The sequence below is a fragment of the Girardinichthys multiradiatus genome, chromosome 7 (assembly GCF_021462225.1).
Source record: "Girardinichthys multiradiatus isolate DD_20200921_A chromosome 7, DD_fGirMul_XY1, whole genome shotgun sequence".
In the NCBI taxonomy this organism is placed as follows: Eukaryota; Metazoa; Chordata; class Actinopteri; order Cyprinodontiformes; family Goodeidae; genus Girardinichthys; species Girardinichthys multiradiatus.
In genome coordinates, this window is record NC_061800.1 from 27,044,793 (window position 1) to 27,188,971 (window position 144,179).

General features: G+C 39.1%; 8 protein-coding genes and 2 long non-coding RNA genes across 15 annotated transcripts; 7 read left to right on the forward strand and 3 right to left on the reverse strand.

Annotated features, from left to right (window-relative positions):
- Positions 1 to 1,849: 1,849 nt before the first annotated feature.
- lnpa (limb and neural patterns a) lies at positions 1,850 to 14,093 on the reverse strand. The gene is made up of 13 exons (XM_047371387.1): positions 13,922 to 14,093; positions 13,226 to 13,329; positions 11,682 to 11,723; positions 9,699 to 9,886; positions 9,560 to 9,618; positions 9,439 to 9,479; positions 8,852 to 8,935; positions 8,706 to 8,757; positions 8,402 to 8,623; positions 5,975 to 6,080; positions 5,031 to 5,101; positions 4,570 to 4,725; positions 1,850 to 2,748 (listed from the first exon to the last, which is right to left on the reverse strand). The coding sequence occupies exons 1-13, from the start codon at positions 14,073 to 14,075 to the stop codon at positions 2,576 to 2,578; spliced, it is 1,452 nt and encodes a 483-aa protein (XP_047227343.1). The 5' UTR covers positions 14,076 to 14,093; the 3' UTR covers positions 1,850 to 2,575.
- Positions 14,094 to 26,237: 12,144 nt separating this feature from the next.
- evx2 (even-skipped homeobox 2) lies at positions 26,238 to 31,661 on the reverse strand. Its single transcript, XM_047370973.1, has 3 exons — positions 30,828 to 31,661; positions 30,198 to 30,439; positions 26,238 to 29,739 (listed from the first exon to the last, which is right to left on the reverse strand). Exons 1-3 carry the CDS (start codon positions 31,219 to 31,221, stop codon positions 29,122 to 29,124), a joined length of 1,254 nt encoding a protein of 417 aa, XP_047226929.1. The 5' UTR covers positions 31,222 to 31,661; the 3' UTR covers positions 26,238 to 29,121.
- Positions 31,662 to 46,079: 14,418 nt separating this feature from the next.
- Positions 46,080 to 49,155, forward strand: hoxd12a (homeobox D12a). Its single transcript, XM_047371069.1, has 2 exons — positions 46,080 to 46,698; positions 47,977 to 49,155. Exons 1-2 carry the CDS (start codon positions 46,182 to 46,184, stop codon positions 48,213 to 48,215), a joined length of 756 nt encoding a protein of 251 aa, XP_047227025.1. The 5' UTR covers positions 46,080 to 46,181; the 3' UTR covers positions 48,216 to 49,155.
- Positions 49,156 to 51,091: 1,936 nt separating this feature from the next.
- On the reverse strand, positions 51,092 to 52,457 carry LOC124870907. Its single transcript, XR_007038901.1, has 2 exons — positions 52,329 to 52,457; positions 51,092 to 51,589 (listed from the first exon to the last, which is right to left on the reverse strand). It is a non-coding gene; the product is annotated as an uncharacterized LOC124870907 (long non-coding RNA).
- hoxd11a (homeobox D11a) lies at positions 51,583 to 55,938 on the forward strand. The gene is made up of 2 exons (XM_047369759.1): positions 51,583 to 53,097; positions 53,776 to 55,938. The coding sequence occupies exons 1-2, from the start codon at positions 52,470 to 52,472 to the stop codon at positions 54,009 to 54,011; spliced, it is 864 nt and encodes a 287-aa protein (XP_047225715.1). The 5' UTR covers positions 51,583 to 52,469; the 3' UTR covers positions 54,012 to 55,938.
- A 1,170-nt stretch (positions 55,939 to 57,108) lies between these two features.
- hoxd10a (homeobox D10a) lies at positions 57,109 to 59,550 on the forward strand. Its single transcript, XM_047369758.1, has 2 exons — positions 57,109 to 58,283; positions 58,854 to 59,550. The coding sequence occupies exons 1-2, from the start codon at positions 57,578 to 57,580 to the stop codon at positions 59,126 to 59,128; spliced, it is 981 nt and encodes a 326-aa protein (XP_047225714.1). The 5' UTR covers positions 57,109 to 57,577; the 3' UTR covers positions 59,129 to 59,550.
- A 599-nt stretch (positions 59,551 to 60,149) lies between these two features.
- Positions 60,150 to 65,287, forward strand: hoxd9a (homeobox D9a). Its single transcript, XM_047369925.1, has 2 exons — positions 60,150 to 61,708; positions 62,369 to 65,287. Exons 1-2 carry the CDS (start codon positions 61,123 to 61,125, stop codon positions 62,611 to 62,613), a joined length of 831 nt encoding a protein of 276 aa, XP_047225881.1. The 5' UTR covers positions 60,150 to 61,122; the 3' UTR covers positions 62,614 to 65,287.
- Positions 65,288 to 70,460: 5,173 nt separating this feature from the next.
- hoxd3a (homeobox D3a) lies at positions 70,461 to 90,470 on the forward strand. Of its 6 annotated transcripts, none has more exons than XM_047370940.1 (4): positions 70,461 to 70,759; positions 84,941 to 85,000; positions 86,443 to 87,007; positions 88,727 to 90,470. In XM_047370940.1, the coding sequence occupies exons 3-4, from the start codon at positions 86,521 to 86,523 to the stop codon at positions 89,476 to 89,478; spliced, it is 1,239 nt and encodes a 412-aa protein (XP_047226896.1). In that variant the 5' UTR covers positions 70,461 to 70,759; positions 84,941 to 85,000; positions 86,443 to 86,520; the 3' UTR covers positions 89,479 to 90,470. The 6 variants fall into 6 exon arrangements, with proteins under 6 accessions (XP_047226896.1, XP_047226898.1, XP_047226899.1 ...); XM_047370942.1 differs by lacking the exon at positions 70,461 to 70,759 and adding an exon at positions 73,174 to 73,273; XM_047370943.1 differs by lacking the exon at positions 70,461 to 70,759 and adding an exon at positions 80,925 to 81,479.
- On the forward strand, positions 75,985 to 79,471 carry hoxd4a (homeobox D4a). The gene is made up of 2 exons (XM_047370946.1): positions 75,985 to 77,246; positions 77,633 to 79,471. Exons 1-2 carry the CDS (start codon positions 76,847 to 76,849, stop codon positions 77,929 to 77,931), a joined length of 699 nt encoding a protein of 232 aa, XP_047226902.1. The 5' UTR covers positions 75,985 to 76,846; the 3' UTR covers positions 77,932 to 79,471.
- A 4,132-nt stretch (positions 90,471 to 94,602) lies between the features above and the next one.
- LOC124871798 lies at positions 94,603 to 95,836 on the forward strand. Its single transcript, XR_007039119.1, has 3 exons — positions 94,603 to 94,812; positions 94,911 to 94,968; positions 95,131 to 95,836. It is a non-coding gene; the product is annotated as an uncharacterized LOC124871798 (long non-coding RNA).
- Positions 95,837 to 144,179: the final 48,343 nt, after the last annotated feature.

Sequence of the window (144,179 nt, forward strand, 5' to 3'; positions counted from 1 at the left end):
CTTGTATATGTCATTCCCAAGACGAATTGACGCTGTATTGGCCGCAAAAGGAGGCCCTACACCATACTAATAAATTATTGTGGTCTAAAACCAGGTGTTTCAGTTTCATTGTCCAACCCCTGTACATTCAGCATTTACTTTCTGACCAAAGATTTGATAATAAAGTCAATAGAGACAAGAAATATTAGTATGAACTTAGTCAATTCAACTGACAGAAAAAGTTTTACTTATAATTGCTAGAACTCAGTCTTCTGTTCAGATAGCTCTCACTCCAAATAAGAAAAGTAATTGCTCTTAAAGCAAAAAAGAAAAAACATTGTCCAATGTTCTAAACACTGTGGCACTTACACAATACTCTCTTAGGCCATGTTTATTCCCCGGGTTCTTGCCATCTTTGACAGTAGTCCCTTTCACATTATACTTCCACAATAAACACACAACAATGAACCTCCTATTATGGAACATTTTGTTCTTTTATATTTTACAAATCAGTCCACTGACATCATAGACCATGTGTGTTTTAAGACCATGCATGAGATTGCGGAACCAAAGGGTCGTGGCGTACACTTTGCTCCAGTCACCTGATCAATGCGCAAAATGTGTTGGGGATTAGGGCTGAGCTTTGTGTCATGATTCTCATGCAGGCTGTTCAAATTAACTGCTTTAAAAAGAAGCAAAGTTGTTGTGTATCATCCTCAACATGTTATCTGAATCGAATTCTGCCGAACGAGGACAACTGTAGCACTGTTGCAGGTCCAATTCTGAATGGCAAAAAAAAGGTTTTGTAGTGTCCTAGTCAAAGTCTGAGATGCTGTTATGTGACCTTAAAAAGGCTGTTAATGTTTGAAAACCATTCAATGTGACAGAATTAAAACAATTCTGCAGAGTGGTTTGAAGTTCCTGTAAAACCATGTACAGCATTTCCAGTTAGCACAAACACTTGATGGCAGTAGTTGTCACCAGGTTTGGCCCAACCAGTTATTAGATTAAGGGAGCCATCACTTTGTTACTATGGGCCTGTTTGGTTTAGTTTTTTTTCTTCCATAAAAGTAAAATCATCTGAAAACTGCATTTTGTGTGTACTCAGGTTATTTTTGATTCATAAGATTGAAATTCATGTGATAATCTGAAACATTTCAGTGTGGCAAAGCATAAGCAGAGGTAGTAGATATGGGTGCTAATACATTTTCAGCGGAGCATTATTGATTACTTGTTCCTTAAAAATATATATATTTCTTTAACATGGACCTCACTCATATTCTGTCTCACTCCAAGTGCAAAGTTAAAGTTGGCAGCTTTGCTTTAATTAAGAAATGAAAGGTCCTCAGAGTGTGTAGGTGCATTATTTGTTTTGTGTTGCCGTGTTGGACTAGGTGTACCCTGCCACATGCCCATCGACTCATCAGGGTGGGCACAAACCCCTTTAATAAAGCAGTAATAGAAAAGATTAATAAATTCCTTTTAACATATTTTAATATTTATATAGTGCCCTTGATCTTGGGTTACTCTTTTCAACTCTTTGTTGGCCGTAATGTTAGTCTCGATCCAGTATTGATCTGAAACTAACCTAGTCTGCAATAAACCTATAACCCAATACTGTAGTCCAATATCAGCCCATGAATGAATCAGAATCAGAATCAGCTTTATTGCCAAGTTCGTACATACAAACAAGGAATTTGACTCCGGTACACTTTGCTCTTTTGTTGTTTTGTGCCCGTATTTAACCCAGAATTGGGTTAGCAAAATAACTCAGTTTGTTTTTAACCGAGCAATTAAAGCAAATGAAACCAACTGTTAACTTACAATTTATTAAAAAACACAGCCAGATCCAGTTGTAATCAGAAACCAGTTTATGCAGACTTTCCTCAAGTTTATTTTGTATGATTTCTACAGCACATGAATTCATACACCAAGCAGCAAATAGCATCTTTAATAAAAGCAGATAGGTAACACTGTCTATTAAAATGTTTAATTTTATTGATAAGACTCCGAAACATACACAACATATAAAAAGGCACTTAGAAGAGCACGGTTCTACTTTCCTTGCTTTTAGTGATATATACATAACGTTCTGTATGTGCATGGGGTCAACAGTACCATATCTGTGTAAACACGTTACCACCTACAAGCTAGTACCCTAAGTAAGTACTGTAAACAAGTGCAACATTAAAGAAAATTGGCTATAAATATGTCATAAATAACATTTTCCCACAAAATACCTCATGCTTTGTTTGAACCATTTCCTGCTTAACAAAACAAAAAGCGCCAAAAGTTCAGCCCAACACAAATAAAATAAGAAAACTGCCAAAAACATCAAACACAACTAGGAAAAGAACACATCTGGCATAATCCTGCGCTGTTTATTTTTATATATAGAGACAGTTCATTACTTCTGCTACAAGTTTAAAAGCTGTTTTTAGTACAGAAGAGTTCAGCAGGTTGAAAACCACATTAAGAGCTGGATTATTATTGCTTTTTATGTAACGTTTGGATGTTTAATTGTAAACTGACTTATTTTATTCCTTCAAAGAAAGCTTGTTCCAGCCCGATATGCTGAAATCACCGCTCTGCCTTTTTATTCCACCTCCATAGCAGAAATATCTTGCTCATCATCAGATTTCTCAGAAGGCAGGTCATGTGGTTCTGGGAGGTTCTGGCTGTCTGATGCAGAACCGGTCTCGGTGGTTGTTACTGTGCCTGGCTCCTGGGCATCTGTTCCAAGAGGGACTTCAGCAAGCTTGGGTTTTCCTGATAATTAGACAAATGCTTCATTTTACATGTGAATGCATCCCAAACAAGTATAAAAAAGGAGGGAAAGAGTGAAATGGATATTACTGAGATGAATAATGTTAATATACCTCTCATATTATCTGCCATAGGCTCCAATGGCATACAAAAAAGCAGCTTTACAAAAATAATGCCCCAACATCCCTTGCTATACATTTGACAACATAACAAGTGAATTTGTAATTTGAAGTACAGCTGTAAGCCGTTTTTGAAGAAGGGTCAGGGTCACATTTGTTTTATAGGATTGAACATTAATACAGTGATTAGGAACCTAATCTTAAATATCACAATATACACCTCTCAAAAAAATAAAGGGAACACTCAAATAACACATCCTAGATCTGAATGAATGAAATATTCTCATTTAATACTTTGTTCTGTACAAAGTTGAATGTGCTGACAACAAAATCACACAAAAATCATCAATGGAAATTAAAATTTATTAACCAATGGAGGCCTGGATTTGGAGTCACACACAAAATTAAAGTGGAAAAAACACACTAGAGGCTGATCCAACTTTGATGTAATGTCCTTAAAACAAGTCAAAATGAGGCTCAGTATTGTGTGTGACCTCCACGTGTCTGTATGACCTCCCTACAACGCCTGGAGATGCTCCTGATGAGACGGTGGATGGTCTCCTGAGGGATCTCCTCCCAGACCTGGACTAAAGCATCTGCCAACTCCTGGACAGTCTGTGGTGCAACGTGATGTTGGTGGATGGAGCGAGACATGATGTCCCAGATGTACTCAATTGGATTCAGGTCTGGGTAACGGGCGGGCCAGTCCATAGCTTCAATGTCTTCATCTTGCAGGAAGTGCTGACACACTCCAGCCACATGAGGTCTAGCATTGTCCTGCATTAGGAGGAACCCAGGGCCAACCGCACCAGCATATGGTCTCACAAGGGGTCTGAGGATCTCATCTGTCTCCTGGTAGTGCCTCCAGGCTCTGGACACTACGCTGACAGACACAGCAAACCTTCTTGCCACAGCTCGCATTGATGTGCCATCCTGGATGAGCTGCACTACCTGAGCCACTTGTGTGGGTTGTAGAGTCCGTCTCATGCTACCACGAGTGTGAAAACACCACCAACATTCAAAAGTGACCAAAACATCAGCCAGAAAGCATCGGTACTGAGAAGTGGTCTGTGGTCTCCACCTGCAGAACCACTCCTTTATTGAGTGTCTTGCTAATTGCCAAAGATTTTCCCCTGTTGTCTTTTCCATTTGGACAACATCATGTGAAATTGATTGTCAATCAGTGTTGCTTCCTAAGTGGACAGTTTGATTTCACAGAAGTTTGATTTACTTGGAGTTATATTGTGTTGTTTAAGTGTTCCCTTTATTTTTTTGAGCAGTGTATATCGAAGGAAATGATTTGTTGTATATCTATTTACATTGGGAACTACGTTAAATGTATTTTAAAATACACCAAACTGTATGACAGCTGCTTTAGCATTAATCCTAAAAAAATATCTGTTAGGAAGTAACAGTATGGCAAGAACGATTATTATGTTCTATAGGTGTAACATTTAGAGCGATGTTTCCCCACCTTGGTCCTCAGGGCCCATTATCCTGCATGTTTTAGTTGTTTCCCTGTTGACATGCAGCAGATTTAAATAAATGGGTGGTTAACAGACTTCTGCAGCACTAGATGGCATGCTGGAGAGGGTAATGCAATTATCTGAAGCAGGTGTCCTGGAGCAGACACATCTAAAACCTGAAGGGCGGTGGACCCTGAGGACCAGGGGTGAGAATCACAACATTTTTTCTCCCTCATCACCTGAAACAAGCTGGTCCTCTTCATCAGTAGCAGACGATGATGAGGGTGCCTCAGCTACTGGCATCTGTGGTTCAGCAGCGATCTCGGGGAGTCTGGGAGCCTGAGGTCTGGTCTTTCTTGCAGGGTTCAGGAAGTAACAATATGCACATCGGAAGGCTGAAACAACAAATAAAAGCACCATACATCTAATTAATAAATATGCTCCAGGACACTGCCAAGCAGACCTAGATTAATCTAAATTAATATTAACCAATGACAAAACTTTCGCCAGATGCATAAACATCCCAGACTGATGCGACTTAGTGCCTTCAATCGTGTTCTGTTTTCGCTTACAGGAGCTGGGAGCAGCGGAGGCATTTAAGAGCCGTGTGATATACTGTGCTGCCAAATGCTAGAGGGCAAACGAAGGCACAGTGTTTGATGGAGACTGACAAAGAGCGCTGGGATTCCCAGAGTCTTACCGATGTATTCAAATTCTTCTTTTAATGCCATGCCGTTATGGGAGATACACTGCTGGCAAATCAGAGCATATCTACAAGAGAGCAAAGGCAATTCAGTAAAGACAGTATATGTTATACAAATTAGATTAAGAGGACGTGAAATGGATGATTGATGAATACAATGATGGTATTAAATGTTACTCCTTTAGGGTCTGCACCGTCCTACGGGTCCAACATCCAGTCAGTCCAGTTTAGATTTTATTAAAAAGGAAGCAATTGCAAATGTTCATCCTAGCTGTATATTTGAAAAATTTATAAAACAAAATGCAATTTATTGCAAAAGTATTAATCCCTAAACATTTTAAAATTTGGTCGTTTTAGGATATCTCCATCAGCTTTGTACATCCAGACTGACATTTTTACAAAGCTGTTTGCAAAATAACTCAAGCTCAGTTAAATTGGTGTGAGAATAAAATAGAAGTCTTGCTACAAATTCTCCATTGGATTCTCCATCTGCTCTTTAACTAGGCCATTCTAACACAGGAATATTCTTTGATCTAAACTATTGCATCCATTGCATCTCTGGCCTTATGTTTAGGGCTGTTGTCATTTCACAATTCCATACTTTTCCAGGCTGAAATTTAGTCATTTTTTCTGCAGTTCTTGTAGCATTCTAGACATCGGAGGACAAAAAACTAAAATTGAACTGCTGTAATAGTAGTCTTATTTGTAGATTTTAAATATCACAGAACACACTATGCTGAAACTGGCCACTGATTTTCAGGGTGTGGTATTGTGCCATTTTAAGCACAGTTTTTACCTTTAAGTTCTCGACAATGCACTACTTTCTCTTGGTATATCAACAGAAAATGTGAGACATTCAAGGGGTATAAATACTTTTGCAAGGTACTGTATTTAAAAAAAACAAGCTGTTTTCAGTATATGTGTAAGTACATATTGTGCACCTGTTTTGAGGGCCATCTCCAACAAGATACTCAATGATTCTGTCCATCGAACCCCTTTCCCTTGGGAGTACAGGTCTGGCCATGGGAGGACCTGGGGGGTGCATCCCTGTAAAAAAAACCAAACACATATCACTGTTTGTTAGATACAGTCTACCTTAAGTACAAACCTGAATGAAAAGGGCCTGCCCACATTAACAGCTTGATGCAGAAACCTTGACTGGATTTCTCCCAAAACCTGCATGTTTTCCCTTAATGACACCACACCTGATCTCCCTTGGAAAGCGTGTTGTGCACCCCTGCTGTGTTGGTGGGTAGTAATTAATATAATCCAACATAAAGAGCAATCATAGGAAGATGACTGGTCATTTCTGTGAGACTTGGCAGAGTCTCAGTGTCCTGCTGCTTATTAATTTACCAACATATGGAAACTCTGTGGTGACTCTTTGTATCAAATTGCTTTTCACTTTCAATTTCCAACAGACGCAGGTGATAACATGAAGTCATGTAAGCCATTTGTGGAAGTGTTCCCGATGCCAAAAGCAATTTTGCCAGAAATTATAAGGCACTTAGTGAGAACCCCACCACAACTGCCCACAGAAGAAATGCCGATCTGGTTAATTAATCATATTTAAATGTTATCCAGTATTGCACATACCTCAGTTGGCATTCCACTCGCCAATTACAAAACAACTTCCTTTTCTTCAAAAAACATCTCTTTCACCATTTGTACTTATTTATGTTTTTTCTACCGAGCAGCGATTACATAGATTTCTATTAAATATGATATAAATTTGAAACAACAGATGTGTTCCCATAAATCACAACAGTCCTATAAGAAACCGCAGCATGCTGGCGAGACATTTTTCCTTGAAAGCTGCTAAAGTTGCTAATGTCCATGTCATCTTGTGACAGACATTATAGCTCCTTGCAAAAGCATTAATAGCCTTTGAACGTTCATATTGTATCATGTCACCAACTCAAATTTAATGTCTTTTATTGGAATTTTATATGACAGACCAACACATCATAACTAAAGTGGAAGGTAAATGAAACACAATTAAAAGGTTTTTAGAAATCATCTATAAAGGCTGGTGAGCATTTCTATTAAGCCCACTGAGTAAATACTTTGTGGAAACACATAACACTGCAATGACAGCAGCAAGTCTTACACCTTCACACATATAGACACTTTTCGTTATTCTTCTTTGCAAAATAGCACAAACTTATATTGGATGGAGATGATCTATGAACATCAAATATGGAAGTGTGTCACTCCCATGTTCTTACATGACAGTGATGCTGCTGCTCTGTCCTCTCCTACCACACATGACTTGGTTCTGGTTGAATTTTAATCTTCACATCGGGCAGGAATATTTTGAGATCTTTTTATATTTCTATTTTTTTTTTGTCCTTTTCCTGTTTCCATTGGCTGCCCATGAGAAAATAAACACGTTCCTCAGTATCGGTTATTGAAATTTCGAAGTACCTTTTGTGATACAGAGCTTTGTATGAAAGCTATTACCTTGACACGCTCATTACAGTCACTGCATGGTAATGGAAATGTAACTTTACATTCTCTACATGAAATACATTTTTCTTAAAATGCCCCAACCCTCTGCCCAGTCTGACTGCCACTATAATAAACGAAAATTAGACAGAAAAACATTATAAGAAATGAATGCAATATAACTTCAGCCCTAAGTTTATTGCAGCTTTGGCTGTGTCTCGAGGGCTCGCCCCACTTGTAAATCTTTTGTTGCCTCTAACATGTTCTCTTCCAGGAATGTTCCTGATTTAGCTCCTTCTACCCTCCTTGTAGCTCTTAGCAACTTCCCTGTTCCTGCTAAAGAAAAGCATTGCCACAGTATGATGCTGCCACCACCACACAGAACTGTGGGGTGATGTGCACTGTTAAGTTTTCTAAATGGACACACGTCAAAAGATGACGGTGCAGGGCTGAAAAGGCAGAACATGGATATCTCACCACCCACACGGTGGTAGTTTTTTGCCACAAACAGCAATTTGCATGGAAGCCACAAAGTCAAGTTTTACCCTTTCTGAACAAAGCAAATATTTCTACTTCTCAATTATACTCCGCTTTGTGTTGGTCTAACGCACAAAATCCCAAAATACATTTAGGTTTGTGTTTTTAACGTCCCTAAATGTGAAAACGTTTTGGAAGGCACTACACGCAGTTTTAAGGATGGATAGTTTGCCTTTACTTAGAGGGGTTGAATCGTTTTAAAAGGCATTTTAATACAACACTTCTGCAATTATCTTTTATAGCTCCTGCATTACATACCACAACCTTGGTGAAAACACAAACCGCAGAGCTTTGAGCAACTGGGGACACTGAGCCGGGGAAGAGTAAATCACACCCTAATCGACCACATTATGATCCGGTCCCCCTGTGTGCAGGTAACTCACCAACTCCTGGAACAGGTGTTCCCGGGGTCACGGGCTTCTTCATCAAGCTCTGCTGAGCAGCTATTGCTGACAGGCCCCTCTCTGGGGGTCCGCCTGGAGCAGAATGGGTAGGTCGACCAGGAAAGCTGGGCCCAGAGGCGAGAGGAGGGCGGGCAGCAGAACCGCTCGCAGGATTCAGCACCACTGGTGAGCTCTTTGGAGTGACACTCCGATGACGGAGCTCTAACAAAGAAAGATTGCAGACCACTAAACAGTGAGTGATCCCAGTGTTAAAGTTGCATTTAAAGTGGTTATTAATTCCTACCTTGTCCTGGTTTTGGTGTCAGCTGGGATCCGACTGGAGTGGATTCAAGTTCCTTAACACAAACAGAGATAATACAAGAACATGATTTAGCAGCAGGTAACTAGTGAAATGGTCAGACCATAAAATAAAAACACATTACAACTTACATCTTTTTTCTTGGACTCTGGATCAAATCTTTCCAAAATCATTTTGGCATTTTTGTATGTCTCAGTTTCCATAACTTCCTCAAGCTTGGAAAAAAAAATAAATTTAGAAACAATTAAAAACAAACACCAAAATCCATGAAAAACGCAACATAAACAGAAGGAAGTCACCGTAACAGTAACTACCTTCAACATTTTATTCTAAATAAAACGCTGAACACTTGTGCATGTTTGCATTTAATATTAAGAATAATTGGATTCACTACTTCGATAATGGGGAGTGTGAAAATTCATCAGCCCTAATTATTGAACGTTATTAGAACTTGACAGAGGATGACAAGCAATTTATTTCTTTTCTCTACTAAATGCTATTAATTAAAGTGACATTAGTAGAGTGTCTCACTGGGTTAAGTCAGTGTACCGTTCACAAGCTGTCTGCACCCATTCTACATGAGCTAAAGTTGTGCTGCAGGATGCAGCGATCTTCAGTAAGATGCTAAAGGGACTTAATAATCCAGGTAAGTGAGTAAGAAGAAACCGTTTGTACTTAAACTTGAAATGTGCTAACAATAAATTAAAAGATAACTTACGATCTTTCGTTTTTGTTCCTTAAGATCTTCCAGATTTTCATCTAAAACGAAATATTGAAATTTTTTTACAAGTAAAAACTTCAAAGAAAACTTAAACATAGGAGATCAATAGGAATCTTACTATTTCTTTCAGTTCTTCGTGAAAAAAGAATCACAAGCGCCTTACGAAGTAACCACACTCTAAAAGGAGGAGTTTAACAAAACGTTACTCTGTTTAGTCTTGTTTAGGGAACATGCCATTAGTTCTCTTGTATACTTACAAAAATGGAAATAATACGAAAAGCAGAATCAATATAAGTCGTCCCATGAACTGTTCGGGCAGGAACCAGAAATACACAACAATGAGAGTGAACAAGTACAGCAAAGACGAGTACAACAGCATTCCTCCAACCCATTTCTTTAACTGTCTCTGATACTTTTCACTGTAGTCTTCAAGAGTCTGGATTTCCTGTAATAAAAACACAAATATAGCAAATTACACTTGAACACCAATGTGGTCCCACCCACCTATGTATCCATCCATCATGATTTATTGGCCAATCAGAGTGACTTAATCTTGATAAATCTTAATGAAAACAACATGCCCAGCAGCGTAAAAGTGTCCACATTTTAAACAGCATTTTGAAACAAATATTTATGTGGAGATAGAGGTGAATCTCAATAATATAGTATACATACATATTTTTTTTTTTTTTTTTACACACCCATTATATCAGAGTTATGAGGTAAACAGTCGTGGGGAAGTCTGAAGCTGACAACTTGTCTAGCAGTCATCGACACCTTCCACAAGGAGAGTAAGCCACAACATTTCTTTGCTAAAGACAGTAGCTGTTCAGACTCTGGTATCCAAGAATAATAAGGGAAAATTTTGTGGAAGGGAAAAAAAAAAAAAAAAACACTGTAGAAAAAAGTGAACAACCAAAAGCAATAACCATAGCCTCGAGAAGTTAGTGAAGTAACGTCATTTCAAAAGTTTGGGAAAGATTCACAAGGTGGGCTGAGTCCATGCTATAAAACATAATATCCTAATTTTCTAAAAAAAAAACTGATTTTGTTTTAGTTTCTCATTAGCTGCAAGTCATAAATACCAGAATTAAGACAAATGCTTCAAATAAATCACAACGTGTATAATCAATCTGTATAACACAAGTTGCATTGAATTTCTGAAGCAAATTCACCTTTCAAAGATATTTAAATTTATTCAGATGCACCTGAATCTCAGCTCCTGCCTACAGGTCTGGAAGACAAAAAGAAAGGCGCACAGCAGAACAATCCAGTGGAGAAAATTACAGATTGATCCTGCTTTGGGAATATATTTTTATAAGGACAACAATGTTTTACTATCACATTTAAACCACATCTCTTAGTACTGTATTGAGTTTTTTGCTCAAATGCAAATAAAGGCAAATTCATTTAAGGTTTAAAGGTGTTCATCTGAGAAAGAACCCAACTGTCTGGACCTAAGATTCAAAGGTCACTGTATTAAACAGCAGCAGTAAAGCAAATGCCACATAACAAGGGAACGTCCAATCAAAAAATAATTAAAACAGAAAATGACCTGTTTAGTTATTAAACTAGAAATTTAAATTCAGATTCTGTAAATGGAAACATAAACCCTGCTTCAGAGTGCTGACCAGGCTACTTAAAAATAGCTGGTGGACAGAACAGGACCCACTCCTCGTCCCTGGGAGGCCACTGGAACAGGTGTGTCTGTCACTCTGGGCAGCAAATAAGCAGATCTCATGTTCAGTCTTACCATACAGTAGATCATGCAAGTGTGCTGCACAGCAGCAGATAAAAACTATATGCTGCTACGACAGAATTATAGAGGAAGACCCAAATAGGTCTAATTCCCATTGCTTCACAACCTAAATACCACTCAACATCTTTATGACGTGAAGATCTCTTGTGGTTGCTGCTCCAAGGACACAAACTGAAAATAGCCCAACGGTGGCTTAGTTGCAATACAGCAGTAAGGCTCCATCACTCAGGAAATCACTGACATTTACTTACAATCAAAACATCGCATGTGTGTCCAATGCTTTGGACCGAGCAGATTTACTGAAAATGCTAAAAAAAAAAATTTATATCAACCAAAAAAAAAACAACAAAAAAAAATATTGTATGCAATACTTTGTACATGCATCTGAAATTCCTTATATGTAAAACTATAACCTGTAAATAGTGGAGATATTAAGATATTTAGCATGTCATTTAAAGAAAGAACTTCTTCAGTTAACTACCTTTTCCAGTCGTTCCAAAGTTTCTACAGTGGAAGGTTTAGCCTGAAAGACAAAGAAATTAAAGAGTGCGAGTAAATTTAAAACCTATTCTGAAACAAGTGTACCTCTAAAGTGCTTCTGCTTCACTTTGAGTATTTTGATTTTCCCACGCAACGTATTGTGTAACACAACAAAAGATGTATTTGTGTCAGGGTTGGAAATCTGCACATCCTGCTGGCCAAATGCAGCTAAAAGCTAAATTTGGTATACTGGGACATTTACTTTACAACACAGCTCTTTTTACACAACCGACTAGAGAAAACCAAATGATTTTTCAATTTTAAAAAAATTTAAAATCAACATGACTCTTTAAGTTTGTTTTTCCATTCTAACTAAGACAAATATTACACAACGCATGTTTGAAGCAAAATGTGGACTATAAAAACGTTATTTTCAACCCTGATTTGGATATATGCATAAGTTGTGATATATATCTTGAAAAGTCTGGCCCTTCAGAAGAAGATAAATATAAAATGTAGCTTTTTCACCCCATTATCCTGCAAAATTGTGACACACAACATATCACAGATATTTAAAACTTATATATCAAGCCTATATATTATAAGGTCTATATTACACATTATTTAAGTTCAATGTGACAGAGATACCTGAAAACTTTATGTGTGCTGGTGATATAATGCATGTATATAAATAATCTTTAATATAATATTAGATGGTTGCAATAGTACATCAGGTAAAAGCTTGCCACTCTGGAGGCCAGACAGAGCAGAGCGATTACCGGAGCTAATGTAAACTGTGGTAATGATGAAACTTTCTTACATCCACCAATCATGATCAGACATTGGGATGAGAATTGAAGAATTACCAAAACCTGGGAGGAGTTATGAGATACTACAGTACATGATGTTTACGTCACGTCAGGCAAGTATGTGTTACTGTTATATTGCCTGGAGGAACAGTTATTGATTATGTTTTGACCACCACCTGGACGATGTTTGGAGTAGACCAGGGTCTAAGCGGATTATAATTTTTTACTGACATGGGGAGGGAGTGCATTTACAAAACTAACCTGCTTGAAAATAATGTCTTAGTTGATTCACATTGATCGGCAAATGAATCACAACAGCAACTAGCAATGTTTTGTTGGTATACAAATTAAAAGCTCGCGACTTGTGATGCGTACCAATACAACTTTTTTTCCTTGCCAGAATGCTGGGCTGCTTTCCCTGCAAAACGGATGTTTTTAGTATTGCGATACATGTCATGTACTGTGATGAATTCAAACTATATTGTGATGTTGATTTTTAGTACTGTATCGTCTAGGCCAACCCTGGAGGTCTCTAACACTAAACTGGTTTTGTGCTTCACTGATAACACTGGTGAAGCAAACCACTCATAATTTGGACTACATTTGCAAGATGGCATCTGGTATATGTGGTGTCATCACTGTTATGCTCTTTGTTTTGTCCTCCAAGATGGACCCTGTTGCTTTCTTTGATGTAGTTGCAACCATCTAATCTAGAGACATAATCATGGATACAAACCCTCCATCGTGATATTGCAGTCCCCATTTTGATGAAAAATGAGGTGTTGCTCGTCCTCTTAGTCGGATCCTTGTCTGTCTCTCTCACTGGTTTTATATCTCCACCTGTAGACAGCAGTGTTTATCCATGAATAACCCTTTTAGCTCATCTGAAGCACGCTTCTGCCTTTACAGGCAGCGTTTTGGAGAAGCTAAACCCTTCGTTATTGAATCACGCCAACGTGGGAGGCCAAACTACACGAAACATATCCCATGAGGTAGTTTCCCCAACTATAACGCTCATTTGACACGTAGAAGTATCAAAACATCCCAATTAAACACGGTGGTACTTTCTGGCATGGTTGCAGCAGGTTGCTGTCTCCTTGCTAGCTCCTATTAGCAAACATTTAACAATGTAGCTCTGTCTGTTTTCGAAGACGTTGGCAACAACATAAAAAAACTGTAAATTTACGCTCTCTGGATGTTTGAACATGGCTGTTTTATCAACAGAATGCTAAAATAACGTAAGAAGCTCCAACACACCGGCCCAAATATTACCCGTTAGCGTTGTTGTTGCTTGGGCTAACTGTGGATAGCCGCTAGCTAGCAGCAATGTTCCTGTTCTCGGCGGTTAATCAAGAACACAAAACTGCAAAACTTGAAGAGGAAATGGCTATAAAGGAAACGTTTTATATACGGGTATAACCGGTGAAGTTACCTTGGCAGTCGAGAAGCTCGGTTTGAACAGCCTGCGGCAAAACTGCAGCCCGTCCTGTATCTTTACTCCGAGTTAAGATGGGGGAGTGTCCTACTGACAGCCGGAGGCTCACAGGAGCAGGACAAACTGGCTTCACCGCCCTGTGGCAAAGCATTCTGTTGGATTCGTTTAAGTAGAACCGCAAGGCTCAAATGCACATGACTGATGATTTAATTATGGATCGTCATTTTTATTTATTTGCTGAATTGATTGCTAATCGTTCCTGGTGGTCAGCAGGGCCGTACAGACACTTTTTTAACGGGGTGTTCAAAGTTTAAAAAGGAACCACACGGAACAAAACATGTGAAAAGTCTTGCATTTCACAAATTGAGATGCCACCTATTTTAACTGGTTTTCAAAAGACAACGATCACATTTGTTATATAATTTTGGATTGTTTTTGTTACAAAAATATTTGGCAAATAAAAATCTGAAAAATGTGATATGCTTTTTGTATTCAGCCCCTGTTTACCCTCATCCAGTGCAACCAGTAACCTTCAGGAATAGTAAACAGAGTCAACTAGAGTGTGATTTAATCTTGGTATAACTACAGCTGTTCTGTGAAAGCCTCAGAGGTTTATCAGTGAACATTAGTGAACAAACAGCAGCATAAAGACCAACATACCATATCATATAGGAACATGGCAGGCACCTCGGGGATAAAGTTGTGGAGAAGTTTGTAGCTGGTGCTGTTCAGTTAATCATTCAAAATAAAATAGAACTGGGCAAAAAGACTATTAATTTGAGAGCCAGCTAACATGTTTAAGAAGGTGATATGGTCAACTGAGACCACAGTTGGGCTAACACAAGGACCACAACCCTAAACAAACATGCAATGAAATGGTTTAGAGCAAAGTATGTCTATGTGTTTAAATGTCCCAGTCAAAGTTCAGAAATTAAATCCAACTGAGAATCTGTACAGCACGACTTGAAAACGGTTGTTGACAGACAGTCTCCATCCAGCCTGACTGAGCGGGAACTAATTTGTAAAGAAGAATTGGCAAAAAGTTCAGTCTTTAAATATGCTAATAAAATGAGACATACCGGAAAGACTTGCAGTGGAAACTGGTGTCAAAGCTGGTTCTACAAAGTAGCTATTCAGGGGAGACACATACCAAACTTTTCTAAAAAACATTATAAAATTATGCATCGATTTCTTTTCACTTCTTAATAATGCTCTTGGCCATGACATAAAATCCAAAACTACTATGACATTTGTGACTGTAATGTGACAAAATCTGGAAAAATGTATGCATGCTTTTGCAATAAGTGTTTGCTCAGTTTTCTACATGCTGGCCTTTGCCACCAGTTGCAAATCCAACACATGGTTTGTATCCCTATTTTGAAGGGCCATTGTACGAGATAAAAACCCCAGGTTGTTAGATTTTGTTTTTATGCTTCCCATTTGAACAAGACATCTAAATAAACACAATCGTATAAAAGTTATCATGCTTTTTAAAATTCAAAGTTAAGTATAAACTGCTACAGTTGTGCTCAGACGTTTACATACACTGGCGGAATTCCAGTTTTTAGGCATTTTTCAGATAAATTAATGAGAATACAAAACCTTTGCTGTCACTCATGGTTATTTGCTGGATAAAAACATTTACTATCAAGCAATTGTTTGCTCTTTTTAAATCATAGAGACAACAGAGACTACCCAAATGACCCCAACCAGATATCTACATAAACTGTTTTTAGTACTCTTTAACATGGTAGCTGTGGATGAGAGACTCTATTTTCTCAATTCTCATATTTTCATGTAATTTATCTCAATGGATCCACAAACAGAAAGTAAAAAAAAATAGTTTGAACTTCTCTAACACACAACATCCTCTTTGCCAGCAGACCCTTTTGGTTATTGCAGATGCATAATCTTACACAGAAAAAATTGAAAGGTTAACTTATGAGTCTATTTATTGCTTTGTACAATCCCATTGTGCCAACTGGAGGGCCCTTAGCATTCTCCTATAACATTGCACAAGGTTTGAGCATAAAGAGTGAGAAATCTTTGACAAATCTGCTTTGCTAAATCTTTGCACATCTAGTCCTTGGTCCAGCCAGCATGTTCTGCTTTTTTATTTTCATTCTTTGTTTTACGTCAAACCTGTTGCTAAGAGGTTCGATCTTAGTTTAATTTGACCAAAGCACGTGGTTTCAGTTAAAGTCCTAGTAACATTTAGCAGACTTCATATCTTTACATTTGTGATAGTAGAACAGGAAAGTCTTTCTTCTGGCTTGGCTCACAAACAAAAGTTATGTACATAGTATCTAAAGGTTGTTATGGAGACTTGGTGACCTCAACAGTCTTCGCTGCAAGTCTTACATAGAGCCTTAGACATTGCTTTATCTCTCTTACATGGAAGCAAAATAAACCTTTTCAATATTGCTTTGAGTGTAGATGTGAGCATGTTTAGGCAAGTGGCTATTTTATCAAAGCTATGTTCTTTTGTCTTTCCCATTCTGAAGAGTTGCAAAAGAAAATGTGCCTCTGTGTTATCTCATGTTTATACATTAGCATAACAGAAAGTCTTAAATTACCAATTAAAATATCTAGAAACTCTGTTCAACTTAAAGAAGCAAAGCAGAAATTAGAAAGGATATTGTTTCATATGATCTCTCAGGGTTGCTAATAGGTGTGACAGCAAAGGTTTTGTTAAAATAAATAAATAAATAAATAAATAACATGTTTTCCTCCACTTAATGAACTTACCCAGGTAAAAAGAAAAAAAAAATATCTGTTTATCTGAAATGATTTCAATGCAATAAAGGATGGATTAATTTTATACACATCTCTGCTAGGGTTAGCTATGTATAGTAACTGATGTAGCACTGTTTTATCAAGTTTTATTGGTAGCTCTGCAACTTTATACTCTATCTACCTATTAAGACAATGTTCCCCAGTTTAATATATATTTTAAATCACCCTTCTTCTAGCTAGTTTAGAATCAGGAGTGCTGTGATTATGTGGAGAAGTCAATGTCTGTGTCAGATGTATTAACATTCGGTTCAGTATTGGTGTGATGCTTCACCGAGTTAGCCTTATGATGGTGTTAAAAGAAAAATTTGGGGGAAACACCAAAGTTATTAAGATTTATTGTAGACTGACCCTTGATAGCTATAAAAATGGTGGCAGCTATTATTCCGCAGCTGTGGCGATAAATCGGCCTTCAGTGAAATAACAGAACAACAAGCTGACATTATCATTTTCAAAGCCATCTTATGCCTTTTTAGCTGTGCAGCTAAACAGCAGCATTTGGTGCCGTGAGGCTTTTCATTGATTTAATTTTCACAAACGTTAGAGGCACATTTTTTGTGGAGTAAAATTGTAAATAAACACATCCCCATTAAGCGAGGCCATCCAAGAAAGTGTTTGGCTACAAGAGAGTCAGGTATCTTATTCACACAGATGTTCTTGTAAGGACTGATAAAGATTACAATAAATACACTCCAGTTGTTAGTGAGTAGCAGCAAAAAAAAAAATAAGATGAGGTGAAGAACATAAGCAGCTCATAGTATTCCGTTGAACAAGTTTCAAACATGTTTTTTAAAATGTTTTTGGATTGACAATAATGCTGATGTAAGAAAGACATGTTCTATATTAGTTTCAGTGATGTGATTTAATTGGTCCCAGCAAAATGTGACCACACTGTTTTGTATATATTTGTTCAGTTATTGTATGGTGGTTCCTCACAATAATTGACAATCGTAGGAACTCAAAGAGAGAGGAATATGAGATTGTTCTGATATGTACTGAACTGACATATACAGTTGTTCTCTAACCTATATATACATGTGTGAAAATGCCATGTTTTTAGGGTTGTAACGAGATTTCACCACAATAAATGCTTTTCAAACATTTTCTTCTACAGATAATGTGACGTTTATCCTGTACAATTCAGCTGACAAACAAATCTGTTAGGTAGAGAAATAGAAAAATATAAAAAGCTGCATAAGTGACTTCTTCACCCAATATATTGAAACATTCTGGTTTAATTTTAGCACTCTTCAAAATTTCTCCAGATCTATCACATTGTGAGGACATCTCTTGTCCACAGCCTTCTTCAGGTGACTCTGCTCCATTTTCTGTCGAATATAGTTCTGGATTCAAGCTAAGCCATTCAAAAACCTTAATTTTACCCTCATGAAGTCATTCCTATGTAAATCTGAATGTTTGCTAGGAGGAAAAATATCATTAATGAGGTTAGAGAAGCAAGGGTTGGTGCTCAGCACTTTAAGCAAGTGGTTTGAGGTTATTTCCAAACTGGGAGTCTATCATTTTACTGTGAAAAACTATTATGTTTTAAAACATTTAAGACGGTAGTCAATCTTTACAAGATTGACTGTGTACTCTGTAATGCTTAATAAAGAATAAACAAGCAACAAGTTAGAAACTGTTGGCTTCAGTTAGTATGTTGAAGTTTGGCTTGTTTAGAGGAGCCACTAGAATAATAGAAAGGGGACTGATAGGCTATGTTAAGCTATATTAATGTATCCAGATTTTGTGTTGTGATTTTTCAGTGAACTGGTCTGGGTTTCTTGCCCTACAATTCTAACCATCCCATTTTTCAATTATGGATTATTTTAAAAGCTTCTTGAGTCTCTAAAATAGTATGATTAGATCAGGTATTTCAAGGGCATTGTGACATACACTCACCAGCCACTTTATTAGGTACACCTTGCTAGTAACGGGTTGGACCCCATTTTGCCTTCAGAACTGCCTTAATCCTTCATGGCATAGATTCAAGAAGGTACTGGAAAGTCCTCTGAGAGTTTGGTCCATATTGACATGATAGCATCACACAGATGCTGCAGATTTGTCGGCTGCACATCCATGATGCGAATCTCCCGTTCCACCACATCCCAAAGGTGCTCTATTAGATTGAGATCTGGTGACTGTGGAGGCAATTTGAGTCCAGTGAACTTATTGTCATGTTCAAGAAACCAGTCTGAGATGATTCGTGCTTTATGACATGGCGCGTTATCCTGCTGAAAGTAACCATCAGAAGATGGGTACACTGTGGTCATAAAGGGATGGACATGGTCAGCAACAATACTCAGGTAGGCTGTGGCGTTGACACGATGCTCAGTTGGTACTAAGGGGCCCAAAGTGTGCCAAGAAAATATCCCTCACACCATTACACCACCACCAGCCTGAACCGTTGATACAAGACAGGATGGATCCTTGCTTTCATGTTGTTGATGCCAAATTCTGACCCTACCATCTGAATGTCGCAGCAGAAATCGAGACTCATCAGACCAGGCAACGTTTCTCCAATCTTCTATTGTCCAATTTTGATGAGCCTGAGCGAATTGTAGCCTCAGTTTCCTGTTCTTAGCTGACAGGAGTGGCACCCGGTGTGGTCTTCTGCTGCTGTAGCCCATCCGCCTAAAGGTTCGAAGTGTTGTGCGCTCAGAGATGTTCTTCTGCATGCCTTGGTTGTAACTAGTGGTTATTCGAGTTACTGTTGCCTTTCTATCAGCTCGAACCAGTCTGGCCATTCTCCTCTGACCTCTGGCATCAATAAGGCATTTGCACCCACAGAACTGCCGCTCTCTGGATATTTTCTCTTTTTCAGACCATTCTCTGTAAACCCTAGAGATGGTAGTGCGTGAAAATCCCAGTAGATCAACAGTGTCTCAAATACTCAGACCAGCCCGTCTGGCACCAACAACCATGCCACGTTCAAAGTCACTTAAATCACCTTTCTTCCCCATTCTGATGCTCAGTTTAAACTGCAGCAGATCATCTTGACCATGTCTACATGCCTAAATGCATTGAGTTGCTGCCATGTGATTGGCTGATTAGAAATTTGCGTTGACTAGCAGTTGGACAGGTGTACCTAATAAAGTGGCCGGTGAGTGTAAGACATTTAAACAAACAGCGTTTCAGCTTCTTCAAAATACGCAGATCCTGAAGGGTTCTGCACATAATTTTAGGGATGACAGGTTAACTTGACCAGACCTAAAGACATGGCAAAGGCTTTTTGAAATGTCTCAATTAAATATGTGTGGAAAAGTTAGATCTGAGGAGTTTATACACACTACACAGATTTTCTCTTATGAAAAGAAGATAGTGTCAGGGCTTAGGTCTGCAAAGTTGCATCCAAGAACATATGAATATATATCTGTGAAGTTAATGTCAGAAGTTTTTTTTAATTGTAGCAGAAAAAGTCATGTGACTTGTTGGAAAAGTAAATAAATCCTCATGTGGTGGAAGCTAACGAGCTAGTCAAATACACACTGTATCAAACCGCTGTATAGATCAGCTGATCCTGAGCCAGTCCGGATTTTAATCCAAAACAGCTATGAGTCCTGTAAAACACAAAAGCATTTAATATTCAATGCTGTTGAAGAACTGACAGTATGAAGCTAAATGTTAGTGGTAATTAGAGCTCTGATGAACACTTGACAGTCAGAGTTTCAGAACACCATGCTGAGACTGATCTCACATTATCTTCACTTGAAAAGTTACTTTTGTACAGTACAGACCAAAAGTTTGGACACACCTTCTCATTCAAAGAGTTTTCTTTATTTTCATGACTATGAATATTGTAGCTTTACACTGAAGGCATCAAAACTATGAATTAACACGTGGAATTATATACTGAACAATAATGTGAAACAACTGAAAATATGTCTTATATTCTAGGTTCTTCAAAGTAGCCACCTTTTGCTTTGATTACTGCTCCACACACTCTTGGCATTCTGTTGATGAGCTTCAAGAGGTAGTCACCTGAAATGGTTTTCCAACAGTCTTGAAGGAGTTCCCAGAGATGTTTAGCACTTGTTGGCCCTTTTGCCTTCACTCTGCAGTCCAGCTCACCCCAAACCATCTCGATTGGGTTCAGGTCCGGTGACTGTGGAGGCCAGATCATCTGGCGCAGCACCCCATCACTCTCCTTCTTGGTCAAATAGCCCTTACACAGCCTGGAGGTGTGTTTGGGGTCATTGTCCTGTTGAAAAATAAATGATGGTCCAACTAAACGCAAACCGGATGGAATAGCATGCCGCTGCAAGATGCTGTGGTAGCCATGCTGGTTCAGTATGCCTTCAATTTTGAATAAATCCCCAACAGTGTCACCACCAAAGCACCACCACACCATCACACCTCCTCCTCCATGCTTCACGGTGGGAACCAGGCATGCAGAGTCCATCCGTTCACCTCTTCTGCGCCGCACAAAGACACGGTGGTTGGAACCAAAGACCTCAAACTTGGACTCATCAGACCAAAGCAGAGATTTCCACTGGTCTAATGTCCATTCCTTGTGTTATTTAGCCCAAACAAGTCTCTTCTGCTTGTTGCCTGTCCTCAGCAGTGGTTTCCTAGCAGCTATTTTACCATGAAGGCCTGATTCACACAGTCTCCTCTTAACAGTTGTTCTAGAGATGTGTCTGCTGCTAGAACTCTGTGTGGCATTGACCTGTTCTCTAATCTGAGCTGCTGTTAACCTGCGATTTCTGAGGCTGGTGACTCAGATGAACTTATGGTCCGCAGCAGAGGTGACTCTTGGTCTTCCTTTCCTGGGGCGGTCCTCATGTGAGCCAGTTTCTTTGTAGCGCTTGATGGTTTTTGCGACTGCACTTGGGAACACTTTCAAAGTTTTCCCAATTGTTCAGACTGACTGACCTTCATTTCTTAAAGTAATGATGGCCACTTGTTTTTCTTTACTTAGCTGCTTTTTTCTTGCCATAATACAAATTCTAACAGTCTATTCAGTAGGACTGTCAGCTGTGAACCTATGTTTTATTTCTATTTATTAAAATTAAAATCTTCACTGAGAGCAAGTGTACTGGAGTCAAATTCCTTGTTTGTGTGCACAAACCTGGCAATAAAGCTGATTCTTATTCTGATACATCTGAGCAGCTTGGAAGCTTCCACCGCTGCAAGGATTTATTTAGCTCACTGTGATATGACATCTTTCTGCTATAGGTAATAAAACTGTACTGAGAAAAACTTCAGAGAGCCTTGCTTAAAAAATAACCCTTTAAACATTGAGAAGAGTGTTTTTACATTGAGAGTATATCTAACTTTCTTATGCTTTTTCCGGGCGTTTCTTTTAAACAGTAACCTTTTCATTATTGCTTAAATTAACATTGAAGAAATTTTGATTTTAAAGTAATGCAGGTTAACTAAGTTGCTTTTATTCTTGTTTTAAAATTATCTATGTTGATTCCTCTGGTTGGAGATTTTACTCATTCAGGTTCAGTAGGGACTCCAGTCACATCAGAGCTTTGCACATTTTAAATTATTGTAGAAATGGTGGTACCAATCTACTAACCTTTAAGTAAAGTTCTGCATGTTTTTTTTAATTTTGTTTGTTGCCTGCTTCTTACATTTGAAGCAGGCAATCCTGCCAAAAGCATTTTAAAATATTCATGTTCTAATTCATGATGAGCAGAATTAGATACAGCATATTTTCCTAGTTGTTTTTTGTGGCACACTATAAACATTATACATATTTTTATGATTTGATAATAACAGATTCCTTGCCAATTCCAACAGATGCCAAATTTAAGAAATGCATACAATTATAAGCACCTCAATACAGGATTATATATATATGTTTTTTTAAGACAGATATTTTTTTATATCAAATTTTTTGTAATGGCATTTTAAGTCTGTAGCAGCTTATGCATACTCCACCCTCTACCCGAGTACCACTCGTCATTCAAACAAATAAACATTTAAAGATCTTATGCAGGAAAACGAATGAATGTTGCATTCCTGATATATTTAAATAATTTTATTAACAAATTTATTTACCTTTAAAAACATTTAAATGTGGTGTTAGAAGACTGTTTTTAATGGTTGAAAGTAGAGCACCAATTTCTATTACCACCTTAAATAAATCCAGGCTGAGAGAGCCATTGAAGCAAAAACTCATAAACCAATAAATAGCAATTTCCAAAATAATTGAGAACATGTTTCAATACATATGCATGAAAAAGGCATTTTCCATACCACCGGCTCATACGCTCAACGTAATTGATTGAGGGAATGACCCGCTGTATTAAATGTTATTTCAAAACCATCAAAACACTACAAAATTGCCCAGCTTGTATCTGAATTAATACCTCATTCATCATCATTATGAGCTGATAAGTTAATTTAACCATTTCATTCTGTCTTAATGAGCTATAGTTGAATTAATGTCATGTAATATATGAAAGTAACATTTGAACAGAGGCAATGATTTGAGGCAAACACAGCATAGGCTGCTTTAGATGCATAATGATTGCATGCATCTCTGCAGGCTTTATATGCAGTCCATGTTGCACAACACAAAAGAAGAGCATTTTCCAACATAAATTGAGTTTTTATGTGTAAATTGCTGTGGAAAATGTATTTAATTACACTGCTTTGCAAATATATTCATATTATTTTAACTCTCAGATTTTATATCACTACAACCATAAACTTCCATGTTTTTAATTTTGATTTCTTGCAATAGATCAACACAAAGTAGTGGGTAAAGTGAAAGGAAAATCATATTTAGTTATCCAGAATTTTTACAAATAAAAGGTGTGACATGCATTTATATTCACAATCTTTTACTCTGATACCCCTAAATAAAATCCAGTGCAACAAGCCTTCAGAGGTCACCTAAATAGTAAATAAAGTCTACATACATGTAATTAAATCTCAGTGTAAATGCAGCTGATCCGGGAAGTCCTCAGAGGAATGTCAGAGAACCTTAATAAACAAACAGCTACATGCAAATCAAGGAACACACACCAAACAGATCAGGGATATTAGCTATGGAGACATTTAAAGCAGAGGTAGAGCAGAAAACAATATCCCAAATCTTCGAACATCTCATAGAGCGATGTTCAACTCATAATCTGAAAATAAAAGGAATATGGTACAACTGTAAACCTATGAAGACGTGGCTGTCCAATTAAATTACATTCTGGGTAGGAATTGATTAGAGAAGCAGTTAAGAGGCTTATTGTAACTCTAGGAGAGCTGTAGAGACCCACAGCTCCTCCAGAGCTGTATACAGAACAACTCTTACTGTAAATCAACTCCACAAATCTGGCCTTTATAGAAGAAGAGCAAAAAGAAAGTCATTGTTTCAGGAACTTTCTAAGAAGTGTGGTTTAAAGTTTGAGTCAAGTCATGTGTAGGCCACACAAGGTGTGGAAAGGATTATGTAGTCACAGAAGACCAATTTTAAACTTCTTGTGCTTTAGGCAAAATGTTCTGTGTGGTGGGACGGCTAACTCTGCATATCAGTTTTGGCTCACCATTCCCACTCTGAAACATGGTGGTGGCAGCATCATGCAGCAGGGAAGCTTTTCTTTAACAGGGACATGGAAACTGGTGGGAAGTTGGATAGAGTTAAATACAGGGCTGTCCAAGAAGACAATCTAGTAAAGACTGCAGAAGATTTGAGACTGGGTTGGAGGTTCTCCTTCCAGGAAGACATTGACACTAAATATGCAGAGCTACAATGAAACAATTTAGACCAACACATATCCATGTGTTAGAATGGACTTGTCAAAGTCTTAGCCTAAAACTAATTGAGAATCTGTGGCAAGGCTTACAATTTGATTTTCACAGAGGCTCTCTAGCCAATCTCACTGAGCTTGAGCTATTTTGAAAAAATGAATGGACAACATTTTCAGTCTAGATGCGCATAGTCCAAAAGATTTGCAGCTGTAAATGCATTCAACAATGTTTCTAACTATAGGTGGACTGAATACAAACATAAGCCACACTTTTCAGATTTCTTGCTTTTGGCAAAAAAAAAAAAAACATTTCCTTCCATCTTACAATATTGTACTTCTTTGTGTTGATCCATATAAAATCCCATTAAAATACAATTAATTTTTTGGTTGCAACCTAACAAAATGCAAAAAAACAAAACAAAAAACCAATAAAATCTATGAGGATTGAATACTTTGCATGGCACTGCATATTGTGTTGAAGTGTAGTATTTATACATTTAAACTATCCAGGATACTACATAATAAACCATAATGTTGTATTTTTTACATCCCCAGTAAGCAGTCAGTCCCTCCTCTGTTGTTGAGCGATTTGACCGTGCATGTGTGCTCTGTGCTGTCTTCCAGTTCCACCTTAAACGCGTTTTGGCCCCGCTTGCTCCTTTTTTTTTATTTTTTTTTTTTTTTTTTTTGTTGTTTTTTTTTTTTTTTTTTGTCCTCCCTGCAGCAGCTGTCACCCTGCATTACTCGCAGTCAGCTAAATGAAACATTATTCTAAACATATGCATCGTAATCAGTCCGGTCACACTTACAAGAACACGCGTTAATAAGGCAATCAATCACTCTGGAACAAGCAAGTTGTTCTGTAACAGCTCATAAACAGTGTGTAATGAAGAATTGGAGGTTAGCATGACACGGCGCTGATCAGATAATCAATGTCAAAGATGCGATGAATGTCAGTAAATGTAGTTTTCATGTCGTTTCTATAAAATCCTCAATTTACAACAAGCAGTTCAATTACCCTGAAAATACAGTCAATTAAACATTGGGGAGGTGGAGGGGGTGATTGGACAGTAAGGGGCAGGATCATTGATCTTTGCCTTTCCATCTCGCTGCTGGACATTTAATTTGGTTTTTCTATTAGCACCAAAATAAAGAAAATATAAAAATATATTAAACAAGCCAAACATTTATTTTCTTGTCAAAAACCATTCACTGAAGGTGACAGACAGTCTTCTGCATTATCATATGGTTGTTTTTGTTTCATTTTTTTTTACTACCATGCATATTGGACACAAAACCCATCATGCTAAAGTGGGCAGTGTTTTTCTGGCCTATGTCTTTTCCCCTTTTACACCCCTCATCTATCACATTCCAACCCTCTGTTTAGTAAAGAGCAAGCAACCTGGTGATATATCACAGCCTCTAATCCTATTTCTTTTAATGGGGACGTTCAAAAAAGCAACTTATCTTCAAGTCCCCCGGGGGCCACTCATGGTGTTGGCTATATTTTTAAACCAAGTGCAATTAACGACGGTATCAGCTTGTATCATTTAGAGGTAATGTAAAAATAATGGTAAATTATAGGGCCGGAATGACCCGTGATGGCAGGCCTCATATTCCCTGTGGCTTTCTATGTTTTTTAATTAATGTTTTAGGATTTCTTTAGATTTACTATCTCTGAATAAGCATAGATAACCTTAGTGGCGTTAAATATATAGGTTTTATATACACACACATATGCATTTTTCTATTTAGCAGGTAAATAAATACCTATGATTTAAAATTACTCTTGATATTTCATTTATTTTGCAGCAATCAACAGATTTGTGTAAAGACTTTTTATTTATTTTTCAAGAACAAACACGGTCAATAAATAACAGGATTTACATTTCATATTGCACATTTTTTTTTCAAGTTAAAATATTTAAATTCATACAGTCATTGATATTTTAAATACAGAGTTTAACACAGACCCATTGGAAAAAAAGGCAAATACTTAAAAAAAAAATGTTTTTAGAGGGCTGTGAAGAAATGTTCTCCATCTCCATATTAATTCTCAATTTTGCTCAGGAATTTGGATTATTGTTGAATTTGCAAGCCAATAGGCAGGTCCTTCCAGTGTTTAAACAATAAAAAACAGTCATCAAGTCACACAAAATAAATTATATATATAAAAAAGGAAAAGCGTTTGAAAAATTGCCTACAATTTACATTTCATGGTGCATTTAATTTATTTATTTTTTCAGATCAATAATCCAGTTCTTAGTTATCAGTAGGAATATGTGCAAAAAAAATATTTTTTTTTACAGTTCACATGTTTTAGAATTAACATATTAGTGATGTCCCAACCGGAACGACTAAAATGCACATTTTTTATTCCTATTGTTTTTTTTGTTTTTTTTTTACAGGTGCAGACACGCTGTGAGGCATTGTGGGCTATCTGATCTGAGTGCAGTCCCATCACTGTGCAAAGCAGGTCCTATAGGACTTACATACATACTGGACCGATGTAATGAGGTTCGGTAATGTAAATAAAGCAGATCCTGCTGTGTGAGTCCACTTTTCCCCCTCTTCTTTGGAGCAGAAGATTATTCAGGGGGCTCTTGGAAAGCTGCTTTATCAGAAACATTTTAAAGCCTCCATGTGTCAGCCGGTCTCCTTGTACAGGGTGCCAGGACTGTCGCTTTGTTCCAGGTCTTTTGTATGTCTAATGACTTCCCTCCGCGGGTTGTTAGCACTTGACAGCGGGTCTCAAAACGAGGAACTTTTCTTGCGGCCGTGTATTCAAAGGAGCTCCATCTAGGTACGATGATTGGCAATTTTTGTCATGATCCTCTCGTTATTAACATAAAAATTGACACGGAAGACGCGATGTGAAATTATATGCACCTTCTAGCTGATTAGGGACGTCCCCACAGAACAGAGCCTGGGTGTAGGAGAAGCTATATTGCTGCCAAAATATCAGTCTGTTATAGGCCTTAGTGAAGAGAGATGGACCAAGCAAAACATGGTGATAAAAATACCTTCTGCTATTTAAAATTTGGCAGAATGGACCTTTAAACTAAAATAAATAGCCAGGTAAAATATGGACTTTTAGACATCAGAAATATAGGACTAACTTACAAGTAAAATTAACAGATTAATATGAAATGGCACCTTGATTGAAAAAGCCAATATAAACTAATTAAAATGAGGGAGTTTTGCTTTGTTTGCAACGAGACAATTCGCCACTTTGCCAACTCGTACCTCTATTTCGTACCCAGACTTAGTAATTTTGCCCCAACCCATCTACTTGCATGTCCATTCATTTAGGGTTTTTGAGGTTCCGGGTCAGTTCGTCCCTTTCAACATTTCTATCCAAATTTCATACCCATTCATTGCAATTTCATCCTTTTAAGTTCCATTTTGTACCTTGTTAAAAACGGATTGAATTTTAGCCCATTTCTCTTGGTAGTTGGTTTTTGTGATGAATTATGGAGATTTGTAATCAAAAGAATCGTATCTAATTTTATATATATTTAGGATTTCACAGTCCTTTTGTTTCCATTGATTGTGGTTCTAATCCCCGATCTAATCGGGGTGATGGTCATTTCGCAACTTCGCCATTTCGTAGCTTTCTCATTTTGTTCGTTTTGTATAGAACTTCTTCGAGTACGAAATGGTGTTGTCTCATGGGACTTTCCTATACCGACCATGATTCAATTCGTAGGCTAGGTGGTACTTTACTTCCCGCTTTATCAACCTACAATTCAAAACAAATGTCTTCGTTCTACTTACTGTAAGGGAATGTGGTTACATGACTTCAAATATCTGCAGAAGGCTACTGAAAATTATTTTGGTTTGTTCAGATAATTTGTCTCATTTCTTAAGAATAAACTGACCATAAAAGGGGATTAGAACGAAAATAAAAGGGTATGGAGTGTATAGGAAGTTTTTAGCTAATCATGTAACACTGAATTAAAGTATAAGTGAGATTTAAGCATTGTAATAATTATTTATCTATATCATAATTAAGAAAAAAAAAATACCTACAAACAAAACTAAATTCATACACTGTGCATACGAAATGATTTGTGTGCAGGTACGACATGGACGTATAAAGGAAAGCATGGCAAATGTAGAGATGGATATAATTAACAATGGGAATGCTCCCTCATAATTTTACCACATTTATATATATATTTTGGAAGCTTTTGTATTACCCTCTAAGTCCGCTTATTGTGATTAAGACCTTTATTTGAACCAGTTAAATCGTACCCAGTTAAATATGACAGAGTGTGACTCTTCTCTTTTATAATAAATAAAATAATAACAATAATAATATGAGCAGACTAAAGAAAGACACTTAAGATCATCTGCTCTCGAAGCAGGAACCAATTTACGCAGTGACAGCAGGAAACATCCGGCGGAAAACACAAACGTCTGGCACGAAACGACCAACTGCAAAAGTGAGAAATGGCGAAAGAGAGAAATGACCAGCTCAGCCATAAAAGCAGGTCTACTCGCATGACAGGAGCACGTCTGTAGAACAATGTATGAATCTATGAAATGCAGTATTTGCTGCCCACTCTTGTTTTTATAGAAATAATACCTAGAAATTAAACTTTGTGTCTGTTTACAACGCTTTACGCACACGTGTGTCCTTAAAAACTGGCCTTTCCCAGCTGAACAACATAAGAAACTGTGTTTTTTAGGCAGAGTGATCAGTTATCTGTTAAGTGAGCTCTCCTCTCGCTGATCAGGTGATGGGACTGAGGTCTTGCTGAGGACAGCGGCGGAATACGGCAGAAAGCCGCTCTCTGATCTTTGCGTTGAAGCTGTGCACGTAAAGTCAGCGCTGGAGCTCCTGGAGCCCAGCGCGCTCGCCGCCTGGCTGCTGCTGTGGCAGCTCAGGCACGAACAGGGCCCGGAGGCGGACGGAGCGCTGACCGCCGCCGCCGCCGCAGCGGCCGCCGCGGCCGCCGAGGCCGCCGCCGAGCTGTTCAGGCCGGCGGGCGACTGGTAGAGTCCCGGGTGTCTGAAGCTGCACAGCAGCTCTGGCCGCGAATATGGGTGGGAGAGGGCGCGGAAGGTGTCGAGGGGCCGGATGGAGGTGGCGAAAGGCGACGAGGCGGCCCCGCTGGCCGCGGCGGCAGCTGCTGCTGCCGTGACGCCGACGTGCGGGTAGTAGTGCAGAGGCATGTGCGAGTGGAAAGGGTATGGTAGACTTCCTGTGGCGGCCGCATGCGTCATCATGTAAGTGTAGAAGCTGGGGTCTGCCGGATGAGGCCAGGACATCGCCAAACGCTGCCGTTTATCCTTCATCCGCCTGTTCTGGAACCACACCTGCGCACAGAGTCAGAACAAGGCCCATATAGTGAAGCTGCCGTGTTGCTTTCAAGCACCACATTTAGAAATGAGAAGAGTGTGGTTCAACGTGTGCAGCCGGACAGACACACACAGCCCTGCTTTGATAATAAATATTTTTTAGAACACTCCTGCTTTTCTTTTTTTTTTTTTTTTTTACAATAACAAGCTGTGAACTGCGGGTTTAGATCAGATGCAACAATTTAAATAAATCAATTCGCTCTGGGTGTGTAGTTAATTTATAATGAAATTCTGCAAATGCAAAATAATAAATGTTTGAGTGCACTTTGAAATATAAATACCCTAAAGACTTACAATAACTATTAGAAGAACTGTGCACAATTTTTAAAGTGCAAGGTCTATTTCAGCTATTTGTCTCAGCTACCACATTTATTTCCCCCATAATGCCCCCTGAGCGTCATCGTTTGCAGCCTCACCTTAATTGTAGTTTCGGGCAGATTCAGCGCTGCCGCTAATTCGCACCTCCTCGGTCTCGAAACGTAATTTTCCCTGTAAAATTCCTTTTCCAGTCTCCCTATTTGTTCCCGGGTGAAAGCAGTCCGATACCTCCTGACTTGGTCAGAGTTGGAATTGTTGGATCCTCCCGCCGAGTTTCCGTTCATGTTCGGGATGGAGTTCGAGCTTGCGTTGGAGGACGCTGAATTACTGTCAGAAAAACCTGAAAATAAGAATTATAAGCTTTTTTTTTTTTTTTTTAATATAAGCTTACTGATAAACGCTACAAGAAAAATCGACTTGTGTGTGCCTGCGCAGGCCTAGCTGCATATATTTTATCATTTTATTATTCATAGTAGCAGTTTGTGATGAATATACAAAAGTGCAAAAACGAAATACAGAAAGAAAAATAAGAAAAGAAATGCAAATTTATAGTAATGGAAATATTATTGTTTCAATTGCGGGAAAATACACATTTAAATTTAAAAAAGGGAATAAAATGAAATAAATAAATACAACTAAATAAAGTCAAAACATTTATCATCACTTTTTTGATTTTAGAATATTTAAATAGCATCGCATGTAAAACAAAGAGCGAAATAAAATCTCACCCTTATTGTTTTCCTTGTGCTGGCTCGGGGAGCGATGCGCAGGGCAGCCCACCTCCACATCACTATTTATGTCTGATTCTTGCGAAACTTCGGAGTAAAGACTCATTTTCTTCCTGCTTTCCGACGAAGAAATCTCCGCAGAAGATGCGTTCTCGCTGCCGTGGTGCGTCCCGAAGAGACTTTCTATTTCAAACTTGCCTTTCGACGGGATGTCCCCGAGATTCCCATGAAGGGAAGCCGAGGTTATTCTCGGGCTCAGCCGTCCGCCGTGTTGGGAGTTTTCCAGAGCTTCCAGAACTGAATTTCCCGACGCGTCCCCGAGCCTCTTCCCCGCAACAGGACTGTGCAGACCCCTCTCCATCAATATCATCTCTTTTCTTATCCTCTCCATCATTAGGCCGTGCAAAAAAAAACAAAAAAAAAAAAACAAAACAAAAACAACAAAAAAAGACACTAGACACAAGACTTGTCCAGGGATGGGCTGGACCACCAATGAGTTGTGTCAGGGCTAAATCCGCATGAAACTCTGCTTTACCGTGTCTGGATCAACCGTTTTATAAGCAAGACGCAAAGAAATGTAAGAATCTAAATGCAACCGAGCTGCAGGCGCGCATCCCTCCTCGCATGCAGCGGCGAAAGGAAGTCATTTATCAAAAAAGTGCCCGCTGTCCGTTGTTAAAATGCTGGGCTGACGTTGCTCCAATGATCATTTATTGTAACAGGTTTATAAGCAAATAAATAGGAGAGGGCTGTCACTTGATGATGGAGGCGGCCTTCGGTCAGACGAATAATATCCAAGAGAGAAGAGAGGAGTGAGGAGCGAGGTGCGCGTCCCTGGCTTGATCTCTGAGTCTGTTTTAGATCGCTCTTGGGTTTGGCCTCTTGGGGGGGGGAATTGACAGTCTGATTAATAAAATGAGCGGAGCAGCATTTCCCTCTTCATTTAGGAATATTATTATGCTTTGATTCTCTATTGTTTGCCTCCTCTCTTTTCGCCCTCCCCTCTCTCTAATCGTTGCTCTTTTATTTATTCCGTTTGTTACTTTTTTTGTTGTTGTTTTTATTTCCTTTTGCAATTCACTTGGTTTAATCTACATTTGAGCTCTTGCAAAATTAAGGACAAAACATTGACCAATATTTTCACATATAGAGAAAATAACGATTTATTTTTTCTTCATTTTTGTCTTTAGTTGAAAATAGTTTATTTTTCATTTATAAACCCGGCCCCTATAAGTTATTTAGCCTTAAAGGCACAGCTTCAGGGAGACAAAACGTTTTTATGCATCTTCCAACAACGACACAAAAAATCTTTAGTCCCTGGATAAACAAATAGAAATGATATAATCAAAAATGCGAGAACGTGTCAGTCACGGATTTATTGACACGCTGTTAGATTAATACAAAAGTTCGTTTTATCTACTGTTACCTGCTGTGTTTATTCGTTTATTTTTGCATTTATGTCTAATTTAACCTTTTTAATTTACTCAAATTTGGGGGTTTTTTGGCTTCAGTTTTTGCGTGAAGATAATTTACTATTTCTTCTGATCCTGGACCAGATTTAAAGCTCTCAATGGTCGTTTTAATAAAATTGCAGCTGTGTTTGTTTAACGGGCTTTAGGCATGTGTAAAGATAATACCCATGCATCGACTCATTGTTTGTCGATTTGAAAAAAATATCGACGCTCTAAGTTTCCTCTGCGCGTCCTCTGGCGCCCCCTGCAGGTTTTAGCGTGAACTGTTGGCTTTGATGTCAGAAGCGGTTCATTTTATGTCCTGACTTGTGTCTTTCCTGACCTTTATTGCGGATATTCGCAGGAATTGCTTTGCATGCCAATGCCTGTAGTTATTCTTGATGAAGCAGTTGCAGAAGAAAAACTGCCTGTTCCAGTAACTGACCAACAGACTCAGTTCTCAATTTTAAAGGTGCCTCGAGTTTTGTAAGCTTTGATTTTAATATCATCAAAATACCTAAATTACGCAAGTTAAGTTAAAAGAGTTAAAATAATAATGATGCTTTGACAGAAAGGTTTATATATTTTTTTTATTATTATATACATTTTTAAACTCTAAACTAGAATGAAAACAAACCAAAAATACACCAACATGTGGCTGCAAGGTCAGCCGATGTATAAGTACATTTTGCGACTGCTGTGGACCCCTTGCTTAATTGGGGGCACCAGGATAATTTATTCATAAAGAACAAATTGACTAAGTCATCAGTTGTACACATGCCAATTAAAATCGTAATTTGAAAGTTATAGTGACAGAGGCAACAGTTATGGCTAATTTAAGCATTTCTCCTGCGTGTGTCTGAAAATGGAAAAATATTTTGTGTGCAATTTAACTGTTAGTGAATTGGTTAGCGAGTTATATCCTTTTTGCTGTGATTCTGGTTGGGAGCAGAACATCAAACTTGGCCCTCTGCCTGGTATATAGAATGCAAAAAAAAAAGAAAAATGAAAACTAATAGGACAGTATAAATGGAAGGTCAGTCAAATGTGGTTTTATCTGGATGTAGGCCCCAAATAAAATTCTGCTCAGGGTCCCATTCAATCTTAATGTGGTGGTAAACAATGCACAGCCCCCTCTATACCAATTGAACCTCCTGGTATGGATCTGTAAGATACCTTCAAATAATTCTCTATAAAAGTGCTATAATCTAAGGCTGAACATTTTTGAATGTTTTAGTTTACCTGCTAAAACACCAGTGATAATCGGTTTAAATTTTTCTGGCAGGGTCCCCTGCATTTTCATTTAATGTCACTAGTAATTTAAATAGTTCACTGAGCCACAATCAAGATACCAAGACCCACAGCATCACAGATCCTCCACCAAACGTAACAGGTATGAGGTTCTTTGTCTTACACCAAACCCACCTGGAGTGTTAGTTGCTTATTTGTCACAGAAATAAAGTATGAATTCACCAAAAGTGATCATATAGTTTGTTTTAGTAGAACTCTACTTCTAACAATAAAAATGTTTAAATGTACTCAGTAGGCAAACAGGACCTAAATAATGTAGGACACAAAAGTGAGAAATAATTTTCAAGTTTCAAACTCTTCTCCAGAAATTGTAATCATAAAAAAATATAAATTTAGATATTCTGTTACTGGTAACTGATAAGTTACTACTCACAAAATAAACATAATTCAGTTTTTCCAATGCAGAGTGGAGAGCAACTAAGAGAAGTATTAAGTTTTGACAAGAAGGTTTTTTTTTTTTTTACCATTACCAGATAAATTGTAGAACAGCTTTGCTGTTATAACAGAAGCAGATTTAAGTGAAAGAGTTTTAGTAAAGAGTCGACCACAAATTTCACATAAATTATCTCTTTATTTATTTGATTTCAACAGATTCAGGCAAGTAAGCACGTTTACATTTATGAAACTTGGAATTAAATACTCTGCTCTCTTCATAAAGACAAAAATTCAGTTCAGGTGGTACAATTTAGTTATTCTTTTTCTTAAGGTTAAATCTATGTGAAAAATTAATCATAAATTAATTAATTTATTCATTCATTCATCTTCTATAGCGCTTCTTCCATACTGGGTCACGGGGGAGCTGGTGCTGGTGATCTCCAGCAGTCTACGAGCGAGAGGCAGGGTACAACCTGGACAGGTCGGCAATCCATCGCAGGATCATCACCAAACTCAAAATTAAACATAAATAAACTAAATAGTCTTATCAAGACAAAGATAGAAGAACCTTTTAGCCTACTTCATGTTGTCAAAAAGGTTCTATTTAACCCATTTCTTGTTTGGAGTAAAAAATCTACAATAACCACAAAAAAGGAAGAAAATATATTTTTAAATGGCAAACCATTACAACAAGACACTTAGAAACCATTAATGGATGGATGTCATTATCATCAGTAACCTGTGAGTATTAATACACTATTTAAACCCTATGAAACAGAAAGAAGTTAAATACCACATTTAGAAAGCATTTACCATAAAGATAGAGAGGGAAAATTACACCATGGCCAAAATCCATGTGCTTTCACTGAAACTGAGCAATAAAATTATTAGGAAAACTTTTATATTTTTTATTTTCATTAAAGGAAAAACACTTAGTGGTAAAATCATGCCCCGAGTATGTTTTAGCTAGTTTAAAAAGGAAGTTGTTAACTTTTTACATAAATATATTTGTTTTGTGTCATGAAACAGAATGTCAACATGAATCCTGGTGGTGCTTTACCATTAGCATTTTTCATGGCTGCTGATGACTGAGTCTGAAACCTGTCAGAAAAACTATTTGGAAATCACTATAAAATATGACCCCAGTCTGAGCAGATTTGCTGGACTCAGTCTCTCTCCAGTGGTCAGTGGAGGAACTGCATCATATGCCACTCACCTCAAAGCAGTTGAGTTTGTTCCAGTGAAGAACAACCCTGGTTTCTAGGTCTTTCTGTCCTTCATGTTTTAGACATTTTAAAAAGAATTTAATAAAAGCCAATGCATAGTTAGCATGTTTCACCAGAATCTGTTGACATGTTGAGAAGGAAATGTAACAGTTGAATAAGGCCTGTTGTAGCTGAGAAACATTTCAAACCTGTCATGGTTCTGTCACGGTTTACTTGGAATTGGACCCCACAATGCAGATGAGCAGGCAGCGTGATGGTAAGTGAAAAAAGGTTTAAAAACAAAAAAAACTCACTCACTACAGGAGGCAGGAACAAAACAAACAGGCAGGCAAGACAGGCATGGCATGATAAAAAAAAAAAACAAGACTTGGTTAGAGAGCAAGACATGAGCATGAGAGTGAAAGATGTTTCCGCGAAGACAAACAGAGCAGGTGTGAATATATCGAGTGAAAACCAGGTGGAGCAAGGGGACAGATTAACTTGGACAGGTGAGCCAAATAAACTTAATTGACAGACAGAACAAAACGTGGCTGTGGCAAAAACAGAGACTCTAATAAACAAACTAGAAAAACATGAAGCTAAAGCATAACCAGATCCAAAAACCAAACTTGACAAAACATGAACAAGACAACAAAACTAAAGCATGACCAGCAAAATAACAGAAGCATGATTCAAAATCTAAGAAGAATAATAACAAAAGAATGAGTCAAAACCTTAACTGTGAAAAACATAAGAAGAAACCCAAAACCAAAAACCAAACAACCCTACATCATGACAAAACCTTACTGATCTCAAAACTTAGGTGTTTCCATTGATCTTTTTCCATGCCTTATGATATTTAAAACATTATCAAACTTTATTTGTTAATTTCTGATGAGACTCCAGAGTCTGGTTGAATGTCCTTCAGGACATCAGTCGTTATTTGCACCACGAACCGGTAACATGTAGACAAGGATAGTGCTGTTGTTGTTTTTGACAAGTCCTTACATTTTTAGCCATGTCATGTTAAACGTATTAAGTCTCAATCCTGTCATTTCAGAAAGTTTGAAAGAATAAAACCTTAATTGGCAGCCACTTCTTTTCCAATTACATGGTAATACATCGTTCTTTTTTAATCCACTTTGTCTATTTTTGTTGCCACTTAATTTAATTAGTTTATTCTAAAGCAGGAGCACACATACATGTATAAACCAATAGACCAATGATTCTGAACTTCCCGATGCCTAAATATATTGAATGGCTGATTAGCAATTAAACATCCATCCATCCATTTTCTATACTGTAGTGTGTTGCAGGGGAGCCGGTGCCTATCTCCAGCGGGGATAACCCAGGACAGGTCGCCAGTCCATCGCAGGGCAACACAGAGACACACAGGACAAACAATCTAACACACACCCATTCATACCTAAGGGCAATTGAAAGAGACCAATTAACCTAACAGTCCTGTTTTTGAACTGTGGGAGGAAGCTGGAGAACTCGGAGAGAACCCACACATGTATGGGGGGAACATGCAAACTTCCCGCAGCATGGAGTCAAACCCTGGACGTCTTGCTGCAAGGCAAAAGTTCTACCTACTGTGCCACAGTGCAGCCCTGCATTCAAACATGGTTATCTCATAAAGTGAGCTGGTGAGTTCTACATGTGATAACCACCCAGTGTTCTTCAAGTGTCTGGACTAAAGATCAAGATTGAAAGTTGGGAACCTATTCTTCCACAGAAAATGTCCAGGCTTGGCTAAAAACTCCTCTAACCTTGTGCAAAACTGTCTTAGTCTGATATAACAAAACTCTGACATTTGTTTTGTACAAAAGCAACACTGTGCATACCTTGCTATTGCTTTTCATCCCTAATGGTAGTTAGGCTGGTCACTGAACACAGCGGGTGAACAAAACATCATTTCAGGATACATGTTCTGACATTAGAAGATAAATGGAGCAACCAGTAGTGATGAAGCATGATGTTCTTTCTGGCTGAGGTCCTACTCATTTTAAATCCACCAGCTAACAAACACACTTCCCCCGAGAAATGCACTTCTACATAAAACGGGAACTTTGATTATATATCAGAACCATTAAGAGCCGAAAATAAACCTAAATAATAGAACTTTTTAGGTGCTGTACTTCAATAAATAGACTTTCATTTAGAATAGAAACATTTAAGGTATGATCTCTACATTTTACATTTTTCAGTTGAATATATGCACTCCAGAGTTCTTCAAAAACATTAAAATTGTCTTTAAATGCTATCCAAAATCAGACCCTGATTTCAATTTCAGCAATACGAGCCACCCTCGGTGTAGGCTAGATTTTCTTAAAGTGCTAACCCTTGTGTGGAGCACAACATGAGGCACCACAGAACACTTTTTTTGTGGTTCTGCTGCCCTGGGCAGAGAACAATATCAGCCATTTCAAGGATCACTGGTGGGATGGCATCATAATCAGCCTCCAGCACCTGTCATCAACTTTGTTTTCCAACAGGAGGTCTTCAAATATTTTGCTCTCTTCTGAGTAGTTTTTAAACTTGGAATCAAAGCTCAGTAGGCTTGAATAATTCATTTTATGGCTGCCTGTGCCAGAGTTGAGGAACCATGGTTCTGGAACCCAAATGCAACACAGCTATTGGCACAACTTTTATTACTCAGGCAAAGTAACAGGGATGATCAGGCTGCTGAACTCATTATATTTGCAAAAAAGCTAGTTACCAAAACATCGGCTGCACAACTCCTACATACTTCTTATTGTTGCATTTTCTGTGTTTCTAATGATAATTTCGCATACAGGGAATAAAAGTGTAAATTTTTACATTCATTGAAAAGTGGCAGATAGATCATTTAAAGATTCACATCCATAAAACATCTGATCAGAATAACACGTTTACATTTTAGTTCTGAAGAACAAACTGGCAGGTGTTCAGGCCTTGGCAGAGATAACAGAGAAAAACAAATGTTTCTGCAACATCTCAGGGATTTATTGAAGGCTAAATCAATGTTCTGACCACAACCTTTAATCTACTTAATAATACCTCTTTAAAGACAAAAATCCTACAAGAGCTTCCAAAGACAGAGAAAATAAGGAAACATCAATAATATAATGCTGAACGCGAATTTGGGTTGTTTCTCTACAACCATTGGTTAACACTGGTGAAGATGTGGACAGAAGCCCAGAATAAAATACTATGGAGACTTGGTGTCCCTCTAGATGGCACTCTTTGTTTTAGTTCCCCAACAGTGAGCTGGATAGATTTTTTTTTTTTTTTTACCTTCTTTACCATCTTTGTGTGGTGAAAAGATAAATATGGGTCCCTATCCAGCAATATTGGTCAATTCCCAGTTCTTTTACCCTTTTAATTGTTGGTCTGACAGTAGATATGTCCGGGAGTAGCTGGAAAAGTATTTGCCCCTACAGAATCTTCTGTTTTTGCTGTTTTTGTCACAGCTAAATGTTTAAGATCATGAAACTAATTTTAATTCCAGACAAAGACAACCTGAGTAAAAAACAATAATCAGTTTTCAAGTTATATAATTTATTAAAGGAATAAAGCTATCCACACCGACATGGCCCTATGTGAAAAAGCCCCTAGTTCAATCATGGATGAATTAATTGTGTTTACTAACAAACTTGTACAATCAAGAAATCACTTAAATAGAACCAGTCTGACTACATGAAGTAGGCTAAAAGATCTCGATCATGCCCTGATGTAAGACATTAAAAAACAGGTGAGAAACAAAGTCACTGACATCTATTAATTTAGAAGTGTTTGCAAAACCATTTCAAAAGGCTTTGTGACTCCAGTGAATAACAGGATTATCCTCAAATGGAGAAAACCTGGAATATCATGAATCTTCCCAGGCCAGACTTCCAAAATTACTCAAATAATGCACCGTATACTCATCCAGGAGATCTGAAAGATCCCAGAACAACATCTAAATACATGCAAGCCCCATTTGCCTTAGTTAGGGTCATGGTTCATTACCCAACAACAAGAAAGAGAGAAGGCAAAAACTGCCTCAATGCGAGAGTTCCAAGGCAAAAGTCACTTCTGAACATGAAGAACACAAAGGCCCATCCCACGTTTGCCAAAAATGATCTTGATGATCCCTAACACTTTTGGGAAAATATCCTTTGGGTCTGATAGAAGTTGAACTTTTTGGAAGGTGTGTGCCCCATAACACCTAAACTAACATTATTTCAGAAAATAACATAATAGTGACAGTTAAACATGGTGGTGGCAGTGTGATGGTCTGGGCTTGTTTGGCTGTTTCAGAACGACTCGGCCTAATTGATGGAACTATGGATTCTGTTCTCTGCTAGATTATCCTGAAGGAGAACATCCAGCCAGTTATTCAAGCAGTCAGCTCAAGCACACTTTGGTTGTGCAGCAGGCTAAACAAAAGAAAAACAAAATGAAGATTTTGGACTGGCCTAGTTTAAGGCCAGACTTACATCTCATTAGGATGCTGTAGCGTGTCCTAAACAGGTCTTTCATGCCCGAAAACCTTCTAATGTGACTAAATTAAAACATTTCTGCAGACTGGAGTTGGCCTGGATTTCATTGCAACTTATTGACAGACAGCTGTTGCCACCAACTTTGGCAACAGTAAGTAGGTTAAGACGACCATTATATTTTCTTCTTTTACTTAATAAAGAAAACCATAATTTGAAAACTCCACTTGATATTTAGGTTCTTATTTTCTGATATTAAAATTTGTTTAATTATTGGAAACATGTCAGTGTTACATAAAAGAAAAAGCAAAAGAAATCTGTAAGGTGGAAAAAACTTTGACTGACCTGCGTGGAAAGTCTCTCAGGATTGTTTGAGACCCTTGGTTGGTGAACCATCGATATCTTTCAGTTGCTAATCCAAACTCAAGGCGCACATAAAAAACAAAAAAAAAGGATTTTGAAAAGGGAAATTGGAATGTCAAGTAGGAGCAATGTCCTGATTTCCTTTTTTTTTCTTAAAGATTCGGTGTCATGTGATTTATATGAACGTTTAATTCATAAATGCACAAAAAATCCAAAAACCCTAAACTTAAAAAAAGATGAGATGTGATGCAATTTGCATAATCTTACATCATATTCCGACAATATTGCATTAATTTATTACATAAAGTTTCCATATGTAGGTTGCGTTTAATTTTTTAATTTCCAGTTCCATGCTTTCATCAAGAACATGGTGGGAAAATGGTGCTTTTCAATGGTATTTTTGCCCTTTTATGTTTCTAACATTTTGTTGCATCACAATGTAAGTTACTGGAATTTATGGGCTGTAGACAAACACAAAGCAAACATAATTATGAAGTGGAAATACAAGGATACACATTTTCTCTGGATAAATAGAGCATTAACCAGGGAAGCAGCCCAGAGGCCCTTGGCATCTCTGGAAGAGCGGCAGTGACCGACAGCTCAGGTGGGATAATCATTTGACGGGACTATTGTATGAACGCCAAAAATCTGGCCAGAGGGACGCGGTGATTGAAATTAAGCCAAAAGAAATCTGGGTAAAAGTTTGCCACAAGCCAAGCAGGGACACAGCAAACATAAGGAAGAAGGTGCTCTAATAAGACGAGACCAAAATTAAACTTTTTGCCATATATGCAAAATGCCATGCCATGCAAACTAATTCACACATCACCCTGAAAACACCATTTGTTGATGAATCATGGTGGTGGCAGCATTGTGCTGAGGGATGCTTTTCATCAGCAAGAACAGGGAAGGTGGTCAGAACAGATGGGAAGATGGATGGAGCTAAATACAGCCGGAATCTGGAAAAAAGAAGCTTGAAAAGACTTGAGACTGCAGTGGAAGTACACCTTCTAGCAGAATGATGACACTAAACATACAACCAGCTACAATGGAAGTGGTCCATGTACTACTAGCCATCTTTATCCACCTATAAACAAACAGGATTTAGTAAAGAATTTGAGATATTTGTTGATGAGGTAAAGACCTCCCACAAGAGCACATTCTATTTTTTACAGCTGGATGGAAACTGAGTAATTTGCTTGTCTACTGCAGATAAAACAGATGCTTGAGCTACCATATTCAGATCATTTTAATTGCACAGGTAGTAGGAGAACTCAGTATTTTGTGGGAACCAATAGTTTTGATGAAAGCAAACTGGTGTTAAAATGACCCAATCAAAGTTCACACAAATCCAAATAAGAGTCTGTGGCATGACTTGAAAACTCATGTTCACAGATTGTCATCCAGTCTGACTGAGTCTTAATGTGCAGCACTAGAAGAGACATAGCTCCAAAGACTAGCAGCAGTAATTTCATATAAGTACTGATTCGGGGAGGCTAAATAGAAATACTTAAAAAAACATGTGTCATTTACCTATCATTTAACAAATATGCACTAGTGTGTGTTGGTTTATTGCACAAAAGTCCAACAAAATATATTGAACCCGCATTCAGGACCCTTGAAACCCATATGGGTTGCTGCAGAAAAAAATATGTGTCAACCCAGCAGCTCAGACTGAAAAGGTAGCTGCAGGTGATGGCAAAATTCTAAGTATATGGAAAAGATGTTGGAATTTCATCCCTGGCGGCCTACTTGGGCCACGGGTCCTATTTGTGCAGTGAACGTGTAACCTTTAAACTACGCAGGTGTGAAGCAAGTGAGGTGTTAAATATTAATGTTGATCCAAACCTTTAACCTGTGGGAAGTGTCAGTAGCATTAACAAAGGAACAAATATTCACTATTAAAAAATAAAAAGTGGCTAAAAGGATCCAGGTGAGCCTCAGGGTACCAAGAGGGATATGGGGATGTAACAAGGCAAAATATTTAAGCCTTAAAATTGGGTTTTCTTCCTAACCAACAACAAAGTATTTAATATTCGGTATTAATAGTTTTTAGTATTTTTGGCTTCCCAGAAAAGTTTAATCATTAATCACTCTGACTCCTATTAATAAGGCTTCTGCAAAATAAAAGGTGCCACACTACCAAGTCATTTCTTTCCTTAAGTGAGAGGGCCATCTAGTGGCAACGTCTTGCAAATGCAAACAACGCGACCAAAAAAATGGGGAGTCAATTGTTCTGGTCAACCTTGTTTTCAAAAAGAAATCATGAGCCTTTCTATGTAGGTTTAGACACTCTACAGCATCATATACATAATGTGGTCCAGGCAATTTACTTTATTTTGCCACCCTGTGACTTCTAAGTGCTTTTTTTTTTCTGATATTGTCAAATACATATTGGTAAACTGGTATTTAGGCACAGCTTGTTTCTAGAAAGCGAATTTGATGTTTGAATTATTTAAACTTCTGTTCTGTTTATTTATATAGGCCTAATGCATTAGACTTTTCTCTCTCGCGGCACTTTTCAAGATAAACAGCAAATTATTCAGATCCGGTTCAACTTTCAGTTGATATCAAATGAACGCATCTTAACATTTAAATAATTCAATAAACAATTCGTTTATATATAAAATTACTTTTTGCTGAATCTAATTAAAAGTGTATTTTTTCCCCTAATAATAATAATAATATGTGCTTTTAAAGACAGGCAATGCAGCTCTCTGTATATGAGTATAGAAGGAAACATGTTGGTTTCTATTCTGGGAAACAATGTGGGCTGCCGTTAAGAGTTTAGTGCAACTCGGAATATATTCAGAACCAGTACCTCATTCTACTTCACAGCAGCTTTAACTAATACATTTTCTTTGATTAAAATTCCCACTTTTCTTCATTGTTTACTATTTCCTGATTTAAATCGTCTGGTCTTATTGAGTTTCATATTAAAGTGAGAGCTGCATCACAGCGGATAATAATCGCCGGCGATAATAAACAAGCAGCGCTTTTCCATCAAACGAGCTGTTTAATTTTCCACTCAGTAAAATTAAATTGCTTATTTGAGATATCGCCCTCCGCAGTGAGTTTCTGTCTCCTCGCTGTAATAACAGGCAGATCCGAAAAATATTTAGCTGGAAATTATTTGTTTTTTAATTAGTGCCTAATGGCTCTTCTTTTGATATTTAATTTGTTTGAGCAAGATTAACTCACGGCTTTATAATTAACTTTGCAGGTATCATGAAATAATTCAGTTTACTCCTGATAGTCAATGAAATTCTCCAGGGAACACTCGGGTCTGGTTTTTCCTTTAATGCACGATAAAGTTTAAGATTGTTCGTACTGAGTAAATAAGCGTGATTCTCCACAATCAAAAGCGTGCTGCTTATTAACCTGCAAGTCTTAATATGACAAGAAGAGAAAGGCCTATTTTTCCATCTGTATTATGCTTATCTTTTCCATCCACTGACTCGCAGTTTGCCGCTGAGAGTCTGGATGTTTCGAGGCGTTTCTCAGTGCAGAGAACTTGAACGAGGGGAGCAGCAAGTTTATTACCAAGGACAATAGACGGGGAAGCGCTTCCGTCAAAGGCCGTGGAAATCAGCCAGACTAGAACTCCTCGCTTTGGCTCCTGGCACCGTAAACATGGGGATCGAGGAGCTGTAAACGACAATAAAACGTTGCTTAATTTTGCAATTGAGGAGTTTATGAGGAGTGGCCGCAGCTTTAGAGCCCATGTTTATTGAGGACAGCATTAAATACCCCAAACCAGCAAAAACTAACAGCCGCGTTTGATGCGATAGATATGAGGAAAGATAAAATCACATTTACATGTTGTTGTAACAGAGGCTTGGCGCTGAATTAATGTCCGTTTGGCTGCATGGTTTGGAAGCTAAAGAGAAACACACGCATTGTTTGACATTTGTAGGATTAAAAGTAATAATTTAATCGATGTTTTCCTCAAACGCCAGCTTTAACTTTTCATAAACGTTTTATTTGATTGAGCCAGATTCTATACTGTTATATTATTATTATTACTATTATAACTATTATTTGTAGCAGTTGCAGTTGTATGATATCTGCACGGTATGTACTGAAAACAAAGCAATGAGTTGAACTAACAGTGATAAAAAAAAACACTGATATTTAAATGTATCTACAAATACCAGTGCAAACAGGGCAAACACCACAGCATAATTTACAACCTCCAAAGCAATGTTTCCATTACAATTGTAAAATGTTAAAAATTGCAAGACTTAAATATATATATATATATATATATCCTATCTCAGTGATTATTTATTAGTACATGATTATAAAGATATAAATGCTCTCAGTCACGATATAAACGAAAGTGGCAAAATACTGTATTTACACGTATTCCACTTGGATTACGTGTGAAAATATATTATATTAACCATTATTCTTCAAGGTAAGACATCATAGATCTCTTTCATCAGGAAGGATGGAGTCTAAGTGTTCATCAGTGAAGACCTGCAGGCTCCAAGTTCACTATCTGAAAATGCTTGGATTTAACTGAGATAAAGAAAGAAAAAGTAGGATACACTTATGAAACATATGGTTGTTATTTTCCCTAATAAGACTAAGTTTAACATCTGAAAGACATGTAAATCAATTAGTTAAATTCCAATTATGTTTAAAGTACTACTAACTGGTTATTTAGATCATTTTTGCTCATCTGATTGGTCCTGGGATGTTGCCAAAACTAAGGATTGATTTTGGATTTAGACATGAAATGTGGCCAAAATGTTGATAAAGCTATTTAAATCTATTCCACCAAGGCTTGTAAGTTCTTCCCTTGACAACCACAGCTATCCAATGAAAACCTTGACTGTCTGAAGGTTAAAAAACTACACATCCAGTCTGAATTTGGCATTAGCGCTTTCGCTAAAGTAAGGCAGAAGTCCAGCTTCTAAAATTAAGTGCATTTCCCTCTGTTTGCACCTATTCATGCTATACGACATTGTCAAACTTGTTGCCGGAACGAACAAAAAGAAAAAAAATCTAATTTATTTCAATCCAATCCAATCCAGTCTGATCAAGATATTTTATTAGAATCATTATTAATGAAAATTACAATTACAAGCTAACCTGTTTAAGTGAAATATAAATAATTTCATTGCCAAATATTTAATACCTTCCAAAATTCATTTTTATAGTGTCGTGATCAAATTGTGTTGAAAAACTCTGAAACAACTTAAAACACGCAGGACAACGTGTGGACACGCATTGTATGCATGTTAAACACTTTGGTTTTGGGCTATATAAATACACACGTCCAGACGGCGGTCACAATCCAAAGCATTATTATGCTTCTTTGGCAAATTGCGTGAGAAAATATATAACATAGCTGATGAAAAGAGGCCACTATCGACAATTTGGTGTTTTCCATCTTCAGTTATGTTATGTGTTGTGAACATTTGCCTAAATCGTTAAACAGGAGCATATAGGGGAATGATGCGGTTAGGGTTTTCTTTCGGTTTTTACGTTTTTTGTAAGACAGTAGCCGTTTTTCTTTTCAGCTGTGAACATTTTGGCCCACAGAGGATGCAGGTGGAATATTTTGACACTGAGTCAATAGGTTTTACGTATAAAACGGAAAAAAAAAGGTGTTGGCCAAACCAAATCCACCGGAGTTTTTCGTGCTGATGTGTTTCATTATAGCTGCGCCTTTCTCCAGAGCTTTAGGGCCTTTATACGAATAAAACGTGGCTTGAACAGCCTGTAAAATGGAGACCACAAAGTAAGCAGAAGCAGCTCTGTTACCAAAGCGGGTCTGAATATTTTATGAGCTGCGCCCATAATATGCTTATGTTGCGCTTTATATGAAAGAGGAATCGATCTTTGCGTTTCCGTCGTGACTCTCAGTCACCTTGGTCATGTTATAGCTGCTGTAATCAAACTCATATTCTGCAGAGCTGAACAGAAAAATAATAAAAGTTTCACGGGATGTTGTAATTTAATGGTTGCAGCATGAAAACAGCTGCTTGTTCTAGTTTATACCAACATATTACCCCATGGATTTGTTTTGCTTTGTAGGATTGGGGGACAAGGGTGGGGCGGACAACATATTTTGCATATCACGTGACGCCGCATTAACAAATCAACAATTACCTTCCCTTTATTCTTCGGGAGTTGCAAAAGGAGCTTGCAAGAAAGCGGTTTGTGCAAAGCTCCATGGAAATGTGTGAACGGAATCCCTTAAATCCCGGCTATGTTGGTTCTCTGCTGAATTTCGCTGCTCCAGAATCGCTCTACTTCTCCAACCTCCGCGGCAATGGGGCCCACATACCGGGGCTGCATCAGCTCCCGGCGTACGGCAGGAGAGACGTGTGCGCGCACCCGTGGTCTCCATCAAGTTCGTGTGTCACGGCTCCTCCGACTCAGAGCCGCGCATTTGGAGGGTTCTGTCCTCCTTTTACCAGCTCCGCCGGCGGCCTCCTCAAGGCGCACCCGGAGGAGCGCGACGAGGCTCGGTGCTTCCAAAAGACGGCGGAGGCTGGCAGGCTGGGGGAAGCTGTATACGTTTCGGAACACGGGATCCATGGGTTCTCAGAGTTGGAAACAGGGTTACACTGCTCTGAGACTCAGCCTGATCCGGATTCTTCAGCTCCTCTGAGCGGCACCAAACAGGAGCACAAACCCAATGAGACACCATCAAACAACCCGTGCTCCAGGATCACATTTGGCCAAGGTGAAGGACAAAAAAGACAATTTCATTTGCATATTTAACATTTCATTGACAAAATTCGCCTCCATTTGACTTGTTTAACCCTCTAAATTAAATATGTTTATGCGGACTAAAACCTTTGGGGTTGGATTTAAGAGGAAAAAAAGGGTTAACACCCTGCTACATGCCCTGAAAACCTTAGCCACTGTTTTTGTGCTTCTTGGATAGATCCAGGATTCAAACCATTGCTTGTCACATGCTGTGTTATACACCTAAAACATATATGGACTGTGCATATAATTAGCAAAGGGTAAAGTTGCAAAAGGGTAAAACAATTAACCAAAACAAACAAGCAAACAAACAAAAAACCACAACAGAAATACAACAGGAAATGTATACAAAGAGATCCCCAGATAAAATGTAATAAATGTAATGTAGTATAAATTTCCCAGAAATCTGTACTAAAATAGGCAAGAGTGCAATTCTACAAGGGAAAATAATTAAAAAGCTACAGATGATAAAAGTGAAAACCGACAATGATGTGACATTTGAACATAACCAGTGCATGCGTGGCAATCACAGTGACATTGTGTCTGTAAAATACAGACTAGAATCTACATTACAATGAGGCAAGTGGCCTCCTTTAAAATAATTTAGTAATTTCTAGAAACGCATCAATCAGGTTCTTGCTGGGTAATACCAATTTCCAGTTTTCTTTGAGATCTTCCAGTTTTGACCTTTCCCCTCATAATTTGCTACGGACTTTGCCACTTGAACATAAAAAGATTACTCCAGACTCCACAATAGAGGTAGAACCTTTGAATCCAACAATAAATGAAGGGATTGCAAGAATGCCCTCATCAAATAAGGCCTACTTTTATTTGATTTTAGTTCAACTTAAAAAGATGCATCGATATACAGGCTGTTGTTCTTTGCATTTATAGACCGACGATGATGGGAGTTCTTAGTTCTGGTGCTTTGGATAAAAAGTGTTTGATGATCTGACTTCTGGCGACTGATCAGTGCACCTCCTTTATTTTCCCGCAAAGTTTTTTTTTTTTTTTTTTTTTGTAGCATGATATCCATCCAATTCAGTGCGATCACATAAACAGATTCAGATCAACTTGCACACAGTCCAATACAACTGTAATTCTAGTAAAATATAGTCCAATTTAGCTTTGCAACATTTCCCAATAAGTAAAATATTATACATCCATCAAAATTGGACTTTAAAAAAAAAATGTTGATGAGGTTTTATGGACAAGTGTAAAACCTGTGGTCTCTTTCCCCTCCCCTGTCCAGGTGCCCCCTGGTGCTCCTCACACGTGAAAGCGCGGAAGAAGAGGAAGCCTTACACGAAGCCCCAGCTGGCTGAACTTGAGAATGAATTTCTGATGAGTGAGTTCATCAACCGGCAGAAACGCAAAGAACTGTCAGACAGACTCGCCCTGAGCGACCAACAGGTGAAAATCTGGTTCCAGAACCGCAGGATGAAGAAGAAGCGCCTCATGATGCGCGAACACGCTTTCTCCTCATACTGATGTGACCTTTGGACTTGATCCTGAACCGACTGGGCATTAATTTCAGACATTAATTCCCCATCCCGTCTGTCTTCTGTATGTCTTCGCTGGTATTAAATTGTACATATTGGTTTTATTTTTGTGGACGTTGGGAGGATTGTGGAGCGGATTGCTGGAGCACAAAGCGCACGACTGTCACCACTACAGACCGGACGCCTGAGTCTTTACTCTCCGCTGTCTGTGGTCTGTCTGAGGCAACAAAAGCACTTTGGTTCAGTTTAGGAAAGGATTGCAAGAAAGGATTGTTTTAGTTTAAATCAGAAATATTCACGCTACACACAATTAATTCGCACACACCCATACGAAGACAAAGTGTATTTCGTAGAACTCAAATAAGACGCTTAAAATATTAAGCTACAATTCTGGTGTTTCTTGTCGGCTCAAATGAAAATATAACAGATGCTATTTAATCCCAATTCTTAGGTCAATTTAGCGGAAAGGTTTCCTTATTATGACTCGTGTCGTTCCCTGGTGTGTATATTGTCAGGTTTGTTATAACGGAATGACAAATCATTAGGAAAAATATGTAGGCTATTGTAAACTATATTGTACTTGCTTGCCCCTTTGATCACACGTTTCGCTGAAGCAAAGTTCAGATCCGCCAGTTTAATTCATTCTAAATCAATTTCATAATCTTACATTTTTTATTATATTATTTATACTTTACTGCGCAAGTATAAAGTCTTAGCCGTCAGACATTCCCCCGAAATAAAAGCTTTACTCTATTTATTTTTCACATGGTTGCAAAGCCACTCTTGATTCTTGGATTGGGTTAAACACATGCTGGAGGTGTATTTGAAAAAGCTTTGAGTGGTTTTTAATATCAGAAAGCATGCAACTGTAGGGAACCAGAAGAAAACATGACCAGTCGCCTTTTGTAAATAAACATAATTTTAAAATACATGTTGTTGAATATTGTTGAATTTCACACAGTATATATATATATATATATATATATATATATATATATATATATATATATATATATATATATATATACACACAAAACGTGCAAGCGCTCCCATTAACACCGCTGCTTCTCATGCATGTGACAGGGAGTCATACATCTCTCTTGGAAATTATATTTAATACCATATTTGTTGAATTCGCAATCATTCAGAAAGGCAATTGCACCTGATTTAAAATAATTTTACCCGTAGAGCTAAAAATCAAGTTTGTTTTCTAAGCCCAACTCTGCAGTTCTACCGAAGAGAAACAGTAAACAAATGCAGACCCTCTCACCACTACTGCTTCAAATGCGTACATCCAGCAAGCAGTAAATGCTATTTCTAGCCCACATTAACATTATATCATATCCCTTAATAGAAAATTCAACACTTAATCTAATACAAACTACCCCAATTGTTAATATCCCTTTCTTTTTTTCAATCAGCGATAAATCCTCCTCGCTGTGCGTAAGACAGCAGCCGCAGCCATTACCCACAGTTGGAAATTCCTGTGGCTGTGACACATTGTGTCGGGTGTAATTCAAGAGTCAAACACCTCCTGAGTATCTCTACCATGCTAAGTGCACCTTAGCCACAAAACAGTCCCCAAAGTACAATTCTTTTTTTTCTGAAAAGCTAGTTTCCCATTTTGGTTGAGAACTGGCCTGGAGGTCTCAAACTGTCACACTGCGACACAGATAAGAACCTGAAGATCCTGCTCTTTGGGAAAAGGACGACGCACCAGAGGAGCAACGTGGGAGACATAACAATGGAGACCGTCCATCTGTGGCTGCTCCACACATAATAAAGTTCTCATGGCCGCTTCGCTGGAGCTCAGTTATTTCTCTGACATCGTATATATTATATTATATTATATTATATGTTCATGAAGAGACGAAAAATGAGTAGTAAAAGTGAGGTTGCTGCTCTGGAGACTCTTCAAGTTCTTTTTCTTCTAAATATTAGATTTGTCACAGCACTTTTACCACATTTTCCATACTGCTATCACCGAGTTTGTATGTATTTGACATTTTGTCTGTTTATTATCTCAACACACAACCTTTAAATGCTTTAAATACAATTTTTTAAAAGACATTTGATTCTCTTTGCTTAGTATTAGTATTATCTTGGGTAGGTTTTGGCCAAGCTGATTCTTGTTCCTGCTCCTAAACACATTTGGGCGTGCAAATACAAAGTTAAGGTCAAGTTAGCATGACTGCTGCTTCAAGCAGTCCGAGCACAAAGATGTTGGTTTGTGTGAGTCTCGAATTTTTTTTTCTTAAGGAAAGGATCCGGATCACATTTTTCGTATAAGCATTTAGATTTTACGCACAACATAAATTCTATTTTGTAACACTACCATGGGGTAACTTTAGGAATAACCAAGCATTTTTCTGCAGTTATTGTATAAAAAAAAAAACATTCACTGAGTTGACTTTGCATAAAGCTCACCTCTACAGCACCTGAACTGAGAAAATATTTTGGTGCAACTGTCTTAAATTTCTAATAATAATAATAAAGCGATACTTATGCCACAAACTGTTTAAATGATTAAACCTCTTAAGACCACACTTCTATAAAGGCCAGCTGTTTTTTATGCCTGGAAATTTGTCAAAAAATTATGTGCTATAAGTAAGAGCTCCTGCGTGTTTTCCTAAGACAGCTTCACCTTTCAGTAGTCGGCAGTTATTCAGTATTAAGGTGCGTATTTTTGACTATCAAAAAAAAACAAAAACAAAAAAACACATTAAAACACACGTCAAACTTCGTCTGTGCTGGCTGGACCGTAATTTCAAGGACATAGAATACATTTGTTTAAACATTTATACGAAATGATGAGCAACAAGTCACTCTAACTTTATGTTCAGACAAAAGCTTCTTACAAATCAATATAGTTCTGCAGATTTATTCTTCACTGACAGACAAACATTCCTGCATGCCAATGCCTTCTGAATTAAAGGGGGTACAAGAAATCTTCACCTTTTTAATTATGCAAACCAATCAACAAATGCAGACGTTGTTTTCTGTTTCATCTTTATTGCTTCGGGGCTCTTCAGTGCACCCTGCTCCTCTGCGTAAAGTGAAACAGGAGTTTGAGTGGGATATATTATTTTTGCTTGTGTGAATATGATAATGTTGCAAACGGACCAAAAATCTAATAGGCCAACCTCCTTTTGTGGGTAAAAAAATAACAAATAAAAAAGCTAAAGAAAAACAGTACTCACAATTCCAAACAAAATTTTTCGAGGCTGGAGTGATGAGCTATGTCCTTCCCCTTGTGTTTTTAACTTGGGTTTTCCCACCGAGGAAGGAGGTGAGCTGTGCACGCATGGCTGCCTGCGGGGCAATAAAACGATATGGCCGCAGAGGAGACTTGTTGGACATCACCTAGACAAGACAGACGGTCAAAGCCAGTTGTTTTGGACTTGGCAGTGCAGAATGTGCCCAGATATTCACATTTGACTCTATAGGATTTTTTTGTTTTGATTTTTTTCTGGCATTTTACATATTTAAGTATTGCCTGCATATTAATTAATTGATTTGCAAAACATCCAAACAAAGAAATTAGTTATAAAATTAGGTCTGTCATTGTTTCCATTGTTGCACCAGTGCCTCCTGTGTTCCACTATGCTGCTGGCCATTGCTTTTTGTCTTATAATTTATGCAAATACCCAATTTCTTCCATTCCTTTGCGTGCATGTAAGTCCGCATGCCGCATAGTGGCCATCACCTATGAAGTTTGACATTTTTTTTCAGAAATCTCGATTCTGCTGGCATGGTGACCTTGCTTTAAACGTGGAGATCACCTTTTCAACTGTTGCCTATAGACAATGCATTCTCTGAATTTACTGACGCATCGTGTGGGTGCGGCTGCAGAGATCAATCTCCAGCGAGGATGATCCTGCTGTAAAGCATTAGAATCAATATCCCAGCAATGGTTAAAAAAAATGTCTTTTTTTCTTTGAGCTTTGGGGTAAAAAAAGGGCTGGAGAGGAGTTTCCGTTGCAGCCAGGCAGCCAATAGAGTCTCTTGTAAGCGCTCACATGAGTTGCTTTTTTCCAGGCTGTTTTTAATGACTGATATTGATGTATGGTAATTTCTTAGCTGGATCACATGACACAATTACCTCAGGAATCGATCAAGATGTATTGCAGGTCTGCCTGCGTTTCCGATTTTTCCCCACTGTTGGGGTCTCTCCACACGCCCGCGGTGCTACAGATGGACAAAGTTTAGCACGGCCGAGCCGCCAACTCCGTCCCTGTGTTGCATGGAGGAAAAGGGAAGAAGAAAAATGACGGAATTCGACGATCGCAGCTGTGCGTCAAATATGTTTTTGCCCAGCTGCACTTATTACGTTTCAGCACCCGATTTCACCTCTGTCTCATCCTTTCTGCCGCAGACCACTTCGTGTCAGATAAATTTCCCCTATTCGCCAAACATACCCCAAGTCCAACCTGTTCGAGATGTCGCTTTCAGGGATTATGGACTGGACCATCCCAAATGGCACTACAGGGGCAATTACGCGTCTTACTACTCAACGGACGAGATAATGCACCGGGAACTGATCCAGTCATCAAGCGGCAGGGCGGATGTGATATTTAAAAATGAGCCATTGTACGGTCACCACGGGGGAACCAGCGCGCAGTGCAATTTCTTCGCCGGAGTGAGCCGAAACGGCGTTCTCCCCCAGGGCTTCGACCAGTTCTTTGACTCTCCTAACACGGAGCACCCCAAACAAAAGGCTGCAGAGCCTACTGCCCACGATCACCGTGATGATGTTGACGCCACGAACATCAGCCACGCTGTAACCAAACTGGAACAACACATCGCAGAACCTCCCGGGAGCGTCGACGAGGACTCATCCTCCAACTGCGGCGACAAGGGCAACCGACAGAGTAAGTGTAATCAGTGTGTTTCCTTCTTTCTACGATGAGCAACATGGGATTGAAGCGTCTGGGCTGTAGTGTCCGCCTCCGTGACGATCCGTGGGTTATATGCACCTTTATAAGCATGCAAAAGCTTTTATATCCCAATAAGATTTACTTTACGGTTGTAAAGGACTTTACAATGGGAAACAGTTAAAGCAACCGTGCTTTAAGCCTTCCTGTATGCAAGGAAATACAGTGTAGATTGATTTAACTTGAATCGATGGAGCATTAAAAAAGTGATCATTTTGGCGGAGGGTTCAATATTGTTAAGGCAGATTTAGGATGAAACTGAGTGCCAAAATACGCGTGACAATCAAGTCTTTTTAATGCAGATTACCTCTGAATGGTGTGTGTGTGTGTGTGTGTGTGGGTGTGTGTGTGTGTGTGTGTGTGTGTGTGTGTGTGTGTGTGTGTGTGTGTGTGTGTGTGTGTGTGTGTGTGTGTGTGTGTGTGTGTGTGTGTGTGTGTGTGTGGATGTTTACGTCAGGGCCTTCCTACAAATAAAGGCCTGACAAAGTTATTGCATTTTTTTTACCCGGTTTACTGCACTTGTAGGCTCTGTGATCCTGGACGCTCACCATACCTTTCTTTTCTTATGAGGAGGTTGGTTTTTCTCACGATTGCTTTATTTCTTCTGCTTTGCAGGTTCATCAGCCAAGTCCCGGAAGAAGAGATGCCCCTACTCCAAATACCAAATCCGAGAACTTGAACGAGAGTTTTTCTTCAACGTGTACATAAACAGAGAGAAGCGGCTGCAGCTGTCCAGGATGTTGAACCTGACGGATCGCCAGGTGAAAATTTGGTTTCAGAACAGGAGAATGAAGGAGAAAAAACTCAACCGCGACCGCCTACAGTATTTTACTGGAAACCCTTTATTCTGATGTCCGAGGCTGACATTAACATCCAAAGACAAATACAGACTGAACTAAAGAAGCTTCTTGGTACTACGTAAGAACTGCAACATAATTTGCCACATATTTTAGATGGCTGGTACGTTTATTTAAAGGTCTTCATGCATTTATTGGCTTCATCGGCAGAATATTGTCATTTTAATTTTGAAATCATATTAAATATATTCCTCCTTTATTGCTTTTGTAGATATATTTGTAAAATGCACGTAATAGATGTTATGTATTGTGAAATTATGAGCAGAACAAATGAGCTCAGCTACGAAATTTGGGCTCAAAAAAAGAAAAAAAAAAAAGGGATTTCTTTTATCATTACTGCTTTTGTCTTTTTGTGCCCAAAAACATCCAGTAGCGCAATTTCAGTTTGGCGCTTAGATGCTTGGAAGATCCCGTTGTTTCCTCTGCTTTGAAAAACCGAATTGTTTGCTAAACCTTGAACCGTCTAGACAGCATAATAAAAAGTAGCTGTAAAGATCTAAATAAGGGGCTATTGAACTGTCGTGTCTCAGCAACCCCAGACCACATGAGGACCGATCTTCTTTCCGGTCTTAAAGCGCTTATTTAACTCCACATTTAGAGACATTTCTGTAACGTTTTCCATCATTCATCATCCATTCAGTCATGCTTTTTGGTATGTCCAGGCGCCTGTAACGTTACCTGCAAAGACCGGGAAGCAGTGGGAAAACATAAGGGATGTTAAAAGTTTTTCCTTATTTGCGAGCCGGTAAAATGTGCTTGAACGTGCTGGAAGCGTGTTGGGAAGCTCCATTTTGCAACAATGTCCTGCAAAGAGTAAAGCCATCTGGCTGCAACAATTCTGCCCCTTTGTTGCAGAACTCTAATAATAATATATGCAGTGCAGACCATGATCATTAGTATGGTCTCGCTGCAGTTTGAGCAGCAATAAACGCGGGTGAAGTCATGTGTGTGGAATTAATGTTTAAGTTATTCCTCACGTCTTGCAGTCATGCACCCTAATCTCCATGGGTCGTGATTTTATACTGGCATGATAAAGGATCACTAACTGCGTGGAGTTTTTTTTTTTTTTTTTTTTTTGAATTCACATTGTATCCACATGAGGGCAGACTTTCAAATCTAGCTGAGTGGAAACGCAGACTTTAAATTTAATATGTATCCAACATGGAAAAGCAGTCCGAGGTGGAACAATCTGTTCTGCCCAGGGGTTACTGAGATTTTATTTTAAGCAGTTTCTTCAGCTGAATCATTTATTAGGGGTTTCAGAATTTATTTTTTTTAGCCTGCCGGAAATACCCCCTAAAGGCACTTGTTTAATTAGTAATAAATTAAAAATAAGGCATTTATGCATCAATTATTATATTTTTAATTAATTATTTTTATTTTCTGTAATTGTTGTTGAATATGTTTTTTTCCCTTGGTTGTCAGTGTCCCAGTGTATTAAAATAATTCCCATTTACCAACCAGTCAGATTTTCAACTGAGGTTTGAACTGAGTAGTTACCAATTTAGTTCAGGTCCGTCTCTGGGTCTTTAGGGGCCAGTAATGCAAACTAGTGACAGTTCTACAGGTTAAAGGTAATATCTAATTTTTCTATCTGTTATTTTATGAACAATCATCTGTCTTTGTCTGTATCATTTGAAACCTCTGAGATACATCAATGCCAAATTGAAAAACATATACATATATTGTGAATTTACTCTGTCAACCTTTATTAAAACAGTCAAAACTGTGTTTGACCTGGGGAAACGCTTTATTTATTTATACAGTATATCAGCATATAGCATTACATTATAATTTTCTATCTATCTATCTATCTATCTATCTATCTATCTATCTATCTATCTATCTATCTATCTATCTATCTATCTATCTATCTATCTATCTATCTATCTATCTATCTATCTATCTATCTATCTATCTATCTATCTATCTATCTATCTATCTATCTATCTATCTATCTATCTATCTATCTATCTATCTATCTATCTATCTATCTATCTATCTATCTATCTATCTATCTATCTATCTATCTATCTATCTATCTATCTATCTATCTATATCATTTTTTTAGATTATTATCATCGTTATTATTATTAAAATAACAGTGACATAAGTGTTCAGCAGTTTAATTTTCTTATTTTTAGTTGGGACGTTCTTTCTTATCATTCCCATTCAGTGTATAATTTCAATGTGTTTTATGAACCATTGGCTTCACTTGACCAATATAGCCCCAATAAAGCGGTTTTGTTTACACATTATCCTGAAAGTGTAACATTGACTTTGGGCAGTGATCACTGTTAAAATTGTTCTCATTAAAAGCGAAATGTATCATTTTTCCTGATTTTGTATTTATTTTCATTTAATTTATTTTTATGAATTATTTGTTCATCTTCAATGTTGCAATGATTTTTATTACAATGTGTTTTTTTCCCCCCAATGACTTCAACATATAACAGATAACATTTAATTTATGTTTTATCCCTCAGACCATTCTGCCATTATTTTAGGCATTACAGCTATCTTTGAAATCGCATTATTATTATTATTATTATTATTATTATTATTATTGTTATTAGTGGTAGTAGTATTGCCCATTATGATATTATGAATGGCAGATATTGTGGCCTTTATCCTAATAATCGCTCCCAGATTTTTTTAAGTGCTGGTTTTAATAAAAACACTCTCCATCGTGCCCAAAATCAACAACGACAGTCTTGAGACTGCGCACTCCGCTGCCTCCAGTGGGTTATTTTTAACATGCAGAGTGAGATAAAAATAAAGATCTAATTTATGACAAGAATAACATAAAGCCTTTCTATGTGAGCAAAGTCTCAGGTGTACCTTAGAGCTCTGAAAACCCAAAGCTCTGCGGTTCGTCGAACCTCTTTGTCTGGGCAAAGCTGGACGCATATTTTAGCCTCTGTGGCTTTTTCAATAATTTTTTTCAAAGAACATTTCTCCCACCGTCCTAGAAATAAAACAAATAAACAGAGAAACTTTAAGTGCATTGCTACTTTAAATTTTTATTTTTTCAACAGGTAATACAAATATCCTAAAAAACACCCAATAACAGATCTTTACACACACACACACACACACACACAGAGAAAGACAAACACACACACATTATCCAAATTTAGACTATTACTCACAAAGAGACATTTATATATTTTCGGACATTGTGCGTAAAAAAAAAAAAAAAAAGTTCACGCAAAATCTTTTGGAAAATAAAAAGACCCCGAGTAAAGTAACATTTAATTATGTAATTTCACGTATTGTTTTTATATGTTAGTTTCAGTGTAATCATACAGCCTCTTGCACGTCCTGCAAAACCAATTTCAAGTCCGCGTCATAGGTGTCGCTGTTGACCACGTCTGCCTCCGCAGAGTGAGCGCGTCCAGCCAGAAGAGGCTGCGTCTCAAGGCCATTTTCAAATCTCATTGGTGGGTTTGTCATGTGGTCCGCAGGCATCCTGACTTACACATTGTTTTTCCTAGACATGTCAGCTTACAAAAAGACAACTCTCTCCTCTTAAGAACTAAAACTCTCAAAAAATAGGGATGTCTTTCCCCAGCAGCTCATCTGCGGCCAACCCGTTCTTAGTGGACTCTTTGATCGGCGCCTGCAGGACGGACAGCTTCTACTCCAACAGCAGCATGTACATGCCGTCCGGCTCGGATATGCACGGGACCTACGGAATGCAAACCTGTGGACTCCTGCCGTCCTTTGGCAAAAGAGGGGAGGTCGGCCCCCAAAACACGGCCATGAGCGTCCACTCGTACATACCTCAGGTAGACACCTGGACTGATCCTAACAGAACCTGCAGAACAGAGCAGATATCAGACTGCACCTTTCCACAGAGCATCAAGGAAGAGACCAACTGCTGCATGTACTCAGATAAGAGAGTCCAAAAAGAGGGATATTCGAACATCATTGCCGAACCCTGCGCCGTGGACGGTCCGGAGATCCCGGTTCCAGGCTACTTCAGACTGAGCCAAACCTACGCTAACGGGAAGCACCAGGAAAACTACTGCCAGGAGCCGCCGAGCCCGAACCCAACACTAGCGCAGCTCAGCCGGGTCACGCCGAAACCGCAGCACGCCTCCTCTTCCTCTGGCTTTGCAGAAGCGGAAAAGAGCGTCCGGGACCCAGAAACGATCATCAGCACACCGATCCGAGGGGAAAGCCCGGACCCAATAAAGTCCGGCTCGGAGGAGAAAACCGAAGCGTCCAGCCCCGAGCTGCTGCTGCAGAAGGAAGGGAAAGGTGGGTTGGCTGCAGTCAAATGAAAAGCTTTTATCTACAGCTCTGAGGAGGCTCCAGTAGCATCATAAAAGCAAGTATAAAACACAAACAGCCCTAAAGTCGTAATGTTTAATGATAGTCTTTCTCAGGTTGCAGACGGGCAGCTAAGTGCTTTTACCGTGCTGCGTGAACCCCTCTGTTCCCTATCTATTATTATTTAGATTATTATAATAAAATATTTAAGGTTATTGTCTCAAATTGAATTTGCAATAAGCAATTTCCTATTAATTTCACAAATGAATGGTGACTATCTGAACAGCGGTTAAGATGTTTAGTTTGAACTTTTTATAAGAAGAATAGATGTTAGTAAAAAGAGGTAAATGTGATGTTTCATCATGGGGTTTATTTTTAGTCCACGCCTTGCAATAACCTCCTCTAAATTATTTTTCTTATTCGGGGAAAGCATTTACATTGTGTGTTATTTCCCAGAGGTGAGATCCAAAAGCAGCAGGTGAGACGTTTCTACTCAGCAGTGTGAAGTCTTCCTCGTTTTTTATTTATTAAATTTTTTTTTTTCCCTTTAATCTGCAGACTGCATGAGTGACACGCTGACAAACAACTGGCTCACGGCGAAGAGCGGCAGGAAGAAGAGGTGCCCCTACACCAAGCACCAGACCTTGGAGTTGGAGAAGGAGTTCCTCTTCAACATGTACCTGACCCGGGAGCGCCGCCTAGAGATCAGCAGGAGCGTCAACCTGACCGACAGGCAGGTCAAGATCTGGTTCCAAAACCGCAGGATGAAACTGAAGAAAATGAACAGAGAAAACCGCATCCGAGAACTCACCTCAAATCTCACCTTTTCCTGAGCCTCCATGCGCCACTGGTTATAGTTATTTTTATTTTTATTTTTTTATGCTTTTCGTGGCATTGGACGTTTATCTTAACTTTGAACAAAGCTGTGACTGTCTCTTGCGTTGCGTTGCGTGGCGTCGTGTGTTTGTGTTATTTCATCACAGGGTAACACTTTTTTGGTCTTAAAACATTACATGGCGAACAAGCACTCCTTCATTTTTACCAAAAGACTGATATAAAGTGGGAATGACAAAGCTGTGGAGTCACGGGAGCACATCTTGTCGTGTTTTTGTGAAACATTTGTTTTGCTCTTTTTATGTGCAAGCCCCCCTTTTTGCTCGGTGCCAACACGTTTCCTTGTTGGAAAACAACGATAAACTGTGGATATATTGCATGTTTTGGTGCATGTGTATCTTGCAATAAATATGTGGTCAAAGACGCTGGTTTTATTTGCCTTCATCTAATCAGAGGTTATTGGTTGTTAGCTGGAGGGGAGACATATGTACGAAAATAAGGAAAAGTGCGTTTTTTGCGCTCCAAGTCCAAGACGGGCGGCGAAAAAAGTTTTAAAGTACTACAAAAATGTATTAGATCATGCGTATAATAATGTTCGAACATTTTATTTGCGTGCGAGACGCATTTAACACATCGTTTCCGTTGAGTTATTTTTTTATTGCTTAAATAAAATTACTAATATATTGTTTTAATTATAACCCAGCATGCAAAAGGCAGCTCTTAATGCTATTCCATGTGAAAGAGGAACGAAAAACATATCTTGTTTTTGTGCTGACGCAAATAAATGGCGCTATGCTGATTCGTTATAATTACAGTGATAAAAATCGCCCAAAAAAGAGGTCAGGACAGAAAAGTTGTTCAGATGTGAAAACACGTCGGTCTGTTTCTGCAAGGAAATAGAAAAGCGGAGGGGATGCGAAGAGGCGGGGTAGTGTAATTAAATAAACACACCATTGCTTTGAGGCTTAATCCTGTTTATAACCTAACTAATACTCCATAAACACGGCATTATACAGGTTTATATCCAAGGACAATTTCAAACGGAATAGGGCAGCTCTGCTTGCACGCCGAGCCCTTTTTACATATAAAAAAGAACATCCACGTGCGGCCAAAAAATGTTAAAAATATTTAAGAAATAAATAAACAAATCCCAACATAGTTTTGGAGAAGATTCATAAATGTTGCTCAAATGTAGAGATCCCACAGGGATTTTAATTAAAGAGCGTAATTATGTGGAATTAGGTTAAACACACTACAAATTATCCCAATAAATAAAACAACGTAAATAAGAAACAAAATGAAAGCAAAAAAAAAAAAAAAAAGTGTTTTTACATCTCAACACACAGACTGCCCCTTTAGAAAAACGACATGTATAATCACAGGCACCTCATAAAACATTTATTGATGCAATATTGCTCTCCTTTGAATGAATACAATAATTTCAGCCACCGCTGTTTCCTCCCTGAACTTCAGAAAATGAAACCAAGCCGTTATGAAACAGAGTATAACATAATATATGCTTCCTTGGCAAATATTAACAATGCATACACCACATTGTGAACGGAAACGGCTTCTGGTACTTTACAGCGTGTTATTACATCTCTTTTACGAGGACTTTGTAAGTCTATAAAGAGCTTTACAGCCATTGAGGGTATGACAGGGCCATGTTATAAGAGTTTTCTTAGACATGAAAGGGAAATTGTTGTTTATCTTAAACTTAGATATTTTAATGTTTTCTGATTGCTTAGAATATGTATTTACCATTTTTGTATTCCATTACTTTGTGTTATTTCCTGCAATGAAAGTCTAAATTCAACCAGATGAAAAAAGGGGGAGGATTGATTCACTGGCTGTATTGGTAAATATGACCACGTGATCCATGCAACCAATCCCTGCAAGATGCAGGCCAGCAAAAATACTATGATTGTTCATAGAGGGAAGCTTCGCGTTAACAGCGCGACTCTTTTTATATGAGTAAGGAAGGGATGGAAAAATGTCTTCCAGCGGCGCTCTCGGTAACTGCTTTGTGGATGCTGTGATGGGACAAGAGCCGGAGGAGCTGTACGGGGCTCGCTTCATCCAGTCCCCGCACACCATGACCCCGAGGCCGCCGCCAGGTGCCGGGGACAGCGCAGACTTCTCCTCCTGCAGCTTTTCACCAAAGTCCGCCGTTTTCTCGCCATCCTGGTCCTCGATGCACCCTCAGGGACTTTATCACCCCTATGTCCACCATCATCACCACCACCACCAGTCCCATCTGCCCGCTTCGGACAGCAGATACGTCGGCGTGCGCTCCTGGATGGACCCCATTTCCAACCACGTTTCCTTTGCCGGGTTCCACACCTCCGGGAGCAGACCGTATGGGACCAAGCCGGAGCTCCTCTTGCCCGGGAAGCCTGCAGGATGTGACCTGCTGGAGGAGACCGAAGCTAGGGCCAGGGCTGAGGCGCGACCCGTGGCCGCGGAGTTCTCCTGTGGAGGTGCAGATTGTCCGGAAAAGGCGAGCAGGGAGCAAAGTGGAAGCGAGGCTTCGAGTCACGGCGAGCCCAAAGACGAGAAGCAACAACAACTTGACCCAAGTAAGTAAAACAAAATTGAAATAGCTGGTGCTGATTTACAACCAGGAGAACTGGATGAACTGGGTGTGTAAACCTGGAGCTTTTACTAACCTATAAAAGTGTCTGGGACTTTACCGAGGCTGCAGATGGGGAGGGGGGACCCGCCCTGAAAAGGTTACTGCAGGGAACTCTAATGTTTATCATGAAACAAAGTCACCCAAACACGATGCATTAATTCAGCAATAATCTTCGCAATAAGATCAAATTAATATATTCCAATCACACTTCAAGATTTTAACAAAAATCTCATGCGTGTGTGCTAATTCCGTTTTTTTTAATTTACTGTACACTGTAACGAATCGACCTCCAAATTTACACCAGAATGCTGTCCATATTTTTGTTGAATTTAATACAGCAATGTTGCTGTATATAGATAGATAGATAGATAGATAGATAGATAGATAGATAGATAGATAGATAGATAGATAGATAGATAGATAGATAGATAGATAGATAGATAGATAGATAGATAGATAGATAGATAGATAGATAGATAGATAGATAGATAGATAGATAGATAGATAGATAGATAATATAGATAGAATCACATGTCCCACATGTGATGTCGCCCCAAGACCCAAGTGACTTCACCTCATGTTATTTTTCCTTTACGCTTTCCAGACAATCCTGCTGCAAACTGGATCCACGCCCGCTCAACGAGAAAGAAGCGCTGCCCCTACACTAAATATCAGACTTTAGAGCTGGAGAAAGAGTTTCTCTACAACATGTATCTGACAAGGGACCGGCGCTACGAGGTGGCCCGCATACTCAGTTTAACGGAGAGACAAGTGAAGATCTGGTTCCAGAACCGGAGGATGAAGATGAAGAAGATGAACAGAGAGAGGAGCGGCAAGGAGATCATTTAATCTCCTTTTTTTGTTGCAACAACAAAGCCGATCTGAACTTGCCATCTGATTTATTTTGTGCAGCCTTTTTTTAGATGGGCCTTTGATTGTAACTGGCAGCATCATCGGACACATATGCATCACATATGACGAATGAGATCCAGGCCGGATCATTTAAAGCCATGCAAACTGGTTTTAATTTCTTTTTAACCTCATCAGATGCAGACTGGGACGTTGATGCGACATGAAACGTACCATTGTGTGTGTGTGTGTGTGTATTCACGCTATTTTTTAGATGTGGAGTAAAATATTTCCACTGCAGCAAGACCTTTTGACTGCTCTGTGAGCGAGCACACACACACTCGTCTGTGATCTGTGCGACGGGAGATATAAATGATTAATGTTTACAGAACAAAAAAGGCGTGTGTGCAGCTTCTTTTACTGAGAAGGTGCGATATATGCGGAAAAGACTTATTCCGTATTTTTAATTTACATAAATAAAAACTTCCTTAGGATTTTTATGTCAGTTATTAGATTTGTTTCCATCAAAATTATTAGGCATTGCTTTCTGACGTACAGTAAGATGAGTTCAAATTTAAAATTTGTTCTAATATTGACGATTTTAAACAGCGAATATTTAATGAGTAATAAAGTGTTTATTATTATTGGGAGAGGGTGTTTTCGACGGATTTTCAATTTATTGTCCAACTTGCATCAGGAATTGCTTTAAAGCAGGAAGAAGCACGGTCCAATAAAGCTATAGAAATGCCCAGACGTCTGGCCTAAATTAGTTTATGGGGCCTGCTCGGTAATTGCACTCTCTCTTTGAAAACCCCTATCAGCTTCTACTTGGGCTTTTTGGGTCTGTTGCTGACAAACAGAAGGTATAGACACTCTTTTTTTCACCAGGCTGTCTGGACGATGAATTGTTTAGAGGAAATCACACTCAAAACCCTCCCCTAACTTAATGGTCAGGTTTATTCATCAACTACACTTCCCAATGATGGGAAAAACTTCACTTTGACTGCATGGAGCGCAGTGCGGCCCCTCAATCTGAAGGCTCCAATCTGGACTGAAATGTTAAACCACACCAGGTGCCCCTGCGTTTACATCCGCGTTGGATATTTGCATTTATGCATTGTTGCTCTTAAACGTACTTAAATGTTTAGAAGCAAACTTCAACTAAAACTGAGCCCTGAAGGATACAGTTTAAAATGTAATCTTTCAACGTCATTGAAGCACTTTTAAGAAGGAACATTTTACCGCTAGAGGGCGATGTTGGTCTTTAAGTGTAGTTGATTTTAAGGAACAATGTCGAGATATGCAGTGCCCTCATGCATGCGTGCAGTGATCTGTAAGCCAAACACGTCCGTCCAGATGTAGGGTTGCACACGTTTTTAAAGTTGCACAGTTTAAATCATCGCTTCATATATTTAATTTGCTTTTTAAAAATTAGATCAGCTGATTTGGAAACAGCATCCAGACCTCCAACCTCCATGTTACTGCAGAATGTCACACATCTGCACACAGAGGCGGCCGGTTTTAGTTGTTGGAAAATAAAGCAGCTTACTGAAGTCAGCAGGAGCATGCAGGAAGCTCTTATCTATTTGCCGGAATTATATTTCACCAGAGAATAAAAATGTCCCAATTAAATCCTAACACTCGTTTTCCTGCTCCAGCAAAAAGCGGTTTGTTGCTGTGTTATCCGTGCAGATGAAAACACTTAAAGCTCGATGTGACCTTTATGCAAATGTAAAGCAAAAGTGAGCAGCTTCAGAACAGAAACTCAAGTCATCCACTAATTATTTTATTTAAATTTTCCAGTCATTTTAATATTAGAAGCCATTTCACTGATAAATTGAACAGCAGTAATTCAGTACATAAAAACAGAATATTTAAACTGCTATATATGACAGTTCTCCTAAATAAATATTTTACAGAAAGATGTTGTCAGCATGCGTAAAAATCCCGAAGAATGCTAAGTAATCCAAACTGTTCCAATCAAGAACAGCAGCCTATTTTATTTCAAGATGGAGTGCTGGCTGTTTGTTTCTTGAAAGTTAATATTACTGTACTTTAAATTATAATAGCTCAACATTTGTCCAGCATGCTCACTAGATCGACAGTACTTCCATGTAAACAGATTTTACATCACAGAACTGACAAAATAGCTAAATTTACAGTAAATTCCAAAACTTACTTAGACAATTAAAAACAACTGTTGTGAGAAGAGCCAGCCCAAGGCATAAGTGAGCTAAGCACTCATATGGGGCTCGGAAATCTACAGAAGCCAGATAAGAGCACTAAAATTGTCACACAAATCAAGTTTACAGGTATATTCTATTCAGCATTAATTGTGTAAAACCATTCTTGATGTTTTGGTTTTTATCTTATCTAAATCAGTGAGAATCTGACTGTAAAGACTTTTTCTGTTGAAATATTTTGTCTCTGAACAGATTAATGTTTTAGATGAATGCCTTCTGTTTGTAAATGCTCCTCCGCTCAACTGCAAAGGCAGAGACAAACAGTAAGTGTTGTTGCATAAATGACATGTAAGAGTTATTAGTTGGGCTGTGTTAACTGATAGTAACAGAAACTTGCACAACCTCAGGCCAGGTTTGGTTGTGAATACGGCAATTTTACTGTTAAAACAAGAAAGATTGTTCACAGTGAACAAATAAAAGTTTCCCTTGAATTGGTTTTTCTGTTCAGAATCAAACTCTCAATCTAAAATGAGCCTAGAAACAGAACTTCTCACACTTTGGTGCCGAACGGTCTGCTGAAAATGAAATACAAAGAAAAAAACAAGTAAAATACTATGACATGGCTACATTTGTTGCAATAAAAACCCGAGGCAAATGCTTTGAAAGGGGTGTCAACATGGGATCCAATAGTTTTAGGGTCGCACATCAAAACCAGAGGCTAAGATAGGATTTGGGATGTTTTATTCCAGTATGTTGATGTGGCAAAACTAGAAAGTTAGGTCCAATAAAAAGCAAATAATAATAATAATTAAACAAACGTGCACAAAAAAAAAACCCTTCTTAAGATTATTTCAGACAACCTCACATACTTTACGTTCAGGGTTTTTGGAGTATCTAGCAAAGACCAGCCAAGGTGATATGTTAAAACATGCTTTTAAAAGCCCGCGCAACATGGAAGGGGTCCATGATTTTTAAAATACCTTAAAGAAAGAAAGAAAGAAAGAAAGAAAGATAAAAAGTTTGACCTTTGCCCTCTCAAGTCAATTGAAAAAAAAAAAAAAAATTTAAGAATATATTGTATCGTGATTATGGTCGAATTGGAATGCAGACCCTGACCTTAGATGGGGAGTGAAGCTTTAAAGGGGTGGTCTTTTAATAGACCGTCATCCACCTCTGCACCTCTCCTTGGTGGAGCCACTGAAAAACACACCATCGAGAATCACACTGGAACATCTTCAGCTCAGTTCATTCTCCTTTATTGCTGACCTTAGTTAGATTTGTCTGGCAATGAAATTAGCGGGGAACCATCCAAGCAGACATTTAAAACAGTCCCCGAACATGCAGTATAAGAAAACTCTCTGGCCAAAAACACGACCAAAAAGACTTGATACCTAAAAACAATAAGTAAATATAGGTCCATTTACAATAAATAGCGGCCGCAGATGAATTCACAACTTTGCCTTAATTTGACACTACCAGTCATGAGAGTCTCCGATGTTTTAAAGTCAAGCAGCAGACGGCGCCGTAAAAGCACAAGACAAAGACAAATATTCGAACACTTAGAGGACATGTTGAATTGATTCTTTGCTTTTCATCTGCAGCCTTGATGTTTTCGGGGTGTCCGTGTGATGAGCGCACCGCCTCTAATAGAGATTTTAAGATGACTGTCATGGCTGGAAAAAAAAAGTTCCCTTTGAAATGGCGCCACGTGATTATAATTAAACTCTGTTTGCTCACAATAAAGCATAATTTCCCTCTGGCAGCATGTGCTAAAAAGATATCACAAGTCTAAATCAGCGTAGGCTGTAAAGCGAACAATTGAAACTGTGGGATGAAAATAGTGTTCTGGTTTGCTTTGCTGTTGTGTAACCCGCTGGCTGAGGCAGAGAGAGGCCAGTAGGGATATAACGCAAGCATGCAAATCGGAGTGCATTATGTATTGTTGCAGGAATTTCTCCCAGTGTCCCAGATTCCGAGTCAATAGGGACAGACTCTGTGTCATGTGCCTGCACCGACCATGATAGGAGGGTCAGCTATTTCAGTCTGCAGCCGTGGACTCATTATATTCACACAGTTTGTGTCCATGTTGGACGGAGGCCAAGAGGGTAACTGTTGCGCACTGGAAATCCACGCGTGGAAAAACTCTGTTTATTGAAGCTATTGTTAGCTGAGGGCAAGCCAACATCTGTACTCTAAAACAAAATGCTCAAACCCACACCTATAAAATACACCGATATTATATTATAAATGTTTGAAGAAATGCACAGCTACGAATTTGTTCTCAAGGCAAGCTGTTCCAAATTATGTCCAGTCAAATTTAATTAATTTCAATTCGAGTTTATTCACAGTACAACACAGTCAATTTCAGCTGAACATATAATAACTACAAAAAACATTCCTGCATTTTCCTAAAGGCTAGGTTAAGCTTCTGTTCCCACACTATTCTCACACTCCAGGGTAGATAAAAAATAACAACCAAAATATTGTTCTAAAAGAAAACCAAACAACCCGAAATGGATTCTGTTGGAGGTCATTTTTTGTCAAATCTGCATAAAGCATTAATGCACTTAGTTAAATTGGATCTGCTTATCTCTACCAAGCAATGCTCCTGGCCCAATGCATTTAGTCGACCCAAGAAATGGAGCAAGGCCTGGTGCTGCTTCTGAGGCAGAAAAATGTGAAAATAATACAGAAATACATAGAGATGCACAGCGGGAGGATACAGACCCACTGTGTGTCAAACGTGAAAGAAAAGAAAATCCTGCATGGAGAAAGAGAGTTTCCAGCAGATCAGATGTGACACTAGAATAAATTGCAAGTAGGAAATTCATAATTGAAAGATTTAATTTTAGTGAATTTGTAGTTCTTGGCTTTAGGTTTTTTAATGCTCTCATAGCAATGCTTTGTTCAATCCAGATTGATTTGAAGCTTCTCTTGTGTCTACAGGACTCCACAAATGGTTAAGTTTGAGCGTTTGCCTTTCACAGACCGTGAATGGCGTGCGGTGACACACACACACACACACACACACACACACACACACACACACACACACAATAAAACCAAATAAAATAAAATCTTTAAACATTTAGCAATGCAGAGCCTAGCTTACGCTGTATGGGGCCCAGAACATTTTATTTAGCGACCTTGAAGCTACCCCCAGGCACCGCAGGCCAAATGATGCTCCCCTCCTATCCCACGTGTTTGTTTTTTTTGTGGATTAGACATCTAACAGGACCATTATAAATGTTGCCTAAATCTGCTTTAGCTACGCACTGATATTGTATGTTTAAAAATAGCATGGATATGTGTGTGTGTGTGTGTGTGTGTGTGTGTGTGTGTAGTTCTTGAAGATATTCTGTGGTGTCCGCCAGAGCTGCGAAGCTAATACTGAGTAGAAAATGGCATTTATTGAACTGAACGCCCCTCTATTAACACCTTGTCCTGTTGAACGTGGATTTAGATGATTTTGCGCTTACTTCTGCTGTTTAGGTGATTGCACCGTGCAGAAATGTTCAGCATAAAAACAGCAGGTCCACAAAAATACTTTGTTCTGACAACAATCTTTACAGTCTGACTGCACAGAGTTTTATATAAGAGTTTCATACAGCTGATCTGTCCAGCGAACTAACTAGCTCCCTAGTTCGGTTGTGCCTTGTGCCGGCCTATGTAGCTATCACATTGACAAAAACCGAGCAGCACCAATATGGAGAGTAACCCAGTTGGAGAAATTGTGAGGGAAAAATTTTTTTTTTTCATATTATTTTGGTTGTATTAAAAATTAGACGTAGTGCCCGCATATTAAATGCTAATTGTATTTTGGTTAAGATTGTGCGGATCATACAAATGATCCAGTATCTGATAATATTTGCATACTTTAATGGCTAACTGCTGCGTTTTTACGCATGTTCCCAGTGTGCTCAAGCGAGTCAACAAAGTAACTCAAAGCAAACTGAAGGTTATTCCCATTCAGCTGCGCAAGAAAAGATCAGATCCCCAATGTTGAGCTTTGTCTTTGTTCGTGAAAATACTACTTTTTCGTACATTCTCCAACTCAACGGAGATGGTGAGTTGAGAAAGAACAGAGAAATGAAGCCCTGTTGTGGTTGTAACATCTTTATTAGCCTTAGTGTTGGAGCTGCGCAATTAAATCCCTCCACCAAACACCAACCCCCTCCTAAAGTGAATGGGCGGGCGGGGGTTGGGGGGCTGGAGGGTTCCTTCATATAATTAAATGAAAAACATCCTCACGTTCACTCGATAAAGCTCTTCAGCTGTAAGGCTCTGTGGATGCAAAAAAGACACAAAAATGAGTTTTCTACATTTAATTGCTCACACTCTTCAGCCACAGAGGTTTTAAACCTTTGAAAAATGACATTGTTCTTTGCAAACACAGGCAAGCCAACAGAAAGCAGAAACGAAGGACCTTGTTTAGGTGTCATTTCTACAAAACACTGAGACATAGAATCATAATCAAAATATATTTCATTGCCATTGTCCGAAGCACAACGAAATTAAGAAAAAGAGCTATCTGGTCATACATCTGGTCATATAGTCTTTATCGGGTCCACTTAAAGCAGGTTACTGTGGAAATCCACCAATGTGTCCATTTGGTTCTGCTCCAAAATATGATCTACTGGAGATCAAATGAATCCACTGCAACATGGTCACTCTGTAACGTCAGAAAACTTAAGTATAGGAACAGAAAAAGACAAATAATCTATTTTAATCAATTTATTCCATCCGTGGAATGACCATTTAAAGTCACGATCTCCACATTCACACGTTAAAAACTCATGAAAACTCATGTACATACAGGAAGCCAGAGCTACAAACTGACAATAAATCCCACCGAGCTGACTCCGGCAGGATTTTGCTCCTGGTCGGGAATGTCGCATACATGAAGCCTGCAATTCTCAAGGGTCAGCAGCGTGAAAACTATTCACACAGAATCAGATGCTGCCTCTTTTTTTAATGAAAAAAGCTGCAGAGAAGGCGATGCACAAAATGCGCTCACTCACAGGCCGATGATTTGTCCGTAAAATAGGCCAGGAGAAATGCCTCAAAACATAATGAATCAGAGATTGTTGTGTTTTTATTAACATATGCTAATTTAAATAAGAGATGTTGCAGGTCTGCTCGTTTTTTGGGGATTCAGCTCAAAGATGCTCAAAGGTCTACCTTTTTTTTTTTTTTTACAGCCGACGTCTCCATTTGGCGCACGATTCTGATTTTGTTTTTTGTAAACTATAGTTTGATAGACAAACTGCTAGATTTCAATAAACAATTCAGTTTTTTATTCACTTATGTTAACAATAAATCAATAATCTTAAGAGTTTATTGATGCATTATGTTTTCATTTTAGTTTTACATTTGCCGTTAAAAAAATAAAAACACATTTTAGGCCCAAGCATAACGCTGAATAATATAGCATTTTAATTAGTGTGCAAACAGTGTGGGAAGCTCTGTGCATGGAGGGCATTGAGGGCTTCTCCATTATGTGCAGAGCTGGGGAGAATTGCTGCAGTCCAAATTCCTTTTTTTGTGAGAGGACAATTTACAGCTTGGCAATAGAGCTTTTTTTATGCGCCTCCATCGCCTGTCATTGGATGCCACTGGTCATGTGTGAGAGGCAAACGTCTTCATGGCCCTTTTCCTGATTTCCCAGGCGACTATTCCCCCCTCACTGCATTCTGCATCCAAACGGCGTTAAAACCAAAACGAGCCAGTCGGCTTTTCTCTGTGTAAGCCGTCCGATCGTTCGTTTCATAAAAGTGTCTCATCTGATCGGCGTTTTTTGCTCACACTTTAAGCTCCCGCGATGAGCGACAAGAAAACAGCTCCAGCTTTATCCCTTCGTCCATCTGCAGAGCAGCAACAGCAACTACTCGTCAAAGTTTTGGTCAAAATGCGCTGCTTAAGTAAAGATGAAAGAATAAAAGCGGATTATCTGCAGGATACAGGTAAGATTTGCACGTGTGCGCGCACGCCTGTTCATGTGCGCTGCTTGACAGCTTCCTGTTTCATTAGTCATGTAAATTAGTAGTGAGGTAATGTCACTTAGGTCATTTCAGATGTTGTAAGGTGTGCTAAAAGTGATTGTTTTATGCTTTAATTACAGAATTGCTCAAAGTTTGTGAATTTAAATCTTCGTATTGTCATCGTGCTGCAGAGCTGCAAGAAAAAAGATTGATAAATGTTTGACTGGATTTTTGTTGTGGAGCTTGTTTACACTGTGCCCAAATATTGCTCGATTTTCAAGTATTTTAATGGTCTCTGGCTGCTTTTATAAATCCAGATAAGCAGATTATATTGTTGAAAAGATCTTAAATTCAACATTTCACAATTTTCCTTTTACTACCCATGTGCTCGGCTTATTTCATCGCAGATGTGTCAAATCTGAACGCATTTCTCATGTCTGGACCCAATGAAAACTCCAACCTCCAAATCCTCAAATCCTGCGCTAAATTTAAAACATAAGAGGCGCACTTTGTCAATATATTCCACATTAGCACAGTCCAAAATGAGAAGTCCAGTTTTCTGGGCGGTTTTCAGTTGCTTGGAGATGAGGCCAACTGAACAAAGACAGTATTTCACTGGTGTCTGACAGGCAGCTGCGAAAGTATTTACGGCCTGACTGCAATGCGGCAAAATGGACCCTGCAACAGGGGAGAGGCGCAAAAAGAAGCCGGAGAAATTTAGGCAGCGTTCACTTTGACAAAGCTTTCATTGGTTTTAAGAATAATAATGATAACAACTGGTGGATCTTCTCCTATTTTAGCCCATGTATGAACTGGTGTGTTTTTAACACTGAGTTGGATTCTGTAACATTACTATGAGATTTGGGGAGAGTCCGTTTTAAGCAAATTATCTGTATATATATTTATATATTTTTTTATCTCGTTAGTCATATCTAAATATGCTTTCACTTTAATTTATTTTGCCATAAGTCGTTCAGGTATTTTTTTTTATCGTTATATTGAAAAATGTTTTTATCCTTAGATGTATTAAATGCAGCTTGTCCTTCACACATTTTACAGCAAAAGCTGTCTTTTTAAAAACTCAATGGCCTTAATGCATTGATTCTAAGACTGAAAATATGACAATTGTGCATGTGTCGTCGCTAGGCCCTACGCATTGTTGTGTCATTTCATTCTGAATGCAACTAAACGCACCACAAACGAATTGTACTGTCTTTCATTATCCCATTTGATACATGAGTTGCATTTATTCTCAGCGTTGCATTGTTAAAATAAAATCTCTACTGATGCACTTTAGCATCAATGAGCATCTTGTATTTTTGAGTTGTTTGGCCTTGCTGTGCAGATGCATATGTGTTGCGGTGGGAAGACCTGGTAAAATTCCAGCAGAAGGCGCTGTTGCCCAACACTCAGCCTCTCACCTCATTCACTAGCTGCTCCTTGTGAACACTGAGTGGCCGAGGCAGAAGTCACGTGATCCAGCTCACTGAGTGGGATTTTTGAAAAAAATAATTGTTACTTTTAGATTTTCTCCGCTGGACAGACAATGCAGATGATAAATCAGTCTGTTTTTCACGTTGGTTGCACTGAGTGGTTTAAACTCTACAAAATACATGATTGCATTTTGTCCCCTGCAGTCACATCTTTGTGCATACAGAAAAGTGGCTGTGATGTTTGCCATAAAAACAGAACTACACCTTTTCTATTTTAACAGGGACGCGCCTGCAAAAACGTATTTATGATATGAGTTCTTATGAGGCATTCATGTGAATTTGAGAAACACAGAGAAACATCTACAGATGTGGGAATGGATCTCTAATGAAAATATAGGAACATGCATGCAGGCCAATCTTGGCAGAGTTAGAGTCCTGACAGTGATAGGAGGAGCAAAATTGCTCTGCAGTCAGGGGATTGGTGGGAGAATGAATGACATCAGTCTTGTGGCAGGCTCACTTGGGAGATAAATGCACTTGGGAGACTATTTAGAAGCAAATTAAAGGCTAGAAGCTTTAAGTGTAGACTCACACTGAAATAACAAATAAAACAAACCCACATTTTTTATTTAAATAAATTTGCACCAATCATTTGTGCATCGTCATTAATAACAATAATCATTGTAAATGTAAGTAATGAAGTTAAATCTTTTTCTCTCTCCACTCTGCTTCTTCATTTCTGCTACTTCCCCCCTCCTTCTGCAGCGCGCTTTAATGCAATCTGCGTTATTGAGTAAGTGCAACTTTGAGGATTATTTATGGGCCCGCGCGGTGTTGTGAATGGCTGCGAGAAAGCACGTGACACCATTAAAGTTTGTTTTATGGCCCGGGACTTGACAAGCCAAAATATAATTCTCATTGTGTATTAGTGAGCGCGTCCAGATGGGCTGGAAGAGTGTTCCCCATGACAGACAGAGAGGGAAGCTCCACTGGGCTGAATTTTATCCTCCGTCACTGTGGATGCGTTTTGGCGCACGGCGCACCATGTGTCGCGGTCTGCGTGGTAAGCTCTGTTTTATCGGTGTGGTATATGGGCGTGTGATGTCACATGCGTAATGCCCGGGGTGAGCCGTTTCCTGTCTGTAAAAGCTGGAGCTGCGCGGTGCTTACAGCAAACACAGCTTGCTGTTGTGAGGAAGTCGGGCTGGATGTAGATACTCTGCGTAATTTGGATAGAATCAACCTGTTGTAAAAATTGCCCAGGAAGCTAAACTAAACTATATATTTAGTTTTTTAAGCTACTGTTATTTATTCACTGTGTTTACAGTCGGAATTCACTTGACTTACTTGTCATGATCTTAGGTTTTACCAGATAAGAAAACTGACAAAATTAAGCTTGGGACAAATAGATCTATTGTGATTCTTTTTTTATTTTCTCATTAAATGGCTTGTTATTTTCTAATATAAGATATAATATGTGCCTTATTTGCAGCCCTTTAATTAATGTTTCGACATTCATTTGTTTTCATTTCTACCATTAATGTAAGTGTTTTTTTAAAAGAAATCCAGGGATATAATAGTGAAAAAAACGCAAATATATATTTATTTATTTTTTATTAACCCAAGTTAACCAAAGTTCAACATCAGGCTTTAGATTTATTTTCCTGTCATTTTAAGCCAATTCGATTTGTTCGCTGTCCAATGCACTAAGTGACCGTTTTCTGACCGAATAAGCTCTGAGAACAAATGAAAAGCTTTCCAGACACACTGGCTGGCCTTTGGTTTTACTCAAGCTGCAGGAAACGCTGAGTTTATCGTTCCTTTTGTTGTGGCTCTCCCGGCTTTGACCCGTCTGGAGGACTGGCGGGAGAAGGTGAAAGGCAGGTCAGGGCGTCTTAAATGTTAAAACGCGAAATGGGGAAGGTGGGCTTTTACCTAGATTATCTTTTGCATGTTGTATCTGCTGTGTTTACATTTGTTGTTTTACACTGAAGAGCATAGAAACAGATAGAGATCCACAATATTCCCTTATTTTTTTTTTTTTTCAGGTCATCAGTTTCAAAAATATAGAGCTCATCCACACACAAAAAAAGGCTTTCTGTTCTTTTTGCTTCATTCTCATTTTATTATGACTTTTAATGCTATGATCTTTTAATGAAGATGAAAACAGTTATAATGACATTATTTTTAAATTGACCGCTATGTAGTGAACGATACATGTGCCAAATTCCTGACTTATTTTTTTATTTGTTATTGAGTTTTTGGAGATGACTGAGTTTTTGGAGCAGAAATTTAAATTTCGTATTCTTACAGGACGAACTAATTCACCTTCGAACACCAAATTTTTATCTTCATATTGATATTTACCACTTTGATAACTATATACGTCAGCTGGGTTTAAAACAGAAGTAAAACCAATTTTTCAATTTTATTCCTTCTATTTGTGGAATCATTTCTCATTGCAGGCCTCCGTGCCTTCTTTTTGGGGTAACGGATAGCGAGGGTTTGATAAACCTTTGCACCCTTTTCAGCTGTCAGCAGCAGCAAAAAAAATTAAAGTTTTTGATAGTTTTGTAAATGATTTGGTTTGACCCTGCTGGCCTTTAGGCTCATCTTTCGGCCTGTCGGTGATAAGAGCCTCAATATGATCCAGCAGCCAAACAAAGCGTCTTGGGGCTTTTCTGCTCATGGGCTCAAAGTGGTCCTGAACTGCTTGACCAAAGGCCCAATGTTAAGTCCCAACTAGAAGTTTGAAAAAGTAAAACTTTTCTTAAGATGTTTAAAGGGATTTTTTCTATATTTTATTTTTGTTGGAGCAGGTATCAATCTTTATTGGGATGAACTTGGGCTGAATGAAGAGAAAAAGAAGAGTGTGGAATGATTATTTTTTGTTTTTTTTACATTCATACCCAGAAGCAATCTTTATTTATTTTGTTTATTTATTTATTTATCAAACCAAAAGTTTAGGATTTCTTATAAGTCTGCAATACTAAATTCACGATTTTGAAAAGGGCAAATGTGCAAAACTGCACATTGTTATTTGCACAAAGCACATAAAACATATTTTTTTCATACTGGCCCAGTCGTTTGTATATGTAGGTGTACTTTTCCACTACATTGTTAGATTTTGAACATGCTTTCATTTAAAGGCAAAATTTTATGGTTTCTTCCACATTAGCAATATTAAGTTCATAATAAATAAATAAAAAATATTTTTGGCTTAAAGAAAATGGGAATAAATCCACTGAATTGATTCATACTGGGACTCAGCCCCCAGCCAGCTCAGATTTGATTATATCCTAAAATAAAATAAGTCAGTGTGTTCCTGACGTTTTTTTTCTACAACAAATGATCAGTTTTCTCATTTGAAACTTGATATTTTAAAGTTCTTAAGCACTGGAAGGCTGCCACTTCAATGATTAGTTGAGTTTTGTTTTTCCTGCAAAACTGCATATTGTGACTTGCACGCTGGGTAGAAAGGGATGTTTTTAATTGTTCCAGTTATGTTGCATACTTTTTGAGCTTTTGTGCTGTACATATATTTCATCTTATATTGCGTGTGGACTTTCAAATATTTTTACACATTGGCCCGGCTGAAGCTTTTCTCCTCAATTTTTCCAGCTCGTCTTATCTTATCTTTTTGCTGGACATATAAAAACAATGATGCGTTGACAGTATTGTTTCCCGTCGTCTATATATACCCTGTAGAACCGAATTTGTGTTGAAACCAGAGTCACAGATTCGATTCTAGGGGAGTATGTGGTCGATGAAAAGACTTCGATTCCTGGAGTTATGGGCTTTTGAGGCTGTTGAGTGCCCAACGTGTTGTTACAGTGATAAATCTTAACAGCACATTACTCACAGAAATCTATAGGATTATGGTGAGAGTGAATAATCTGATCAGGAAAGCATCTGTTTTGGAGTTTGCTGTTTCTTTTTGGAGTCAGGCTCCAAATGCATCTAAAAAGAAGCTGCAACCCGCTCCAGCTGTGGCTTTTGGCTCCTGCCTCCACATTATTGATTTGCAGAGAGGAGTGCTGCTTCTGCTGCCCAATAGGCTCCCGAGACAGTTTAAAAAAAGAGAGACAGGGGCAGATGAAGGGATGAGATTGGTGTAACTTTTGGATGACCCCTTCATGACAAAGACAGTGTCCATCAACTGTCCCCAGTCATTATTCGCTGCTTTTATGCCAAGGGGCTTTTTGTATCTTTTGTTGGTTTCTCTGTTGAAGCCTTCAAGAAACTGATCTATCTTTATATTTCTGCTTGGATAAAACATGCACATGCAAAAGTTTAAAAATTATTTTCCCTATGTTTATCCTCTCATAATAATGCATGGGTTTTAATCTGTATTTTGGGTGCATGTTTAACTTTCAGCGGGGCTTTTTTCTCACACAGTGCAGCAGATTTACATGTTTGTTTATTCTCACGACCCTTATCTAGGTGTATCTTCATTTAGGGAGAAACGCGTTTAGTTGTATGTTTACTTGTGTTTGGACCCGCATCACCTCCATTGGCCGCTCTGGTCACATGGTTCGCTAACTTTATTCAGTTGACACCAAGTAGGAGGGCTCTATGGAGGAGAGGAAAAAAAGACAACTCGAGAAAAATTAGTATTTTCTACCTTCAGAAATTAATGGCCATGAGTTCGTATATGGTGAACTCTAAGTATGTGGATCCCAAATTTCCTCCCTGCGAGGAATACTCGCAGAATAACTACATACCTGAGCAGGGCTCGGACTTCTACAGCCCGGCGCAGGACGCGGACTTTCAGCACCCAGGGATCCTCTTCCCGCGGTCAAACTACACGGAGCAGCCGTTCAGCTGCAGCACCGTGCCGGACCCCGCGGTGCAGCCGCGGGGTCACGCCGGCCACACGGCCAACTTTGGCGCAGAGACTGAGCAAGGGCCCCCGGTCCACGCGGCCGGACCTCGGACTTGTGGGCAGCAGCAAAACGCAAAGAGTGAAAATGGGATCCAAGCCAAGCAACCTGCAGTAGTTTACCCCTGGATGAAGAAAGTTCACGTAACTACAGGTAAGATTTACTTCCCATTTTGTTGCCTGCTGGTAGTTATAGGAAGTCATTTAATGTAATATTTATGAGCGTCTTTGAAAGGCCCAGACAATTACATAAGTCATAAATTTTTATAGCTCAGGAAATAGGCCACAGAAAGCCTCTGAGAGCACACTGGTCGCTAGTGAGTTTTTTTATTCTGAGGAATGTGTTTAAATTAATATTTTAAAAGACAACAAATAGCTTATTTGCGTTTGTTCTCCTTAAATGTTCTGCGCACTGCCCACACCTACTTTCTGTTTTGTTTTTTTCTGAATTGTTTTTGCTTGCATGCTCCAGTTGGCGACATTTGGTAACTCTTCATTCCTCCTCTCCTTCTTCCACTTCTTGTTGTTTTTCCAAACCAGTGAACCCGGACTACACGGGATCAGAGCCCAAGCGCTCCAGAACCGCTTATACCCGCCAGCAGGTCCTGGAGCTGGAGAAGGAGTTTCATTTTAACAGGTACCTGACCAGGCGGCGGAGGATCGAGATCGCCCACACTCTCTGTCTGTCCGAGAGGCAGATCAAAATCTGGTTTCAGAACAGACGGATGAAGTGGAAGAAGGACCACAAACTGCCCAACACAAAAGGCAGATCCGCGCCGGCCTCCGGCCATCTGCAGAACATTCAGAAGGACAACCAGACTGATATAACAGCGTTATAAAGGACAGAGGAGGATGCTTCAGGATATTTTCTCCATTTGTACATAAACGAAGACAAAGGCTGCATTTTGACTTTGGCATGGACTGATGTCGTATGAGCATTTCTTAATTTAACAAAACTGATCCCAGCAATTCTGTCTCAAGACTGAGTCAGAAAATCTATAATTTTCAGTTACTGAGAGGTTTTATTTTATTTTATTTTTATTTCATGTTTGATACATTTCCTCACTCAGTACGAAAAGCAAATATGTTTTTTATTTATTGGGCCTAATAATATTTGTCATTTAAAAAAAGCTCAATTTTAAACTATTTCCTCTCAAGTCAATTTTAAATTTTCATATTTCTTTTTTATTTTATTTTACTAGTTCAACAATGAGACAAATTGGTTCAAATTTCCAAACAGTTTCTTTTAGTTTTTCATCCAGTAAAACGCACAACACAGGTACTTGAAGAACGCATTATTCGCATAAACACTCATCGACCTTTCTTTGCAAAAAAAAAACAAAAAAACAACTTTCCTTTCGTAACTTGTTTGTTTAACTTATTTTGTACAAAATGTTCGTAGCTCGTATATTATTCCCACACAGAAGACATTCCTGCGCGCAAACTATTCCGAGTGCCCTTATAAATCTCTCCTGACATCTTTGTAAACAGTGTACATTTTCAGAAAACTCTCACTCACAGAAAGATAATTTGTTCTTGCATGGCACCAAACTGGGATTTCTTTTTTAGCATATGCCCAAAATCCTGAATATTTAGAAATGTATATCTATTTTTTCCTTGATGATTCCTTATTTATTTGACGAAAAAGATGTACATTTTCGCATCGCACACACTTTAATTAAGAACATTCGTTCAAATTTTGTTTTGTATACAATAGATTTGATTCTTGTGCAGTTTTAGCATGGCTTTCTAGAGACTTTTAGCCTTTAGTTACACATAAGAATCTTTTTAAAACCAAACCAAGCGAGTGGAGGGAGTGAGGGCTTTCAGGTCACGTATCAGGCAGATATTTCTTGTTTCAGACCGTCATTGTCCTCGGACAACAAGAAAAAAAAAGCCCAAAGGTTTTCCCAGTACGAGGAGGTCTCTTTTCTGAAATCTTCTTGAACAGAGAGCTGAAAAGGTATTTCAACTGAAGATCGACAAAGGCAGCAGTCGCAGGTTCATCCAGGGGACACATTTCAGCCGCAAGGACTGACCCCAGCACCCCTGACCCGGCGGACAAGCAGCATTTTCTCTCCCAGGCGCTATTTTAGTTTGGAGGGGAGAAAAAAAGGCTGTTGGACTGTTTAAAACAAAACTAACGCTTATTCACAGCAAAGAGACAGTGAATTCCGCAGGTTTACACGTGTTTTAATAGTATTTATATCTCCCCCCGCCCCTCCCCGAGGAGACTCTGATTTGTATTTGTCTTTCTGCATTTGTCAATATGCAATTTGTTTTCCTCAATTTTTATTTTTGTAAATGCTTTTTATCTTGTACGGTCCTTTTGAGATGTGAGAAGTATATAAAAATAAAGATTTTTACTGATTATTAATGCGAATGTTTGCAAAAAAAAGTTATTTTCCTGGATGTTTATTTTCTTCACAACAAAGACAAACAAAAAGCAGATTTGGAGGAAATTATTTTCCCTAAAGCAAAGGGGTATGTGTAATTCATCAGACTGTATTTGTGTGTATATATATATATATATATATATATATATATATATACATATATATATAATATAAAGCATTTGTTGCAAGATATAATCACTGCTTGGGTGTAAACATATAGAGCCTTTTGGAAAACAAACACTGCGTGGGCTTATAAAGCCTTCTGTCCTTGTACATTGTGAGTTTTACAAGCAAACATGTTTAATTTGTGTGTGAATTGGGAAAACTATGTTTTGACCCAAAAATCGCTTTTGCTCGTTGTTTTTTTTTTATATTTATTATTATTTTTTTTTTCATTTTCATTTATTTTATGTGCCCTTTATTTAACCAGAAAAATGCTCATTGGGGTTAACATATTTTAGACGACTTTGCTGGGGAAGACCAAACAAGCTGTAACAATTGAGAAAGGAGAAATTATAACAACAAATCAGATACATAAAGGTTTTTCAATAAACTCAGGTTATAAAATGCATTTACAGACAGAGATCAGCATCCAAATCATTAAGATGTCATTTAAAAGGGCTCGAACAGACCAAAAACGGCTTAAGGAGACCATAATAAATAGTCACAGATTTTTATTATTTTATTTATTAATAACAGGCTAAAATTAGATTAATACTTTTCAAGAAATCTGGGCACTTGGGCAGTATAACAATATGCATAACAAAATGTAAATAAATCCCCAGTAACTATAACTAATATTCAGCGTAAGCAAGTGAAAAGCCCAGTTTGCTCTAATCAATGGGAGCGCATGCTGTGCGTAAAACCATCCTCACAGTCAATGCTCTTTCCCCCGTCATTATTCCAAAAGAAATGTCTTTGAAGAAAAAGTAATTTAAAAAAATCACGTCAATGCCCTCAGTTGACTAAAACCCAAGAGAAAAACAATCACTCACATGTTTATAACCCCCCAAAACCAGATTATGCTTTCTATGATGGCAATATGCTAGATTAGGGAAGTTCATTATGTAATTCATTTCTACCTTTACAACACACAGACACAGAGCAGAACTCCTATTGCTTATTTGAGCGGTGGCTTTATTGGGGATGGCTCTCTGCAGCGGTGACCTCCGACCCTCCACACTACAGAATCAGCTCTGATACAAACAAAGCGGCCATAAACAGACATGTGGAAAGACAATCTGCAGTCACACGCTTTTTTTCATCCCTCTATTATCTTGATTTGCTCATGCTCACAAACTATGATGTGCAATATAAGCACGTGTCATATATTTGCAGAGATAAAGAGATGATCTGCACACATAGACGCTGAGGACCTTATAGTTTTTACTAGTATATCAGCATAAGTGTGTGAGTGGGTTTCTTTTTATAGTGGAATCCCTCTGTATAATCTGCAGCTACTGGAATTGCAGCACGAATCGAAATAAAACACCCCTCTGTTATCAGGTCAGAGCAGCCTACTATACTATAGAGCGTGCAGCCACACTGACCTACATGTCTGAACAGCAATAAATGGGAGCCAAAGGCAGTGCCATTTTCAATGACACTGCACCCAGTGCACAGGAACACAGCGCCGCTGCTCTCCATCCGGCCATATTTGATTTCCAGCTGTTGGTTTCGCAGAAGCCTCTCAGAGCCAGACAGGCAACCGACCAACCAACCAACCAACCCCCCTTTAAGATATATTAAAGTGCGCTGTCTGCATTCGGAGATATAATCCAGAGACTATACCACTCCGCTTCTCTGTTCTCCAACCACGTGATTGTCTAAATAATTAATGCAGTACGTCCCCCTAGAAACCCGGCGTCGTCATTAATCGCAAGGACTCTATCAGAGTTGAAAACTGAAGAGATCCCCCCTCCAAAGAAAATAATATCCGATACTCGGCGCGACTGTTAGCTGCGGCTCTGAACCGATGGATGCTCGGGTAGGTAAATATTTCAGCATTTTTTCATGTTGCCTCAGCTTGGCAAATGACGATATCAAATGTCGGTAAAATTTGATGAATTGCACCCCCCTTCTCTGATGTGTGCGCTTCTGCATGGGCGCAATTGTTTAGGCTGTGGTTTATGGTCGCTGTAAGCGCATTTTTTCTTCTTTTTTTATTATTAAATGTACTTGCAGTCGCAGAGATGGGCTGTTTAGGCATGCATTTTTGACAGTTGGAGGGGTGTAATAGCAGGAGCCTAATATTTGTGAACAACAGACGTAGTTATTGCCAAATTATTTCTCAATTAACATTTTATTATATCTTAAATTAGCATGCAAAAAATAAAGTGAAGGGGGCTTTTAAAATGAAAGTCGAATGAGATTTTTAAAGTGATCTTGATTTATAGTTTATTGTAGCAGAAGATTAATAGCTGCTCATTCACCTTTTTTTTTTATTTTCGGCCCTTTTATTCATACTATTTTTATTCTCAGAGTGGCATGATTTGGTTTGGGTTCCTCAGAAGTGCTGGAAGTTTGGACAGCTTGACAGTTCTGCCTCCTTGTAAATCACTCCCAGTAATTCCTGAAAGGGTGCGAGCGAGGCTGTTTGGGGGGCCGGCCAAAAACTGTAAATCTTTCACTTTTATTACCCCTCGGAACATATGCCGGCGACGCCGTAACAGCCCTGCAACGCTTTTGTCAATCCTTGTTCTGCAGCGAAGACAACCAACCAGCCACCCAGCCAGCAAGCGGCTGCGAAATCCCCCTCTGCTTATCCAGTTTGGTTTTCCAGTGCATTTGATGTTTTTATTTTGCATCGAACATGACCTTTATTTGGTGATTAATACAAAAAACAATGCAGGAGAAGCAGGGCATGCTCCTGTGATTCTTTGTGCTGCAAGGAGGGTGTGAAGACAGACAGACACACACACACACACACACATACAATAGTAAATGCAGAATGATAATGTGCTTTATTTGAATACAATCCACGACCAGCTGCAAGAAAAGCTCACATGTCACTTATTATTCATTTTTAAACGCACCTGCCACATCAGTGTCCTGCAGAAACGCAACTCTCCATTATTAGGTGATGCGTAAAATGCGTCCTTCGTTCGTTTTTTTTTTTTTTTTTACAAAACAATACAATTCCTCCTAATATGTAAAAATCTAGACATTCTTGCAAAAATTTAGACCCACTGCAACGTGAAATGGACTTATCATGTTACATGCATGCATTGCCCAAAAATGCTGCATTCACAATGCAATAATAGGGACTGATGATGAATACATAAGATCACAGCACATATTCCTGCGTTTAAATACTGAGGCGTGAAGGTTGCAGTCCTGGATATTCAAAGAAGAAGTAGGACCATTTTCCCAATCACGCACCTCAGACGAGCACATAAACGCCACCCTTTATCAAAATGGACCTCTGAGGTAAGAGCCCCCTGTTTGAAGAAGAGAACAAATCACGTGAACATATATGGTTGTTTCTAAAAGGCAGTGCCATTTTATTTGTCATCATAAAACCTTCAGAATCAAGCCCCCCCAAAAAATCCCAATCTGCACAGGCCTATCCTCGATATCTCACTGGTTGATTGATTGCCAGTGATTTTTTCCTCTTTTCCCCCTCTTCCTTGGAATAAGGATACCTTGTTCGCTTTTTTTTTTTTTTTATTCCATTCTTTCGGGAATACTGTCTCCAACCGGTGTATGGAAATGTCGGAAAAACAGCAAGATCAGGTTTAGGACAGCACCGTCTGGAGACAGGGGGGAAAAAAGAGGGGTGAAGAATTTATTCTAGAAGCTGCACGGAGAGGAAGTCAGAGCTGAGAGGCACCCGCTTTATGATGAATTGATCCGCAGGTAAGCAACTGCATGGCGAAACAACAACCTTTAACCATGGGTTAATACAATGCAAAGGATTATTCACAATATGATGCATTCCGTCCGAGGACCCGGGGCTTGTTAAATATGCGGATGTGGGGCAGCTATCTCTTCCTATAAACATATGACTATATGCATTTTTTTTTTCATTCAAATATTATCGACAGATTGAGCCCTGCGCTTTTCAGTCCATTATGAAAGCCTACTCGGAGGAAGAAGAAGAAGAAGGAGTATGAGAGGAACTTTTCTTTTTTGACTCTTGGATCGTAAATCAAATTAATTTGTTGTCTTATCGTTGCACTGGCGTTTTCTGTGATTTATGTGGTTTCAGCTGTATATGGCTTTGTCAGCCTGCTACATTGTATATATTGCACGGATTCATACTGGAGGCTTTTTTTTAAGGATTTTGACCAACCAAAAAAGACAAATCCTATATTTTAAAGGTAATAAATCCACAACTGAATGTTTCCTTCCCCCCCTTTTACTCGGATTTTACCCGTTATAAAAGCCGTTAAACCCAAATTTAACCTCATTCTTGTTCATGTTCTGTGATTTAATTTCAAAGCATATATTTTACAGCCCTACTTCTAGACATATTTCTAAATAACACCAATTCTGCAACAAAAAAACAAATGTTGCGTGTATTTCCTGCAAATAATACATCTGGTCTTTGCAACAAATGTTTATCATCTGCTGTTTCCTCCTTTATTATAAGCAGGAAACGTGTATTAAACAGAAATATTATGGAGATCTTTTTGAAGGTCTGACCGACTGCGTGAGATAATAACACTCTACTTTTAGTCCCGACCCATTGTGTGGATCAAACTTACCGTGACAACGCGTAGGCGAAAAACACAGTTCGTATGAAAGGGGAGGCTTGTCTGCTACTAGTAACTCAGGGTGCTCAACAGCAACTGGAGGGCGCAAATTATCGACAGTCTCCCAAAATATTTCACACAATATAAAAAGTAAACAGATAAACAAATAAATATAAAAAAGAAATATTTACACCACATCCTGTTTTTACGGATCTATCCTCATGGGAAATAAAAGAAGAAATAAATGAAAAATCTTGCGGTTTATTTTCCACCCGTCGGTCTCCTCATGTCTCTCTCTAAGCAGTCAGAGGCTGATCTGAATTTGGTGGAGACTTTTAGCTACTTGAAGTCAAAAATGCTCGTTGTTCATTAAACTTTGGCGTAATGCAGAATGACCCAAAGGTCACCTAAAAACGCTTATGGCTGCTAGATATGTGACCGGTCGCTTTGTGCGAAAGTGCATATGTAAGACTTTTCTTTCTTCAAGGAAAAAATAAAGAAGAAACAAATGTTAGGTGGTCATTAGAGGGGTTGCAGTGGATATTTTAAAGCTTTAAATTCATTGAATGTTTTTATTTGGATAATATGGATTAAAAAAAAAGTGTAAACTTTAAGGTCTACATTAACATGAAATATTTTGGGGGTTTTCTATTGGCAAAAAAAAAAAAAAAAAAAACAAACAAGCAAAACAAACAAACAACCCAAGAAACAGATCACCAAATATGATATTTTCCTAACCCTTATTTGTATTCTAGGTCGAGATGGAGGCGGTGATGAATGCGTGAGCGATATAAAAGAGATCTGCGCAGATTTTGGTGAGTACCATTTCTTTAATTAATAAAGGAGATACACAACTCAGCCAAGTGCTAACAAGGTGATTCGTTATTAGGCTGCACATTTACGCTCCCAGCGTTTCTCAGGGGGTGGAATCAAAGGAAAGACATGAAGAATGGCCTCAGCTTTGCATGTGCGCGTAATTCTTTACGCAGCCCAGAAATCTAGCTTCTGCACGTCAACTTGTGTTTTTCTTTCGCAAAAAAAACAAAACAAAAACAAACAAAAAAAAAAGGTTTAAATCCAGTTTGTGAAAAAATGCATCTCATCTTGCTACAGTCTTTACTTGTAAGATTAAAATAAAACGTTTAAGTTATTAAAGAAAAACGTAGAAATCGGAGGATAAAGAGTCGCGATTTTATCCAAAAGATGCTCCAGTAAAGCGCTCTCTTTGGTTAAAAACAGGGTCCGATTGTCCAGCTACAGCTGCTGGCTCGCACTGCGGAGACGGAATGGAGACAGACTCGTTTTATAAACGGGGGAGACCGGGCCGGCTATGAAATTCTTTCCCTTTGCCTTCCTCCTACGCTTAGTTTTGCACCTCTGAGGGGGACTCTCGGGGAATGTTTTGCTTTTTCACTCCTCTCCGAGGCTGTTTTACAACCAGGACATTTGCGGCCATAAATTTCGCCGCGGTCCAAACTGACAGGTGCAATTGTTATGCGCGGCGCATACTGTAGACCTCCCGAAGACACTAGCGCACAGTAAACGCGAGTCTTTGTGATGTTTTTGTTTATTTATTTACTTACTCACTCTGCTTTTGTAATAAAATCGATTGGGAGAAATATTTTTGTGAGAGTAAAGCATAATAAAATAAAAAATAGAAAATTTTAAACATAAATAAATACACTGCAAATCACATCGACACTATAAACATGTGACATGCGCAAGCTATAATGAAAAATGTATGTGCCACCAACGCATCCTAACTCCTTCTCCCTCCCTCTCTCTTTCTCTCTCTCTCTCTATCACGTGCAAGCACGTTCTCTCGTGCACTGTCACGCACAGCCTACCCCGCTTCATATTTCTTTTAATATCAGCCTTTGACGTGCGTAAAAATAGATCCTTGAATGCGTGTGCGCGGGAACAACAATGAGTGCGCGGCCGGCTTTGTGAGGCCTGTGATTAGTGAAAAGGGCATTGTGTGTATGTGTGTGACCAATGCTGATTCAACTTATTTGTGAGTGACTACTAAAGCCTCCCAGAGGGTCCCTTTTAGTAAAAAGTTAAACTTTAACTGCATTGTGGCAAAAAAAAAAAAGAGCCAAACGGGTGGACTTTGAAGCTAGAGAAGTCTTGGAGTTTTGATTTAAATGCTTTAAGGACCAACCAGGAAGATTCTCTTTGTTTAACACTGAATTCTGAGCATTTATCCTTATTAATAAAGATGGTGCTGTAATGAGTGATATGTTTCTGCCTACAGCTCACAGACTGGAGCAACTGTGGGAAACACCAATCACGTGAATAATCAGCACCCATTTTGTGGCCTTGAATCCACAAAATGCAGAAGGCAACCTACTACGACAACCCTGGACTGTTTGGAGGCTATACCTACCCCAAACCAGACTCTTACAGCTACGGCCCTGCTCACCAGTCCTACCCTGCTCCTAATATTGATACTGATTATCAAGGCTCGGTGTGTCCTATTCAGACCTCTGCGGTCAGGCCACCACCGGCCCTCAAAGACAGTGACCTAAACGGGGACTGTATGAGGCAAAGCAGCGGTCAGAGCAACAACAGTAGCAGCAGCAGCGGCAGCAGCAGCCAAGCGAATGGTATTTCTGAGCAGCAGGTACCCCCACTGTCTGCATCCTCCCCGAGCTCCAACAGCTCTGCATCCCAGAAGAAGAAGTCTCCAAATGGCAGCGGGTCGGGCGCGACCACCCCAGCCCTCACCAAGCAGATCTTCCCCTGGATGAAGGAGACCAGGCAGAACTCGAAGCAGAAGAGCAACAGCAACTGTGCTGCTGCAGGTAGAGATCCAGATGGTGCGTATGTGTGTATGAGTGTGTGGACAACATGCAGGGCCGACCCGAGATATCAAACTTTACCCTTATTGGTCCCAGGTGAAATTTAATTGTCAGAGAACATGTTGATGACACATATGATGGAACCTCTTCATAGCTTGACAGTCATGTTGGCAGGGTGTCATGGTTTTAAGGTCATTTAATCATTTCCGCTTGTCTGAACTCAGAAAACATTTTAAAAGTTCATAAATTAATCACTGCCTACATTGTGTCTTCAGTTTCTGAACACAGGATTATGTTTGACTTTATTTTAAATTTTTTTTAAGAAATTAGTCCTTTTCTATCTTTTTAGGATGAGTCATAGCTGACATAAAAATCACATTTAGATACTCTCCACTTCTCAGCATTTTCCCCTCCCACTTCACTGTAGTATTTATAGGATAAACTGATCTAAACTGAGAAAACAGCAGAAAAAGACTTCTACCAGAGCCAAAAAATCATTGAGTTCCTTATTTACATTAGGAACAAGATGATCAATGAATTTCCTGTCTGATCATTTCCATCCTGTTAGGTTCTGAGCTCAGGCTTCATAGAATCATCATCTAAGGGAACATAAATTATAATATGTTTATAATGAGCACTTTATCTGAAGTGCTATTTATTTACTAAACAGTTTGAAGTGACTGTCTTAATTGTAAGCTAAACATTCTGCAATACGATCCGTTTAATTCATCACTGGTGAACTATAAAACAAGTTGTAGTAAATGCAAAAAGTACAAATTTAAACAACAGCTGTGTTGGCTGGAGGGCTTAACTAGAGGCCCCCAATGAAAATCTGCTTAGGGCCACATTCAAGTGGCAACTCCAGATCCATTCTCTGGTTTAAACATGATCCAACAATATATTTGTTGTCCTTCCAGTTAACTTTTGGATCAAGTTTGAGCAAAAAGTTACCACTATTAAACAGTGAAGTGTCTGAAAGTTTATTTTAAAATATTGTTACAAAGTTTAGAATGTCCAATTGCCTATAGGGAAAATATTAATGAAAAGGGAAATACTAATTAATTGTGCACAATTACTGTTTGTGCTGATGAGATCGCATTGTGAAAACAGTTTTGTTTGAATTTTCACTACATAAGTTCAGAGCATTTAGGAAATTTTGCATATATTTATCCAAACTTGGAAGTATTAAGTAAGCCATAATGTCTATATAAAATCTAAAAGAGAATATAGTATATAACATTTGTTCTAGGTCATAATTTCAGTAGAAAAACTGCATGGTGAAAGTTAATTTGTGTTGTTTCCTTCTATCTATTTCAAAGCTAGATTAGCTAAGCTAATTGTATTTATAAAGAACTTAAAAAAAACAGCAAGTACTTCAAAAACAACATAGAGTAAAAACTACCAAAAATATTACACATTGAAGAGAATCAAATACTAAAATACAATAATATACAAAGTAATAATATACAAAATAGACTGAGGAAAACACTTAAAATCATATTCTAAATGTGTCAAAGGACAAACCAAAGAGGTGGGTCCAGTCTAATATTTTTATTCAAGAAAAATGGGTCTGGAGTTAATTCTTAGATCTTGTTCCCCAGTGTGCCTCTATTTCTGGAAACGCCCCTGGCCTTTTTTAACCTGGGGCCGGCTCTGTTCGTGTCTGGGCCTTGACATGCCTGCAGCTCAGATGAACATGTTGCTCGACAACGCTAAGATGAGTTATTTTTTCCGCAGGTGGGGAGGTGAGTGATGAGAAGAGCCCGCCGGGGCCCGCCTCCAAACGGGTCCGGACCGCGTACACCAGCGCGCAGCTGGTGGAGCTGGAGAAGGAGTTCCACTTCAACCGCTACCTTTGTCGCCCACGAAGGGTGGAGATGGCCAATCTGTTGAACCTCACCGAGCGCCAGATAAAGATCTGGTTTCAGAACAGGAGGATGAAATACAAAAAGGACCAGAAGTCTAAGGGTCTGGCGCACTCCCCAATGGGACACTCTCCGGACAGAAGCCCGCCGCTCAGCGGGCCCAATCACACCGGATACGCGGGCCAGCTCCAAAACGTGAACAGCCTCAGCTACGACGCGCCCTCGCCGCCGCCCTTCGCCAAGCCCCAGCAGAACATGTACGGCCTGGCCGCGTACACGGCGCCGCTGGGAGGCTGCATCCCGCAGCAGAAGAGGTACCCGGGCGCCGAGTACGAGCACCACGCCATGCAGAGCAACGGCAGCTTTGCCAACGCCAATTTGCAAGGCAGCCCCGTTTACGTGGGCGGGAACTTCGTCGACTCCATGCCAGCCTCGGGCCCCATGTTCAATCTCGGCCATCTCCCCCACCCATCATCCACCAGCGTGGACTACAGCTGTGCCGCTCAGATCCCAGGAAACCACCACCACGGACCGTGTGACCCCCACCCCACATACACAGACCTCACCTCGCACCAAGTTTCTCAGGGAAGGATTCAGGAAGCGCCTAAACTGACGCATTTGTAATATTATTACGTTTCCTTGCGTGCGCGCACGTGCGTGTATGTATGTATGTGTGTGTGTGTGTGTGTGTACGTGTGTGTGTGCGCTTGCCAAATTAGGTTGCGCTGTTTTTTTATTACCTCACTAGGCTATTAACGACGCTCTGAGAGAGCCGTGTGTACTATTACAGTATTATTGATATTATCATGATTAATGCTATTGTGTAATTATTTTCTAAATAATACAGCTTTGTCCATTTCTCTTAAAATTTGGAGAAGCGCTAGCCTGATTGTTAATAGTTCCTTTATTTTTTTTAATTTTTTGTTTATTCTCAAGTGCAATGCGCAACGTTTGACTGAATATTTCATGCCGTTACTTGAAGGTAAGTCTTGTAGATCACAAAAGTAGAAGTTCATCCTTAGATGGAAAGATTTTTAGGGAAAAAAGAAGAAAAAAAAATGTCTGTATGTCAAAGGATCTCATTTTTCCTCACCCTATTTATTTATTGCGTCATTTATTTTGCATAATCCCCGGCACTATAGCATATAGCCTATTTAATTATTTAATTGCCTTTGTATTGCACATTATTTATCGTTTATTATGCGAGTATTTATAAGTTTGGATTTTCATTGGCAGATCGGACAGAGCGGTGCACTTATTGGGCAAAACAGGGTTTGTTTGTTTATTTAGAAATGCTACGACTGATTGGGGGAGAGAGAAAGGAACATTTCGAATTGTATAAATCTGAGACAAATGGGGGCATTTTGTAGCGAGTAAAACATGTCCACGGTTGATCTTGTGTCAAAACCTTGAGCGAAAAGTAGACTATCGAAAAATCAAATATTACGCACACCAGCATGTCATTTTGTGTAGTCCTTTGCGTTTGTGTTATTATAATTATGTCTTCCATTGTTATTCAATTCAGTTGGACACCCATAAATTTATGAAACCCCGATGATATTGAAATGTTATATTTTATTGTGTTTAACATTTTGTAAATAAAGTGTTCAAACTTGTATTTTCTTATTGCATTTTGTTGATTTCTGCAAAAAAAAAAAGCTGTTGCGTATTCTTGCTACCACTGTAGCAGCGCAGGGAAGGTTTATTGACCCGCAGTCTTTACTGTATAGTTCAAACAGGCAGAGACAATCAATAATTAGACACCAGGATATCTAAAACTCGTCAGACGGCTCTATCCTCTCCATGCAAAGTGCATTTTAGCGGAGTGAAAGGCTTTCGGGATTATTGATGTTTTATTTGTATGAAGGGAAGTCTATGGGCTTATTGCATCCTCCACTTGTCACTTATCATATTTTAGGACTCGGCCACATGATTAGCCTACCTCCCCCGTGCAATAGAAAGGAGAAAATAAGCCCAATCTTCCTGTAAAAAACGGAGCGCAACCACTGGCGGTTTAATTGATTTCAAAATACTAATAAAGCAGAATGGTGCCAATAAAGGCAAAAGAAGAAAATACATGGTGGTGCTTTGACATCGGGAGAGACGCGGAGATGTGTGTGTGCCTGAGAAAGAAAGAGAGAGAGAGATAGAGAGAGAGAGAGAGAGAGGGGGGGGGGGGGGTAGAAAGAGCAGTTCATCCTTTATTGCTCCTGGAGAGCCATTTCAAAGCTCATTAATCAAAAACTCGTCGCTTTCAGGCTTCTCGCTGATTCCCCCCTCCATGTGAACAAAGCATTTGCATTCCAAATCCAAGAAACACATTTCTAACCGAGCCAATCTTGAATGGTGGGGGGAGAGAATTTAAAAGAACAAGGGAGAGAGAGAAAAAGATGTTCTAGTTTTCTATAAGATGATAGATCCTGGGATTTAAGAGCGCATGATGGCAAATGAAACTCTTGTCACAGAAATGATCAGCGGCTTTAAATCTGCGCAGGTTCACAGTCACTTTCATTCCCTAAAACTTTCCCTCATGCCAGACAGCCGTCTGAGCGCAAAGTTATAACCAATCCCTTCAAACAAAAGCTATTAAATCGATCTGATGTTTCAAAACAAAGAGTCATACTGAATTATTTGAGCTACTCTGGGGGGGCTGCAAATCATCCGGCGTTCAGGGTATGGCGGCCATTTTACCCCTGCTGCGCTCGGATCTACTCCACTTTATGCGCAAAACAAGTCATTCACTTGAAATCCGCAGCTCCCAAAAATAGGATTGATCATATGATATGAAGAGTAATCGCTAAAGAGTTGTGGTTTGAATAGGCAGTGAAAGCAATTAATTTAATCAAAAATAAATTGAAACATAAATAAATTGACAGTAAACATTTATTTTAGTACAAAACTAATACAATTGCAGACAGACTATGTATTTTACAGATGTACTTGTGAAAAATTCAATTAGAAAATGATAAACATCAAGATCTAACGGCTCCAAATGAGTCTCAGATGATGTTTGTACCCTGATAAAACCAAGTGCTAAAATTTTGCCAATACCACCAGTGTAACAAATTTTGTACATTTTATTTTTATGATTTTTATGGAATTTAATCATTATTTAAAAGTAGAAATTACGTAACAGCGTAAAGATTTGAAGAAGTTAGAATTTAAGCAATTTTTAAAACGCTCTCACTCAACCCAAAAATTTAAATCTATAATTATTAACAACATTTAGCTTGTCTGCTTTGTCCTCTACATTGAAAATAATTAATAAAGAAAAACTGGAACTGGTTTTTGATCGAGGCACAAAATGTTGCAAAAGGAGACCTTTTAATTCTACCCTAACAATGTGGCATGACAACCGTTTCCCTGACAACCACAGCTAAGATGAGCTGCTCAATGGAAACGCCTTTCTTGGGGTTAAGAAGCTCGGCTTGCTAGAAGGTTTGACTTTAGCATTGGCGCTGTGGCTAACCGGGTTAAAGTTGGTCACAAACATAAATCCTTGCCCCAACTTAGAAACCATTTCAGCTTCAAGTCTTATGACGGGTTTCACCTTTAATGAGTTGCTACAATTGAAACCAGAAGTTTACATACACTGTATAAAAGACACATAACATTTTTATCCCTGTCTAACATTAAATCAGACTATGTTAAATCAGCTAGGTAACTTAAATTATTTCTATTTTCTAAATGCCATAACAATTTTTAAAAAGTTTTTTTTTTTTTTTTTTTTTTTTGCTTTCTTCAAAATTAGAAGTTTGCATACATTTCCTCAGTATTTGGTAGAACTGCTTTCTACGCTGCAGGATTTGGGTCAGACATTTTGGACATCCTCAAGTTTCTCACAATAGTTTGCTGGAACTCTAGCCCATTGCTCCTGACAGAACTGGTGTAACTGAGTCCGGTTTCTAGGCTGCCTTGCTCACACACACCTTTTCATCTCTTCCTACAAATTTTCTACGGGAACACTGACTTAGAGTCCTTAAACCACTTTGTAACTAATTTGCTGGCATGCTTAGGATCATTTCCATTGAGAAGACCCATTCATGCCCAAGGTATAACTTCCTGATGTTTTGAGAAGTTGCTTTACTGTTTCCACGTACTGTTATTTTCTCATAATATCAATTTTGTGAAGTGCACCAGTCCCTCCTGCAACAAAAGCACACCAACACAAGAGTATACTGCCAATCCTGTACTTCAAAGGTAGGATGGTGTTCACAGGCTTGCAAGCTTCTCTCATTTTCCTCCAAACATAAGGATGGTCATATGAACTTGAGCGTCAACAGACCACCCGACATGTCTCAAAAAAGTAAGGTCTTTGTCCCTGGGTGCATTTGTAAACTGTAATCTGACTTGTTTTTGTTGTTTTTGGAGTAAGGGTTCTTCCTGTCTGAACGACTCAGTTCATGTCGATAAAGAACTTTTTTAAATGTGGATAATGACACTCTTACCAACTTGACCACCATTTTAACAAGCTCTTTAGGGTTGATACAGCCACTTTGTGGGCTGCACGGTGGTGCAGTTGGTAGCACTGTTGCCTTGCAGCAAGAAGGTCCCTGGGTTGATTCCCGGCCGGGGGTCTTTCTGCATGGAGTTTGCATGTTCTCCCCGTGCATGCGCGGGTTCTCACCGGGTACTCCGGCTTCCTCCCACAGTCCAAAGACGTGGTTAATTGGTCACTCTAAATTGCCCTTAGGTGTATGAATGGGTGTGTGCATGGTTGTTTGTGTGTTGCCCTGCGATGGACTGGTGACCTGTCCAGGGTGTACCCTGCCTCTCACCCATAGACTGCTGGAGATAGACACCAGCTTCCCTGCGACCCACTATGGAATAAGCGGTAGAAAATGACTGACTGACTGACACTTTGCACCAAAACACCTTTATCTCTCGGAAACAGAACCCGCCTCCTTCCTAATTTGTATGATGGCAGGACATTGACATAGTGTTTATACTTTTGAAGTAAACAGTAAAATAAACTATAAAACTAATAATTTCTCCCTCTATTTTGACTTTCAGGAAATAAAAATAATATTGGCAATCATACCTGACCTAAAACAGGAAAGGTTTTTACTGATTTAACCTAAGACAATATGGCAAACATGTATATGTCTTTTTATACAGCGTAAACATCTGGTTTCAACTATGTAGTCATTAGTAATACAATACATATAAACATTTAAGCATTATGCACACAATTAATGAGAATAATAGCTGACTGAACTAACATCTTTCATTTAATTCTAATCAAAATGTTTAGGTGGGATTTGTCACCTTATTGTCCAAATTTAGTCATTATCAAACTCTACATTTCCAATACAATATACTTGAATTGAATTGTAATGGTTTTATTTGATGTCCTCCGAGATTATTTTGTCATAGTGCATAATGCGTGCAGCTAAGAGCAAATGTAACAGTCTGGCATGGTGACAGAAGGCTTCACCTCATTTAGAAACTGCAGCAGCATAGTTCCTTTGCTTGGAGCTGTTTTGTAAAACAGAAACGTGATGGCAGGACGGACTTGGAGCTCTCTATAAACGTGTGTTGCAGAGATGTGCATGCAAATAGACCAACATTTATTATGGCAATCATAAGCAATGAAGCATGTTTAATTGTCTCAGTCTAATTACATGTTTTCATTTGATTATCCATTTATTTATTTTTTCTGCAGCTGAAATGTTAAATAACTAAATCAACCCAGAAGAACTCCATCGCGTGGAGCTCATTTTGTGTCTATGATTGGACACAAGCCGATCAGACCACGCCCTCCTTGTGGAGGCTGATATTTACATCGATGGAAGTGCAGCAACTATTAATGAGAACAAGACATTCTGCCGGCCTTTAAACTCATATACGCACAGGATTTGGTGGAAAGATCATGCATCTGATTTGTTTTATTTTTTGAAATGCATGTCAGCATCAAAACTGACGGACAGAAGATTTTAAACAAGGGCTGCAGTGGAGGTAGGCAGTTTCTACAGTAAAATATTCGGCTTATTGGCTGTACAACGGGAAGAATCATCCATTGAGAGTGTAGCATCACCCTTCAATCATCTTTCCAGGAAAGCTGGTCTGCACATCAGCGCTGCAGGAACATATCGCGATGACTCTTCCGTGCAAGTGAGCGTCATCCAATCTTTCAATCAATTATAAATAGAAGTCATCATTGCTATTAAAAGCGCTGATTTTAATAACAATATTGATTTAATATTTATTAAGAAGCATAGCAACATGGCCAAGAAGTTTGGTGATAAATGCAGGGTTTCTTTCCTTTTTTTTCAGCCGCTTTGTTCTTTTGTTAAGCGCCTCCTGCTCTGCTTTGTTGTCATGGCATCTCATTGAGGATTATGAAGCTTCGGGGAAAAAACTGGATTTCCCAGCAAAGCAGCTGAATTGATATATGAAAGGTCTTTGATTGAAAAACAAATATTTTCAGAGGTATTATTATTTTATTTTACTATTGAGTTTGATGTATACACAGAAAATAAATGATATAATTTTCACGGATTTATGTTAGCATGTTATTGTTTTTTCCAACAATGATGCAAAGTCAATATTTATGCTGTCCAATAGCAAATTGCATTTGTGTTAAATAGGATGAATATTTATTATTAATATTTTTTGCAGGTGTGAAATCAAATGACATGAGATCACATAACCTAAGCCAAAGCAATCTACACAGCAATGGGTTTAAATCCTGTTTTATAGAGGACTCAATCTCACAAGATTTCTTTTTTCTTACTGTGATGGTAATATGAAAAATGAAGTTTCTGGTTTTCCTCACATTCTCAAACAATTGTACAATAATATTTAGAGCAAACTTTGTGTTTAAGTGCATCATCTTTGTAACTCTTGACAACATAAACTCAGGCCAGCTTATGTGATGTTATATGTTTTACAATGAGTCTAAATCCATGTGACCCCATTAAGGGTTTGTGTTCTGAGATTCTGATCATCACAGATAAAAGAAATAAAGACTTTTAAACCAGTTTGTCTTTTTGTGCAAAATCTACCCACTAATCCTATTGTATTTTATTTTTTTCCAATATTGTCCTAAATATACCAACATATTTCTTCCTACAATCTCCCGGAATTTCTTAATTGCATTTTTTTTCCCCCTCTGTAAAACCATCTTGGGTTGAGTTTGACACTGGATGTGGATCACCCACCCTGACCATCTGCTGCGACAGAGGAAGTAAATGTCAGAGGACACCACCGTCACCAGTCCCTCACTCTGTGGCCTCTGTTGTCATTAAACATTCACTCCACTGTGTGTGTGGCTGAATGGGCAGAGGCGACAGACGCTTTGTCACTGCACGGGGAGGGCATCTGGGTTTGTTTGATAACTCACATAGTCCACAGTGAGCTGCTGCCTTTTACTGCCTGGACACATCCCATCATGTTTATGTCTCAACATTTGGTAGCAGGGGGACGCATCTGTCCTTCAGTTTATATTCAGGCATATGGGCAGATCTGGAGGAGGCCCCATCTTGATCTAATGAAGACGCAGAAACTCACAGTGAGGAAGAGAAACAGCAGACACTAAGTGGGGTTTTTCTCTACATCTGTGTTCACCACAGATGATTGGTAAGATTTTTAAAGCCTGTTTTTATTTTTTTGCCTTATAAGCATCTTTAGAATTATGTGGTTAAATAACTTTTAGTTTTTGTATCTTTGGATATATTTTACAGTTTTCTCCATATATTTATTGATACCCCTAAACAACTAAGCTTTTTACAGCAGCAGTATAATCTCACAATGATAAATTTAGAAAAAAAAAACAACTTTAATTTCAGCATTTTTGTAGATTGCTGGTAAAAAGTCCCACATGAAGGAAAATTTGTTTATTACAAAAATGCTGGAGTCAAAATAATGGCTCCCCTTACAATGCTTAAAATGTAAGTGTAAGAGTTTTAAGATATGTGTCTAGATATTTTTAATTAGTAATCCTGACTTCCTGCCCTCTGGTAAACAAATGTGATGTAACACAGAGGGTCATTTCTTTTAGCCCTTCTTCAAAATGGGAAAGCAAGAGGAAATGTGATTCTTTTACACAGATGTGTGGTGATCTTCACAAGTCAGAATATTTCGCCAAGAGTTTCCCATATCAAAAGTTAGAGAAATAAACATGTTTATTTTGACATCATGCAAAGATAACAGGATGGTAAGGAGTGTTAAAATAAATCTTAGAAACTGAGGTCACTGAGTCTCTTTAACAACCTTGTAGTCATTTGCATAAACTTTAATAATCTTGTGTATTATTTTAGTAATGTTTCTGTTTCTCTGTAAACATAATCTCTCATTAGAATAATTAGCCTTTGTTTGCAATTATATATTTTGTCCAAATGGCCAGAATTACTGCAGGGAGGATGAAATCAACCTGAAACTGAGCCAGCGACCCACTACTGAACGTGTTAAAGTTTGCTTTCAGAAAGCAGAATCACGAATCAATAGCATTAGAATCCATTAAATTCTTTCAGCTTATTCCTTGTGGCATACAGGGACTTGGAAAAATGTTGATTTCTCTTTAATCTTTTTCACACTTTTCATGTTCCTCAGACTTTAATGGGTTTTAGTGAGACTTTAAGTGACATATAAGTCAAAGTTTTGCACAACTGTAAAGAGGAAGACAAATGATGCATGGATTTTAAAATATTTTACAAATAAAAATTCCCACCACTCTGATAGCCCTATCTCAGTACAAATCAGAGTGCTTAGAGGAGGCCTCAGAGGTTTGTCAGAGAACATTGGTGAACAAACAGTATTACAGTATTATGAAAACAAGGAACACAGCAGAAAGAGCAGGAATAATGATATGGACGGGTTTAAAGAAGGGTTAGGTTCTCAAATAATATGAGGCTTTAAAGATCTCATAGAGCACTGTTCAATCCATCATCCAAAAATGGAAGGAATATGGCGCAACTGGAAACCTAACAAGACATCACTGCCCACCTAAACTTTCAGGATGGGTAAGGAGAGCATTGGTCAAAGACCCACGGAAGAAGCCCATGGTGACTTTGCAGGAGCTGCAGAGATCCACAGCAAATGTGGGGTAATCTGTACACAGGACAACTATTGCTATATAGCTGTATGCAATGCAAATCTGTCCTTTATGGAAGAGTAGCAGGAAGAAAGAAGAATCCATACTGGGGATACAGCAAACATGTGGAAGTGGTCAGACGAGACCAAGACTACACTTTTCGGCCCACATGTAAAATGCTATGTGTGGCATGACCCACAGTGTGACATGGTGGTGACATTACCATGCTGTGGTGATGTTTTTCTTCAGCACAGACAGTATAGCTGGTCAGAACTGATGGGGCGATGGAGCTAACAGGGTAGTCCTGGAACAAAACCTTTTAGAGGTGTTAAAAGACAGATGGGATGGAAGTTTAGCTTTCAACAGAACAATAACCCTAGAAATAAAGCCAGAGATACAATAGAATGGTTTAGATAAAAGTATTTTCATGTGTTAGAATGGTCTAGTCAAAGTTTAGACTTTAATTCAATTGAGAATCTGTGACAATAACTAAAATTGCCTTTCATCCAATAAGTTTGAGCTGTTTTGCAATAGAAAATCCAGTCTATAAATTTGCAAATCTAATACCCAAAGGACTTGTGGCTTAAACAGCAGTAAAAGGAGGTTCTACAATATATCAAGTCTGAGGGGGGTGAGATTATTTATCATCTTTCTTCCACTTCTTCTTGATTCATAAAACATGTTATCTGTAGGAAACGTTCAGCCAGTCTGTTCAGAACAACAGTAGCTGAGGAATCTTTCTACATGGATCATACATGCTGTCACGGAAACGGTGCACGAGGATTTATCGCAGCTCTTACGTGTTAGTGATATTGATATAATTGTAACTGTAATGAATGACTACCTCTTCAGGGGTATGATTTAGAGGGCTTGGCAAAAAAGGCTCTTCTCCTCCTTCCTTGTTTGAAAGATAACTCGGTGATGTAAGGAAACCTGAGGTAATTCATACATTACCCCAAGCCTTGACTGAAACGCCCCGGTAGTCTGTATCAAAAAGTATTATTAGCGCTTCAGCTTTTTTTCTGTGGCTCATATGGATTTGCTTCATAGCATTTTCTGTGTGAAATTATGAGTGAATAAATTGCATCTTCATTTATCTAGAAAAAAACCTGTGCTGACTGCGATACTCAGCTCTGTGCTTTACATAATTATCTTAGTCTTCTGCTACGCCATGAAATTGATTGCCTAAGTAAATGAACTTGGCTTTGCTATAAATTACACCTATGGATCATAAGAAATGTGTTATTTTGTTTAAAATAGTACCTAATGTAATTAGAGCTCTAATTCATGGCGAGCTACAAGTGTGCCTATTACAGTAACAGGGTTTGGAATTTAATCTGTCTGCCGGATAAAGAATGATCCTGTGTGGTTTTCATTTGTAATCCCAGACACATTATTTCAGTAAAATAGTCTGTGACTTTTAGATATAAGAGATGGATTGTTTGAAAGAATAACTATATTCAAAAGTTTTTGGATGAAAGTTAACACTTTACGCTAAAAAGTTTTGCCACATCCGAACCTGCTTTGCAGGTCAAACAAGTGTGACTGAATAAAACAATGTTCACCTCTCAGTAATAAAATTTAAAGTATTATGACCAATTTAAAGCTGACAAAAAAACCCAAAAACAATTAGAACAGAAAAATAGTTAAAATATAAATTTTTTACAAAAATATTTACACCCCTTAAACTTTTTCAGATTTTGTCATATTACAACCACAATTTATAATGCACTTTATGGTATTTTATTTCATAGACCAACACAAAATAGCTCCTAATTATGAAATGGAAGGAAAATCATTAATCAGAATCAGAAAAGCTTTATTGCCAAGTACGTTTTTGGACATACAAGGAATTTGTTTTGGCGTAGTCGGTGCAATACAATACAAATTAAACAGTATAAACATATCTTCAATATAATATAAATATAATGAAATCATTCATGAAAATCATTCAAAGTACTGACATGCCCTGTTGTAAATATGAATCTGAGAATATTATTTAATATTTTAATATTAATATTTTATCAAATAATATTTCGGTCTGTTAAAGGTTGTCCTGTGAATACCAGCCCCATTAAGGCGATGGTATTAGGACAAAATAGAAAGGTGTGAGACGAGCTCTGACATTATTGAACAGCATAAACTCTGCACATATATGGAATGAATTCACACAATTTCTTAAAATACAAGAATTTATTAATAAAAATAAGTCAACTCAAAGTCAAACATATTTCAATCAACAAACTCTTTACTATGCTAAAACAATCCAACTAAACTACCAAGCAGAATTAAAGAATAATGAAGACTAATGGACTATGTACAATATAAACAAGTTGATTAAAGATGATTGGAAATCATGAGCAAAAAGAGTGTTGCAACATTACCATGCAATGTTTATGTTTGAGAACCAAGGATTATCTTGAAGAATCTGGAAATGAAGTGAAGTTAGTCTTGGAACTAACTTAGGCAATAATCAGCAAACGTTTAGACAACCATTCACAATGCAAGATCAGGTAAAATATTATCTTAATAAAATAATATTTTAAATAATGATCTGTTGAATAAAACCACCATTCTGGATGACTAATTCTCAACAGTGTCTAACTAGCTGCCTTTATTTATTAAAATAATATTTGAAGAAATATTATTAAGAGAGTATTTTGGAAAAGAGCCAAATCTTTCTGGAGAAATGGGCTTAATGGTGTTTACTTAGTTATCAAATCTAGTAAATGATTTTTAGGGACTATTATTCACTAGCTTGAAAACCAACAACCTTTCTGTTGAAAAGTCGCTATCTGTAGCACCCACGTGTTCTCTACCGGTTAGCCGTTAAGCTAACCAAGAAGCGGATAGCTTAGCACCAGAATCAGCGCACACCTTTAAAAATACCAGGGTTGACAAAAGGGTTAAAAATGCATAAGCGCGGACGGCGCGTTATGAGCAATGTTCTGTTTAAAACCACCCTTTAAATAAAGTTTTTCTTAACTTTAAAACATACAAAGAGCACCAACCGGCACGCGCTGTAGCTAGCCTACTAGTGCTAAAATAGCCGGATTTCACAAAAACAAAACTTCATAGAATGAAAACGTTCAGATTATTTCATCCTAAATCGGTCTCTATATTATTCTGCCCAAACACTTAACCTCATGAATTGTGGTTAGGAATGTTGTCCAAGCGACGAAGGTTGAAGAGATATCCACCGTGAACGAAGGTTAGCTTCCCGCTAACCTCCAGCTGTGGATGAAGAACGAACGTTGTCCGCTGCAGTCTTCCTTCCAGACTGCGTCTTAGCCGGGGCTCCTCTCGAACACCGCTTGCGTCTGCAGGGCCTCGGAGAGACAGTCAAGTAATGCTTGTACCTTAATTATCCCCGTTCATGAATGAAAATACCGGATACACAGACAGTATTTCATTCTACTTAACTTTGCATATGATCGATGATCGTATGGCTTTGGATCCAGTTGAATTTTATGTCTTTTTGCCAGCAAAAGACATCAGCGCGCTTTGTTCCCTCCTATCCCGATGGTCATCGGTGTGGAAGAGAGCGATATGTGGGAAGGGTGGGGGTCTTATACGGGTAGTGGCATCACTGGGAAGTCCTCTGCTACCCTCCTTCCCCCTTTGGAGTTGTACTTTATTTTGGGTAATGGCGCCACAGGAAGTCCGCAGTTACCCCTTTCCTGGCTGTGCTGGAAGAAGGTTAATGCACTTTATTTTGAAAAGTTCCAGAAAAGTATGTACCGGAGTTTTAATGTGGAAAGGTCCCAACAGCCCCCATGTCAGTACTTTCTTCAAACAACCTTTGTCGCAGTTACAGCTGCAAGACGTTCCTGGTATCTCTTTCCAGCTGTCCAGAACTACAGACTGAGATGTTTGTCCATTCCACTTTGCCAAACACTGCAAGCTCAATCAGACTGGATGAAGAGTGTCGGCTAATTTTATAGTTTTGCCACAGTTTCTCAATTGAATTGTAGTTCTTTCTGTATGTTTTGGGTGGTTGTTCTGCTAGAAGATGAACCTCTAACACAGTCTCAATTTTTGCAGCCTTTAGCAGGTTTCCACCCAGGGTTATCCTTTATTTAGCTCCATCTACCTTCACATCAACTCTGACCAACTTCCCTGTCCCTGTTTAAGAAAAGCATCCTCACAGCACCTAGCTGCTCCACCATGCTTCACTGTTTGGATGGTTTGTTCAGGGTGATGTGTTAGTTTACCCCCAAACACAGCTTTTTGTGTATAGGCCAGGAAGTTCATGTTGGTCTCACCTGACCAGAGCAGCTTCTTCCATATGTTTCCTGTGTCCCCTACATGGCTTGTTGCAAGATGAAAAAAAGATTTACAATGACTTTCTTTCAGAAATGTCTTTCTTATTGACACTTTTCCATAAAGACTGATTTGTGAAAGAATAATTGTTCTCTTGACAGATTCTCGTACCTGAGCAGCGGATCTTTGCAGCTCCTCCAGAGGTACCCATGACATTTTCTTGCTCAGCCTAAAAGGTACTTAAGAAGTCCAAATTTTAGGATATAGTTTTATAACCCAACCTTGCATTAAACATCTTCACAACTTTATCCCTGAGCTGTGACCACTGTGTTCCCTGGTCTTTATGATGCTCTTAGTTCAGCAATGTTCTTTAACAAACATCTGAGGCAGAAAAGGAAAGGTAAGAAAGGACAATATAATTTAAAAGGATTATTTATTTTTGAAATAAGTAAAGTAAAACCTAACATAAAAAATAGATGCTTATACAGTTTTTGATGTTAAGTTGAGGAACGGCCTTAATGATAAACTGGAACTATGTAGTTCACTGACATGGTTCAAGAAAATGTTAAAATGTAAAATAATAAATGCCTATGATGTTAGTTTATTAAATGCAACATAATTAAGGATTATAAGTTCATAAATAATTGTGATTTTATTTTTTATTTTAGTAATGATATTCTTGGTTATTCTTGGTTTTTATGGGATGGGCAATAACAGGCAGGGTGCCTTAGCCTATTTCTTTTTCAGATACTGATTGTAAAGTGGCTTTGTCTATTCTTCTGAGATGTATTTATGGATGTATCCAAAATGAATACTATTTATTCATTTATTCAACCCTTCTTGAATTTCTTATGGACCAGAACATTTCTACAAACATCAGATTTAAACATGTGGAGGTCCAGGGTTGACCGTCTGACATGGTGTCTGCTGTTCCTTATTTTTCGTCTTGTTCTCAGATTTCCCTAAAGCCCACTGAATTTATCGTGGATTTCTATTTCAAGTATTGAAATTATCATTATTGTAGGTGCACTTAGGTATGTATACGTTGACTTATTTGTCAACAATAAATGCACCTATTGTGAAAAATGCCCTTGTATGTGAGAGTTGTTAAAAATCAGCTAAAGTGGGTTTTAGGAAAAGGCAAAAAACGGGCAAAAGTTCCCGAAAATACGGCTCCACTTTTCATAATGCGAAGCAGATTAGGCTCGCTGCAATATTTGTAACGTGAAGTTCACGTCGGCCTCAGATCTACGGCAACAACTCCAGCATTCAGCACCGTTAGCACACCTGCATCTGCTAGTAACTCATCGTCTGCAGCCAGCGATATGGGAGAAGACATGCTTGAAACAAATAACTAAATATGTTACATTTAAAAAATTTGAGATTTTATTATTAAAGGAACATGGGTGGCGGACGAAGGTGGAGACCTCAGTGGCCCGATCCCCGGATGCTTAGGCTGGCTCTAGGGACGTGGAATGTCACCTCGCTGGGGGGGAAGGAGCCTGAGCTTGTGCGGGAGGTCGAGAGATATCGACTAGAAATAGTCGGGCTTGCTTCCACGCACAGCATGGGCTCTGGAACCCATCTCCTTGAGAGGGGTTGGACTCTCTTCTACTCTGGAGTGGCCCACGGGGAGAGGCGGCGGGCTGGTGTGGGTTTGCTTGTTGCCCCCCAGCTCAGCCGTCTCGTGTTGGGGTTTACACCAGTGGATGAGAGGGTTGTATCCCTGCGCCTTCGGGTTGGGGAGAGGTCTCTGACTATCATTTCAGCCTACGGGCCGAGTGGTAGTGCAGAGTACCCGGCCTTCTTAGCTTCCCTGTCGGGGGTGCTGGATAGTGCCCCTCCCTGGGACTCCATTATTCTGCTGGGGGACTTCAACGCCCACGTGGGGAACGACAGTGACACCTGGAGAGGCGTGATCGGGAGGAATGGCCTCCCCGATCTGAATCCGAGTGGTGTTTTGTTATTGGACTTCTGTGCTAGTCACGGATTGTCCACAATGAACACCATGTTCAAACATAAGCGTGTCCATCAGTGCACTTGGCACCAGGACACCCTAGGCAGGAGGTTGATGATCGACTTTGTTGTCGTATCATCAGACCTTCGGCCGCATGTTTTGGACACTCGGGTGAAGAGAGGGGCTGAGCTGTCCACTGATCATCACCTGGTGGTGAGTTGGATCCGCTGGAGGAGGAGAAAGCCAGACAGACTTGGCAGGCCCAAGCGCATAGTGAGGGTCTGCTGGGAACGCCTGGCGGAGCCCTCGGCCAGGGATGTATTCAACTCCCACCTCCGGGAGAGCTTCGACCAAATCCCGGGGGATGTTGGAGACCTAGAATCCGAGTGGACCATGTTCTCGGCATCTATTGTCGATGCTGCTGCCCATAGCTGCGGCCGTAAGGTTTGCGGTGCCTGTCGTGGCGGCAATCCCAGAACCCGGTGGTGGACACTGGCAGTAAGGGATGCTGTTAAGCTGAAGAAGGAGTCCTATCGGCTGTGGTTGGCTTGTGGGACTCCTGAGGCGGCTGACGGGTACCGTGAGGCCAAGCGTGCTGCGGTCCAGGCTGTGGCAGAGGCAAAAACCCGGGCCTGGGAAGAGTTCGGTGAGGCCATGGAGAAGGACTACCGGTTGGCCTCAAAGCGATTCTGGCAAACCGTCCGGCGCCTCAGGAGGGGGAAGCAGTGCTTTGCCAACACTGTTTATAGTGGGGGCAGGAGACTGCTGACCTCGACTGAGGACATTATCGGGCGGTGGAAGGAGTACTTCGAGGATCTCCTCAATCCTGCCATCACGCATTTCGTGGTGGAAACAGAGGCTGGGGACTCGGGGTTGGACTCTTTCATCACCCAGGCTGAAGTCACCGAGGTGGTTAAAAAGCTCCGCGGTGGCAAGGCTTGGATGAGATCCGCCCTGAGTACCTCAAGTTTCTGGATGTTGTAGGGCTGTCATGGTTGACACGCCTCTTCAACATTGCGTGGCGGTTGGGGACAGTGCCTCTGGACTGGCAGACTGGGGTGGTGGTCCCCCTTTATAAGAAGGGGGACCGGAGGGTGTCTTCCAACTACAGGGGGATCACACTCCTCAGCCTCCCTGGTAAGGCCTACGCCAGGGTTTTGGAGAGGAGAGTCCGACCGATAGTCGAACCTCGGCTTCAGGAGGAGCAGTGTGGTTTTCGTCCCAGCCGTGGAACACTGGACCAGCTCTATACCCTCTACAGGGTGCTCGAGGGTTCATGGGAGTTTGCCCAACCGGTTCACATGTGTTTTGTGGACCTGGAGAAGGCATTTGACTGTGTCCCTCGTGATGCCCTGTGGGGGGTGCTCCAGGAGTATGGAATCGGGGGCCCTTTATTAGGGGCCATCCGGTCCCTGTACGAGCGGAGCAGGAGTTTGGTCCGCATTGCCGGCACTAAGTCGGACCTGTTCCCAGTGCATGTTGGACTCCGGCAGGGCTGCCCTTTGTCACCGGTCCTGTTCATAACTTTTATGGACAGGATTTCTAGACGCAGCCAAGGGTCGGAGGGGGTCTGGTTTGGGGACCAGTGGATTTCGTCTCTTCTTTTTGCGGATGACGTGGTCCTGCTGGCCCCCTCTAGCCAAGACCTACAGCATGCGCTGTGGCGGTTCGCAGCCGAGTGTGAAGCGGCTGGGATGAGGATCAGCTCCTTCAAGTCCGAGGCCATGGTACTCGACCGGAAAAGGGTGGCTTGTCCTCTTCAGGTTGGAGGGGAGTTCCTGCCTCAAGTGGAGGAGTTTAAGTATCTCGGGGTCTTGTTCACGAGTGAGGGAAGAATGGAGCGGGAGATCGACAGACGGATCAGTGTGGCTGCCACAGTAATGGGGGCGCTGTGCCGGTACATTGTGGTGAAGAGAGAGCTGAGCCGAAAAGCAAAGCTCTCAATTTACTGGTCGGTCTACGTTCCTACCCTCACCTATGGCCATGAACTTTGGGTCATGACCGAAAGAACGAGATCACGGATACAAGCGGCTGAAATGAGCTTCCTCCGTAGGGTGGCCGGGCACTCCATTAGAGATAGGGTGAGGAGCTCGGCCATCCGGGAGGGGCTCGGAGTAGAGCCGCTGCTCCTCCACATCGAGAGGAGCCAGTTGAGGTGGCTCGGGCATCTATACCGGATGCCTCGTGGACGCCTTCCTCGGGAGGTGTTCCAGGCACGTCCCACCGGGAGGAGGCCCAGGGACGGCCCAGGACACGCTGGAGGGACTATGTCTCTCGGCTGGCCTGGGAACGCCTTGGACTCCCCCTGGAGGAACCGGAGGAGGTGTCTGGAGAGAGAGACGTCTGGGCGTCTCTGCTGAGTCTGCTGCCCCCGCGACCCGGTCCTGTATAAGCGGAAGACGACGAACGAACGAACGAACATTTATTATCTGTTGCCCTGCGATGGACTGGTGACCTGTCCAGGTTCTACCCCGCCTCCCGCCCAGAGACTTCTGGAGATAGGCACCAGCTTCCCCGTGACCCAATATGGAAGAAGCGGTAGAAACTGACTGACTGACAGACATTTATTACCACATAAACAACGACAAAAGTACAGAAAATTGGTACCTTTGAGTACCGATACCAATTCCCAGGTACCGGGTATCGGTACCGTATCGGTTCAAATGTGAAAGGTACCCATCCCTACTCTCTCATTGGAAGACATATACTCTTTACAAAGGAATCTCGAGAATGAATCATCTTCCTTTATTCTGTTGTGACACTACCTGTGTTAAATCTTGTAAATATCCTAATATTTACTGAGTGAATTCAGTTAAAATAAACTTTACTAATAGGAATAGAAATATCCTTTACTGACCCACAGTGGGGAAATTGAGGTGTGTCAGCAGCACAGTAAACGAAGCACACAGGTACTAACAAAGGTAATAATTATAAAAATCAAAAGGTAAGAGACTATACTGTAAAGGAATAATAATAATAAAAAAACAACATAGGAAAAAAATTATAAAGTTATTAAAAATATTATACTCAGATTAAATTAAATGTGTAACTAAGTAGGGCAAAAAATATTAAAGGTATGTTTATAATTGTGAATGAGGAAACAACAACAGACTATTTACAAAAAAAAAATAGAAAAACTGTGCAAATAACAACATGGATGTAAACCCTTTTTGAGCTTGTTGGGAGGAGTGATGATTACTGGGATAGTTGTGCAACAACTTCATGCATGGGGTGGGAGACATTTTCAACAGTAAACTTATTTTTGCTAGAGTCCCTCTGGCTCCCACCACCTGCACTGTGTCCAGTAGGGATCCTAGGACAGACATGAACTCCTAACGGGTCATTTGATGTTTGATTCAAAGCAGAAACAAGAGTCAAAAGCATTTGACAAGAAAATATAAATAGCACCTTTTGTCCGAATTGTCTGAATATCTGTCTTTCTTAGAAGTAAATTAGCATTTTGTCTCATAAAAACATCCTTCCCTTCTTCTATTGTTCTCCTTTCAAGCAGGACTCTGCATTACACTCCAGAATGTAAAAGCACCACGGCAGCCTGCAGGGTTAAGCAATTCTGCACCATCCTGAAAGACATTTGATTTCATTTGTAGTGTGTCTTCCAGTGGGTGGAGGTGAGCCCACCTTTGGCTGCTGGAGGAGTGAAGCGGCACACATATCTACTGTGGGAGACACAAAATTGACAATGCATTTATCTTTGAATAATGTAAATGTCCTGAGAATATGGTGGCAGTGGTCCCGGTGTGTCCATTGGGGGTGCGGGGCTGTCAGACGGTGAGTTTTCTGGCCCTGCTGCAGCATAATGTGGCCTCGGGCTCCCCTGGAGCATCCCGCTGTTCTGCTCTGTCTCAGGCCCACATCCCCGTTTCGGCACACTGCACTAGCTCCCCACTTAATTTGCACTCTGGTACGAGAGGGAGTTAATGCAGAAAAGCCTGCCAAGAAGAATCTGATCTGCTCTCCCTGTTTAAAGGTGAAGCAGTCTAAAAGTAGAGGTGTGGAAGGTGATGGTACTTTTCCAGCACAGTCCATATGCTCCTTTAATCTTTTTGATATCTGCTCACATTTACTCATCAAGCATACAACCAAATCTGACACATCTTTGTGATGAGACGAAACATTTACGGTGGTTGAAGAACATCTTTTAGTTTAACCAGTTGGCAGAATTTGAATACATCCTTGAATAACATGTGTTATTGTGTTGAAGAAATGTGCCGCTTAGCGACTAAAGCACATATTGTTTAAAATGGATGGTTCCTGGCAGGCTGACAGTGTTGTTCAGCGAGGCAAAGTGCCAGTAAATTGTTTGTCTTCTGCAGTGCAGCCCTATAATTCTTCTGGGAATGAATGGCATTGTGTTTGCCAAAGAGAATAATGATAGATGGAATAAAATCAAACTGGAGCATTTTTGGATTGCACTCTGACCACCAGGAATAACCTGAACACGTGTTCCCAGGAAGGATGTAACTGTAATCTTGTCTGTGTCTAATATTTGTAAATTATGATTCATATGATGTTTCATTTACAATCATTGTAATTTGAACTTGACTATTTACTGCTCAGTGTTAAATTTAAACCCACAGCCAATGCACAGAGACCGGCTGCCTTTGGTTTTACTAGACATGCTAACCTCAACAATACACATTCATCTACTGGCCTCTAAAACCAAAAATAGCTTGGACTCTTTTGCAAACCCTGTCCTGTGTCAAATATGGACAGAACAAGCCCTGGATTGATTAAAACAACAGGGTTGGGTAATGGGTGATGATCCAACCTATTGGGTTAGGTTTTTTTGCCAAAAATTGGTAAAAGTGACCAATGTCTCTCAATAAGGCTACCATAGACTGGAGTGAAAAGGATAAACTGTAGGCTTACTAAACAGGTAATATTGGGAAAAATTAATCAATCAATTCATTTTTTGTGAACACACACTAAATGCTGGTTGGCTGGTGCAGATCTTCTACAGTCAATGGACAAGAGGCAAGCACAGCTGGTCAGCCCAACAAAGAACAAGCAGCCAAAACAATCCCACTAAACACCTAAAGACAATTTAGACCGACTAACTAAAATTAGCAGACGTGTTTTTTTGGCTCTGGCCCCAACATTCTTTGTGCAAAGCAACAGTGCTAGCAACACTGCCACAGTGTAATGACAAATAACTGTAAGCCCAGAATGGCTTTTACCTTTTTTTCCCTAATGCCGATGTATTGTGTCATTAACACAATACACTGACATTAACATTACTATACACCATAATTTTACTTTCTCACCATGTCTTATTTCTTCCTGTGGAACAAATTCAGTGAAATCTGATTAGATTATTGTATCATTCAAAATGTGGTCTGTTAAAAACAATGAGGTTCAGGGCTCTTCTGTGAATAAAACTTACTGAGTCACAGTTTTTTACCTAATGTTTGGTAAACCAAACACCATAAACTCTGAATTTGGGTTAAAGAAACAACCCAACTCTATTTTTAATATACTAAATACTGGTTTGTCATGACTTTAGTTCTGAAGTTTTGCACATTTAGGCCAACACAAGGAGCAAGTTTCCGTCTATTAAATATCCCAACAAAGCATCCCCCCTGTCAGAATGTTTCTTTTGCTGCAGCAGAAATTTTACAGTCATTTTTGCTTGATGCTGAAAACTATCAAGTCCTGATCTGCATAGAACATTCAGCTAAATTCTGGGTGAACAGCATTTGCATGTGCTGCCCTTGGATTTCAAGCATTTTGTGGCCACTGCTCCTGTTCCACAGGAAGTGAAGCAGCGAAAGGCAAGCAGGGCTGTCAGTGAAGGGTGATTTGTTGCAAGCCCGGCCTTGCCAACTGTGAGGCACCGAGGTGTGACCACTGAGATGCCTAACATCTCCAGTTGCCTCAGGGCCAGCAAGTCAATTACAATATACTGCCTACCTAGAGCTATGACATGTGCTCAATAATAGACCGAAAGCAGAAAGACCACAGAACTGTTCAATGCGATGGGCACAGTATTATTAAATATTCATGAAGAAATATTGTAATAATGGAACTGTGCTGAGGACAGACAAAAAATTTTTTATTGTCCTTTTAGTTATGATCTATAAGTGGAAATTCTGTATTTCCAGCTATCTGAATTCCATGAATGACATTTTGGTTGCTTGTTCCCTTCATCTCTTTATGAGGACCATGTGTGGGGAAACTCTAAGTGGGTTCCTGTTCAAAGAAAGGCTGCAACTCCTTTTGTGTAAGTCTTTATCGTGTGGATGCAGATGTGCTTTTTGTTGGAACTTTGCACCTCATCCATTATAGCAGGGCTGCCAGGGAGATAGCGGAGAGTGAATCCATTCAAAAGGACCATGACAGAGCCTGCTGCTCAACTGAACTTTCTGTGAACTAGGCTCACCATCGGAGTCCATGCATAAAAAAAAAAAGTAATTTCTCTTCTCCGCTCTGGCCTGTGTTTCATACAGATTGCTGCTATCAACACGAACGGCATCCTCATGTATCAGTCTGTCAATCTGATATCCATTTGAACACTGCTTCTGTCTCTGAAGATTCAATCAAGAAGAGAACTGGGGAGAGCTGGGGATTTTGAGAGTACTGTGTCTTGTTGAATCTGGATTTCACAGGATAGTCTGTATAGATATATTTACAATGAAAGAGAGCAAACAGTATATAGTGGCTCCAGTATTATGAGACAGCAGACATCAAATAGTGCTAAAAAACCAAAACATCGGGTTATACTTTAAACATAAGTCATTTCAAAAGTTTTTTTCTTTTCTTATTTACTTAGATGTGTTGTTATACAGCACCAATTAAGTGGAAACACTTTTTTATAACAATTAAACCTGAAATTACAAGACTAACCTTGAGTTTAAATATTAACCTTCAGATAACTGGTTGTTGCACATAGAGACAGTATTTAATCGTGGTTTCTAGCCTTTTTTTCCATCTTCCATTTGTCCCACAGTCATTTCAATAAACTAACCTTACCAAGCAACGTATCTTCTACTACTTTGGCCCCTAGCAGGCGACTGGATCTGAAGGTTATCCGCGTAACCAATACGCTGCTGTAGGTAACTCTGGATCACTGCCTATGATGTTTTTCCACTGTGGTGATATCCTTCACTCTAATGAGGTCAAAGTTCCAAGATTTAGCAGTCTGTTTTACATTAATATCTTTGACACCAGTGGATTGGATAATGTTACTAGAAAATCCCACTGGGACAAAAATGAGCATACCTGTTTTAGTACAATCTAACTAAAGAAAACTAAAAGTCAATAATTTGCTAATGTCTGCAAAGCTTTTGGGTAGAGTAGTGGCCTTTTTGAGCGCAGACCTTCGTGATATGTACATCTATGTATTAGCAGCATATTTGTGATGACACACGGATAATTAGGTACATTTTCTTATCACTGTTAAGTTAAGAGATGTGTACAGATGTTTTTCAAAGACATTTAGACTGCAAACAAACACCGTTTCCTCTATAATGACACAGATGCTGGGTTTCCATAAAAAAAGTGTGCACACAATTTAATTTCTGTCCAAAGTCAGGCTCCACAGGTATTTTTCTTATGCCTTAGCCTGTGATTTCCACTGAGTATCCTTGTGAGCGGGAAACACAGTTAGTGATAAAGCCCTTCCTCTCCTCCAGCCTCTGCTTCTGCCCTTAAGGTGCATTTCATCCACGTAGAAAATGAAGTTATAGCTGAACTTCGACCAATAATCTCGCTTGCCCAGGGGAAAACTCTCCTTAGTATAACCAGGAAGCACAGACTGCACAGTTCCTCACAAGTCCATCAATCTTCCTCTGCTCTGCACGTACATACATTACATAACCATCTTCCCCATTTGGAAAATTATCTGAAGATGAAAATAGCCTCTTTCTTTTAAAGATGCAGAAATTTTGTTATAGTTTATAGATTTTAGAATTATGTTGCATCACAATGTATATAGTTTGCTGTATCTATTACTCTAAGATCCTTATTGTTTCAGCTGTAGCAGCTTACACAGATGTTGTATCCCAAATGCTGCTACATCCTTTCACTGCTTGTTCCAAAGCTACATACTGAGGGCTTGAATTTTGTCCAAAAAGGCTGCAAGCACATCCCTCTCAAGAAAAATGTGTTGTTGACAACCTGCTTGCAGGGCCTCTCGAAAAGGGGCTGTTGTCGTTCTTAATGGCATGTAGCAGAGCAGAGTGTGTTCATGGCTCTTTTGCTATATGGTGACTGACAGCACTCCATTCATGTCTGACTGACAGGAAAATAAATTACATAATTTTCCTCCCGGGAAATGCTGACATTAACTGTTTTTAGTCAAGAGTTCGATGAATGTGACTTTCTACTAATGTGGTTCGCGCTCACGCTGCTTTTCCAGAGTTAGTATGTGCACACAGCAGGAACACATAATATGATGTCTCATTGGGCATGACTCTATTATGCTTCATGTATTCAAAACCTGACCTCCTTAAGTCTCACGGAGAGGTTTTTAAATAAGTTGTATCCGACTCTTACGTGAAGCAGTTTAGACCCAGTGATGCCAAAACTATCATCAACCATCCCACTTATTCTTGCAGGGTTGCAGGGGGGCTGGAGCCAATCTCCAGCGGTTTACAGGTGAGAGGCGGGGTACACCGTGCTGCCCACTGTTGCTCAAGTGGTTTTTAAAAATCAACAATGGATAAACATTTAAAAAGACAGGACCTCTTTTTTTACCATTTGCCAGACTAAACATTTCCTGTTTTAGGTAATTTAGGGTTGCCAAAATTATTTATTTTCACTAAGTGCCAGATTATTGAGAGTAATAACATGAGCTGAAAGGCCATTAGGTGAGGAAGAAGGCGTAACTTGAAGGCAACATAAAAACAAAGATTACACATGCAGTGTTGATCTGAAGGTTCCCGAAGGTTTGGGAGTGACTGATGTCCTGACATCGAATAAAGTTGTGACAGAAATAATTCACACCCCTGGCATATTGAGATTGAAAACTATTTTCACTAAATCAAAAAGTTGTTTTCTGATATGAAAAGAGACGAGCACCTCTAAAAATAGAACAATGTAACATAACTATTAATTTCAAATAATTTATCTAGTTTCATTTACATTAAAAATTGCATGTCAAAAAATATTCATATCCTTCTTAATAATTAGTGGAAAAAATCTCTTCTTGTAATTGCACACCAGCGTTTGGAAGTCTTCAGTGGTCTCTATAGGGTTTATCTTTGGAGTGAGCACCAAGTCTTTGAATTTAGGACCTTTTCTGATCATCATAATCTTTAGCTCCCTACACAGATTCTCTATCAGACTCAAATCGGAAATCTGGCTGGGACGCTCCGACACGTTAACCTTACTTCCAGTCAGAGGAAACATGTTAGTAAAATTAAAAGATTACTTTAAACATAAAGCTGCCAGGTGTGCAAATAATTTGGGGCTTGGCTGTAACAGTTCAGGTGTTTCTAAAGTAACGCGCTCACCCACTTTACTCTGAAAGTGATCAAGGTAAAGCTCTTTAGAGGAAATACGAGAGGGGAAATAAGTTTCATATTGAAACTGACAAGGCAAAAAGGAATACAGAACAGATGACTGAATAAAGGGCTCTGGATGACCGTTGATATATATATATATATATATGTATATATATATATATATATACTGTATATATATTTATGTTGTGCAGTCTAGGAAGCAGTTTTCTGGATTTTGTTCTGCAGAACATAATAGCAAGCAATTGAGAAAATACTAAATGCTAAATACTAAAGTGATATATATATATATATATATATAGATACATATATATACAGGGGTTGGTCAATGAAACTGAAACACCTGGTTTTAGACCACAATAATTTATTAGTATGGTGTAGGGCCTCCTTTTGTGGCCAATACAGCATCAATTCGTCTTGGGAATGACATATACAAGTCCTGCACAGTGGTCAGAGGGATTTTAAGCCATTCTTCTTGCAGGATAGTGGCCAGGTCACTACGTGATACTGGTGGAGGAAAACGTTTCTCCTCCAAAATACCCCAAAGTGGCTCAATAATATTTAGATCTGGTGACTGTGCAGGCCATGGGAGATGTTCAACTTCACTTTCATGTTCATCAAACCAATCTTTCACCAGTCTTGCTGTGTGTATTGGTGCATTGTCATCCTGATACACGGCACCGCCTTCAGGATACAATGTTTGAACCATTGGATGCACATGGTCCTCAAGAATGGTTCAGTAGTCCTTGGCAGTGACGCGCCCATCTAGCACAAGTATTGGGCTAAGGGAATGCCATTATATGGCAGCCCAAACCATCACTGATCCACCCCCATGCTTCACTCTGTGTATGCAACAGTCTGGGTGGTACGCTTCTTTGGGGCTTCTCCACACCGTAACTCTCCCGGATGTGGGGAAAACAGTAAAGGTGGACTCATCAGAGAACAATACATGTTTCACATTGTCCACAGCCCAAGATTTGCGCTCCTTGCACCATTGAAACCGACGTTTGACATTGGCATGAGTGACCAAAGGTTTGGCTATAGCAGCCCGGCCGTGTATATTGACCCTGTGGAGCTCCCGACGGACAGTTCTGGTGGAAACAGGAGAGTTGAGATGCACATTTAATTCTGCCGTGATTTGGGCAGCCGTGGTTTTATGTTTTTTGGATACAATCCGTGTTAGCACCCGAACATCCCTTTCAGACAGCTTCCTCTTGCGTCCACAGTTAATCCTGTTGGATGTGGTTCATCCTTCTTGGTGGTATGCTGACATTACCCTGGATACCGTGGCTCTTGATACATCACAAAGACTTGCTGTCTTGGTCACAGATGCGCCAGCAAGACGTGCACCAACAATTTGTCTTCTTTTGAACTCTGGTATGTAACCCATAATGTTGTGCGCATTTCAACATTTTGAGAAAAACTGTGCTCTTACCCTGCTAATTGAACCTTCACACTCTGCTCTTACTGGTGCAATGTACAATCAATGAAGACTGGCTACCAGGCTGGTCCAATTTAGCCATGAAACCTCCCACACTAAAATGATAGGCGTTTCAGTTTTATATATATATATATATATATATATATATATATATATTACGCCATATATATATATATATATATATATATTACGCCATATATATATATATATATATACATATATATATATTACCTGTAAAATAAAATTTTTAATACGGAAATGTGGGCTTAATGAAAAGTATGTTAAATACCTGCTTAAAAGTTATTATTTTCAAAAGGTAATTTTATTCTGACACATGAGCCTCATTAGAACAGGTTTTGTAATTTATTGAATATGAGTTGCACATTATGATGAATAAATGCATTGATTTTTCTAAATTTGTTGTTATAAAATGTGCCAATCTGTGCTGTAAAAAAATCAGGTATATTTAGACTCAGCTGATGCAACCCTTAAAACACAGTTTGGTATCATGGACAAATAATCATGATAAGGACATCCCTACTAAATATGATTTAAGGACAAAAACTATAGAGAAAGAACATGCCACTAAGAGGCATTATTAACATGACGCTGATCTTTTTTAATCACAGTGAATAATTTTCCAACTACCTACAGGTAGAACTCAACTAACCCTCCCACCTTTGTTTTTGCAGTTTCATTTTGACTACTCCAAGCATGTAACTCAGTCAGACCTGTTGTTCATTATCTTCTTTCACAGTTTCCTCCTTCTCTCTTCAGCAGTTTCAGCCAGCTGTTTGTCACATGATGAGAGCCACCTTTGAGACGGTGCGCTCTCACAGATCATTTGTCTTAATTAAAGTTTAATGAAATGCGGCTCTCTTTACCATTGTGTCTCGCTCATAAATGAAACATTGTACTTCGCATCATTGCTCTTACCTTCCTTCATGCATTGTTCATGCAAGACTGCCGCAGCAAATAGTGTGAAGGTATGAGTCTTAAACTCTAGCTTTAGTAGTGCTGCATTCAAAACTAATAACTAAACCTTGGGGGAAAATAAAAAAATATTTTGGTTACTACATTCATTTTATGATTCTTTTTCCTTAAGATATTCATGACTTCTGACAATCAATATTATTGCCTCAAATATAGGTACATCTAAAAAATTTAAATATTATGGAAAAGTTCAAAATGATGTTACTCAGAAAGTGACACTCATTACATAGGTTCATTACACACAGAGTGAAAAATTTCAGGCCTTTATGTCTTGTAATTTTGATGATTATGGCTTAAAACCCTGTCTCAGAACAGTGGATTGTATTTCTGTGACAATGTAATGACATGCTAAAGATAATGGTAATGATGTTAGCTGGTTAAACTTTTTATCCCCAGCTGTAAAACCGGATTTTACCTGCAGTCTTGGGGCAGTCTATGAATGGGACATGCTCAGGTGTAATTACACGAGACAGTAGTTCACACAGTTAGATAAAATAAAACATGTAAATCCTTTTGTCTGACCCATTTAGCAGTATTACATGACTAATTACAACTGTTAATAGACCTGCACACTCTCACTCAAACACTTACTGGGTTTGGCAATTCAAGTAACCTGATAGGATGAATTCTCACATAGAAGAACTTTTATGAAGCACAAATTGAAGGTGAGGGCCATTAGAGATGATTAATCCTGATCCAATGAGTTTCATCCCCATCTTTGTCTAATATGTTACTATTACCTTCCTCCCAGCTAGTTTTTTAATGCTCCTGCCATAAAGCCTGTAACAAATATTTGCTAAACTTACTCTGACCTCAATATCTGTGTGCTCTGACTTTAATTTGCAGCAAATAGACCTGCAGTCAAAAGCTGTACCCCAGCTGATACCGTAGATGGTTCTCAGCACATTAGATAGCACCCAACCTGTATTTATCAGTTCTGTCCTATAGTTGTTTTCAGAGATTATCTGAAGATTATCTCAGAGAACTATCAGTAAACAGTAAATGCATCTCTGTTGAAGGGTGATGCATAATATTAAAAAAAACTGTGAAGTTTCTTATAAGTATCATTGTGCAAAATTCAAATAGCTGCCTTTAAAGTCAATTAATACACACCGTTGAAATATTTAATCTATAAAACCTGCTTTACCCTCCTTTTAGTCTATGTTTTGAGACCATGAGAGGAAATAACATAGGTAACATTCTTACCAGCTTATGTAGTATTTTCTAGCTAATAAAGAAATGTGTGTCCATGTTAGAAAAAGCAGTGTCATGTTGACGTAATACAGTCCTTCTTTCAGAAACAAAAAAACAAAGCACTGTTCCCTTCAACAAGAAAATCTGGAAGCAGATTTCACAGCTATGAAAATATATGATTCTGTACTAAATTGTCTACAGTCTAGAAATTTCAAGCCTTTTATACATGTTTGTGGTATCATTAAAGAAAAAATCAACAAACTCCTAGATCAAGTTTTGATCCACCACAAGAATAAATATGTAACTGTCCTAAATTTCAGTTCGATTCAAATTGAAAAATACTTTAATAATCTCAAAGAGAAATGAAATGTTGTTGTAACGCATAGGTTTCTTAGTGTTCCATAATGTTATTTATTTAATGAAGAATCCTTCTTTGTTCAATGATCTCCAGAGGTTCCAGAGGAGTCCCCAGAACAGATCCAGCCTTCTTTATCAGCTTGTGAAGCTTTTTAAGTCCCTGGCTTTGATGCTATCCCAGCAGATGATGACAGAAGAGATCAAACTCTCCACAACAAACTTACAGAAGACATGCAGTATCTTGCTACAAACACTGAAGGACCTCAGCCTCCTCAAAGAGGTACACTCTGCTCTGTCCCTTCTTGTAGACAGTTTCACAGTTGCATTTTCCATCCAGGCTGTTGTCCAGGTGAACACTGAGATATTTGTACTCCTCCAACACCTTCACTTCTTCTCCCATGATATTATCCTGCAGCCATGTCTCAGTGAAACACATAATACAGCATTTCCAATACTCTCTGGCTGGGTCCTTGTTAAGGCTTGAAGTTCATCCAATTTGTTTGCCAGAGATTCTCTCTGTCCTCTTTGCTCCGGCTCTGCATCCACAGTGCCTCCTTTTCAACTCGTGGGATTTGGGGCTGTAGTTGAGGTATTATTTAAGCATTTCAGATATTAATCCGCTGCACCCAACACATTGTTGCTAAGGTTTCGCATCATAAGAAATGTCCAGAAGTAAAACGTTATCTGCAAAAATCCTTCCTGCTACACAATGTCCTATGGCGGAAGATCTTCCCAAAAGCAATGTTTCAGCCAAAAAAGGAATTGGAAGTTTTTAAAAAGAGTAAATCTGAATGAAAGTAACAAAGCTACTCCAACATGTTGCCACCTTCAGAGGCTAAATTCAATTCATTTATTATTGAAATATGTTGTTGTTACATTGATCAACCTGTTGGATTCTGTTATTTTGTGTTTTTTGCATCCTTTGAAGAAAAACTGGGCTGTATTGTTTCACTTTTTGCACCGTAACTAATATAAAGGGAAAATATAATATAATATAATATAATATAATATAATATAATATAATACAATATAATATAATATAATATAATATAATATAATATAATATAATATAATATAATATAATATAACAGTGTTCTTGAAAGAGACCTTTAAATCCCTCCATAGGGTGCTGATCTCCAAGCTGTACTGAAAACATTTCTTCTGACCTCCTCCTTATACTTTTGTTATAGGTGTCTATTGTGTTATGTAATGATGATTTCACCCTTAGCATCTGTTGGATTTGTTCTTGGCTGCATGAGGCTTGCTTTTTTCTTTCTTTCAAACTTTTCATAGTTTCTTTCAATACTGTTTTTAAAACAAAAGTTTTCCCCTCACTGTTTGATATGAAAACAGACCTGCAAGCCTGAACATAAAAAGGGAAAGTCAATAAATAATTATGTTAAAAAGAAAAACTCTGAATAGTAGTATTTATTTTGACAGCGAAAAGCAGGATTCTTATTTATTTTTTCTTAAAAGGTGTATTTGTTTCTCCACAAAAAAAAAAAGAAAATCACATTATAAGAACATTATCCATCTCAAAGAAGGCATTATTAATTTCTTTTAGTTCAGTAACCTGTTGCCACATTCTTTTTATCCATTTTGCAGGATTTTGAATTCAAGCTAGTGGTTGCACATGACAACCAACAATTCATGCTATATACTTGTCATTTGTACCCACCACAGTTGCATAATATATTTTCTGAGTACTTTGCTTTCTGGCTTATTTTATTACTGCTTTTAAGGTTGACGTATAGAGCTCCTAAAGGGCATATTTCTGTATCTATCTGACCTCCTGCAACTATTGGCATTCTTACTGTTTGTTCAGTCTTAGTTATCCTAAAGTCTACTCTGGTACATTTGGGAGGTCTGACCTTTGAAGTCATAGTCCCTAATGTATGGAACCAACTGCTCTGCATCTTAGACAAGCTCCAAGGTGTTCTTGTTAAAGCACATCCTAAATCTAATTTACATATTCATTGGCTTTTAAAACTGAACATTTTCAGTTATTATAAGAATGTAATACTCTGTTTCTATGACTTGAATTCAATATTTCTTTATGTTGGTTCTTGGTATGCTGCGTTAGTTTCTCTTTTACAATTTTGCTATGAATGACCTTGACTCAAGCGCCAAGATGAATATTATTGCTTTTATTCCATTATGACAACAGTTTTCATGTTTGATAACAATTAACGCAAAAAAAAAAAATGGTATTAATACACACGTTTCATGTAATCTGATATGGGGAGATATTTTTTCAGAATTTCATTGATGTATTGGTCTTGATATGGTAACAGTAAGGCTGTAAGCAGTAATGTAAGATAAACCTTTCAGCATGGTGGGCCTTGGTTAACTGGCCTGTCAGTTCAGCCGTCAGACTTTCATGACATTTTTAGCATGTGCTGCTGTCATGTTTATGCACATTCCCCAGAGGAGGTGGAACCGAACAGCGGTATTCATGTCTTCTTCCTGAGTTTCTTGGCACAGAGTGAACTGGGAGGAGACTTTGGCTCTCCAGTACACCACTTGTGTCTGAGCACTGTGCTTTGCACTGTGGCTGGAGGGAGGACCACAGGAGCAGACTCCTGGATCCTTCATTTCATTTACTTTCAGGAAGGGTGAAGGGTAAAGGCAGTGGATTGATGAAACACGGTTAGCAAGTTCTCATTGTGTTTTTTTAAGAGACGCCTGCATGCGTTCACGTTTCTCTTTAACTCCGAGCACAGGGGGAAATTATAATTAATCTGTTAATGACAGTCGGGCCTGTCATAAGCTTGGGGAGTGTATAATAAATTGCTGTAATAAAAATTAAGATTGCATGCATCATTGAGGCCTTCAGAGGGTTTGTTTAATGTAGTTACAAAAATGGTAGCAGCTGATGTGGCGTCCACTGCTCTACCAGGAAAACGTTAATTTCTGACTGACACTTAACCTGCTGCAGATCAACCACAGCCGAGGGAGGTGAGGGGAAACCTAATGAGTTTTTCTGCGTCCCATTTTGAGAACCGTTGAACTGGATGGCCTGGTTTGTGTCCGAAAGGCAAAAGATTTACCTAAAATAATCACATGCAATCTCCTAATTGGAGCCTTTTAGACGTCGACCAGATTCTTAAACCTGAATTTGAACATTTCTGAGGACCAAAGAGTTGAAAAATCACCGCCAGCTCTGAAGAATAATTTATAGGGGGATAAAGGTTAGGGTGTTCACTTTACCTGGAACATGAAACATGCTATAACAGATGTAGATCTTTGAGGACCAGAGCATTGTAACAGCAGAAGAGGACTTCCTTCTCTTTGATGAGAGACAAAGCTTCTTCTGTGGTGAGGAGTCCTATTAGCGAAGAGGCCTTGACCTCTGCTCTACAGCAAAAAGGACAAATGTATGGTACCAAATGAAGGATTTGGGTGTTCAGATGTTTGATGAAATTACTTATACGTCTGCAAGGGACTGTTTTATTTATGCAGTAATGTGCATGCAGGCTCTCCACTAGGATTTGCTGACTCACTGAGCAGAAGTTGGCCATCCAGTTTCCTGTCTAGTCACCAAGGCTGTTTCTTCGTCTCTGCCCTTTTTACCCTGAGATATTTGTCAAAGAAGCCACTTGGAACCTTATCTGTGGCTGCCTTGTTTAGGACACAAGGGACCGCATTTGGGGTTTAGCCTACGGGCAGGCTGGTATATTGCACTTGTAGCCTGACACCAGTTGACATAGCATAGTTGCCCAGGTCACGCTACAAAAACATTGCTCTCTTTTTGGACGAAGCCCCCAAACAAAGGCTTTATTTTTGTTGACGGACAACCCACGGAGCTCTAACAGGCTTCGCTCACTAGGCTGGATTTTGTGGTGAACTTTACTTCCTGTCTTGTTGAACCTAGCAAACACCTTATCTGTTCAAGATGAGGTTACAGATCGATTTTTTTAATTGTATAATCAAAAACAAAAGTTTGATTTTAATCAATTCAAGAATTTACAACAGTCTCAACAATAACCAACACCCTCTGGTAAAGATGTGCTAAAAGCCTTAGCATACATTTATCTTTTTAGTATTAGCATCATTTCATACATGCAGGCACAAACTTGGAAAGAGAATAGTGATAAGGAGGATTTAATAGTAAACAAATAAACTTTTAGGAGAACAGTATATGGAACCAAAAAAGCAAAGAAAAATGAAAACCTAGATTAAATATGGAGGAAGAGGATAGAGTTCAGACCAGGTAAGTCTATTTAAAGGTATGCAGAACTGCTGGGGAAGAAAACTGAGCAAGCTTCTATATAATAGCCTGTGTTTTTCATGTGAATGCACCGTGTAATCAGCTATTCAGTTTTAATAGAGTCACAATTTTTGTCTGTTCAAGTGAGTCTATGTTGAGGGTCTGTCAAAATGATGGTCTTATTTAAGTTTAAATATGAAATTTTAATGAACAAAAAGTTCAAATGGAGTGGATCAGATCGTGATTATTATTTTATGACAAACATCAAATAATCAAAATCCATTTCTCTGTTTGAGCGCTTATGGTGATTCTTCCGTCAGTTTTAGATGACAATTTATTGGCAATTTCTGCTGTAAAAAATCCCATTTAAAGTCACTTGCGTGGTGCAATTATATTGTCACCATAATATTAAAAAACGAAAATCAATATTCTTTTCGATGGTTTAAATAAAACTGCATCAGATGCATTCTCGTACTCGTACTCGTTGTCTTCCGCTTATCCGGGACCGGGTCGCAGGGGCAGCAGACTCAGCAGAGACGCCCAGACGTCCCTCTCCCCAGACACCTCCTCCAGCTCCTCCGGGGGGAGCCCAAGGCGTTCCCAGGCCAGCCGAGAGACATAGTCCCTCCAGCGTGTCCTGGGCAGTCCCCTGGGCCTCCTTCCGGTGGGACGTGCCTGGAACACCTCACGAGGAAGGCTTCCAGGAGGCATCCGGTATAGATGCCCGAGCCACTTCAACTGGCTCCTCTCGTTGTGGAGGAGCAGCGGCTCTACTCCGAGCCCCTCCCAGATGGCCGAGCTCCTCACCCTATCTCTAAGGGAGTGCCCGGCCACCCTACGGAGGAAGCTCATTTCAGCCGCTTGTATCCGGGATCTCGTTCTTTCGGTCATGACCCAAAGTTCATGGCTATAGGTGAGGGTAGGAACGTAGACCGACCGGTAAATTGAGAGCTTTGCTTTTTGGCTCAGCTCTCTCTTCACCACAACGGACCGGCACAGCGCCCCCATTACTGCGGCAGCTGCACCAATCCGTCTGTCGATCTCCCGCTCCATTCTTCCCTCACTCATGAACATGACCCCGAGATACTTGAACTCCTCCACTTGAGGCAGGAACTCCCCTCCAACCTTAAGAGGACAAGCCACTCTTTTCCGGTCGAGTACCATGGCCTCGGACTTGGAGGAGCTGATCCTCATCCCAGCCGCTTCACACTCGGCTGCGAACCACCACAGCGCATGCTGTAGGTCTTGGCTAGAGGGGGCCGGCAGGACCACGTCATCCGCAAAAAGAAGAGACGAAATCCACTGGTCCCCAAACCAGACCCCCTCCGGCCCTTGGCTGCGTCTAGAAATCCTGTCCATAAAAGTTATGAACAGGACCGGTGACAAAGGGCAGCCCTGCCGGAGTCCAACATGCACCGGGAACAGGTTCAACTTAGTGCCGGCAATGCGGACCAAACTCCTGCTCCGCTTGTACAGAGACCGGATGGCCCCTAATAAAGGACCCCGATTCCATACTCCTGGAGCACCCCCCACAGGGCATCATGAGGGACACAGTCGAATGCCTTCTCCAGGTCCACAAAACACATGTGAACCGGTTGGGCAAACTCCCATGAACCCTCGAGCACCCTGTAGAGGGTATAGAGCTGGTCCAGTGTTCCACGGCCGGGACGAAAACCACACTGCTCCTCCTGAAGCCGAGGTTCGACTATCGGTTGGACTCTCCTCTCCAATACCCTGGCGTGGGCCTTACCAGGGAGGCTGAGGAGTGTGATCCCCCTGTAGTTGGAACACACCCCAGTCTGCCAGTCCAGAGGCAATGTCCCCGACCGCCACGCAGTGTTGAAGAGGCGTGTCAACCATGACAGCCCTACAACATCCAGAGACTTGAGGTACTCAGGGCGGATCTCATCCACCCCCGAAGCCTTACCACCGCGGAGCTTTTTAACCACCTCGGTGACTTCAGCCTGGGTGATGAAAGAGTCCAACCCCGAGTCCCCAGCCTCTTTTTCCACCACGGAATGCGTGATGGCAGGATTGAGGAGATCCTCGAAGTACTCCTTCCACCGCCCAATAATGTCCTCAGTCGAGGTCAGAAGTCTCCTGCCCCCGCTATAAACAGTGTTGGCGAAGCACTGCTTCCCCCTCCTGAGGCGCCAGACGGTTTGCCAGAATCGCTTTGAGGCCAACCGGTAGTCCTTCTCCATGGCCTCACCGAACTCCTCCCAGGCCCGAGTTTTTGCCACAGCCCGGGCCGCAGCACGCTTGGCCTCACGGTACCCGTCAGCCGCCTCAGGAGTCCCACAAGCCAACCACAGCCGATAGGACTCCTTCTTCAGCTTGACAGCATCCCTTACTGCAGGTGTCCACCACCGGGTTCTGGGATTGCCGCCGCGACAGGCACCGCAAACCTTACGGCCGCAGCTACGGGTAGCAGCATCCACAATAGATGCGGAGAACATGGTCCACTCGGACTCTATGTCTCCAACATCCCCCGGGATCTGGTCAAAGCTCTCCCGGAGGTGAGAGTTGAATACATCCCTGGCCGAGGGCTCCGCCAGGCATTCCCAGCAGACCCTCACTATGTGCAGTAAGAAGGTGGAGGTTCTGTAACTTTGAAGCAAATAAAGTATACAAAGCCAACAGACAACTGAATGAATCAGGACAAATATTTGGTGTCAATTTAATATAATTTGAGATGCATTATTTTTCTCAAATTATATTAAATTGACACCAAATATTTGTCCTGATTCATTCAGTTGTCTGTTGGCTTTGTATACTTTATTTGCTTCAAAGTTACAGAACCTCCACCTTCTTACTATCATGTTTTGACTGTTTTATTTTTCTGACATCAGTTTATACTGATTTTGCCTGCCTGATTATATTTCTGCTCTATTCTTCTGGTTGTTATGGCATGAAGGTCTTATAATACAGAAGACCTTTCTACGTTTAAAATATTGGTAGATGTTTAATGTATTTTGATGATACTGTGTCACACATGAGGAATGAATAACGCAAAATAATGTCAGGGAAAAGCTAAATAAATATATAACAAGTGTACAAGTCATTGTAAGCTTAGTCACACTGAAACAAGAGATTTATTGCACATTAACCAGCCATTAGTATATTACCTGAAGGCTAAAGGCCAAGCTAAAACATGAGAAAGCGAATGCTGAGGAAAGTCTGCTGAGGAAGTCAGCAGGTCACACCATGGAGGAATGAACAGAAGCAGAGCTGACTGGACATTGCACAGATCCCATGATCCACGCAGGTGATGCTGGAAATCCAATCAGAATCAGAATCAGAAAAGCTTTATTGCCAAGTACGTTTTTGGACATACAAGGAATTTGTTTTGGCGTAGTCGGTGCAATACAGTACAAATTAAACAGTATAAACATATCTACAATATAATATAAATATATGTGCACAGTTTTAAGTGAGTGAGAGTAAATGTAGAGCAGTATAGGATGCAAGAGCAGTACAACAGTGCAGGTGATCATTGTGCAAGTATGGCAGTGCAAGTAAAGCAGGAGTCCAAGCTGAGCGTTAATGTAACGCATAGAGTTGCAGGTTACAACAACCTCTGCTTTCCTTTTGTGTACTGTAATGAGCAGAACTTCAGATCAGGTTTACTCCCAGAAAGTTTCCAGCATTCAAAACTGTTGATTCCATAATATTATGAACTTTTTTATTCAATATGTTGTTCTTTCATGATGTAATAGCAATACAAAGAAGACTACAATTTTTAACTTTAATCTTGTGAATTAAGGTTCAAAATATGTAAAAAACTCTTTCAATCCATTAATGTTTAATAACCTTTCGAAATCCAAAAATTTACACAGCATTAATACATATTACTGTGAAATCACGATTATATTTTTGTTCTACTATGCTATGGCATATTAAAGAGGATTTAAGAGACAATATAGACAAAAAACTTTAATTTTTGCATTAGTTCATCCTGTACTATTTCAGGTACAATAATGTTTATGAAGTGCTGTAAATACATAATACTTGAAGTACACTCTGCACCAAACAGTTTTTCCCAACTCAGAAAATGAATTTGAAATGTTAAAGAGAACACTAATTTGGTAAAGTGCATTTATCCAACATGACAGGGGCATGTAGGAACAATGCAGTAGTGGTAATAGTATGAAAATGTTGTATTATAATAATTGGGCACATATTCATCAAAGTTATGTTTTTAACGTGAGCAAAAATGTTTCTGACAGTGTTATTATTATTATTATTACTATTAGTAATATTTTTCACCATTATATTATTCTCGCCAACAGGCACAGAATATCTTCTATATAAAATTTTATATGTCAAGGACAATTAAGAGCCTGATCCCACAATGCGCCCAACATCCAGACTGTTGTCTTTTCTCAAGTAGAATTAAGATTTTAGGTGGTTTCAGCTCAAGACGATTCAGCTCTTTCTTCCTGGTTTGTTACCTTACCCTCTAAGAGACTATTGCTCCCATGGCTCCCACAACAATTATAAGCCTCTTTCCTCCCCATTTGGCTTATGACACTTTGCTGTGGTCTTTGCTTCATACTTACCTTTTTGTTGTGCTGTTTTAGTGATACATAAACTTGTTATGCATCGCTCACCAGCCATGAAAGATAATTATAGCCCAAAAGGAGCAATGGGCTTAATTTTCCAAATTAAGTGAAACTTAATAATGCTCGCCTAAATCTTGGCGGTGATTAATGACTTAAAGACAACTAGGCAAAAATGTTATGTACATACAGGTCAACTGCCTTATAAGGCAGATAAATAGCTTACTATTTTTTGTAGCAATGTTTAGTACAAAAGCAACAATAAATGATGGACTAAAACCATAACCGTGAAATGAAATAATCCCTGTACATTATTGCATTTACAGTAGTGCTATTTTAGCACAAACCTTTTTATCGAAGCATGTATGAGAAGCAAATGGGCTGTGCACCCTACATATAAGGCCGAAGCAGAAAACACCACCCCAATGCAGCATCCACTTTTTCATACATTTAGGGAAAATATAATCATTCTTTTTAATTACAGCATCTAGGCACTCTATTAAAATTCTAATTCACCTCATCCACCTCGATTGATCTATTCACAGTGGGTGGCTATGGTGAAATGCACTGTATAATATTCATGCTGGTACGCCTTGGTTGTGCTGTGTGTCAGAAGCCATCTTGCAGAGTATCCCTCACCCACCTTGGAGCGTAGCCTGTGGAACTGATGAGGTGAAGAGCATTGCTCTGCAGCTCCATGCTAGTAATCACGGGACTGAAGAAACACATACATCATCCACCACACAGGTTGGCATGGCGAGTGAAAAGCCTTCACATCACGTAAGATGTTGGACAAATGATGGCCATACGTGTGTTTGTCTCCTCACAGATGGCTGTGCATCTTCAGTCAGGAAAAAGCTGAGTCTGGCACTTATTCCCCTCCCCCAATCCACTCCTTTTGCTCCCTCTTCCTCCTGCCTCCATCAGTCTTTTGCAGCACGCCCCCCTTTTTTTCTCTGCAGGAGGTTTGATATTGGCAACACAGTTAGTGCCCTCCATGGAAATAACAGTGGAAAAGATGACATAAATTATTTGGCAATTGTTTGACACATGCAGGGCATTGTCCTTGCTATAATCATCAGCACTCTGTCACCTGGAGGTATGAACGGTGCCACGGCTGTTTTGTGTCTCCCTGCTAAGCGTTCTGAGCTGCTTCAGGTTCTTGCTCTTGCCGGTAGAGGGTATACACTGCCCATACTGTCCAGGCTGGAAGAAGAGAGAAATGAATAAAGATCATAAGTTATTTTTAATACAAAAAGCATAGACCAGCCATGTTTTTAAACAATCAATTAATTTGTCCAATGAGACGTTTTGAACATGCTGGTCCACAAACATTTTTGCTTAATTCAGTTGGAGATGTGTTTGCACAATGCTACCATCTAATTAATTGTGGAAATATTTAATTCCATGCACTAATAAGACAAAGCAGGGATAAACAATAAATAATAAGTGGATGCATAACATACAGAGCCTGCTGTTCTTAATAATAGTGTTTTAAGTGTTAAATAACAAAATACAAGCATCATTAATATTCTGAATACATTAGGACCATTTATGAGATTCTTAACAAATAAGTTTGAAAAACAAATTGTCAATTTAAACAAAAAAAATGAAGATATATAAATCCAATGTTAGATACTGTAAGTAAATAATTGTAAATAGTAAATAAAAGATGGAGCACGAAATTGGCCGGTGATCAGTCAGCTTGTGTCACCAGTGGTCGGACACTCAAAAATCCAATATTTTCTTTCGATCAAGGAACACACCATACTTAAACGCTAACAATAAACACAGGGAGACTGTTTTTTATGTTTGCTTTTATAAATATAAATGACTAGACTCTGCATTGGCACCAGACATCAGTGCATCTGCCACATTATGAGTGGCAAATTCAACTTGGGAAACAATGCTTAAAAACTGTGTTTTATAATAAAAAGAAACACAGAAGTTTGAATTTTCTTTAAAAACATTATTCATATATGTTGATTTCTCTATCAACAATGATATAATCTGCATTATAAAACAGTGCAATCAACATTACACACAATATTCTAAAAATGCACCATATCTAACCCTTATTAATTTTCATCTATTACTTTTCTGTCGAACGTAAAACACGAGTCTTGTGCTCCTAATGCTTCATGGTGTCACAACAAAACACAGAGTCACACAACTTGTTGGAAAACCTTTATTCAAAGTAAACAGGCAGGTAATGGGTGGAGAGATGAAGAGGGAAGACCTAAAGCAAAAGTCCCAAGGTGTTGAATCAAACCCAGGAAGGCTGCCTTGAGGACTAATGGCCTCCTCATGCAGGGCACCTGCTCTACTTCACCACTTCGCACAGTTTGTTTTGACAAAGCTCCCGCGTACAATATGGCAGCACATACAATCTGGACACTCTTTCAGACCATTTAAAATGTCAATTTTATTATCATTATGTGTTTGTTCTTCAGATAATATAAAACCTTGTTTTACAGTAAGTGCTCTCTCACACACGGTGTGACATCTCCTCTGCTCCTAATACAAATAATTAATGACCACTTACAGTTAGAAGGCTTGTAAAATGATTCTGAATGTTCTTAATTACAGCTCCTAAGGAGAAACTGGAATATTAAACACAACAGAAGTCTGACTGGTGCATATTTAGTAGACAATTATCACAGAATATTTGTGTGCTCATTTCATAGAGAAGAATGTTGAAACAACGATCTGATATAAAATAATAGCTGTGTAAAAGTTGTATAGTAAGTCCTGGCAGTTCTTATATGAAGGAACCCACTTCATAGGATTTTAGATACAAACATATCCTAAATCACTTGTCTAAAGAAATAAGGCTACAAATTTTTAAAACAACATAAAAAACACCATCAGAAATAACAAACATGCCTGGATCTACACAGCATTCTCAGCAGTATTCACTCAGAGATGAATAACATATTGTTTTTTACCCAGGCAATGAAATTAGGAAGCCTTGTTCACACTAGCATTGAAGGCTGCACACTTTGGAGAGCATTTGAGACTGCAGGACAATCATGTTAGTATCTGTGTCACTTTTTAAAAAATTCCCGACGTCAGCCTAAAACACACGTGCCCATGTGAAGACCATTGCTAATAAAATGTGCATGGTGATGCAGCTTATATGTACCATCCTGCAGTAAACAAGAACATCTCCGAGTGGCGTCGGCACATTGCATGCTCCGTAACACTGTGCATTATAGTGCATGGATATGAGATACTGAGCTGGATCAATACGTGATTTAGTTAGATGAAGAATGATGTGCAGCCGAGAACAAGAAAATACAACCGGAGACAAAAAGGGGTCCCTCCTCATGAAAAATGCTCATTATCAATGGGGGAGGTGTTTTGTCGAGATGTAATGAGATACTGTCATGCTGTGGTACAGTGCAGAACAAGCAGAGCCACCCCTATGCAGCCTGTACCATTCCATAATGTCCTTGCCCTTGATCAGTTCCTGCTGACTTCAATTGCACTGAAACCCATTATAAATTAATCACCTCATCCTGTAATTTGCATAAAACACACACAGCACCATTTTCACTCACCTCTGTCTATGAACTGGATTAGGAAAAAGTGCATTAAATGGCGCATTAAAAGAAACTGATAGCAAAGTGTGATAATTCAGTGGCTGTAATGGCAACGGAAGCTGTATAATTGCATCCCTTGCAAGCCTGAAGTAGCAACAACACATACACTTTTAGTAATTTTTGTTATTTCTTCACCTTGCTCTAACTCTGCTGCCACAAATTTCTTTCTTATGTTTTGACAGATCTATGTACATGCAATTATGATATACCTGATGTTTTGCCTATATCTCCCCCTGTTTACTTTGGTTCCACAAAGCACTGCAATGTGCACCTGCTTACCGAGATTTGCCCTGGAGTGATGAGGTAATCAGCTATCCGAAAATGCCTGGAGATAACTCAGACAACGAGGAGCCAGTCGTGACAATAAACTTCGCTGACAGACAGAAGATTGATCGCAGACTTCTTATTTAGATAAACACAACTTTGAGACAAAAAAAGGCAATTCATCTGATCTGTCTCAATATGTTTTCCAGTGAATCAGCAAAAATGGTATGGTCCTTCCTGATTTAGATTAGCAAAAAATGCAGCATAAATCATGTAATTACATTGTCAAAACAACATCTGATATTTCTTCACACTTATTTTACTTCCTCAAAAGTACTTTAATCTTCATAGTCGGTTTAGATGTTCCAAATTAATCTGCTTTTCATACTCACCAGTGAGGATTATACAAAGAAAGTTCACATTGTTTCTTATAGCCTAATGTTTGTTTTAACATACATTACCTCAGAAAATAATTAACAAATCATGATTTTTTTCACATTATGTCACATAATACCTACAAATTTAAATGTTTTTTGGAGTGGGGTGGGGGGTTAAGTGATAGTCAAACACAGTGGTGTGTAATTGTGATGTAGAAGGAAAATCAAACATGGTTTTCAATAGTTTTTACAAATAAAATTTGAAAAATGCAGAGTTCATATGTGCTTAGTCCCTTTATATAAAATCAAGTACAAACACCTGCAAAAGTCACCTTATTGGCAAAGCCTGTCTACATGTATATAATTGAATCTCAGTTTAAATCTAGCAGTTCTATAAAGGCCTAAGAGGATTGTTAAAGATTGTTAGTGAACAAGAAGAATCATGAAGAACTAGGTAAACACACTATTTGAGCAGAAGTTTCAAAGAGTTGTAAAATAATATTCCTGAATTCAAACATCTTACTGTACAAGCAAATTCATTTCATCATCTAAAAGAGAAAAATGTATGGCACACTGGAAACCTACCATGACATTTCTACCACCGTTAGCAGACAGGGTCAGTTAAGGAGGGAAGCATTACGGTAAGCAGGGAAGCAGCAAAGATGTCCATGGTAACTCTGGAGGAGCTGCAGAGATCCATAGCTCAGATGGGAGAAATAGGATGATCCATCTATAGTTTGCCACAGACCATATAGGGTACACAGCAAATAAATAAAAGAAAGTGCTCTGGTCAGATAAGACCAAATGCCACATGCATTAGATGCAAAACGCTGTGTGTGGAGGAAAACCAACTTTAAACATATAGCCATAGCTACAAAGGAATGTTTTAAAATCAAAGAACATTCTTGTGTTAGAAAGGCTTAGGCTGAAATCTAAATGAGAATCTCTGGCAATACTTGAAACCTGACATTCAATGAAACTCTATCTAATCTAACTGAGCTTGAGATAGTTTACAATCAAAAACTGTTAGAAATGTCAGTCTCTAGATGCGTAAAGCTGGTAGAGACATACTCTAAAACGCTTGCAGCTGTAACAGCAGTACCTGATGGTTCTACAAAGTCTTGACTCAGGGGGGATTAACTGATATTCATGCCACGCCTTTCAGATTTTTTGTGAAAATATGTTGAACTTCATGGACCATCTTACTTAGACTAAGTAATTAAGCACCACTTTGTCTTGGTCTATCACAAAAATTCTCGATAAAAATGCCAATAAGAATTTTGTGGTTCTGATACTTTTGCAACAAAGAGTACCTGAAGTATGCAGTGGCTTATTCATTTTCAAGTTGAAGTTTTCTCTGTCATAAGCCTTAAAGCAGTGCAATGAAAAAACCACAAGCATGCATTCAGTATAATTATGGAATGATCTGGCTGCTTAATGGGCATCACGCCTAGGAAGCTGCCTGCCGAACAGTCGAGTTTTGGCAGCGAGGAGCCCGCATTAACAGCACAACAGTAGTTATTCTCCCAGTGCTTCCCTAAATGTCACAGTTTGCATTTGTCAGATTGCAATGTATCACTTAGAGGGGGGTGATGGGAAACCCTCCAAGAGTAACCTTGAATGGCAGCCAATCGGCACGGGACCAATGGCCTCCCAATTCCTCTGCTTCGCTGCGCCGGTGCTGCACTCTACAGTATATTTAAACACATACCAACACCCAAGAGGAGGAGAAATAGCACCTGACCCTTTGAAACTGATACCCTCGAAAGCAAGGGAGAGGGGAAATTGTTTAATGAAGATGGATCATGATGATGGCTTTACATTTCATTTTTTAACAGCAAGCATACGGCTTTATTACAGCCAGTCCTCACCTTTGTCCTCTCTTTCTCACACAAGGTACTCGGGGAAGCTCTGTGTACTCATTTTGAATTTTTGTGCCTTTTTTGGGGAGGTGTGTGTGTGTGTGTGTGTGTGTGTGTGTAGTGTCTGTTACTTCCTGAATGTAAAATCTGGCTGTTTGTGGAACTTGCTCGGCTGGCTATTCAACAGGGAAATGTTGACAATTCAGCCCAGTTCCATCTGGCCACGTTCTTCCTGGTCTAGCTGATCTGTGAGGTCTCCTGTGAAATGGTGTCCTCTGTCAGCACTGAATGTCACAAACCCCGCATCATTACTGCAGAGCTGAAGACCGACAGTCTGCATGCAGGGACAGAGATTTGAAATCTGTCTTGTATATCGAAGTAGTTTTCCCTGACATGTTATGAAGTAAATTTAATTGAAATTTCAGAGTCTACTGTACTGAGAGCCTATGTCCACAGGTTTCAAGACACAACATTTCTGTCAAATGTCTGTTTTGACATTTAGACTTATGGCAAGTCTTTACAGTAAAAAGACAAATGGAAGATTCAGCCTCCCACTCCGCTAGATCCTGAAGACTGCAGCCTAAATTTGTATATCCAAACATGTGAGTCTCTATTGTCTGAGTGCACCCCAGATGTTTCTGACTGAGAGAAATGTACAGACAGAGCATAAAAATACCAAGAAGACATTAAAATGTGTTGTCCCAAACACACAGCATATAAAGACAAGTTAGCTTACAAGCAGAACAACTGGACTTCCTATTTTTATTTGATGTATTGCTACACCTTTCTGACAGAGTGAGCAGTTCCCTTAAAACTAAAGAATAAAATTGTATAATTACATTTTTGATTTGTAGTTTAACTATAGGGAAGAAAAATTAGTTCATTTAAAGTTTTCTTATATTTTAAAACAGTTACAGTTGCATCTACCTTACCATTTAACTGGAAAATAATGACGCTCATTGAGTTAATAAAATCCAAAATTCAACCTTACAACACAGTGGAAAGATTTTGCTTCAGACGAACTAAGTTGCATTCTAAGAACTTCTCTGCTATTCGTAGTAGACTTGTGACATTCAGAAATAAACCAGATCTATTGACCGTCTCCTTAACATAGGACAGGACACAGAGTATGTCTTTACCCTTTTTGATTCTCCACAGGAAGAGGGGGGTCAGTGGAGTATAGGTGCTGTGCTTATTTGATATGCAATCATCTGAGTTGTCCATACTGTCTTCGTGTAAGTGCCTAGCATCCAGCAGTTCCTTCATTTGGACATATGGCAAAGTGACTAGTCGGCGCTAAAGAAAAGGTAGCAACATCTTTTCGGATTCAAGTGTAGTATTTGCCAGAAAATATTTCATACAGGTATAAGTCAAGCAATACTTTGCATTGCCGTAAAATATCTTGATTCTGATGCAAATTGTACATCATCAGTCCTTCCAATGATTGTTTCCTGGATTAAATTTTTCTTGGAGTTAAAACATGCAGGCATCTTAAAACTAAATCTGAAAATGAGGCAATCTTTTGAAGGGCTCTTTGAAAGGAAGACACTTGATTGTTGTCCATGCTATCATTATTTAACAAAGAGTCTAAAGATGAAGAAGTTCATCTTTTCAGTTGAACATGTCAAATTCAAAAATAGAAAAAACAGTCTTCAAAGGTGATTAAGTTTAAAGTAAGAAATTTATTGAGATGGATGCTTTGCTCTGAGCTTAAAACAAACAAAATTTCCCCACTAATGTCAGTGTTATGAAATATAACAAGTAAAATCATCCATCTGTAGCATTTACAGGACAGGTTCAGACTCGATCCAGCCGCATGCTGACTGCACACAGACAAAACACAATGACATCAGGTTTTTGAAAACATAATTGTATAATTACTTGTATATGGCTAGAAAAATGCATAACTTACAGAAAAGGGTAAAAATATAGCATTCATAAAGACAGCATTGCTGTCTTTGGTGAAGACAGCAATGCTCTTGATGTCTAGGATGTATCTGGGTCTGCACTTCTTATCTCTAAACCAAAGGCCAAGGGTTCAAATGGACAGCACAGCCCTCAGGCAGAAACTCTGAACCCTTGTCACCTTGATGAGATGAAAATACAAAGTGCCTCAGCATGCACAGCATCTCTCTGAAACCTCTTACTGTAGTTGTATTGAATATTTTTACATCAAAGGGAGATTTTAATCCACTTATGGCACCAAACATTCTGAGGATTTGAGGCTGTGCTGCAACAAATTCAATTTAGCACTGTGGGTAATTCATTTTTGTCTGCTGCACTGAGATATAGATGGATATGGAGGTATGGTAGTTCCTCATACCACGGCGATTGAATTTTAAATGAAAGTTAATAGAAGTTTCAGTCATCAAAAAACTCTGAACTTGCTCCGTTTGTGCACCAAGGGGAGTGTTTGTCTGGTAACAAAGATATATGAGTCCAGTAGCTTGCTAGTCTTAATTAGGTAGCTACCATCAAATGGGAATTGTATCATCACATTGGTAAGTGTGCCACAACACACTCGCCTCCTAACCTTAAACATCCATGAATTACAATATTAACGGGCCAATAAAATGCTTGTAGGAATAATTAATGCTGAGCTAAATTGAGCTTGAAAAGCCTGTGGTTTGCTGTATCATTGGCACAAACTGTCAGCCAGAAACAGCAGCAGAGTGATTGGGAGGGTCAGTGTGTAATGTCTGTACGATGAGTACTGCTGCTTTATGACTTCCATTTGCTCCGGTGTGGGCAGCCTTCCCACTGGTCCTCACTAATGATGTCTCTCTAATGCTGCATGGAAGAGCAAAGCAGGGGAATGTAAGTGGAGATGGGGGACCCACATGGGTAAAAATTAAAACGTGATAATTGATAATATTTCAGTGTAGCTGAACAAAATTGCTCCATGTTGTGTTCGAGAAGATTATCTTTGAATGAATAATAAAACATACACATATTTCTTAATTGTTAGCAAGCAGATGGGAACATTGGTTTACCAGGTTGTGGGATCATTGGCCAAAGTGTTCAAAACAACTACTGTAGGATGTATTGAATAGAAAAGCAATATGTGAATAACAAGCACGCAAAGGGTGCAAAATATGCCCAGAATCCTGTCTGCAAATACATATTATTGAGATTTTTTTTGCTGTGTCTTTGTATACTGAAGAAATTTCTGTAATAATAAGATATGATGTTAATGCTACCAGGGATAAAAAAATTCTTTATAATATCCCAGCACAGTGTGCATGCAGCAGGCCTTTATGTGTAGAGAGAAATTTGTTTTCTAGTTTCAAGGTATAACATGGATTTAAAGAATTAGAGCTTCAAAAACTCCTAAAGTTGATTTAATCACTGTTTAATGCAAAGCCAGAGACAGCACATACTTTTCCCTGGTCATATGGAGTGTAGAGAAACACCCTCACCGGTTACTGCGAGCTGTCAGTCAACTTAACCTTCCTAAAAACAAAAAATAAAGTCAGTTGTTTGAGTATTTTTTTCTATGAGCAAATAGTGCAGATAGTCATGGCTGAAATATCCCGTAAAGCATGTCTAAATTAACAGATATGCTTTTAACAGCTAATTAAAAACAAAACTACCCAATTTTACTTCAGAGAGAACAGCAGAAAATTTTTGGATTCTGGACAATAAGCATATAAACTTTTTCACTAACAAAAAATTTACCTAGTGTGTGTTTTCTACCTATATTTAGATCATACTTTAGACTTATTTAGAATTTCAGCTCTTTTTGTTAAAATATCCATAGCTAACGCTGATACTATGATACTATGATTGGTATAATTTTGGTTTTCTGCACCACAGCATTATAGCACTGTTGATGAAATGTTATTTAATCAGAGGTTTTAATTAGAAAATAAACAGGTTTTGTTAATATTTGTTTCTCTGGAAATAACAGACATGTTCATTACTGTCTTCGTTCGGTAAAAATCAACAGTGGTTTATTAGGGAGACTGCAGCTAACAGCTAGCCTGAGTGGAAAAAAGACTTTGTGACCAAGACATTGGAAAGTTATTTACACAAAAGTATGTGATTATTTACACAGGAAATAGAGGTAGGAGGTGGTGCGTCCACAGTGATCTTCCTGCATGAAACACATACTGAGAACACCACAGGTTAAAAATATCCAGTCAGACAAAGTAAATATTAGAACTAAAGCATAACACAACATTGACTAAAGTGTTATGATTTTGTTTTTACATTGCTTTATTTTTTTGTCAGTTACCCTGACCAGAAATCCTTGGCATGCTGTTCTCAGTGTGTGTTTGTACAAAGGAAGATAACTGGTGGCGCACCACCTCTGATCTCCGCTTATGTTAATAATGAAAGTACCCTCTATGAGTGTTTTGAGAGTGTGCAGATCTGCTTTTTCTATTATTTCTTATGGAGTTGGAGTCAGACATGTATGGTTGGCATATTTTTGATAGCAACAAACAAGAAATGTTTTAAACTGAGATTCTGCAAACCTGTTCTCTAATTGAGGATAGGTTTAGGTCAGTGTGTTGCACTGCATACAAGTACTTATTGTTAGAAAAGCTGCTAACATTTCCTTTCAAAATGCTGTGAAAATGTATTTTATCCCTAGTATAAGACCAAATTTGAACAAATGTAATTTTTGTTGTCCTTCTACTCCAGAGTCTAAAATCGTCCAGCCTCAGCTAAAGATGAACCAGAGGAGCCATTAGAGAAAACCTCTCAGTGTCATGGTGCTTTGACTCAGGCGGTGTTGTGCTTCGGAAGTAAAATAATTGCAGGAAGTGAGGGACCCGACTAAATCATGCCAGTCTGTGGGAGCGAGGGCAACAGACAGGAGCTGAACTGTTCGTCCATGATGTCTATAAGTGCATTTCCTCTGCCGTGCTCCTCCTGATCCAGCTGTCCCTTATATCTTGGATGCTCTGTTTATGTTTGGGAATCAATTGTTATTGTGCATGATGGATGAGCTGCTGGCAGACCTGCCCTCGCTCTGGAGTGGAGTCAGAGGTGGGCCGATTTAAGGCATTGCTTGTCTGCTTTAGGACTAAATGAGGAACTGCAGCAAGTAAAAAGTATATTGTTCACTCAAGAAGCTTTGAAAATATGTTAAAAAGAATAAACATGTAGACCTTTCTGTCAAGTGTATACCACTTGCAAAAAATGTATTTGAATCTGTTTTTTAAATAATAGACACAAAACTAATGTTGTACAGACAATCTCTTATTATAATGCAATAGAGACTTTATCAAGTGTTCGATTACCCTACCTTAATAAGTGAGATCTCCTGCCTTCAGAAAGACTTGTAAATAAATAACACATAGGTGATCAAGATTAGATAAAATAGTGTATATGTGTTTGTGTCTTCGCTGCCTTATACAAACAGGGAGAGCCCTGTAATAGCTGTCGTCTGAACGTGCACTTTCATCCTGGTGCTTTTTCTTGCCTCCAGCAATGGGAGTGGACGACCTTTTACTGTCAACTTCCAACGTGACAAATTACAGAGGCTGGATGACCGTGTTTTTTAGGAATGCGAGAGTTCACTGCTTGGTCAGGCCGCGAGCAGGGCACCAGGCCCCTACAATGGAGACAGATGTATTAATTGATAGATAAAAGTCACAGATACATTGACTGGGGGCGCTGTATTTTCAGGGAAGAAACGTGATCGCCAAGCAGCAAGGCTTTAAAGGGTCTCACTATTCCATCCCTACAGGGCTTGCTGAAGGAGAACAGACCCACAAAAACTGGATCATGTACCCAATGTCAGAACAAGCAGCTACTAGGATGAACCTCCGCTGAGCCTCAAAAGGCTTTGTCTGACTATAAAGACAAAATTATGTCCAGCAGTTACTTCTGAAATAAGCTTGTGTTTGGCTTTCTTTCTCTTTTTTCAGTTCCAGAGCTTGTTGTGAAAGCCAAGAGGGTGTGTGTGACGAGGCTTGGCAAGACATGCAGAGGTTGCTCACGTGGTCTGCTTTGCTGTTTGATGTCACTGCCCTGTTTAATTGGAGATCAGTAGGGCCAAACACAGCTAGAGCCTCTCTTTCTGACCTCATCGGGTTGATCTGTGCCATCCACTCAGCCCACTCTCCTGCAACCACATCCGTCACCGCCCTGTCAGCTGGCTCCAACAGCCCGTTAGTATTTATTGTGCTGTTTAGTCGATACGTTTACTTGCCAAGCGACTTGCCAAGTTTCTTGAGATGTACACCTGATGCTTAATTTACAACCTTCGACCATAAAACAGTATTTAGGTCACTGATGCGGTGTTTTGTAAAATTATTCATATCCCTTGAACTTTTTCACATTTGATCATGTTACAACCAAATATGTCTAAATATTTTTATTGTATTATATTATGTGAAAGACCAATGCAAAATAAGTGGGTTGTGCACTTATATTCCATCCCCTTTATTTAAAAACCCGTAAATAAAATCTGTCTAATCATACACTTTCAAAAGTTACCTAATTAGTTAACAGAGTACACCTGTGTGTGTGAACTGCAAACCTACTGTCCACATCACCATGAACACACCATATCCACTGTGAAACGTGATAATGGCAGTATCATGCTGTGGGGATGCTTTTTTTAAGGGACAGAGAAGCTGTTCAGAGTCAGAGGGAAGAGTTATGAAGCTAAATGCAGAACATTCCTGGAAGAAAATAAGTTAGAGAATAGAAAAGACTTGAGACGGGAGTCGAGGTTCACCTTTTAACAGGACAACATTAAACTTGCAGTCATAGCTACAATGGAATGGTTTAGATCAAGTTGTATTTGTGTGTTTGCATGGCCCAGTCAAAGTTTAGACCTTAATTCCATTGAAAATGGGTGGCAAACGTTATTTGTGGAAAAAAAACACATAATTTTATTTCCAGTTTAGAGCTCTGTGTCATATTGTGTTGGTCTATTATATAAATTACAAATAAACACATTGAGGTTTGAGGATGTAACGTAACAAAAGGTGAACACGTCTAAGCGGTATTACGGTAACACATTGCAAGGCACTGTACTTGCCAAGTTACTTGTGAAGCACATCCGATGCTTAATTCACAAGACTTGATGCCAAAAGCTACACTGAGGTCAAAGATATGTTCAGTGCTGACCAGAGTCACACGTAAGCCACAGGGAGATCTTTTGTCATCTCGTCAGTTGTGCAGCCATGTGGAAATCATTACATATTTACTTGCAGTGTTCATTTTGTCCTGCACAGATTGGATCATTACATGCTCCTCATTTGTTCAATGACTCCACTGTATTATGCAAATGCTTGTTGTAATGGATTTAGTCCCATATAGTCCAAGTATTATTGGTGTAGTTATCACATCTCACAATGTAGCCAACAGTTAGTGAGCTGAGAAAATGAAACAGAAATGGCCCATTCACATTTATGGCACTAAGCATTGTAGGAAAAAATTATTTTTATATCCACAGGGTTTTAAAAGACTCATAAACAATCATATAGCTTTCCATGTGAGGCAAAATTAATGTTGACCATCATATTAACTCATACTCCTCATAGTCAGGCCAGTCTTGCAGAGTCCTATTAAGTTGCTGTCTGTGGCTTTGTCTGATAAAATAAGTATAAGGGATTATTATAAGTCCCAGATATGACGGGAAGTAGTTTTCGTTTGAAATCCTGTTGAATCTACTTTTGAGGTTTTTATTTTGAAGTTGGAAATGTAAGGTCTTCCTGCTTTGCCCTGTTTTGATGACAGAGTCTGCCCACATTGCTTGTTAAGCTTTGAAGAAACTCCTATCCCTTTAAAAAAAGTTTTATTGCAGCATTGTGGGTACAAAAAAGAAACAATGATGGCGTGACAGACAATATACAAAGCAGCTTGACAATAACTCAATCCAGCTGGCTTACCTTTTGTTTAAGACTGCATTTGATCCTCTCTGGTTCAAAATCTTGAGTGATTAACCCTGACTTGGATCCTTTACACCGAACAATGATTTCTTAAAACATTGTTTCGTGTTAAGGAAATCTTTATTTTATTTGTGAAAACACAAATGGGAGAATTTTCAATGCCTTTTAGTATTAGGACCACCTTAGATTTAGACAAGCATACAAATCATCATATATGAGCCAGTCAAACCTGGATGCGGTTACTGTAAATTAATTAACACACAGGTTGTTTTTTTTGTTACTTCATTTTTTTATGTAAACAAAAAGAGGGAGTCTTAATATTACCAAAAGTATAAAAATCTCATCTGATCTGAAAGCTTATACATGTATTACAGTGGCAGACAAGTGCAAACCTGCAGCAAACTTTTAAATGAGCTGCAAACACATAAATTATGCAAACTCCAAAACACACAAACACAAAAAACTAATTCATCAGAAAAACACTGCAAAAGAAAAATGCTGCAATCACAGAAAATAGAGAGAGGCAAAAACCTGTAACCAATAAATAAAGGCAAAGGAAAAATGCTGCAAATAGCAAAAACAACAGCAAGTTAAGAAAAGCTGCAAAATTGCTCAACAAAATGGAAGTGCACCAGATGACCTGGTGGAGTCTGTTGCATTTGTTTTTCTTGTATTTTGGAGTTTACATTTATGTGTTTGCTGTGCGTTTGGGGTTTGCTGCTCATTTGCACCTCAAAGTTTGTTCTCTCTCAGGGCTGAAGGAACAAAATTAGATCATTCTGAATGGGTAGCTTGGTTTGGAAGTTCTTGCAGTTGATTCTTCACACTTCATCTGGGCAGAACCTTGTCTTGTGTGATGTCCAACAAATATCATATATAAATGCAGCAGAGGAATGGACCTATAAGGTCTTCCCAGGAGTTCTGCACCTGAGGTCTTGTGAAGTAGAAAATATCCTGGCCAGAAATAACTTTGTTTTTCTCCTTACTATCTCAAGTTGTGGAGTATGCATCGGCCTTTATTCTCGTGAACCCAATATCATTTATTGAATCGTCTCATGTACTGGATTTATTGACACACTTCAATACTCAAAATTTACAACTGTATAAAATTAATCACATTTTTGTTATCCTGAATGTATCTTTGGATAAAACAAAATTAAACAAATGATCAAAATAACACAGCTAGAATGATCATGCTTAAACACAAATTTACAGTAGACGTTTCGTAGCTCGTTGACTTAAAATTTGAAACAATGAAGATAGCTAACTCTAGCTTGTGCTAACTACGTAGCCTCAACTAAACTCATTAACACAACCTACTGACATTAACATTATATTATATCATGTTATTTTACCCTGTAGAAGCTGACTGAACTCTTTAGTTCAGAATGGAGGTCTTTGAAAAACGATGAGGCTCCTTTTCTTTAACACAACAATTTCTGATCTAATGTTTGGCATAAACCCTGCATTTGGGTTGAAGAAATTACCCAGCGGTTTTTAGTGTGTACAAATTAATAACATACAAACATCTTTCCCACTGTCACATGCAGTTGCTAATGCTTCTGATTATGAAAGCAAAACCTTGCATTTTACAGAAAATCTCTTTCGAAAGCAGAGCCAGTGATGTGCAGAGGAGGCTAAAGATCACACATCTGTTTGCTATTTTCACAAGTGAACTGGAAAGATGCAGTCCTGGGCGCTTTTATTACAGAGAAACAAATGTTTGGCTAATAAAACCTCTCATGCAGACTGAGGGACTCAGCCACTTTTTGGCAATATCACTAAAGGCTACCTAGATTCATGGCCAGTCCTCCAGTAAAATAAACAGCCAATAAAACATTGTTCTGTAGCTCCCCTGACAGCACTTTAACATCATTACACTTTCAACAAGCTTCCAATGAAAACTTGAATACATATTTGACTGTTCCTTATTACTTGTAGTCACCCACATGGGTCGGGACGACGTTTTATGGCTGCCTACTTAATATCGCATATCTCACTGCTCTTTGTGAGAGTGCCGCTCACTCGGCGAGGGCGAGGATCTGGTGGGGAGATCTGGGGCTGATTTGCGCTTACGTTGCTTACATGAACTCCACTTCCACCTAATCACTCTACCTTGACATCAGTAGCCAGAGAACATGTGGAGGATATGTGTTTTCCAGCCACTGAGGAATTCTTAGTAACTTTACCCTTGCAGAAGGAATTACAATATAAAAAGCAACAATGCAATGTGATTACTCAGCAAGTTAGAAAATACTATATTAGCTAAATGTAGCTATGGAAATGTTATTCTAATAAACTCCATCACAGTTTTATGTTTAATCATATTGTTCTTATGAAAATTTAAATGTTTCATCTTTTTTTTCACAAAATTTGTTCTAAATATGAACTTGAAGACTCTGTTTACTAAGTTTCTTTCTTTTGCAAGGGTGAAAAAGATCCCTTTCTTAAAGGTTAATCCCTTTGACCCCTGATTTTATTGCAGTGCTTAACCTAATGTATGTGCAAAGAGTTTTAAGGGGATTTGGCAGGTTCTTAATAGGGGATTATCTTAATCCTGGTGTTGTCTTGTCTGAACTCTGTTTACATGAGGGATCAGACAAGCAACAGTGGCTGAAGGCAGTTTAGTTACTAGGGTGGTGTTCACCTTGTTCTAATTAGTCTAGGATCACTGTTAAGCTTCACAGCTTGGTGTAAAATATAAGGTCTGTGTGTCAGTTTCAGCTCAGATCAGTGAACGCTAGGAGGGCGTGAAACACATCACGCCAGCAGAAACCAAAGAACATTTGTTTTTACTCCTTTTAACCTGCAGTATTCTCAGGTAAAATCTGTAATTACAAAGTGAAGACAGGATTGCATATTCTGTCAGTGTGTGGTCCAAGGTCTGTGTGTGTGTGTGTGTGTGTGTGTGTGTGTGTGTGTGTGTGTGTGTGTGTCTCCTGACACAGCAGTAATGTCCGACTCCCTCTGCAGGATCCCAGAGGTAGTTCAACTCTCCAGTGGAGTGTTGACCTACTCACTCAAACCCTGCAATAAAGCGGGTTTTATTTATACATTAGCGATTCCTCCTTTGTAAGCATCTTTAATTTTATAGTAGAGTTTTTTAAATCATATTTAGGGCCTGACTGTTTGCAGCTAATTCCCAAACTAAGTGTAAACTGATTAAATTATGTCTCTTTGATGCAGCGCTTTTTACAGATCATGTTTCGCATCATACTTTGTACAATATAAACACATTCAACCTAATGCTGTCCAGGTATACATCATTTTAACAGTATATATAAATAATTTAGGTTAACCTCCCTGAATGCATTGATGAATATGCGAGAGCACTAATGAACAAAACATCGTACATAATAAATATAAATGTATTTGGAGATTTTACTACTATTCTACATTGAATTATCTTTACATTATTATAAAAAAGAAAAACAAAAGATAAGTCAATTATAGCAACAGCAGTTACAAACCAATAGAAAATAAATGGGTCACTAATGGATTGAAACCCATCCAGTTCACGACACGAAATGATGCATGATATTGGGTTCATGGAAACAGAAGAGACTAAATGAAAGCAACATATTAAGGAATACAAAGAATCCTGGTTTGTTATTGCACTTTTTACACTTATCAGATTATAAAATGGTCCTAATAGAAAATAGAATAATTGTTTTTTAATACTCCAATTGTGTTTTAAAGTTCAGAAATCAGAATGATAATATAGATAAATGCAGTATTCTTAGCAACTAGCAACCAGTCACAATATTCTCACAGTGCTTGCAAATCATTTGTATCTTGCTTGTCACTCTGTCACAATTATTTCGGCTCGAAACACTACCAAAAAACTATTTCAAAGTGCTGAACCCTTCTT

Bases quoted from the DNA above. Each gene is read 5' to 3' on its own strand.
- hoxd10a (XM_047369758.1), top strand. From the start codon at position 57,578: ATGTCTTTCCCCAGCAGCTCATCTGCGGCCAACCCGTTCTTAGTGGAC. The intron at 58,284-58,853 runs GTGGGTTGGCTG...TTTAATCTGCAG, and splicing joins GCTGCAGAAGGAAGGGAAAG to ACTGCATGAGTGACACGCTG.
- evx2 (XM_047370973.1), bottom strand. From the start codon at position 31,221: ATGATGGAGAGGATAAGAAAAGAGATGATATTGATGGAGAGGGGTCTG. The intron at 30,440-30,827 runs GTGAGATTTTAT...TCTTATTTTCAG, and splicing joins GCACAAGGAAAACAATAAGG to GTTTTTCTGACAGTAATTCA. The intron at 29,740-30,197 runs GTGAGGCTGCAA...CTCTGTGCGCAG, and splicing joins TGCCCGAAACTACAATTAAG to GTGTGGTTCCAGAACAGGCG.
- hoxd12a (XM_047371069.1), top strand. From the start codon at position 46,182: ATGGAAATGTGTGAACGGAATCCCTTAAATCCCGGCTATGTTGGTTCT. The intron at 46,699-47,976 runs GTGAAGGACAAA...TCCCCTGTCCAG, and splicing joins CAGGATCACATTTGGCCAAG to GTGCCCCCTGGTGCTCCTCA.
- hoxd4a (XM_047370946.1), top strand. From the start codon at position 76,847: ATGGCCATGAGTTCGTATATGGTGAACTCTAAGTATGTGGATCCCAAA. The intron at 77,247-77,632 runs GTAAGATTTACT...TTTCCAAACCAG, and splicing joins GAAAGTTCACGTAACTACAG to TGAACCCGGACTACACGGGA.
- hoxd9a (XM_047369925.1), top strand. From the start codon at position 61,123: ATGTCTTCCAGCGGCGCTCTCGGTAACTGCTTTGTGGATGCTGTGATG. The intron at 61,709-62,368 runs GTAAGTAAAACA...TACGCTTTCCAG, and splicing joins GCAACAACAACTTGACCCAA to ACAATCCTGCTGCAAACTGG.
- hoxd3a (XM_047370940.1), top strand. From the start codon at position 86,521: ATGCAGAAGGCAACCTACTACGACAACCCTGGACTGTTTGGAGGCTAT. The intron at 87,008-88,726 runs GTGCGTATGTGT...TTTTTTCCGCAG, and splicing joins TGCAGGTAGAGATCCAGATG to GTGGGGAGGTGAGTGATGAG.
- lnpa (XM_047371387.1), bottom strand. From the start codon at position 14,075: ATGCTTTGCCACAGGGCGGTGAAGCCAGTTTGTCCTGCTCCTGTGAGC. The intron at 13,330-13,921 runs GTAACTTCACCG...TGCTGTCTACAG, and splicing joins CGAGCTTCTCGACTGCCAAG to GTGGAGATATAAAACCAGTG. The intron at 4,726-5,030 runs GTAAGACTCTGG...TTGTTGTTTCAG, and splicing joins AGAAGAATTTGAATACATCG to CCTTCCGATGTGCATATTGT.
- hoxd11a (XM_047369759.1), top strand. From the start codon at position 52,470: ATGGAGGAAAAGGGAAGAAGAAAAATGACGGAATTCGACGATCGCAGC. The intron at 53,098-53,775 runs GTAAGTGTAATC...TCTGCTTTGCAG, and splicing joins CGACAAGGGCAACCGACAGA to GTTCATCAGCCAAGTCCCGG.